Genomic DNA, 140,976 nt, shown 5'->3' with positions numbered 1-140,976 from the left:
TGTACTTTCTAGGGGCGGAGTGGGGAACCAGCGACCTGCATCTGGATGCCTCTGTGCAACCAGAGGGTCTGGGTCTACCACCTCGCCTCAAAGGTGTTCCAAGTTCTTCTCAGGCACTCAGCCTCTGAAAATCTAGGCTAACGGAAGTCCTAATGGTCAATTTCTCTCTCCCTGACCATACTGTCTACTCTCCCTGTATAGGGAGCAACTGGGGGAGGGCGTTAATAATTACCGTACATACTTCTTATACAGACCTTCTGTGGTGTTGGTTTAAGGGCTTCATGGAGCTCATTTTGAGAAATGGGGCTCTAAACTATCAATATAAACCTCTCCTGGGCATTAAGACTCTCTGCTGTTGTTCTCTCCTCAGCAGAATTAGGGAACCAGATGTAATGGCCCCTCCACAGACATAAATCCTCAGGTCCGCTGACCTCATTAGGGCATGGAAAGAGGATACAGGTCTTGGGCTTCAAAACATTCACCAGCTAATAACAAGTCCTCTCCTGAGTCCCCATCTCCCCAGGTCGGTAGCAAGGGGGATGCATTTCGGAGGGTTGAGACAGCACCTCCTGCTGGAAACATGATATTCTGACGAGCACCCAGAGTCTCCGAGCCAAGGGACCTGTCCTGAAGACGGGATGAGCCGGGTGCTGAGTGTCTGGATTTTCTGGAGACAGATGAAGTCTAATGAAGAGCCCAGAGACACACGATGAACTGTGGTGACCACCAGTCTCTGAAAATGAACTCTGCTCCAGCACTGCACTCAGTTCTCTTGGTGTATTAGTTCACTGAAGGCTGATCACAAACGTGTGAGGCAGGTATTATCATTACTTCTCTCATTTTACAGATGAGAAAAGTGATTCTCTGAAGGGTTAACTAATTGCCTAGTCAGTCACATAGCCAGAAGGCAGCACCATGATTCAAAGTGAGGAATGTCTGAGGTAACAGCTGAAGTTTTCTAACTTCTCTTGAGAAGACAGTGACTACCTTTAGAGTACTGGAAATAAAATGGTTGACTGATCCAGCCGAGTGTTGAGCCTCTGACAGATGCCTCAAAGGAAGTTTAGCGGGAACCTGTACCTTCTCCCTCTACATTGTTACAGATCAGGTGGACCACACTATTACTCCTCATCGCTGAGGAAAGACCCCCGGGGACCTACCATCCATGCAGCCGGAAACTGAGGATCAGTGGCTCTGTCCTGTTGCCCACCCCTTCCGCACCCTGATTTTCTCTGTCCTACTGTGTCATCACCATGATTGCTTCCCTCTGCTAGCCCCCATTCTCTAAGATGAAGCGTGACCACCTGGAAACTTTCACGGTCCCTTCAGATGCTGAGATCTGGCCTGCAACAATTTGTAGCTGAGTCCCTGCTTCCACCAGCATCCAGCACCTGCCCTCATCCCAGGGAGCTCGGTCAAGAACCCAGCTCCCTGCCCTGGCTTCCCGCAGGGTGTCGGGACATACTGGGCTGGGCTTAGAAACAGAGAAGCTCAAACTGAACAGTAAGAATTTGGGAGATGGGGCAAGAACACAGATGTGGAGGCAGAAAACCGAAGGGGATGAGAACAAGGAACTGAACAGTCCAGTCTGGTACAGGACACACACACGGGGGAGATAGAAAGATCAGCTCTCCAGTCTGGCAGCATACAGCATACTGGCTGGGATGTTGTTAGTCTGGACTATACTGCTGGTGCTTCTGCTGACGTGCTAAGATTTCTAGAAACAAGAGCATGAACACTCCTGGGCAGAGGAAATCTGGCCAAAACCCCTGGGGTGTGCTGAGAAAGAGTTCAGGACAGTCAATGTCTGTTATTACTTTGGTCTCTGCACTCTAAAAATGGAGGCAATTAAGAGTAGTATATACCTTATAGAACGACGTAGAATCAAGTAAAAGGATGCCTGACACATGGTAAGAACTCAATAAATGTCTGGAATTATGATTCTTAGGTACCAAATGAAACTCAGTGGTTATCCTTAAACATGTTCCACCCCATTCTAGAAAACAGCAGAACCATCCACCCAACTGCCCAGGCCAAAACCCTAAATGTTTTGGTTCCTAGCAACATTAATATTCACGCTCATTGGTTTTTTCCTACAAGAGGCATGAAACAACTTCAGAATTATATCATTAACATTACCACTGATAAACCTCTTAAGTAATGTTTAAGTTTACTTTCTAGTTTGTATTATTCTTAGAACATATACCACTGAAGATGTAGTCAGAGAACTATGTTCAGGTAACTTGAATTAATCCCTTTCTCTGAAGGTTGTATTATCAACTTAGTTTCATTTGTTTCTGTTTAATGTTTGATTTTCCTCCATCTCAGTCCACTCAGCCCTCCCCTTCTCTGCAGCCGCCACCCCAACTCGAGGCCACATCCTCCCACCTGGACAAATTCCTGTAGGAATTCGGTCTCTGACTCCTGCCCTGTGAAAATCCTGAGTGACTTATACAAAATGTAAATTAGATCCTGCCATTCCCTGTGATCAGAAGTCTTCAGATGTGCACCATAGCCTACAAGGCCATGAATGATCAGAGGCCTGACTCCTACCAGCTTCCTCTCACATCCTTCTTCGTGCATGCTGGCCTTCTTGTTCTTCTAAGACCTAAACTATATAACCGTAGCACCCTTCCACTCCCTGCTCCCTCTACAGAGCATACTTTTCCCTTAGATTTTTACATGTCTGGCCACTTCTCCTCTTTATCAAGGCTTATCAAGGCCTTCCTTGGCTGCTCCACTCAGCACCTCACTTCACTCCTTTCTAGGACAACACTGTTTCTTCACTGCGTTATTGCATATATTTGTTTACTTATTATCTGTCTCCTCAAGTAAAAATATAATCTCCATGAAGGTAGGGATCTTGCCTGGCCAATTAACTACTTAAATCTCTTGTGTGGAATACTAACATAGTGCCTGACTCGGAGCAGGTACTCAATAATAGACATTTATAGAATGAGACATTTACTTTGGCCACCTGATACGAAGAGCTGACTCATCTGAAAAGACCCTGATGCTGGGAAAGGTTGAGGGCAGGAGAAGAAGGGGACAACAGAGGATGAGGTGGTTGAACGGCATCACCGACTTGATGGACATGGGTTTGAGTGGACTCTGGGAGTTGGTGACAGACAGGGAGGCCTGGAGTACTGCAGTCCATGGGGTCGCAAAGAGACATGACTGAGTGACTGAACTGAATGGAATGAGTGAAACTTGAGGTAATTCCTCTGATACCCATGTGGGAAAGTATCTGAGGAATCTGAATTACTGAAAGACTCTGAGCTTCCTAATTAGAGTCATGAATGTGGAAGTGAAAGTCACTCAGATGTGTCGGACTCTTTGTGACCCCATGGACTGTAGCTTGCCAGGCTCCTCTGTTCATGGAATTCTCCAGGCCAGAATACTGGAGCAGGCAGCCGTTCCCTTCTCCAGGGATCTTCCCATCCAAGGGACTGAACGCAGGTCTCCCACGTTGCAGGTAGATTCTTTACTGTCTGAGCCACCAGGGAAGCCCAGAGACAAGAATGGCCATACACAAAAGCTCGTGCACCAAGATCCTCTGGGCTTCATGAAAGGCCAGTTTACTCTTTACAGACATAATTCTAACAAGCTCGGCTGACTGGTTTTCTTACCTGTAGCTCATTTAAAACTGGAAACAGGAAGAGAAGGGAAGAAGGAATGCTGTCAAAATTAGCCATTGACCATACACAAGAAATCCCAAAGTCAAGTATTTGCAGACCATCTAGTTTAGAGAAAGAGTCCCATCTTTCAAGGCCATCCTGCACAATTAAGTGCTTCAAGATGAGAGTCACTATCACTACAGCATCAGTAGAATGTGATTGTTACAAGTGCCTAATACACAGCAGGTGGCAATGAACTGCACACAAGACATGTTTCAGAAAGTTCTCTATCAAAAAAGGATAGAGAAGGTTTAGTTCTTAAAGGGAGATTTATGTGGAAAAACTGATACTCATTCCTCACTGACTGTGGATAATTGAGACTTTGCTGTTTTTCCTTTCAATTGAACTCAACTTCCTCTTTCAGTTTCCTCATATTCTGAGACTAAATGATCAAGCACACAATCTCACTGACTTATTCCAGGAGTTCTGGACTTAGGATTCATGGAAAAATTTCACGAGTTATGTGAACCTCCAGAAGTAGTTTATGCGCTTCAGTGATTCATGCAATTCTATGCAAAATGCCATGTGTTTGAGCGACCTTTGCAGTTTTTCTAGGGAGATGGTCTTATGGCTTTCATCAGTTTCTCCAAGGAGTCCCTGATGACAGGGGGACTGAGAAGCCCTGACTTACATCTTTATTTCTTCCTGGGCATTATCTCTCCAGACTCAAGAAGCATCACCAGCTTTGGGCTTAAAATTCTGTGACTTTGAGACAGTTACCGTATCCCTCTGTTTTCATGTCTGAACAATGAGAACACCAAAGCTGCTGGATTGTTGGAAAGGTTAAATAAGAAAAAATGAAAACACCAAAGTGCCTTAGCAGACCCTCAATAAGTTAGCTGCCATCACCATACACATTGTCATTATGATGAAGAGTCTCAATCAGATAGAAGTGAATCTCCCTCCTAATGAAACCTGTTTCAAGATCTAGTGATCAAAACTGAAAGCAGAACTTCAAGTCCTGGCAGAACACAGCTTTATACAATGGAAAGATAGTGCTATTTTGTTTTTAATCCCTCTGGAAGAGTCTTGGATGTTGCATACTTCCACTTCTACAATCTTTTGTTGGGCTAATTCCTTCAGTGAATAATGGCCAATCTCTCTGAGAAGCCTTTCCTGAGTTTCCACAGTGAAGAGATTAAAGACTTGTAACTTGAATCTCAGTTCGGTCTTTTATTGATTCTGTGTCCTTAACTAATTTTGATTTGCTCATTTGCACAAGTGGGGCTGGTAATACCTAGCTCGTTGGGTTCTTGGGAACATTAAATGAGACAGTGCGTATACACTGTTCACAGTGCCTGACACACAGTAAATACTCGGTAAGTGGGAGCTACTCATCATTAACACACCATTAGCAAGGGCCTGACATATACAGTCATGGGGGTCAATCAATGCTAACATTTTCTTCCATCCCATCCAGTCAGGCCAGCCCTGAGCTCTTACCTGAAGCATGCTATGGTTCATCTGGAACTGCAGGATGGCCTCACAGAGGTTCCAAAACGTGTATTCTGGCCACAGAACAGGCTGGAACACCAGGCAGGAGTGGGAAGTCTGGGAAAGGTGGGGAAGGAAGAGAGTTTGGTTTAGTAATGTGTCACTGGAACATATCCCCGGTCACGTTCCAAAGAAGAAGCAGGCTGATCACGTCCAGAGATGAGGTGGCCCAGGCATCCTGAGCTGCAGCTGCTGTTGCCAGCCCGGATTCACTCACTGATAGGGGGAAGGGTCATCTGAGGCAGTAAGATCACCTGCCTGTAGCAAGGCAGAACTAAAGCAAGGCAAGATCAACATTTCCACCAGGAGTTTTCAAAGAGCCAATTTTAGGACTATGAAATAACATCTGGATTATGTTATTGGCTCTTGGCCCTCAGAGGTCATCTGAGAGACACAGTGTCTGATAAAAGTCCGCAATGAATTAATGGTAGCTGCCATTGTTATTTTTAAGTAGCAGAGTATGGCACAATGGTTAAGAGCATGGGCTCTGGGGCCTGACTTCCTGGCTTTGAATTCTGGCTCCACCATTTACCATCTATTTGACCTGAAGCAAGTTATGTAACTTCTCTGGGTATATAAGAGTACCGTGTTTTATAAGGTACTGTGAAAATTTAACAAGATAACATACATAAAACAAAGCACAGAGCTGAGTGAACTTTTAACAGTCATCACTGATTTTGGAACATTCTTGACAGTCACTGTTGATACCTTTAGTGGAAAGGAATCCAGTGCCTAAAGGGGGACACGTTAGCTGTCAAAGAGCTCATTAAGCTAAACCAGCGTCACCTTCCATGAAACTCCTACCAAGGTCTTAGGTCTTCTCTCTGGAACAACTTTCTTTTCCAAAGTGACATTTTTCACATACTGGAAGGCTAGATTACAGCTGCCTGTTATCTGCTCCCAAGGTTGTAATGACTTGTTCAGTTTGTCCCTGCTAACAAAGTGTAAGTTTTAAGACAGTAGGGATTATTTCTAACCTGGTGACTGCCATATTCCCAGCACCAAGGAAGATCTCAATTTTTCTTTTTTCCCCAAGAGAATAAACTATTTTCCAGACCATCATCCTTCACTTATGCCCTTGAGGACATGAGTCTCAGATTCCTGGCCATCTTCTGGTTGGCCTCTTCTGCTAAGTACTCTAGTTTACCACTGCAATCTCTTAAAACTCAGTGCCCAGAAGTAAATTCTTCTGACATCATCTGACCAACAGAGTGGGCCATAAAACCATAAGCGGCACGTTACTTCAGTCGTGTCCGACTGTGCGACCCCATAGACGGCAGCCCACCAGGCTCCCCTGTCCCTGGGATTCTCCAGGCAAGAATACTGGAGTGGGTTGCCATTTCCTTCTCCAATGCACGAAGGTGAAAAGTGAAAGTGAAGTTGCTCAGTCGTGTCTGACTCTTTAGTGACCCCATGGACTGTAGCCTACCAGGCTCCTCCGTCCATGGGATTCTCCAGGCAAGAGTACTGGAGTGAGGTGTCACTGCCTTCTCTGTCTTTAGTATAGCCGAAGACTAAAAGTATTCTTCAGTAGCTGAATCTTGTTAGTTTGCTTTTGAGACTACGGGCCATTAAAATTTCTGGAATTTACCATGTGAATTGTTTCCAACTCATGTCTCTCCCTCCAGCCTCTCCTTGAACAAGATTTCCTCCAGCCAAGTGCCACCCAGGGGCCAAGGGAACAGATGACGGAGATTCTCAAGCAAAGACAAACTTATTTGAGTATGAGCTTTCAGATGACTACCGACACTGGGATAACTGAGCTGAGAGGCAATGGCAGGCCCCAAAGAAAGAGTCTGCATATAGTTTATATCCTTTATGGACTGTGCTTGTGTAAAAGGAGCCCTTTATTCTGAAAGAGAGAAATCAGTAAATTCAAGGCAAGGTTCTAGCCTAGAGGTGCAGGTTACATGATATCAAGGCAGGAGCTTGTGCTCAGGACATAAGGCAGAAGTCCAGTTCCTTGAACAAAGGCACAAGTAAAGCTTCCACTACAGCAGGATGGCTTTGATTTTTCCAGGCAGCAAAAACCATACAGACTCACAAAGCCAGGGGTGGATGAGGAAGGGATAACAAATGTTACCAGGCACAGCCTGGAGACAGTACTCTGGATTTTAGCTCCCCCTCCAATCTGTTCTGTGGGTGCAGTTACAGTTTTCAGTTCTGACACAAACAGAATAGTGGCTGGAAATGACCTACCTGCCAGAGGAGGAAGTCACTGAGCCTCACTTCCCCAGAAGTCCGTATCAAGATGTCAGGGTGAGGAGAGTGGTTGGTATAGAGGCACTTATCGAGCAGAGACTCAGAGACATCGCTAAGGTGAGTGGGGAAGAGACAAAGATAAGCACATATCACCTCTTGAATTACTCTCACGATGAACTTCCTTACATAAAGCTTCCCAGTTTGTAGAATACCATCAAATACATTACTTCTACCTGGCATGCAGAAGGCCCTTAATAAATGCTTGATAAGTTAATGAATGATTTTAATCTTCACAACTACATAAGGCATTTCTAGCCTTACTTATAGATAAGGAAACTGAAGCTCAGAGAAGATGAAAATTTTGCCCAAAGTCATTTAGTTGCAGGCCTAAAATAGATGCACCCATCAGAGCATGTGTTGTCCTTCATGTAAAACATCTTTTTTTAAAAAATGCACACACCAGGGACTTCCTGGGTGGTCCATTGACTAAAACTGTGCTCTCAATGCAGGGGGCCCGGGTTTAATCCCTGGTCAGGGAACTAGATGCTACATGCTGAAACTAAAGATCCCGCATGCCACAGCAAAGACCAAAGACTCCACATGCCACACATAAGACCCAGCATAGCCAAAATGTCGCTGCTGCTGCTGCTGCTGCGTCACTTCAGTCGTGTCCGACTCTGTGTGACCCCATAGACAGAAGCCCACCAGGGTCCCCTTTCCCTGGGATTCTCCAGGCAAGAACACTGGAGTGGGTTGCCATTTCCTTCTCCAATGTGTGAAAGTGAAAAGTGAAAGTGAAGTCGCTCAGTCGTGTCCGACCCTTAGCAACCCCATGGACTGCAACCTACCAGGCTCCTCCATCCATGGGATTTTCTAGGCAAGAGTACTGGAGTGGCTTGCCATTGCCTTCTCCTAGCCAAAATGTTAGGTTGGAACAAAAGTAATTGAAGTTATGGACTGTGAATTTTAAATCATTATAACTACGATCAAACACATTTTTATTAATCAAAATAGAAACCATTACAATCAACATATTTTTGCCAATGAGAAATAAGTTTGTTTATTCCTGTAGCATAAAAATCCGTGCTTCAGGATTCAACAAATTTCTTGGAAAACATTTTCTGCCTCCTGCTCACTGTGGAAGCATTTTCCCTGCAAAAAGTTGTTGAGATGCTTGAATAACGGTAATTGGTTGGTGAGAGGTGAGGTGATGATGGCGGATGAGGCAAAATTTTGTAGCCCAAGTTGTTCAACTTTTGAAGCACTGGTTGTGTGATATGTGGTTGGGCATGGTTGTGGAGAAGAAATGGGCTCTTTCTGTTGACCAATGCCGGTTGCAGGAATTACAGTCATCAGTGCATCCCATCGATTTGCTGAGCACACTTCTCAGATGTAATGGTTTCACTGGGATTCAGAAAGCTGTAGTGGGTCAGACACCATCAGTGACCATGACCTCCCTCTGGTGCAGGTCTGCCTTTGGGAAGTGCTCTGCCGCTTCTTCTTGGTCCAGTCACTGAGCTGGTGATCGCCGGCTGTTATATAAAATCATTTTTCATTGCATGTCACAATCCGATCGAGAAATGGCTTGCTGTGGCTGGGCAGAATTAAGAGAAGATGACACTTCAAAACAATAATTTCTTTGATTTTCAGTCAGTACATGAGGCATCCACTTATCAAACTTTTTCACCTTTCCAACTTGCTTCAAATGTTGAATTACCATAGAATGGTTGATGTTGGGTTCTTTAGCAACTTCTTGTGTAGTTTTAAGAGGATCAGCTTTGATGATTGTTCTTAATTGGTCGTTGTCAGCTTCCAGTGGCTGGCCACTAAGCACCTCATCTTCAAGGCTCTTGTCTCCTTTGTGGCACTTTTTGTACCACTATTGCACTGTACATTTGTTAGCAGTTCCTGGGCCAAATGCGTTGTGGATGTTGCCAGTTGTCTCTGCTACTTTACGACCCATTTTGAACTCAAAAAAAAAACTGCTTGAATTTGCTTTTTGTCTAACATCATTTCTATAGTCTAAAATAAATATAAACAGCAAGTAATGTCATTAGCAAAAAACCATAAAGCTAGAAATATGCTTTAAAATGATGTATAACATAACCATATTTATTTAAGAATATATTCCAATATCAAACAGCAAAGTTCAACAATGCAAAATTGCAATTTTTTTTTTACTTTTGCACCAACCTAATAAATAATAAATATTTTTTTAAAAACAAATAAAATGCATATGCCCTAGGACCTTGCAATTGATTAAATACTATGCCACTGTTTTTAATAAAGATAAACCTAAGTGCACCGATTTGGAAAGATGTCTAAGACATAACATTAAATGAAGAAAAGGAAGTTTCAGAAAAAAATAGTGTGGAAAACACACACACACAGAAACACTCACACCTGTGAATACACATAAACATAGGTACATACACACAAAATATAAACAGGCATACACCATACTGTTAATGGTGAGTATTTCTGGAAGGTTGAATAAGAAGGAAAGACTATCTCTTTTTACTTTATATACTTTGGCTATTGTTTGAATTTATTATAGATAAAAATTTTAAAACCTTAAATTTAAGTCATATGGACAGTGAAACACTGTAAAAAATCCACGTAGGATATGAAAAACACCAAAATGATAAGCCCTCTTGTATTTGATAAGAGCTACTTTTCCAAGCAGACACACACTCAGAAAGGAGATGGAATGAAGGAAGAATGGGGACTGGGAGTACTTATCTTAAGTTAACCTTTTCTGTCCAGTGAAAGAGGGTATTTGCAAGACTGGTGTCTGGTGGTTCTAGGAATGCTGTTTACTTATCCTACCAAGCACCAAGAGGCAGAATTTAGAATCTCCAAGGGGTAAGAGTTGCATCTCGGGAAGAGGTTCAGTTCAGTTCAGTTCAGTCACCCAGTCGTGTCCGACTCTCCACGACCCCATGAATCACAGCACGCCAGGCCTTCCTGTCCATCACCAACTCCCGGAGTTCACTCAAACTCATGTCCACAGAGTCGGTGATGCCATCCAGCCATCTCATTCTCGGTCGTCCCCTTCTCCTCCCGCCCCCAACCTTTCCCAGCATCAGAGTCTTTTCCAGTGAGTCAACTCGTTGCATAGAAAACAAAATTTCTTGGTGGGAACATTCTTCTGGGAGCGTAGTCAAAAAAAGCAGAAAGGCTTCCCTGGTAGCTCGGGGGTAAAGAATCTGCCTGCCAATGCAGGCGACATGGGTTCTATCCCTGATCTGGGAAGATCCCACATGCCACGGAGCAACTAAGCCCGTGTGCCACAACTACTGAGCCTGTGCTCTGGAGCCCCAGTTCCACAAGAAAAGCCACCACAGTAAGAAGCCCAGGCACTACAACTAGAGAGTAGCCCCCACTCTCCAAAACTAGAGAAAAGCCTGCATAGCAACAAAGAGTCAAAAACAAATAAATAAAAATTATAAAAAAAAAAAAAAGCAGAGCAATCTGGGTTGAGTGTTCAGAACAATGATTTACACTTACTAGTTGTATGTCTTTGGGTAAGTCCATCTCTCAGTCATAGTTTTGCAAACCACAGCTTTATTTTCTATACCATCATATGAGAAATAATATTCACTTATGTCTGGGCAATAGGAAGGGCTCTGGTTCAGATTTCCCTGATAATCTGAGTCTTGTCCTTTTTAAAAAATATTTATTTCTGGCTGTGCTGGGTCTTCATTGCTGCTCACGGGCTTTCTTTAGTTGTGGCGAGCAGGGGCTACTCTCTAGCTGTGGTGTGCATGCGTCTCGCTGCGTGGCTTCTGGTGTTGCAGAGGATGGGCTCTAGGCATGTGGACTTCAGTAGCTGAGGCACTCAGGCTCAGCGGTTCTGACACAGGCGCACGTGCCCCGGGGCACGTGGGATCTTCCCCAACTAGGGATCAAACCTGTGTCTCCTGCATTGGCAGGTGGATTCTTAACCACTGGACCACCAGGGAAGCCCCTGAGTCTTGTCTTGACAGCATGATTTTAATTCTCTCATTAAGAATGTGAAACATGGGAGCTCCCTGGTGGTCTGCAAGTGAAAGCCACTCAGTTGTGTCCGACTCTTTGTGACATAGTCCATGGAATTCTCTAGACCAGAATACTGGAGTGGGTAGCCTTTCCCTTCTCCAGGGAATCTTCCAAACCAGGGATTGAATCCAGGTCTCCCACATTGCAGGAGGATTCTTTACCAACTGAGCCACAAGGAAAGCCCAAGAATACTGGAGTGGGTAGTCGATCCCTTCTCCAGCAGATCTTCCCAACCCAGGAATCAAACCGGGGTCTCCTGCATTTCAAGCGGATTCTTTACCAATTGAGCTATCAGGGAAGCCCCCCTGGTGGTCTAGTGGTTAGGATTCAGCCCTTTTACTGCTGTGGGCAGGGTTCAATCCCTGGTTGGGGAACTGAGATTCTACATGCTGTGTGGGGTGGCAAAAATTAAAAAAAAAAAAAAAAAAAAGGCGAAATTGTACAATCAACAATTTTTCAGCTCTCTTTGTTTTTGAAATAGGCACATTTGTACTGTCTACTTATAGGTTACTGTGAGGGTCAACTCAAGTGAAAAACAGATTTCAGTGACCTTAGGAACTATAAAATGCTACATGCATAAGAAGAATAAAGATTATTTCCAGACCTACCACCATGCTGGGGGACTTGGAATCCCCACATAAGCCCTCTGAATTTCAAATGTGTGTGCAAAAAGTTTGTTCTGCTACTGCATGCAGTGGGCAGAATTCTTTTCAAAAAGAAGAGAAATCTAAGGAGGTACAGACAAAAGTGACAAAACAAAAATAGAATATCTGTGCTTTGGCCAAGAAAAATCTACCAACTATATAGTATTAGCTGGCCACATGAAAAATTTTAAGAAATAATTTCCATTAAAGAAAAGTAAAATACAAATTTTCACCTAATAGTTTACATTAAATAAAAATCTTGGCAAAAATAAGGTGAAACAGACACATCCAGACCCAGATCCTGAGAAAACAATCCAAAATGCAGATAAAAATTAAGGCCATAGATTTCACTGTAGCCCTATTTGTAATAATGATAAATTAGAAATAGCCTACAGAACCAAAAGCAAAATGAGTAATTAAAGCAAGATATATTCTGTAGCCATTAAAAACTATGATATGAAGAATTATTAAGGAGACTTCCCTGATGGTCCAGTGGTTAAGAATCCACCTTCCAATACAGGGGATGAGGGTTCAATCCCTGGTCAGGGAACTAAGATCCCACATGCCTCAAGGTTAGTGAGCTCGTGAGTCACAACTACTGAACCTGTGTACCACAGGGAAAGATCCCACATGCTGCAACTAAGACCTGATACAGCCAAAAATAAACAAATAAACAAAGGGAAGAATTATTAAAGACATGGAACATGAAAGAGTGCTCATAGTACAACATTAAGCAAACAAAGCATGATTAAGGTTGTAAGTTGTTCACAGTGTAATTTCTTCTGTTAAAAATACTTATGTCATTATTGGATTAGTCTTTTAAAAGATGACTCTGGCTGAACTCCCAACCATAGCTGATCACCACTTTTGTCAGCATCAGCTCTGTGCCTTGCCCATCACACCCACTACTGTGGAACACGGCACCATGGATTACATATTAGTGTACACAACCAGATTGTGAACTGCTTGAGGGCAGGCCCTTATCCTGTTCTTCTAGCAGAGGACTTTGCCAGGACAGAGAAAGACTTGTTCGAATCAATCGATCAATGAACCACTGAAAACAGATCTCAGAAATAAATATACACTGGTTTTCCAAATATAAATACATCTAAAACGTATTTGACTATGTACCTTTTCAAACAACCTAGAACTCAAAAACAAGTAACAGACATTGTCACAGCTTGCTAGAAAAGATCAACACAGTAGTTAAACACACACATATACATAAGCACACAAGAAGACTCAGAAGGAAATACTTCAAATCAAAACGTTACCAGGCAGCTTCCCTGGTGGCTCAGGGGCAGGGAATCTGCCTACCAGTGCAGGAGACCCAGGTTCGACCACTGGATCGAGAAGATTCCACGTGTCTCAGAGCACTGAAGCTGGTGTGCTACAACTAGCTGCACTCTAGCTATTGGACCTGTGCTGTAGAGCCCGGGAAGCACAACTAGTGAAGCCCGAGAGCTCCATCTCCGCCAGGAGAGAAGCTGCTGCAAGGAGAAGCCCACACACCACAGCGAGACAAAAGCCCAAGCAGCAACAAAGACCCAGCACTGCCAGAAAAATAAACCCGTTACCAGGATTGTTGCTGAAGGTCGAATCCTGAGAGATTTAATTTTTCATCTTTATATATCTTGCAAGTATGCATATATTGGGGGAGGTTGTATTCTTTTTAAGAGAAGTATTTCTATTTAGGATAATGGAAAACTTTTAGAAATAGTTGTGATGATTATACAACACTGTGACTGTACTTTATGCCACTGAATTATAGTAAAAATGGTTAAAACAGTAAAATTTATGTTATGCATGTCTTATCACACAAAAAAGTAAAACATCTTTTGGAAGGATATTGGTACAAATATTCCACAAGATAATGGCTCCTCCCTGATAAACTACTTATTTCAGGATATGGCCAACCGAAAATAAAATCAATTAAAAACCTATAATGCAGATACGACATCAGCTTTGGGAAGGGAGGCCTGGCGCGACAGTGCGTATCAAGACAGTGAATGGCCTGTAAGGGAGAGTAAGAACGTGTCACTGTGTTCCCAGTACCATCTTGGAAACACAGACCCTTTTCTAGAAGGTACAAACTCAGAAATGTGCCCTGTGATAATGACATAGTGCCTTTCTCTAGGATTCAATTTATAGAGAAGATGGTGAAGAACACAGGCTGTGGAAGCAGATGCAACTGAGGTGGAGTCCAGGCTGTTCCACTTTGTTTATGTGACTTTAGGTTAGGCAGGGCAACTAACCTTTTTTTTTTTAATTTTTTGGTGGCTGTGCCACATGGCATGTGGAATCTTAAGTACCCCATCAGGGATTGAGCCCACACCTATTGCAGTGGAAGCACAGCTGTAACCACCGGACTGCCAGGGAAGTCCCAACTAATCTTTTTAAACTTAGTTAGCTGGGCTTCCCAGGTGGCACAGTGGTAAAGAATCCCAATACAGGAGACGCAGGACATGTGGGTTCGATCCCTATGTGGGGAAGATCCCCTGGAGAAGGAAATGGCAACCCACCCCAGTATTCTTGCCTGGGAAATCCCATGGACAGAAGAGCCTGGAGGGCTACAGTCCACGGGGCTGCAAAGAGTCAGACATGACTGAGCATGCACGCACCCATGCACATAACCAGGCTCAGGGCTTCCCCGGGGGCTCAGTGGTAAAGAATTCCCTTGTCAATGCAGGAAACACAGGTTCAGTCCCTGAGTCAGGAAGATCCTCTGGAGAAGGGAATGGCAACCCACTCCAGTATTCTTGCCTGGGAAATCCCATGGACAGAGGAGTCTGGCGGGGTACAGTCCTTGGGGTCGCAAAGAGTCGGACACAACTTTGACTAAACAACATGAGTGGTCTTATAAAGTGGGACAAATAATAGTCACTACCTTATATGAAAATCAGATGAGACTATGCATGATAAACTCAGTCTCGTGCCTGCCTCATAAGATCTGATAACTATTAGATATTAATTTTTATTTTTATACTTTATTATTGCTTATTTCAACCTTCCTATAAGGCAGTCGGTATACCACAGTGAAAGAGCGCACAGGCTCTGGAGCCAGGCTGGAAATCCTAGTCAACGATGTGAACTTGGTTATTTAACCCCATGCTGTGCTGTGCTTAGTCGCTCAGTTGTGTCTGACTCTTTGCAACCTCATAGACTGTGTAGCCCGCCAGGCTCCTCTGTCCATGGGATTCATCAGGCAGGAATACTGGAGGGGGTTCCCATGCCCTTCTCCAGGGAATCTTCCCAACCCAGGGTTCAAACCCAGGCCTCCTGCACTGAAGGTAGATTCTTTACCAACTGAGCCACCAAAGAAGCCCCATTTAACCTCATAGCGAGGTTCAATTTATAAAAACAGTATTTACTTCAAAGCATCCATCTAAGGACTAACTGAAGTATATACGTGGACTTATCAAGTGCTGGCTGCAAAGAAAATGCTTAGTAAACACTAGCAATTATTATTAACACTGTTGTTTTAAGGGGAAGACAGAGGCCTGCAGAGTGTTAAGACCTGCTCCAGAGAGTTTATTAACCATCATTTACGCTCAATCTAATTCTTTCTTTCATAATTTGAGACTCAAAAAACAATCTATTAATATGGCTGCTAGAAAAAAATATATATATACCCTGGAAGAAAGGTAAATGAGGAGCTGGATAGTGGTAATGAGAGAACAGAAAAATTCCAGTTATGAGAAGAGTAGAGTCTGGCTGTAGTGAACTCACTGATTCTCTGTTATAAATATGGATTTGCCTAAAACTGAAGAACGTAAAGAGCACTGCCTCAGGCCCTGATCAGCCCAATCTGAGCTGAACATCAAGCTTCCTTAACTGGTGGTTTGAGAGACAGCCTCCTTACCCGAGTAACCTGCCCAGCCCACGCCATGTCTGCATGACTAACCCACACAGGCAAGTTACTAAACCATGCAGGGTAGAGAAAATGGATATGAGAAAACTTGCCAGGCAAAAAGCAGGAAGTCAGTGGCAATGCAATGTGGGAGGAATATAAATCATACTGCACTAGGAGGCGAGATCAGAGTTCTAGTCCCAGGCATGAAGGCATATTAAATCTGCTTGCTAAATAGCTTCTTTTCTTTTTAGCACAAATATTTGTAAATGCATAAAATGTTAACTGTAAAGCACTAAGAATATAATGAACAACTACAGAATCACCCAAGAGTAGAAAATTACCAGTAACTTGCATCTACTCGTATATCCCTCATCTATCTATATCTCATCTTCCTGCCCAGCCCCATGCTGCCAACTTACCCTGTATCTTCATTTTTTCCCACTAATAGCTAATTTTCAATCCACATATTAACTGACCTCTCCACACTGTTTGATACTGTTTCTCCCAACCCACCTGCACTGATGAACACCTTCTTTACTTGGTTTCTATAATACTGGCAGCCCTTTTGTTTCAACCTTTCTGGTTGTTCACTCTCTTTTCCCCTTAAGGCTCCTTTTCCTCTACCCAGCCAGTTTTCTCAAAACTCCACGCAAGGCCTTCTCTTCTTCTCACTCTAGAGTCTCCTTAGACTCCTTAGGCCCTCTCTTTGCACCAGTTACCACACTGTTACCCAGGTCCCAACCCTTCCTCTCTATTGTAGACCTGACGTCTATGCTCAACAACTACAGGATATCCTAGACCAAACTCCTGACCTTCTTCCTCAAACTGCATCCTCTCACGGTTCTCAGCACAGTGAAGGGCACCACTGTCCTCTGTTGCATAAGTCAGAGTCACCCATAACACACCCTTTTCCCAGAGTCAGCCCACCAAGTCACCTCAGTTTGATCTGCTGAATTACTCGTCATGCACTCTGGTCTATTCCACCATCACCACCATGATCTAAGCTCCCTTCCAAGTACTCTCTACTTGAATTATTCCCAACAGTATTTGTGCAACTAACAAGCTCCTCACACAACTGCCTCTTTCCCCAGCTATTACTTATCCTCCCACCCCCTTGGTAGGTCACTTATCATTTATTTCCTTTAGAGAGCCTTCCATACCAAGTCCATTCCTCTTAAGTATAAATTCTTATTGAACCACACACCAATGCCTTTATCACGCTTATCATCAATATAATTTTATGCTGACTTGTATGATCTTGATAATGTTTGCTTCCCTTGCCAGAGCTCCATGAAAACAGGAAATACGTGTTTTTTATTCTTACCACTATATCCTCTCTATATAACAATGTGCCTGGCCTTCAGTAGGCACTTAAAAAATATCTGTTTAACGAATGAATGATTGATTGAATGAATAAATTATGTAGCACAGAAAGATCATTCACCTATTGGGGAGAAGAGGGATTCATAAAATAGCCTTAAAAACTATCTCTTTTTCTTCTTATATAATTTCATTCTCACTGAGAAATTTCATTTTTAATTTAGTTTCCCAGGAAAATAAAATTATATCCAAGAGGGAGTCAAAAAAATTCCTGGGTCCCAAGACCTCATATGTCAGGACAAAAACTCTGGAATCAAGACAGTTTTTGATAGAAGTCCCAGCTCTGGCACTTGTCAGAAGAATGACCTTGGGAAAGTCATTTCAATGTGAGCTCAGTTTTCTCATCTATACAATGGAGAAAAGACTCAAATCTCTTACGCTTAAGAATATTAATGTAATAAAATACAAAGCATAACATATTACCTGGGTTTTTTTTTTTGCTACTGTATTTTACTATTGCTGTTGTTAGTTTACTAATATTATTACCAAAGGTTACACTCAAAATAGAGACTGAGCAGACAGATGGCTTCCAAAGTCTCTCCCAGCTCTAAAAATCCCACCATGTTGTTAATGATGAACAGTTTTCCTTCTGAAAAATACCTGAATCTTGCATGAACTGTACATGACAGGCCTAAAGGACAATACCCCTCAAAAGCTGCATTCCTGAAAGATCATTCCTAGAAAAACTCTGCCAAAGGGCTAGGAGGGCATCGTGTTTATTGCATGCCACAGTGTTGCTATCCTGCTATGCCATTTTTCTGGAACTTCTTGGTATGTGGCAAACACAGAGAAATTCTAAAGCAGATATAAGACATCATTCTGAAACTCTAAGTGAGGGGAATCACCCTCACCTGAATCTTTCCATATATATTCCTGATCTGACTTCTGACCCACGTACATGATTTAGGAGGGATTCTATGATTCGGTGCATGCCTGCTTTCCCTATCAGTCACCATGCTGAACGACTGTGGGTACCTGGGATCCAGCAGGCCTTGTTCCACTCCCCAGGCCATCTCTCTTACAGCATTGCTGATCTCATGACGGGATGTGTAAGCAAAACAGATGTTCAGGAAACACCTGAGAAGGGAAGAACAGAATAATTTACCAAGAGGGACAGGGAGTAAGAAGCAGAGTCCCAGATTACAAAGCACCCCTTCTGTGGTAGAACACACAACAAACGTTAACCATGGATACCTCTGAAAGGCGAGATTATTAGTTTTTTGAGTTTTCCTATTTTCCTTGGGAAGAAACACATTTTTGTAGTAAGTTTTGTAATAAGAAAAATACTAACTGATCCTTATTATTCACTTAAACTTCTTGCCTTCTGCTAGCACCCGGCTTTCAGGGGATGTGAATTCATTGTGATTATTAGAACAAGTAGAGAAGAATAGGAAGGAAATCTGATGTGAAACAAATCCACTGCCAAATATACATTACATTGCAAAGCCACACATAATGAAGTTTGGATTATTAAACTCTGTTCCCAACTGCATCAGCATGTCCTCCCCAGGTCATCCCATCTATTGGTTAAAGCAGTGGGACAGAAAGAGAATTTCTTGAGGGATCTGTCTTCAGAGACAGGGATGATGCCTGATACATTCCTACCCCATTCTCTGTCAATTAAAAAATACACACAAACACAAACATATATATTTAAATACATATATATATATGTACATAAATAGGTGCGCATATATATATACACACACACACACAAATGTAAATATATTTATATACTTAAATATGTGTGTGTATATATATATGTATATACATAGGAGGGGGAAAGGCCCATGAAGGATGAAGATAAGAAACTACATGTGTGAACATGTAACAAGGTACTGCAGAAACATCTCCGTCTGCCCTATAGCTGAAGGTAGAAGCTTCTTAGCATCCGAAACCAACTCCTTATTGCCTCTTGTACAAAATGCAGGCCAAGAAAGGCCCAGGAGCTCTCCCTAAAGTTAGAGGCAGTCAAAGATTGATACAGGCCCTGAAAGGAAAATCTGAAAACTTACTTGTTGTAGTTCCTGGTGGTCTGCACAGCCTGTGCGACCAGCTCCTGGAGATCCAAGGGCAACAAATGCAGATCACCCAGGACCCGGATACATACCCCATGCTTCTGCAGTTTCTCCCTGATCAAGGGGGAAAGGAGGCAGGTTTGGGAGTTGGGACAGGGCACCTGCTGAGCTGGAGAGAGCAAAGTGCTTAGATAATACTCAATTACCAGTCTGAGTGCTTTCCTATGTGTCAGGCACATTCTACATCTATTATTTCATTGCATGCCTTCAATGTCTCTGAAACGAGTTTCGTATATTCCCTGTTCTCCAGCAGGAAACTGAGGCTCAGAGAGAATAGGCTGAGGCTCAGATAGGGATTACCCAAAGTGAAACACCCATCAAGAGCCGTGTCAGGACTGAAACCTAGGTCTGTCTGATTTGAGAACCCAAATTTCTTTACCACATATTACACTGCCTCACGTGTCCCTGTTGGCAAGCTGTATCACATGGATTCTATGCTATCTGTCCCATTCTGACAGGCAAACAAACTCAAGGGCAGGAGTTGTATTACCGGTTACTTTTGTTAACTTCTCATGAAATGTAAGTAGAGCAACATCTGACTGAGCGACTGAACTGAACTGAACATTAATTATATGTTTGTTAATTGCCAGACACTGGTCTGCGCTTCCCTGATAGCTCAGTTGGTAAAGAATCCGCCTGCAATGCAGGAGACCCCCGTTTGATTCCTGGGCTGGGAAGATCCACTGGAGAAGGGATAGGCTACCCACTCCAGGATTCTTGGGCTTCCCTTGTGGCTCAGCTGGTAAAGAATCCACCTGCAATGCGGAAACCTGGGTTCGATCCGTGGGTTGGGAAGATCCCTTGGAGAAGGGAAAGGCTACCCACTCCAGTGTTCTGGCCTGGAGAATTCCATGGACTTTATTGTCCATGGGGTCACAAAGAGTCGGATACCACTGAGCAACTTTTATTTTCACTTTTTCAGACATCGGTCTAAGTGCTTTACATGTATTCCATTTTGACACCTACCTTTGAGGCAGACACCATTATCGTTCCCCTTCTACAGATGAAGAAACTTAGGCCCAGGGAGGTTAATTCGTTCAAGATCAGACAGCTGGTGAGTAGAAAGTCAGATACTGAATCAAGGCAGTGTGGTTCTAGGGCCTGTCTTTTTAGTCACAACATTACGCTGCCTCCATACAGTAACTCCCAAATGGCAGAGTGAGCATGAACTCACTGTTTGCTAGTCAGCTTCTTGAACTTGGGAATGCTAAGAAACAGAATGACTAATGTTTGGAAAACAGGAGCTCCATAACAAGAAGTATACTGTGGGGCGAGGGTATCTGGCAGGTTCTGGAGAACCCTGACCCAGAGCTGAAAGCTGCACCCACAGCCTTTCCACACTGCAACCCTCAACCACATTTCTTCCAAGAGTGAAGCAAGATCTAATCACCTAGTTTTGAGAACCCACTTGAGTGCTAGTAGACAAATGTATACTCAAAATCAAGGCAATATTTGAATAAGAATACCTAGATTTGGGAATTCCTTGGAATTCCAGTTTTTCGGACTCTGTGCTTTCACTGCAGGGGGCACAGGTTCAATCCCTGGTCAGGGAACTAAGATCCCGCATGCCCTGGGATATGGCCAAAAAAGCGAAAGAATACCTAGACTCAAGCCCTAGTGTTGCTGTTTACTATCTGACCTAGCATAACTGCTTAGCCTTGCTGAGCCTCTCACCTTGTAAAATGGGGGTGCTAACCATCTCTGCCATACTGGGGAAGTGCCACACTGTGAAAGTGCACATGACCTGAAGGAGGTCTACAGGGAAGGAGTTGTGAAAGTGCTGGAAAGGAGCCAGGAGATCTGGGTTCCCAGCCTGGTTCTGCCACTAGTTTGCTGTATGACCATGGGCAAACCTTTCTCTTCTTTCCACCAGCGTTAGTTTTCCAACTGATGAAACCCAACAAGACCAGTGGTTTTCCAAACTTCTTTTAGCCAAACTCTTTCTTTGAACCAAATCTGAAACAGATGCCCAATATATAAGACAGATAAACACAAAGCAGCACTGTATATCTTGTTCCCTCTGGGTCCTTGCACGCCCAACCCTCACAACACTGGGGTTCTATGGCACACTATAGGAAAACCACTACTAAGGTTTCTTATTGCTCTATCCAGGACTTCATAACCTAAGACCATGTCCTCTACTACTGACTGATTAGAACAATCTCAGAAGCACATTTTAAGAACTGTAAGATTACCTCCTGTCTCTTGGAGTGCAGTATAGTAGACAATAGCTTAGCTCCAGAGTCAGGAAGATTCTGTTTTGGCTCTGTCTGTCTGACAGCTGCGCAACCCAAGACACACACCTAAACTTCTCCGGTTTTTACTTTCTTCCTCTCTACAACTGGGTAATAATACCTTTCTCACAGGATAATGTGAATATTAAATGAGAATGCACATTAGACTCAGGGCCTGACACATAGTATAAGCACTTTAAAAAGGCAAAATTAGTGTGAAATACAGAAGAATCTGAACACCTGAAATGTATCCCCATTACCTCTGTCCCCAGTCCCTTGGGTGTGACTTCTGAGCCACAAAGGAGGCAGTAATGTCTGTGGCCCACAGTCTCACCATCTTAACATGGACAGAGAAGCCTGGCTACACTCCCCTCACCCAGACCCACACAGGGACAGAAATGACAGAACTTTCCTAGGCCGAGTTCTGCTAGAGCTCTAAGTATTCTCTTCTCTCATCTTCCTGGTCCTGGAGTGAGGAGAAGCTGGGCAGAGAATGGTTGTAATGAAGACTTTGGGGCAGTCCAGGCTGGAGAGAGTTCCACACTTTGAAGCAAATAATTTCCACCAAACTTCCTCTTTGTCTCGTTCTGGCTTTGCTCCCTAAATTAAGGCTTAAACATAATGACAGATAAGACTAGTACTGACTCATCCCCATAAAGGCCTTTTGTGCATCATCCAGTCCCTTCCAAGGGAATACACAGGGAAGTGTAGTAGCTTTTTAGGGATGACTGCACCACAGGAAATGACTTTTTCAAAGTTTCTCTCACTCTACTCCCCTGATCACAGCTTACTGGTTCCAGGATAGAAATCTGATCTAAGGTGGGCTGCTTAGAACTAGAACCAACTAGGGTTTTAGTTCATTCTGGGCTGTGCTCTTTAAGCAGACAAAGCTGGTCTGTAGAGCAAAAGAAGTAAATGTCCAAGGAGGCATTTAGAATCCATTATCTAATGGATTTCAATTCCTGACTTCAGTATTACCTGAGGCTGGCGATACTTGTCCTTGAATTCTATGAAATACCTCTATACTCTCAAATAAATGTTTCCTTTGAAAAAAAAAAAGAAAAACTAGCTTGTCATACTTGCCACTGAAGAGGTCTTATTAACAGCAGAAAGATTTAGAGTTCCTTAACTAGCCCCAGAAAAAAGAGCAGAGGGTTGGGATAAGGCTGGAGGTGGTAGAAGGACACACGCTCCCCTCTGATAGCATCTTACTGTTCTTCCATTAGGCGGCTAAACTTCTCCCGGGCCAGATCCATTAGCCCGTCTACTTCACTCTTGGAGCGTTTGAAGTTCTCGATGCTGAACGCATAGACTGTCACCTCCAGGATGCCCAAGTTCAAACACCAACGCAGAGTCTGAGGGGGAGAAGGCAAGGAGCTAGGATACAAGGAAGAGCAGGAAGGGAAACAGGACATGCCTCAGCCCCAACTCAGTGCTGGAAGTGGAGACAGACTTTTATCCTTCCCACTCTGGGTAGAACTAGGATAATACCAGAATAATGAACCAAACAAGCAGAAAGCCACCAATTGAGGGACTGAAAAATACGAACTTAATGAGTATTATTATGCTGATGCTACTGTGGCTTACTGGAAACAACTCTTCGCTGAGAGAGTAAAGTTCTAGGTCCTAGCCCCTGACTCCATCATGCACTTGCTATGTGACTGCCGGCATATCATTTAACCTCTCAGGCCTAAATCTCCTTATCTGTGAAACGGCACCATAACCCATCCCTCACCAGGTGGCTACAGGTACATAAGAACACAGGTAGTACCACTCACAATATCATTATTCCAGAAGACTGAGAAGCTGATGAGTTACAAGAAAACAAGCAACAACTGCACAAGTGTGGAGCATTTAAGTCTCCAAAGTGTTTTCACATACATTATTTCATTTGATTCTTCAAGCAACCCTTTGAGAAAGGCATTAGTAAAACTGAGGCTCGGAATGTGAAGAAATGTATCAAAAGTCCACACCTCCACTGTATGAATCCATTATATGAGGTTCTAGAACAGCAAACACTCATCACATTGAGTGAGAGAAATCAGAACAGTGGTTGCCTGTAGAGAGGAAGAGGAGGTAGCACAGGGTTTCACTGGGAGGGGGCACAAAGGAACCTTCTAGAAAGATGGAAATGTTCTATATCTTCACAGGGGTGTGGAATAAACAGATGAGTGCAATTGTCAAAACCCCAAATTTGTGCATTTCCCTGCATCAAATTACACCTCAGTGAAAAGACAAGTAAAACTCAAATTTAAACTGTCTTCTGGTACTTCTCTAACCTAGTGCCACTAAAGGTGGAGAACAAACTGGAGCTGAGAACAGCAGTGTTGAGACAGGGAGCCTACAGGTTAAAGGCAAGGGACAGAAGACATTCAAACAGAACTGAAGAAATAAAGCTGAAGAACCACCTTTCTATCACTATCAGACACACAACACAAACACATTAACTGCCAATGGGCTTGGGCCCTGAAGACCTTACCAGGCAGCGAACTTAGAGGGTACATCTGGGTCGGAGCCCACCATTGACCTCAGTCACTAAAGACGCTAATAACAGCTTCAATTTTTGAGCACTTCCTTTACGCCAGCATGTGCCACATGCTTTTCACTGGACCATATTATTTAATCCTTATGTTATTTCCCCATATTATAGATGGAGGAACTGAGGCAAAGGGAAGCTATGTAACTTAAAGCAGGTCACAGAGCCAGGAAGTGGCAGAGCAGGGGTGCCAATGAATTCTGAGTGACCACAGAGCTTAAGTTTCTAAGCACTAGGGCAAAACCGCCTCTAGTCATAAAAGAGAAACTTCAGGTCAACAGACATGAAGACTCCACAATGTTGGAGAGAACGCCACAACCACTCATTCAAGGCAAAAAGTTATCATTGTGCTGGCTGTGTTTTTGTGCCAGGAAGCTGAGATCCATGGGCTAGAGTTTCACAAAGATCAACACAGTCTACTGTTATCGTTAAATTTAATGTTTCCCAATTTGCAATAGGCATTAAAACCATAAAATGCCGATGACCTTTGTTGGAGTCATGTCCTTGTTTGTCTTGTACTTTTCCTAGTTTAAGCACTTAAAGGCCCGTGTCCTGAAAAACACCTCAGTCTCAGGATGGGTAGTCACCCCCTACTTTTGCTCTGGACATGTCACTTCTAAGAATTTATTCTAAACTAGTGCCATTTATCAAAGTGAAAAGCAAAAGTGTTAGTTGCTCAGTTGTGTCCAACTGTTTGTGATCCAAAGAACTGTAGCCCACCAGGCTCTTCTGTCTATGGGATTCTCCAGGCAAGAATACTGGAATGGGTAGCCATTCCCTTCTCTGGTGGATCTTCCTGATCCAGGTATCAAACCAGAGTCTCCTGAATCGCAAGTGGATTCTTTATTGTCAAAGCCACCAGGGAAGCCCAGTACCATTTATAATGTCCAATAACAGTGGATCAGCTGAACAAACCATGTCAGATCCTCAGAATAAAATGTTCCACAGTCATTAAAACATACAGGTAGAAAGGCTATATATGAACTTAGAAAAATACTTGCCCAAGTGTCAAGAAAAAACAATGTTATCAAAGCTATATATAAAACATAGACCAATGGAACAAGATCGAAAGTCCAGAGATAAACCCACACACCTATGGGCACCGTGTCTTTGACAAAGGCGGCAAAAATATACAATGGGGAAAAGACCAGCCTCTTCAATAAGTGGTGTTGGGAGAACTGGACAACTATTATGTAAAAGGATAAACTAAAAATGGACTAAAGACCTAAATATAAGACCAGAAACTACTAAACTCCTAGAGAAAAACATAAGCAGAACACTGTATGATATAAATCATAGCAAGATCCTCTATAACCCACCTCTTAGAATAATGGAAATATAAACAAAACTAAACAAGTGGGACCTAATTAAACTTAAAAGCTTTTGCACAGCAAAGGAAACTATAAACAAGGTGAAAAGACAACCCTCAGAATGGGAGGAAATAATAGCAAATGAAACTGACAAAGGATTAATTTCCAAAATATACAAGCAGCTCATACAACTCAATAGCAGAAAAACAATCAACCCAATCAAAAAGTGGGCAAAAGACCTACCCAGACATTTCTCCAAAGACATCTAGATGGCTAATAAACACATCAAAAGATGCTCAACATCATTATTAGAAAAATGCAAGTCAAAACTACAATGAGGTATCACCTCACACCAGTCAGAATGGCCATCATCAAAAAATCTACAAACAAGCCCTGGAAAGGGTGTAGAGAAAATGGAACCCTTTTGTACTGTTGGTTGGAATGTAAATTGATACAGCCACTATGGAAGACAGTATGGAGATTCCTTAAAAAACTATGAATAAAACTAACATGGGCTTCCCTAGTAACTCATCTGGTAAAGAATGCGCCTGCAATGCAGGAGACCCTGGTTCTATTCCTGGGTTAGGAAGATCCCCTGGAGAAGGGATAGTCTACCCACTCCAGTATTCTTGGGCTTCCCTGGTGGCTCATTTGGTAAAGAATCTGTCTGCAATGAGGGAGATCTGGGTTTGATCCCTGGGTTGGGAAGAACAGCTAGAGAAGGGAACAACTACCCACTCCAGTATGTCCAGGAAGACAGTATGGAGATTCCTTAAAAAAATAGAATAAAACTACCATACAACCCAGCAATACCATTACTAGGCATATACCCTGAGGAAACCATAACTGAAAAAGACACATGTACACCAGTGTTTACTGCAGCACTATTTACAATAGCTAGGACATGGAAGCAACCAAGATATCCATAGACAAATGGATAAAGAAGCTGTGGTATATATACACAATGGAATATTACTCAGCCATAAAAAGGAACACATTTGAGTCAATTCTAATTAGGTCAATGAACCTAGAGCATAATATATAGAGTGAAGAAAGTCAGAAAAACAAATATCATATATGGAAACTAGAAAAATGGTACTGATGAACCTATTTGCAGGGCAGCAATGGAGACGCAGACATAGAGAACAGACTTATGGACATGGGCTGGGGGTGGAGAAGGAGAGGGTGGGATGAATGGAGAGAGTAGCATAGAAACATATATACACTGCCATATGTAAAACAGACAGCCAATGAAAATCTGCTGTATGTCTGAGGGAACCCAAACCCCCTATAACAACCTAGAGGGGTGGCAAGGGGTAGGAGGGAGGTTCAAGAGTGAGGGAACATATGTATACCTGTAGCTAATTCATGTTGATATATGGCAGAAACCAACATAGTATTCCTGAAACTCCAATACTTTGGCCACCTGATGCGAAGAACTGACTCGTTTGAAAAGACCCTGATGCTGGGAAAGATTGAAGGCGAGAGAAGGGGATGACAGAAGATGAGATGGTTGGATGGCATAACCAACTCAATGGACATGGGTTCGGTAAGCTCCGGGAGTTGGTGATGGACAGGGAGGCCTTGGTGTGCTGCAGTCCGTGGGGTGGCAAAGAGTTGGACACAACTGAATGACTGAACTGAAAAATAAATAATTTTTCCAAAAGCTATGATATAATTTTACAGATGTTAAGTCATTTTGAACATACTATAAGGACTGGGATGAGGTACAGAAAAATATAAACTATTGAAAATTAAAGTGGTAAGAGGAGACAATTTTGTTCTTATATCTAATATTTTGTGATGATTCACTAGACGATTTAATTTTTTGTGAATGCTGATATGAGACTTACAGCTAGCAAACAAGCAAGGAAGAAAACAGCTATAAAAGCACTCTCAAACCACAGCAAACTCAGGGTGTGGTTTTTTATCTATAATCCAGTTCTCCCCAGACCATTCACCCTTGATTTTGCCACCCACACCCACCTCTGCCAGTTTGTTGAAGCCCTGTGAGTGGCCCTCCTGCCGCTCCACTTGGCACTTCTTGGCATAGCGACGGTTCCCATCCATTATAAACGCAATGTGTTTGGGCATGGGGCCTGCCTGTGAAGTAAGAAGACAAATGGACACATCACATAATACTCAGAGATAAAAGGAGACAATATGCCAAGCTGATAGGCTTGAGTTATATGATAAAAGTCCTGAGGAAGGGAATTAGGTATTCTGCACTTTTTCACTCAATACATAAGCATTAAGCACTTTCATTTATTTTTGTGTTTATTGATCCCTTACTACATGTCAAGTACTATGCTGGATTTTTTATACTTCACCTTAGCTTTTTTTTCATTATACAAACATATGAAGTAAATAGTAGTATCTGCATTTTACACATGAAAAAACTGAGGCTGAGAGGTCAAGTGACCTGCACAAGTTACACAGCTAAGAGACAAAGTGGGGATTCACACTGAGGTCTATGTGCTTTCAGAGTCTTAACTGTATGCCCTTAACCATCAGCTTGGGTTCAAAAGCTTTCAACTGGAAGACATAGGAAAGATAAATGATGGATGTGGTCAAATGTAGAGGGCATCCTCCTCACAAAACAGGCATCCACTTCCATTTGAGTGCGGTCACAGAGGAATAGAGGCCTAAAATTGTTGGATCTTCTTATTTCACAAGAGAAGACACTCAAGACTTTTATAAAAATTTCAATGTCAGGAGCCACTTCAAAACAAACAAGAAAGGCATTTGGGAGGCAAACAAAACTTCCCATCTGGCTTAGAGCAGTCTTACATTGTCCATCATAGCAAAAATTCACTCCTTGGACTATTTTCCCTCACTGGAGGGTTTCTTCATAGACCACTTCCCTTGCAACTCTCTGACATTTTCTATTTTTGCCCCTACATAGAGGCCTCCCCCCAAAAAAAAAATTCCAATAAAGTCATGAAGTTTGTTCTTCCCAACACAAGACTGCAGTGATTCCCTAAGGAGATGCTTTCCATTTCCTGCACTGCCTGAGATCACTTGGCATTTTTTATGTGTGGGAGGTGAGGTTCAAGGCTTACTCATAAATTCACTGCTACCCACTGCTTGGGAGCCTGGGGCTGAAACCAAGCTGACTGGCTCCAATCTCAAACCTTTCATATGCAGAGGATATAACTTTGCTGTGATTCCTAGAGAAAAAGTTGAGGGAAGACCTGGGGGAACCAAGGAGAGGGTAGGAAACAGAGTGATTATAGTCTTCAAATGGCTGAAAAGCACCCCTAACAATAGTAACTTGCTTTCTATGTAGTTTCATCTCATCATCAAAACCACCATATAAAGTCACATTGGTTAGTACATGACAGAATAGGACTTTCATTCATAGTTGTCTGCCTCCAGATCCCAAACTCTTAACCATTATGCTCTACCATCACATCAAAGAAAGATTAGTTATTTTATCTAAACCCAGAGAACAGTACTAGGAATAACCGATCAAAGTTCTACGGAAACAAATTTCAGGAAGACCTAACAGCCAGTGCTGCCCAGTGACACTGGGAGGTCCTAGGTTTCCTGAAAACGCGGGAGTTAGGGCAATAATTTGCCAGAAACCTAGACTTGCAATTCTAAGACTCTTTAACACCACTGCTAAATTCTATGACAAATCTATAAACGTCCGGGATTACTCAATTTTAATAACAGGTTTTGATATAAGATTACCCAACAAACCAAAAGGCCAGCTGGTGCTGTGGGCTCACCTTTATGATATTGGAACAGAACCGCTCCCAAAAAGACAGCTCGCCTTCTTTGACCCATGACATAGTTCTTGCCCCGGAGAAGCAGCACAGGACGATCAGACACCAACCAGGTAACTCTGTATAAACAAAAAAGAGAACCATAAGTCACCACGCCGGCAAACAACTACGTTTGACTTGCAGGGATTCACCAAAAATGGTAGAGAGCAGCCAGCATTAGAACCCAAAGGCACTGGCCTAAGTCTCTAGTCTTTCTCCACCCAGACTTCTAAGACAACAGGACTTTGAGGGCAGAGGCCTTTTCTTGGCTCCACGGGCTTGGTGGAGCTTGCTGCTATCCCCTTCTCCCTCAGTGTCTGCACCGCCTTTTTCTGAACATCTGTTGCAAACGTCTGCTTCCTGTCACATCGTAGCGCCTTCCCCCTTCTTCCTTTTCCATCCTCCCCCAGGCAGCTTCCGACTTTCGGTGCTCCGGGTCGACAACCCTTTCAGCTACTGCACCCGTTACCTCCTATCCTAGAGATTTCCCAATTATTTACTCTCTCACTGTCTCTTCCACTGTCCCTTTTGCTTGTCCCACAGCTGCCTCTTGCCCAGTCAATCTCTCTCCTCACCTGAATCCACCCCACCCTGAATCCAGCACCTTGACAACCTCCGCCAGCGCCTTCCAACTGCTCCAGTGACCCGACACTTCCTCACGACGTGGCGCTGGAAGAACACGTCATCGTTGGGCGCTGGGACACGCCTCTCCCGTCACCTAGGGGCGGAGCCCTGGCCTGCGCTTGCGCGCTCGGAGGAGGCGGAGCGACGAGGAGTGCGTTCCCGGCTGTTCGAACGCCTGGGGGCGGGGCGGGGTGAGGCAAATGCGAGAGGCCTGCCTTTGGGACGCGGTGAGGCGGGCGACTCGGCTCCAGGCCAAGTGTCAGGGACCTTGCTGGGGCAGGCGGAGTCCAGACCACCTGGGAGAGCCGCTAAATCTGTAGACCATCCGGTTACAGGACGGGAATTAGGAGTTAGGGGAGCCTCATCTCAGAAATGCCGGGACTTCTCAGCCGCTCGCAGCAGATTAGGACTGCTGAGGAAAAGGGGTAAGGCAGCGTTCTGCCAACTGTAAGGCTGCAGCATTGGCTTTAGAGCTGATCCAAGTCTCAAAAAGCGTGTGTTTACACCATTTTGTCTTATTTAGTGGATTTAATCGTTTACGAAGTTCCTGGCTCTCGTTGGTCTCACAAGACACTTAACCTCAGTCCGTTTTGTGCTGACTTAAGGCACACATTTTAGGGTTTGCATTCGTAGGACCTACCCAAGGAACTCAAAGGATTAAGGTCAGAAAGAACTCTGCTTAAGAAACGTTAAGGCCATCAACTAACCTTGATAGAAAAATCTGGGGTATTCTTTCTGTACCAAACTTTTAACGAAAAGGGCTGCAGGAATTCGAGTTACTAATTCACAAAAGAAATTGGGGGTTTAGTTTTCTCAAAGTTAAAGAAGGGGGGGGGGAACAAAAACTACCATTTTCAAAGAACCTTCCTGTTTCTAACTTTCGATTCCAGTGTCATCAGAGACAAGAGAGATACTGCAGTCATAACTCCCAGTTCATTACTTTGTCTCCCACTCTTTATGATGAAAGTTGTTATTTTTGAGTGAAATGATCAAAGCCCTCTAGAGATGAGTAACCCATCCATGAAATTTCTTAAGCTTTTCCATCCTTCCTGCTTGGCATCTAGGTTGCCTATCTGACTACTTCAATTTTGCAGGAAAACCATTTACTGAAATCCAGTAGTTTGCTGCTTTTAACATCTTCCATGATCAGCTTTGACTTTTGGTAGAAGTCCCTGGAGTGTTTAGTTGCTCAGTTGTGTCTGACTCTGCAGCCCCATGGACTGTAGCCTGCCAGGATCCTCTACCCAGTAGATTTCCCAGGCAATACTGGAGTGAGTTGCCATTTCCTTCTCTAGGGGATCTTCTAGACCCAGGGATCGAACCATCATCTCCTGCATTGCATAATTCTTTACCAGTGAGCCACCAGGGAAACTTCTTACCCTTGTTTTTGTTAATGGTTTCTTGCACTTCGTGTGATAGTTGGTATGCTTCCAATCAAGTAAACCATCCTTTTTATGGGGGGAGCTAGATGTTAAGAAATAGAAGGCTAGGGAACTTGTTAACGTGTGTTTGTAACTAGTTAGTGTATCTCCTCTGGCCTCACTTTCCCCAGTTTCCAGTATTTCCCTCCCTGGATTGCTACGGGGGTTAATTAATTAAGATTTGTAAAGAGCTTTGAGGAGCAAGGGACAAAGTATTATTAGGGTCTCATGCCCCAAGCCATGGCCCCATCCTTTCATCCCAGCCAGTGGCACAGGCAACCCCATTCTTATGCATGCCAAGCCCTTAATCCCCTCTTGAATGTGGCAGCTTCCAGGGAAAGGACAAGAGGCCTTAACTAGAAACAAAAATCCACTGTAATGAGGTGCTAAAAAGACTGAACTTTCAAGATTCACTCCTAAGAAAATGGCTGAACCGAAAACTTAATGGTTCTTCTCATGACTTCTGAGTCCCAATCCAAGGTGGAAATAACAGTAGGAGGAAGGCGCCTTAAACATCAACCACGATGACAGTTTCAGTACCAATACGTTTTTATTCATTGTATATTCCCAAGGAAAAGAAAGGGAAGGGGAAAGGGTCAGTGTGTGTTACAAAATGATAGCAAATGGGAAAGGAAGTAGCTGGCACAGCAAAATCAGCCATCAAATAAACACTGCCCAGATGGGGTCGCCAAAGCCCAAGGGGCTGTCTCCTGCAGTTCAGGAATGAGAAGGGATAAGGAAAAGGACAGATGGGTACATGCTTTTCTACCCTCCCTCCCTCCCCATAAATTCAAGATTTCATACAAAGCTTTGGTTTCTAGCAGTAAACATGGAGTTACATTCGTCCGTCTGCTATTAAACAATCTTGTGGCTACTTTGACATAAGTTTCTTGCACCTGCATAAAAGTTCCTGAGTGACTTGGATATACATTCATCTTTCCTTTCGTGGTCTCCCATCTCTACCTTCTACATGGAAGGCCCCCTTCCTTGCTCCTCTCTACCCTTGGATTAGAAATTAAAGTTGGTCTTAACCCATCCAAATACAGCAGTCCGTTTAGCATGAATCACATCAAGGAATGGACATGACTTGAGATTGGGAACAAGGGATGGAGCGATCTTAGCTTCTTCAGGATTTCTGCACAAATCACTTAATCACTACCCCACAAATTAAACATATCGGTATATGGTCTATTTTGGGGGGCACAGAGGTGGAAAGAGGAGGGGGTAGGAAATCTGTTTTTAGGACAGATCTTGTTTGAAATAGGAAATAGAGGAAGGGGACCACAAAAGAAAGTGTAGTTCAAGACACCCCCCCCAACTTCAAGAAGAGGGGCCCCCAAGCATATGTTTCAGATCTTTTTGCCTGGTGCAGAACATTTTGTCAAAGATGCTTTGGCTATTTTTCTCAATATAAAAGAAGTTTGTAAACAATAAAACCCCAAAAGAACATGGAGAAGACCAACACATTATATTTACACAAACTAGGCCACCTAGCAATCACCAAATCAGCTACTTGTGAAGTCCTACAAAGCCCAGACAAATATAAAACTAGAGGAGGGCAGCAGCTGGGGGAGACAAGGATCAGACACACATCACCCAATGCGTTCTATTGCATTTGCCCCGTGACAACACAGTGAGGTAGGTCTGCAGTGATCTCACAGCTTGTAAACGAGTCCCCCAACCCCACCCCCACCCCCACCTTTAGCTGCCATGATACTAATCACTGCTGCAGCAGGGTAGGACCCTGGCTCTGGGAACCACAAAGAAGCCGTTGCTGATGGTCTCTCCAGAAGCCAAGGAGGAAAAGCCCAGAATCGTTAAAGATCTTGTCCTTGCTTCACATATCCATCCCTGGGCAGCCCAAGATGGGTACAGAGGCATTGTTCTTAAAAACCTCTCCTTACCAACTTCCATTTTTTATAAAAACACACACACCCTGTTGTGCATGGTCGGCCTAGCCCAGTCAGGTGAAGGAAAAATCTGGTATATAAAGCAAGTCCTGTGCCCTGGGATTATAACTCTGGAACAGGAATCCTTTATCACACATAAAGATGACCTTTGCCTAATCTTGGCTTCCCCTCTCTGCACTTCTTACCTGGCCCAGCCTCTCCTAACCTCTCTGCACCACGTTTTCCTGTTCAGACCAATTTCCAATCTTTCAGTAGGAAGGAGACCAAGTCTTGGGGCAACCCAGTTAAAACCTAGTCTCTCATGAAACGCTGAAGATGGAGGGGTTTCAAGAGGACACTATGGCAGAAGAGCCAGCTCTAATTGGCAAAAATGAGGTAGTTCAATAGGCTATACACTCCAAATAGTTGTTCTCTCTGATGATACAGCAACAAAAAGCATTCCTGCTGTGCAGACCCGGAGCTGCTGCTGACTTATCCCTGAGATTGCTCACGTACCTGAGAACACAGTGCAGGAATGAGGGCCTTAGATTAAAATACACAAAAATACAAAACCAGAATATTTATATTACGAAAAAAAAAAAAAAAGTTAAAATGCACAAGATACGTCATTCGCACACAGCTAGTGCAGTTGGCATCCTGGAGAAAGTGGGACCCAAGGTACAGTCACCCAAGGCAGCAAATAAATAAAATTGAGTTGGCCCAGAATGGGGTGAGAGTGAGCTTAGAAGCAGCAAATCTGCAGCTGTTCCCTCGATCACCCCTTTACCTGTCATCATAACCCATTATTTGGGACAGTTCTTAGCATTCTGTCCCAAGAGGGGGTTATGAGGAGAGAAGACGAGGAAAACCCTGCCGTCCTCACTGAGATGTTTCCTCCCATGGAATGTAGTGGCTTGTTGGTTGGGTCCATCAATCTGTTCTCTTCTTTACACTCTGATATGGGAAATATTATTCCACATTCTTCTTTAAGAGTAAAACAGCTTCCCTACCCAGGCCACTTTCCAAAGCTGGAGATTCTGGGGGTGGAGACTCAGATAAAGCATGCAGTGAGGGTTAACCCCCAAAGCCCTCATATGCATTTGGAAAGAGCTAATTGGAGTTTCTTTGCCTCACCCCTTCTTCCCACCAAGAGGGAAAAGGGGGTGATGCTATGGACTCCAGCCTCAGGTATATGGCAGTGCCAGCTGCCCCCTACCCACCCTGTCCCCACTTTCTCCACTCTGCCGATTGATGCCTGCTCCTCAAAGATTTCTAATCACAAAAGGATAGCCCCCACCCACTGTGGCTCAATTTTGGGCCTCTGGGAGCATGGCAGAGCTATGGATCTCTTCTTCCTCCTCCCGAAAGTAGGCTGGCTTTCCCTGGGAGCTGGGAGCTTGCTGGGCCTTCAGTGGGCATGAGGCTACCATATGGTTGATGCTCTGGCAGAAATGGCACTTCTTGGGCTGCGGTGGCAGTTTGCATTCCTTGGCATGATGGTCTAGACCTCCACAGTTGTAGCACCTAGCATCAAGCAAGATAGTAAAGTTGAGAGGAAGGCGTGAGAAGAGACCACAATGTTTCCTCTGAGTGAGGACCCCTGGGCTCTGGTTTTAGTTGTTACTTTGGACCCACTTCCCTTCCTGGAGACCAATTTCCCCACTTATAAAAGGGGTATATGACTAGATATCTCTGAGTCCTTTCCAGGCCTGTAATATCTAGATGGCAGCTTGAGATTCATGACAAATTGAAAATACCAAGAATGGAAATCCTGGACCTCAACTGAGAACTACCATACCCTTAAAAACAGTACCTCTCTTTCAGTAAAATAGAGAAGAAATTAAAGGGCCAGAATCTGTTTGCTCACAGAACTAACATGAAAGAAACCAGTCATTTGGAGGTGAGGTGAAGAAGCAACAGCTACAGGTGTACCATCTTGGCCTCACCATGTACACTTTCACATCCATGGTCTCCTTTAGTTCTAAAATAGTGTTATGAGGTTAGTATCACAATCCCCATTTAGCAATCAAAGCTAGAGCTCCCAGAACCTAATTACTTGTCAAGTAGAAAAGTAGATCATGAAGTACCCTCCATACATACCACCCTCTCTTTGCCTCCCACATCCAGATGTTGCCAGGGGCCACAGGCTTCACTTTATCTTTGGCATCTGGTCCAACCAAGAAAGGTAGAGCAAGAACGGAATAGTGCTCATCATCCCTACCAACCCACAGAAGCTGCCTTCCAGTCCATACCTGTCTCCCTTTGACCTGCGTTTCTGCATATTCTTCCCTTTGGGCCGCCTTTCACTTCCAATACAGAACACCCCACCAGGGCCGGTGACTCGGATAGATTCCAGGCCTTTGGCGGACTTCTTAAAGGTGAACTCCACGGCCTCACCCTCCTTCAGGCTCCGGAAGCCCTCCATGTGCAGCTTACTCTGGGGGAGAGAGCATGGTAGATTTTAATGTTAGTCTTCATTATCACACCCCAGACACCAAAACCTGCATACACATGTTCCTCTAAGGTTGGAAGAATAAGGATGTAACATTTCCATTTTATTGGTAAAGACACTGTGATTGGAAAGTCACCACCATTAAGAACAAGAAATCTACGTTACGTTAGGAACAATCATTATGTAACCAATGCCACAGCATTTTTTGCAGCTATTCTCATTGAAGGTTCTCAGTAAAATAGAACAGCAGAAAAAAAAATTGTTAAACATAGCATAAGAAATCAACCAACGTAAAATTGTAAAATATAAAGTAACAGGCCTATACACTTAGGAGATGTCAGTCATGAAAGATAAACCCCTACAAAGTAAAGAAACTGAGTGCCACACATGATTCTGATTAGCCCTTAGAGCAGGAGGAAATATTAGAAGAACTGACAAAATTTGTACATGGAAAAGAAAGTATGACCCAAGCAGACAGATCAGTGGATTAGAAGAGAAAATCTACTGGAAGATCCAAGAATAAGTGCAGAAATAAGCAGGTGAGGAAAATAATTCCATAAATAGTACTATTGAGAAACCCGTTATCCACTAGAAAATGAAGCTAGAAATTTATACTTTACATCATATGTATGTAAAATATTTCTGAAGAATTAAATATCTAAATTGATAAAACTATTAAAAGTTACTATGAATCAATATGAAAGAAGACTCACAGAACAGAATAATTTGCAGGAGGACCTAGCACGATACATATATTCAATATCTCACTGGTTCAAAAAAACAAAACAAAAATACCATAAAGTCATTCAATAGAATGTAAAGTCCTTGCATTGTTCACTGCTGCATTTTGACACCTAAATAATGCCTAGCACATTTTGGATGAATGGGGGAGCCTGGTGGGCTTCCGTCTATGGGGTCACACAGAGTCGGACACGACTGAAGTGACTTAGCAGCAGCAGCAGGCTTTAATTATATAACTTGGGAAGAGAATCAAATTTTTAAAGGAAGAAAAAGACTTCAAATACTGTGCGGAATGATCTCATTGAAACACTGCTTGTTTGAACCAAAATTTAAAAGAAAAAAGAAAAGGAGTTATTCAAACAGTAGTTGAGTGGCAACACTAGGGTCAGAAGAACCCAGAGTTCTGGATTGGATAGCCCATTTCACCTTGCCATTTTCTGCATCAATAACACATTAGTGGAATGTCAGCCTCTCTCAGACCCTGCACAGAACAGACTTCATTATAGATATCTTCCAAAATATCCAAAGAACATGTCAAATATGTCAACAAGGTGTAGTTCTTGTTGAAAATGTGGTTCAGAAGCAAAAGGGATCACCATGTACCTAGTCCGGGCTTGAGGCCTTTTATGGTGTTGCTGGTGGGGATGAGGCAAGGTGGCTATTTCAAATTGGGACTTAGATGAAACATGCTCTTTTGCCAGACGGGATCCCCAATTCCTCAGTCATTTACATTTTTCTTTTAATTTAGATGATATTGCTTAAGACAGAACTTCCATTGAGGTAATTAAAAGCCTAGGCTCAGGTGTCAGATACATCCTGGTTCATGAAATACTGATTCCACCAATTTCTGGCATTGTGTTTGATCTTGGTGAGTTACCCACCTCTGGGTCTCAGATCTTTCAGACAATGGGTAATAGTAGCTATTTACCTAAAACTTTAATGAAGATTAGGCAGGCAGGACATATGCTCAATAAATATCAATGAATGAAATATTCCAAAGGTTTGGGATCCTCTCCCTTCTTATTCGCATAGAACAGCCAGGGTTGTGATGATTCACTCCCTTCCCCCAGTCTGAATGTGAAGCGTTAAAGCAGAACATTGAAACATTTCAGAAAGGTGAAAATTCTTTCCTCCTCCCAGTTGCATAACCACCGCCCTGAATTTGATGTTAAATCTGACGTGTCTCTTATTGAGCTGGGACAAGCCAGTGAGTCAGGAGATGCTGGAGGATCCAGACCAAGAGCATTCTTGACCCAGGTAAACTCAGCTTTTGCCTAGTGGGCTCTTAGGGTGGAACACTCCCAGTTCTCTCTGTGATTCAGCAGATAGATAAGTGATTAAGAGCAAAGGTTTAGATTCCTACAGCCTATCCCCGCTTTCTGTGTTAGCCTACCAAATGGAGTAAATACAAATTTTATGGTGGTGCTGTGAGGTTTTATTCATGAAAAGTGGTTAACACATTGCCTGCCACATATAAATCTCAAGTGGCAATTATTACCAACCTTTTCAGACTGGATGAGGGCAGGGTAACAGTGAGAAAGAAGTGTCAAGAGACCCAGCATTTTAACCCTAGTTTTTATCGCTAACTAGCAGTGGAAAGTCAGAAAAATATCCCCTCTCTGAGCTCCAGTTTACTGAGCACTGCAATCTTCTGCATCTACACCTTTCTAGGCTTACTGTGAGAATCAGAGGATAATATAAACGGGGACATTTGAAATCGACTAGTCCTCTTAGTTCACCTACTCATCACTGGAGGATTTGAGGTCAGCTTAAGACCATCTTTTCCTTTGAAAAGATAAAGATAAAGGTGCCCTGTGGGCACCTCACCATAATCAGCCAAGATGTAGACTGGTGGTCTCCAGGGGTGGCTCCTTGGCCCCCCCCACCCCTTTCTAAAACACATAGTTTGAATTCCTCTGTTATCAGATAGGTAATCGGCGTGCAGCCCCACTGAGCCTGCCTCACAGGGTCTGCATCAGAAAGGAGCCTGAAATTCTTGCTACCACCCCCCACCCCACCAACCACACACAAAGCAGGGCCTGGGCCCCGCCCCTCTCTCCATCCCCTCCAAAAAAGAAAAGACCTGGCGGGGGAGGGGCAAGGCTTGAGCTCCCCCAATAGAGCCCGCTCTAGGAAACAAAGAGTTGACACTGGTTGGTTCTGGTGGTCAGATTCCTGGAGTTCCAGAGGATGCAGATTCCCCCTTGACTCCCCCCCGCATCACACATTTACCGCAGTCACCAGTTCCTTCCTTCCTCTCCGTGTAGGGGGTTATGGTCATGGTGAGTGGAATGGACAGAGACACCTTTCTTCCCTAGTCAAGCTTGCTGGCCAGCCAAAGCCACCACCAGCAGCCATCTTTCCTTCTGACCTATCCTCCCACCCTTCCAGGCCCTCCAGTCAAACCTTTTTTTTACTGAGGGGCCCAATTAGGGTTCTTTATTCAGATAAATTATATTATAGATGGGAGGGCTGCCGCCGTCCCATCTTCCTTTTTCCCTTGTCTGTTCAAGGTAGGAGTGTGGGTAGCCTACAGTGGGGGAGAGGGGAAGATGGTATTTAATCAGACAGAAAACAGTTATAGGAGGCTTTTTTTTTTTGATGGCAGGGAAGGATGGGCCAGCTATAGTACTAAGGCCTTCTGCACCCCCTATACCTCACCGCTGCAAGTCATAGAGAGAAGGGACCTTAGGGGTCACTCAGGGAATGTGGAGTAAAAAACTCACAGCAAACTTTGGATAAATAAGCTCTGGTTCTATAATTATCTGGAATTGATCAAAGCTTGGGTTTATGGTTTTCCTGCAATATCCAGGGCTATTCTGGCTCTTTACCTCGAGTATGGCTATACCCTCAGTTATAGGTGCTTAGCAGTGCACACACATTTGCAGAAAAAAATCTAAGTTCTCTACTGTCCAAATGACCAATATGTACTGATGCTTACTATAGACCAAGCAGTTTTAAGCATGTCACATGCTGTAAGACATGTGACCTTCACACCAAGCTTTTTATCATGCCCCCTGCTGAATTCATAGAGGCAGAGGGGTTAAGCACCCTGCCCAGACTTATAGTGTGAGAACCCTGAGCTGACTTTGTATCTAGTGCTCCGCAATATAATGAAAGGCGCATAGACATTTGAAAACCTTCTAAGAGCCACACTGAAAAAGTAAAAAGCAATTTAATTTTAACGAGTTAGTCTTGAGGTGTCCTCACAGTTCAACCCAAGCTTCATTCCTAAAGGCAGGGTTTGGTAGGAGATAGGAAACCAATGGGTTCTATCAGAAGCAGTTTATTTTGTCAGGGAGAATGGGGAAAGAGATCTACCCAGAACCAAAGACTGCCAGAACACACCCCTCACATCACTTTGGCTCTGACACAGCCAGGACCACCTGTTCCTGCCTGGAGTTCTCCACCAGATGGTGCTGCTCATCAGCCTGTCTGCACCCAGGTGGCCGGAGGGAGGCTAGAGCAGAAGAGAGGACGGAGCTGCACAGTGCACAACTCTGCACCTAAGAATTCACCTAGAGTGATCTTCCCAGCTTCTTAGGACGGGCCTCTTCTCTGTGATCCTTAGGAAGATGGAGTTACAAGGGGACTGAACTCTGATGAGGATCCAACCCAGGGTAGGTCCCGATAGAGATGGGGCTGTTCCCTCCCCACCATCCCCACTCACCCACTCAAGAAGTGAAGAAAAGTTCCTGGAGTTTTTAACCAGAAGCCCAGATGTTCTGCTCTGTTGACAAAAGCCATTTACTCTCTTTACCAGTCTGAACTAAAGAACTCCAAGCTGAGCCTGTACCAATTGCATACTATTCTGGAAAGTTTTCTTCTCCTCCTTCACCTCCTTTGAACTTCTAGATTTAACACTGATAGTAGCTGCTATTCTTGCCTGCAGGAAGAAGGGAGGGATGATGTGCCTCAGGCTGTTTCTCAAACAAACAAACAAACAAAACCCCACCAAGGAATTCCCATAGGCTGGGGAGTATGATAGTTTTGATAGTTGGATTAGGAATGTTCCAGTAACAACCTTGCCCTGGAGAAAAATCACTTAAAATCACTTACATGGCAAGTAGTGCCACTAACCACAAGCTTTGCTATGGATGGTGGCACAGCCTTCACTTGGAACACTTCTAGAAAGTATGTCTCTTCACTAACAGAAGGACTCAAGACCTCATAATGCTCAAATTAACTTACATGCTTTTCTACTAACTTCCTGAAAAAACCCACTCATTTAAAAAATCCTTTCTAGAGGAGTGAACGAACATGAAGTTGTTCAGTCGTGTCCGACTCTTCGCGACCCCATGGACTGCAGCCCGCCAGGCTCCTCTGTCCATGGGGATCTTCCAGGCAAGAATACTAGAGTGGGTTGCCATTTCCTTCTCCAGGAGATCTCCCCGACCCAGGGATCAAACTTGGGTCTCCCACATCGCAGGCACAGTCTTTATCCTCTACGCCACCAGGGCAGATACTCTGGAGGAGTGGGAGGAAAACAAAACACTTTCCTTTCCTGATGGTCCAGTGCTTAAGACTCCTCACTTCTACTGTAAGGAATTCTGATTCGATCCCTGGTCAGGAAACTAAGATCCCTCATGCTTCATGGCCTAAATAATTAATTAAAAATAAAATAATGACCTTTTAAAAATTCCCTATTAAGATGGAAAAGAAATAACTAACGAATGACTCTTCAACCCATGGCTTCCATATCCTCTGGAACTATGATCAGCTGGAGTGGATCAGCTGTGATCCACTATCACTCCACAAATTTTCATGGTGTTTTTACTGAGTGCCAAGCCCTCTTCAGGCCCTGGTCCAGAAAGACATCAACTATCAGTTCACATTCCCTCCCTATCTCCAAGCTTTTGGTCTGGAGGAAGACCTGCTGACAAAAACCCCAGCTGTGAATGTACTCTTGATTTCTCAGGGGCCCCTTCGTTCCTCATACTTACAACTTCAGCCCACCAAGTGCATACTAGAAAACTAACCAGACTACTAGACCCTCTTTTCAAAGAGTTCAGGTTAGAGGAAGAGTTAAGACAAGTACATCAATACCTACACATAAGGAGGGTAATCAGAGGCACTAGTAAGGTTATAAACCGGGTAGGAAAGATCCCTTTACATTCTCCCTGCCCCCAAACCCGAGTCTTAATCTAGACCGGACTGAAGTTGCTCTCACCACCCCCACTCATCCTTTTCAGAGAAAGCAGGCCACGTGGCATCAGCAGTTTCCTGGTACTGGAAAATTTCTTCTCTTAACCCAAACTTGGTGCCTCGGTCAAATTTGGGCTCTTTTGCCTCCAAGCATTATAATACAGCATTTTAGCCAGAAAGCTATTTTAAACAGATTTGAGTTCCGAAGCACTGTGGGAGAAAACAGGGGACCTTTTCCTGATTTTCAACTTTTGCACATCTGGCGGGGTTGGGAATTGAGCCACAGGAAACAGGACGTTTCTGTTAAAATGGCCACAACTTTTTAAATGGCCAAGGAGAGTTGAGAATTCTTAGTCTTTCTCAGGCAACCAGGGACAGTAGTTAGCTCTTTCTTGCTCCACCTTTTGATGTATTAACTGTTTCTCAACTGGGGGTGAATTTACCTCCCAGGGGGGCATTTGGCAATGTCTGGAGACATTTTTGGTTGTCACAACTGAGGGATGCCCAGAATGAGAAGTTATCCTGCTTGAAATATGTCAGTAGTGCAGAGATTGAGAAACCTGGATTTAAGGGCTAGCTAGCTGCCATTATGATGATTCTTAAATTCCCCCAAATTTGGGGACAGCAAGAGAGTTCTAGCCTAAAACCTATGGCTGAGTACCAGGGTTGGTACAGAAGTTTTTTCGCTTTATGGGTTTTATTTACTCTTTTTTTTTTTAAGGCTAATGGTAGGTTTTCTTTCCCACGTATCCACCCCTGTTGGGCACTGAGGGTTGGACAGGGAGCATAAGAACAGTGACAAGTGTGTTGGGAACCAAATAGGCCCATCCTTGGAAATTGTGTGCCCCCCCCATTTCCTTAGGAAAGGGGCTCCCTGATCCCCTCCCCTAGCAGATGTTATCTTAGGACAGTTATCCTGCCCACCACCCACACCACCACTTCCAAGGTACCCACCACCAGCAGCCAAAGGGGAAGTTTTGCTGTTAAAGAGAAATGTCTTACTTTCTCTCCATTTTGGGAACACTCTCCTGCCCTGAGAAAATTTTTAAGTATTGATCTGCATCCACCTAACTCCTCTACATTAGATCCTCAGGGAGATATTTTAGATTTCTCAAATGCAGGACTGGAATCACTAGTTTAAGTGTTACAGAAGTGTTTCAGGATCAACCTAAGTCCCAGCAGTGTGAAGACAGAGCTACCAGGTATAAAGTTCAGGGGATTCCCACCGTTGTCCTCCATGGCTGTTAGCAGGGGGTGTTAGGGAGACAAATTCTTGATTCCTTAACCCAGCTCAACTCCTCCTGATAACTTATTCAACTGTGGAATGCCCCTGGACATTCCAAGACCCCAAGTCCAGGTTCAGTTCAGTTCAGTTGCTCAGTCGTGTCCGACTCTTTGCAGCAAAACCACCTGAAACAGCATGGAGTGGGCTCCACTCCCCAAATCTGAAGGCTAGTCCCCATTTTCTTTTATGCCATCCCATATTTCCCAACTGCTTTTGATCCTAAAGGTTAAGTGGGCTGAGGCACAGATCTATTTGCTCAGGAAAACCTTCTTTGAGAGTTGGATATCACCAAAGAACCTCAGGGGGACTACCTTCCCCTCAGTCTTTCCCTATGTGGCAACCTTTGGAAGGGAGGCAAGAAAATGTTGGGTCTGACTCTTTCATTCCAAGCTTTCCAAAATTGGGAAAGGTGTCCAGTTGTCTCCAGACAGGGAGAGATTTTAATCTCTTTGTGATCAGATAAATGGGGAGCTGGCCACCCCGCTGAGGAGGGCCATTCAAAGCTGGTTCCTGTAATAAAGTGATTTAATAGATCTAAAGAGGCCAATTCCCTTCTTTCTCCCACAATTACTTCCTGTGGGTTATCATTCACATATGTAAATGAGACAGGGAGTGGGGCTAGCCACCAGCCAGAATTAGAAGTAGGAAGGGAAGGGGGTAAAGCTGGGGGTGGAGGAAGCAGGGGAAGCCAGGGGGCAACCAAGTATTCTGCAGCTGACCATTCTGGCAGATGTTCTGGGAGCCCGGTGACCCCAGCGTTAGCTGGTGGATCCCCATCTCCCTGTGACCTCTCTCTCCCTTCTTTCCCCCATTCCGCGTCCCCACTGAGGGCCATGTGGGGACTTCCCCACTGTTTCCCTCCAACCCGTCTACCCAGCATCTCCCCTCTCCACCCCTCCCCCTCCAGAATACCATCCCTCAGGCTCCAACCCTTAATCCCCACATCCTCCTTTCCCCTCCCCCACTGCTCCTAAAGCCAACCTCCCCGAAGTAACCCCTCCATGCCCGGCCTGGGTGTCAACCTCCTGGGTGTGGGATTAGCAATTTTTTCTCAGGTCCAGCCCCAAACCTCCAAAGGTAGAGGGAACACAAGCAACAACTTCCTTTACATGGTGGTTACATGAGGCTTCCGAGATACTCAGGAAGGGGTGGCCAGGGAGGAGGGAAGACGAAGTCTCTGGTTCCTTGTTTGAGGCTGGGAATGTTAGGACAGCAATCAATGGCTGTCTGGGGCCATAAATGCCAAGCTGAGGAGAATAGGTCCTGAGGCTAGCCTCTCTCCACCCCCTGCCCCGCGACACTGAATTTCACCCCCCACCCCCCGCCCCTGTGCTGCCTTGCTTTAACTGAGAACTTGGGGTTGCGGCCTAACTCCCTCCCAGGCTGGCCCAGGAGTGGAAGGCCGGGCTCTTTGCCTTTTCTTTCCTAATAGGAAATAGACAGTAAGAGCCCCGCTAGTGATCCATGCGCCTGAGACTGCGCTCTTGAGGAACTTCCAAGCCCTTCAAGGATCTGCCAAACCCATCCACAACCCAAGGGCTTGAGTTTTGGGTGACCACCTGGGTGAGAGGACCCGGCAGATTTCTCGGCTTTTCGCCGTTGAGTCTCGAAGCCATTCCCCTCCCTTCCTCCAGGCCGGGAGCTCCATTCACAAGATACTGAACCGCGCGAGCGCTCAGGGCTCTGCTCTGACCGGGCATGTGCTTCCCTGGCCGGCCTGCTCGCCCTCCCCCCACTGGCAAGCACAATACAACCTTAGTTCTGCCACATGGGATCACCTCCCTGCCCCCTGCCCCCTGCCCAGGGGAAAGAGGTAACAGACACGTGGTAAACCAGAGGGGTTCCCGGAAGGGGGTGGGGGTGTTAATCATCGGCTCTTCCCCCACTCTCGTCCCGTTGGAGTTAATAGGGACTCAGAACTGGGGTGCCTCGCCAAAGACAGGAACGCACAATGAGGGCCCTGGATCTCCCCTCAATCCAACAGCCGAGTCCGTCCGCCCACCCTCGGATACGCGCGCCAACATCCCTTTCCTGCGGCAAAGTTACCAGAATCGCTCTCACCTGGTGCACAAAGACATCCACCGGGGGGTCGAGCGCGACCCCTGCGCGGGCGGTCATGGACAGGAAGCCGAACCCCATGCGCACGTTGAACCACTTACAGATGCCGGCACCGTGCAGCAGCTGCGGCTCCTCCGCCGCGCGGGCCGCGTCCTCCGGCGCCTCCTCCGGCGCCTTAGCGCAGCCACCTGGAGATTGGGAAGGCGCTCAGCTGGGGGGCCACGGAATTGGAGGACCCCCATCAGAGAGCCGGCAAGGAGACCCGAGGGTCCAGCCCGAGGCTGGACAACCAGGAGGCTGCAGCTACCGAGCAGCCGGCGAGAAAATACCTGTCCCGGCCGCCACCCGCTCTCCCCAGCTTAAACTGAGGCCAGCGGTGCCCCGAAAGTTTTGCTTTTCTTCCCACAACACGTTGCCCGGGGACATGCGGCCAGACAGGCCCCTCCTCTTCTCTCCCCCCGCCCCCGGACCTTCAGCTTGCTCGCCACTGGGACACCAGGGTTCCTGGCTCCAGAGATGGCCCCCAGAAGCAGGAGGCCGCAAAGACTTGGGGTCCTTGGGCTATCCTGGGGGTCACTTCCCCACCTCTCTTTCATGTGGCTTCGGGGCGCCCCTGCCACCTAAGGTGTCCCTAGTAAGTCCCGCGGTCGAACCTGCGAACTGCTGGTTTGACACAGAGCCCATGGTAGTCGGCTGAGCCCGCGGCCCCGGGCTGCTGGCCCCAGAGAAGTCCGTAGGCAAAGGGGTGGCTCGGGGAAGAGGCAGCTACATCTTCCCCAGCACAATAGCGGTGGGAGGGCCCACGGCTTTTCAAAGGCTCCCAAATTCTAAAAGACAATGACCCAACCCCCCGCGGGCAGCCCCCCTCCTCTCCCTTCCCCTCCCCTCCCTCGCCTTTCCCCTCCCTTTCCCTCCGGCTCCAGCTCTAGCCCTCCCCCACCACGGCGGTCTCTGACACCTCTGGGGTGTCCCTTCTCAGAACCTAGAGGTTTGACACCCCCTCCCCACACGCACATCTGGAGATTGGGGTCGTCAACCCTACAAGTCTTGAGTACCCGGGAATTTGGGATCCTGCACTTTAAGGACTCGGCGGGGGTCCCCAAAGCAGCATACAGGTGGGGGGCATGTGGCGGGGGGGGGCAGTTTTAAAGCCACGTGACTGCTCCCACACACACACACACACACACACACACACACACTTATACACCACCCCCAGCCCCCGTGCAGATAATTATACATTCCAGAGAGTTGGGGGGGAGGGAGGTGTGAGCCTGGCAGCGCTGGCCAATCAGAGACACAAACCACCTGTCAAGGGAGAAATGGATGAGCCCTCCCCCTCCCCCAAGCCCTGGAGCGCCCCTCCCCCTCCCTTCCCCTTCAGGCCTCCGAGCTGACCCGGCAGCTCGGCGCTGACCTGCTCTCACCCCCCACCCCCGTGTGCTTAGATAGACCTGGAGTTCAGGACACTGGGAAGCCTGGGATGGGAAGCAGGGGGGAGGTGGGAGACCCAGCGGGGCCGATCTCCACTCCTGACCTAGGCGCGGCCTCTCAAAGTCTCTCTGACTAACTGAATGTCTCTGAGTTTCCCACCTAGTTTCTCTGGATCTCTCAAAGCGCTCCCAATTGATTCCGTGTAAAGAATTCTTCCTCGTTTCCTTCCAAATCTGTCTAAAATCTGACCCACGTGGAGTTTCCCGAGAGAACAGAAGAAGGAACCCAAAGAGGCTTGAAGTGTGTTCCTCTTTCCATCAGCTGACCTCATCCTGCCCCCATGGCCATCCCATCCTCATCCCTGGTTGGGATCCCGACACTTTTAGGTTCCCAGGCACTCCTCGCTTCAGAGTCCTGTCCTAAAGTGCGCTCCCTTCCCCACAGTGAGGTTGGTGGGGGAACTGGAGTAGGGGCTCTCCTCATTTGAAGAGTTAGCCTCCCCTGGTAGGAGATAAAGAGGGTTGGCCAGGGGGGTGGCTAGTGCCCCGGTCGGAGATGGACAATGGCCCGGGGCTCAGTGCACGGCCCTGGCCCTGCCCCTTCACTTCCGGTGCTCAGTTCAAACTGGACAATGCCAGCTCCGGCCAGTTCCCCTCCCCCACTGCTACAACCCATTTAAAGGGACAGAGCCTGCTTTCGGGGGCATCCGCTGACTGGGATTTCAGTCGTCTCCACTAAGTGTGCAGAACCTCTCGTGCTCCTGCGCCCGCCCGCGTATGCGTGTGTGTGTGTGCGCGCGCGTACGAAATTGAGAAATAGAGAACAGGGATGAGTGGGGGTAGGAAAGGGGAAGATGAGGAGGAGAGCAAGGAGCTGTTGAGAGATTAATTCTCTCTCCTATCAAGAGTGCTCTCCGAGGGACTAAAACTTCAGTGTAAGAAATGGGGGATAGGAAGTTGGGGTAAAAAGGACAACTGTGGCCCTCAGCCTAAAAAATACAAATTATTAAGAAACATCACTAACAATGCGACAGTCCCAACTGAGGACTCTAGTTTAGATCTTCCCAGAGTCGTGAGAGTACATCAGCCAAAACCATTTTTTATTTATATAATCCTCCCCACCTAAGTCTTATCTCCTCCCCTTACTAGAGTCCTTAAAATGAGCCCACTCTCAGTATCTCTCTTCCTAAGATTCAGGAGCAGGTGACTAAGGTCTGGCTGAAGAAAAGAGGGGATAAGAGAATATAGCGCTCTGCTTTCCCTTGGTCTGCTTTCAAGTGAGACGTTCCAGGCAGGCGCTACTAGCTTCACTGTCCAGGGTCCTGAGGGCGGCGGAAGCTCTGTCCACGGTGCTGAATAAAGACCCGTTCTCCTGGTTCCCAGCTCCCAGTTTTGAGAATGCCTTCTTGAGTTCTCACCTCCGCGCTCTTCCCAGAAAACCTGGTTCTTCTCAAACCGCCCCCACCCGCTCAGAGAGCCTGACACATTGGAGACGAATGAACAGACTTTCTTGCACTCTAAAGAGAGGGCATTTCCAGCCGTACGTGATTCTGTGAGAGTAGTGTATCTCAAGCTCCTCTTTAGAAAAATGGTGCATGTAGCCACAGAGAGTGAAGAAAGAGGAGATAATATTTTTTAATTCACATAAAATAAGACTAGAGAGACTAATCTTTTTTATTATTATTTCTCTAATTAATAGCACTTTTCATAGGAACAAAGGTGTTGGAATCAGATAATCTATGTTCGAACATCTATTTATAGATCTGAAAGCTATATGCTTTCTATGTCTCGGTTTCCTCCTCTGCCCGATGGAGATAATGAAGATTTAACACTCAGAGTTATCATGAGGATAAAGGTAGATTATGTAAGTAAAGCTTTTAAAAGTGTCTAACATATAGTTCGGAGAAGGCAATGGCACCCCACTCCAGTACTCTTGCCTGGAAAATCCCATGGACGGAGGAGCCTGGTAGGCTGCAGTTCATGGAGTCGCTAAGAGTCGGACACGACTGAAGCAGCTTAGCAGCAGCAGCAGCAATAACATATAATTAGCCCTTAACAATGTAAATTATTACTATTATTATTATAGCTATTATGCATGTTTGTCTCTTTGTCCTAGAACCTGGTGGATCATCTGATCCCTGAGGACTTGGACCATTTATGTGTTTTTTTTTCTGCACCTTCTCTCACATCCTTACCAGTACTTAGCACAATGACTGGCCCACAGAAGACATCCAGTTTCCAGAGGGACTTCCCTGGTGGTCCAGTGGTTAAGACTCAGCCTTCTAATGCAGGGGTTGTGGGTTTGATCCCTAGTCAGGGAACTGAGATCTCACAAGCTGCACAGTGTGGCCAAAAATTAAAAATAAATAAACCTTTAAAAAGAAGAGTTTCCTAAATAAGATTTTTAAATTTATTTGTATTGAAGTATAGTTGAATTACAACATTGTGTTAATTATTGTTGTACAGGAAAGTGACTCAGTTATATATATATGTGAATTCTTTTTCATATTCTTTTCATTATGGTCTGTCACAGGATATTGAATATAGTTCCCTGTTCTAAACAGTAGGACTTTGTTGTTTATCCATTCTATATATACCAGCCTGAATAGTTTTTTTAATTAATTTATTTTTTAGTTGAAGGATAACTGCTTTACAGATTTTTTGTTTGTTTGTTTTCTGCCAAATATCAACATGAGTCAGTCACAGGTATACCTATGTCCCCTGCCTGTTGATGAATAGGTTTTGACTGAAATGATGAATGTTACTACAATAGTCATTATACTTATTCTTCTAGGCTGCCTCTCTCAAGTCTAAGCGATTTAAACCCAGGAAGTCAGGACCTCATGAAGTTGCATACGTAGAGGCAGAGGATGCTTTAGGAAGGGACACATGGCTCCTAACATAATTGACTCATCATCCCCATTGGGTTGTTTCCACGTGGGAGATGGAGGCTCCTGACTTAGCATTCTTCCTTTCTTGGGTCCCCATCTCAGTGAAAACTTATTAGGTAGCTAGTATGATCCAGTCATTGTGCTAGCTCATATATTTGGTGGAGGAATTAGATACATAGTATGCACTAAGTAGTATAATGACCAAAAATGTACCCCCCAAAGTAAAGAACAAACATTTCCTACTATCCAAGTAGTTATAGTGTAGTTAGGGAGGCAAGACATGATATAGCTAAGTACTGCAAATTTCTTGTTTCCGAGGATAATATCTGGTAAGAGGGGAAAAGTGGAGCTCTTTAGATAAGGCAAAAGTGTCTAGTATGCATACAAAGAGCATGCATACATGTTTAGTCGCTTCAGTTGTGGCCGACTCTCTGCGACCCTATGGACAATGACCTGCCAGGATCCTCTGTCCTTGAGATTCTCCAGGCAAGAATACTGGAGTGGGTTGCCATTTCCTTCTCCAAACTCCTTTCCTAACACTACCTGAAAGGTCTAGTAGGAACACATCTGAATCAGGGCTGTAGATAAAAATGTGTTATAAAAAAACCCAGAGTCTAGAGAGAGTCTCAGCTCTCAGTCTCTGCTGTGCTGGAGAAAGCAGAAACAGAAGATACCACCTGCTTAACCGTTTAGTGTCAGTCAAGGGGGGCGCGGGCTCACCCACCTTCATCACTCACCATCAGCTCCCAAACACAAAGAGCATCTCCCCTTTAAAGTACCTTGCTAAGTTCCTCTTGTGTAGACTCATATCTCCATAAAAGGAAGAGTTGAAAGAGGTCTTAGTAATAATAGTAACTTATCACCATTAAGTATATATATATATATCTATACCTATTGAGCACTTCCCCCATGGCAGGTGTTGTTGTGTGCTGGGATAAATAACGCAAACAAAAATCCCAGCTTTGTGAAGCTTATATTCTCATAGGTAATAATAACAGCTATTCTTTATCGAGGCACTTTTCTCATCTCATTCAAGCCTGTCAATAACTCTAAGTAATAAGTATTAATACTGCCACCTTACAGGAGAGGAGACAAGCCTAATGAATCAATTTAGCTTGGGTAATGTAACTCAGCTAATAGTTGGCAGAGGCAGATTTGAACCCATACATTTGATTCCAAAGCTCACATTCGTTCCACAGTCCCAGTATGTTGTTATCATGACTGGTACTGTCCCCATTTTACCAATGAGAAACAACCTGTATGCAAACAAAAAGGCTGTATGGAAAGACTGTATATTCGATATAATTAGTAAATAGAACCCAAGCTTGTGATTCCTCTTCCCTGGACCAGAGCTGTAGTCTGTCGTTTATTGATTACCCTCCCCCAAACTCATTGACCGTCTAAATCAAACAGCTGACCAGAGCCAAAACAGGTCCTCTTTTGGGTAATCGTCCACATCCAGTTTGCATTTCTAAAGTGTTTTGAGAACCCTGTGGTGGGGCCCAGCGTGGTCGTTTGGAGTTAAAACCTTGATGCTAATATGAGTGATGGTGTGCATTTGAGAAAAGTATTTTCCATAATGTGTCCCTCAGGATACTAGTTCCATAGGATGATTAATACACCTTACTAATTTGTAAAGGTCTTTATAGTGAAATCATTTGAAAAATGATTTGTTAACTAGGCTTCCTATATATAGGACTTTGTATAGCTTTTAGTATGGTAATATGCTTTGTGATTCATGAGAAAGGGAATATGATGCGTGCAATGTTTCCGCTCATTCACTAAGTCATTTAACATGTATTTATTGAACATCTATAATGTGTCAGGTGGCATTGTTGGAAGCACTGGGAATACATCAGTGAACAAAACAGATGATGCTCCTACCCTCCTAGAGCTTACATTCTAGAGGAGAGGGACAGACAAGAAACAAATAATTAAGTAAAATTTACAGAAATTGAAACCTACTCCATTATTCTTGCCTGGGAAATCCCATGGACAGGGGAGCCTGGTGGGCTAGCGTCTATGGGGTCGCAAAGAGTTGGACCCGACTGAGCGACTTTCACTTCACTTCACATAGTATATATAGTTCCAGCCTGTTAATTTGTTCTGTGACCTCAAGAAAGGCCCCCAGGTTTACCCTTTAAGGATAAAATGAGGGAGTTGGATTAGCTGTTAGACAATGTTTCTCCCATTTCTGACTGTCTAAAGCAATATGATGTGTGTATGTGTTTGTGCGTGTGTGTGTGTGAGAGAGACCCCATTCCTAATTGCTCTGAGAAACAATCTGTTCTCACCCCATGCTGTCATCTTCATCCCTCTCCAAGGACCAGGGCTTCCTACATCAAGCAGGACTGTGCACCTCTCACCTCTTAGGCCTGTTGAATTGGCAGAGGGAGGGTGAGCCAAGGGAGTCCCCTTCCTTCTTTCAGTTCTGCTCCCCATGTGGGCCTTGCTTCACAGAGCAAGACGCCAGGCACTTGCTTTCACCAATAATGGCTTCATTACATTGAAAGGAGACTAGAGTGACCTCAGTGAAATAGACTTCCTGACCCCAGCTGACCTCTGACCCTCACCCTGACAGCCTCTAAATCTTTTCCTTCTGACACATCCCCCACAAGGTACAAGCCAGAGGAGGAAATGATGAGCTTGCTAGAGCCCACTGTCCAGCGACGCTAACTCCCCACGTGTTCTCTTGCAGGGGAACTTGCCAAGCCCAACTGTAATTTCCCTTATGACTGCTGATCTTTTCAATGTTCCTACTGTGACTCTAGCCTGTCAGTCACAATTCACCCAGCTTGGTCCCCTGGTGTCCATTTGTATGTGTCCAGTGATAGTCATGTACCACGGAGGCGAAAGGCAGGGTGTCTAACCAAATGCTGTCATTACCCCAAAACTACTTTAGACTAGTCCTTAACTTACTCTTCCCTGATGCTGCAGTTACTGTTTGACTGACTTCATACCAAGCCTGCGCTGAGTGCTTTCTGTGTATTGTCTCTTTCTGTCCTCAACCATCCTAATATGATCCCCTTTTTACTGGAGAGGGAACTGAGACTCAGTTTAGCTAAGCGACTTGCAAATCACAAAGAGTACATCGCAGATCTAGCTTACTCTGATATTTTTCTCTTCTGTATTTTTTTTAGCAGTTAAAGTAATTAATGCATGTGGCTAAAAAAATCAATTAGTATTGAAAGAATTATAATGAAAAACAACAGCACCCTGAATTCTCCACCCCCTCCACTCCCACGAGGCATTTCTTCTGGAGGATATTTCCATGTCTCTAAATAATATGCATGTATCTCCATTCCTTGATATATCAATTTTAGATATTCTCTATTGATTTCATGTTATGGTGGATGAGGACTTAACCTTGCGTACAAGGCCTGCTTCTCCTTTCCTTTTCCTCCCAGTACAGTTAAATCACCATTTTCAACTAAATTGATAACCAATGTTTACATTGTCATACTTATGGAAATGTTCACTGCATTGCCAAGTGGTATACTAGGACAACAATTCTTTTCTTAAACTGTGCTGCTTTTTTTTTTTTTTAATTTACCCTGGACTCTAACCTCCTCTCTCTCTCATCACAAGATTAGTCATTGAAATATCTTCAGCTATTTTCAAGGGCTCCATCATATTATCTTTTCCACTGAGCCCTTTCTTGAGGACCTCCCTCCTGGTTGCCCTCTGGACTTGCTTCACAACAGTCAGCCCATCACCTTCACAACCTCTCACTACAGTGGACAGAGCCACTCTTTCCTGGATTCCATGCCAACCTTTTTCTTGGTTCACACTTGAATAGCATCCTCAAGTAACTGCCCAAGAAAGGTTACTCAGGAGGGGAATATGCTAGGCCTTCCAAGTCTGAGCCTACTGCTTTTGAACCTTACTTTTTTGATGATTTCAAAGCCATACTCTTTACCACTCTGCTCTGTTGCAAAATGAAGGAAGACACTTCACTTGCTCTGAGGATGTTGAGGTTGGAGATGTCTTTTCTAGATTCCTAGGTTGTGAACCTAGATTTATCAATGGTAAAAAAAAGAAAAATTTGATAGTTAACACCATTTGAAGGTTCTCCATGTGCCAGGCACTGTGCTAAGTGCTTTACATAAATTAAAATTACATTTAATTCTCACACCAAATGTATGAGATAGGCAGGGTTATTGTTCCCTTCTTATAGATGAAGTTATAGAGGAGTTAAGTAACTCAGTGAAGGTCACAGAGTAAGTGATAAGAGTCAGGATTCAAACACTGGTCGGTTGACTCTGGAATTAGTATTCGGATTCAATAATCTACACTTTGACTTCCCTAGTGGTCCAGCGGTTGAGAATCTGCCTGCCAGCACAGGGAACACGTATTTGATCCCCGGTCTGGGAAGTGTCCATGTGCCGCAGAGCAGCCAGGTCTGTTGGTCACAGCTACCAAGCTCAAGAGCCCGCAAGCCACAGCTAATGAAGCCCATGCACCCAAATCCACGCACTGCATCTAGAGAAAGCCTGTGCACAGCAATGAAGACCTCATGCAGTCAAAAAATAAATAAAATAAACAAATAAATAAACATTAAAAATACCTACACTTCACTTCTTCTATTATAATAGAAGAGGCTTGCAAATTAGTATCTTCTGACTTTGTCTTCTCCCCAACCTAATTTGGTAAATGTGGAAACAAGACCTAAAATCCAAGTGACTTGTTCAAATTCCTTAGCTAGTTAATAATAAGAACTAGAAACTCAGGTTTCTTAGTATTTCCCTTCTCAATCAGGGAGTGGGGCTTCAAATTCAGGATTGTTTTCTGTACCTTGGTTTCCCTGTTTAGGGGAGAAAGTTAGTGGAAAGGACGTGTAAAAGATATGTATCCCATCAGACTGTGACTGAGACATATAATAGAAGCAGATATAATGCACTGTGGAAACAATGAAAGCTGACTCATTTCATATGATATGGAAGGCTTCCCAGGGGAGGTGGCATTGCATTGAACCTTGCATAGGAGTTCGAAAGCCAGGGGAGGGCAAGACACCACAGAGGAAAGAAGCAGCAGAAATGAAAGCAAGGAAGCCTGAAAGTGAACAGCCACAAAGTTTGGTTCCCACGTCAGCAAGTACTCCCGTCTGCGTGAAGACTCCCAGAGAGACCTGTACCTTCTTCAGTCAATGTTCCATCACACATTCATTCAACATGCCGTCAATAGTAGAGAGAGGGGCTTCTCAGGTGGTCCAGTGGTTAAGACTCTGCACTCCCAGTGCAGAGGGCACAGGTTCAATCCCTGGTCAGGGAACTAAGATCCCACATGCCACAAGTTGGGGCTAAAAAAAGAAACAATAGAGGTAGGATGGTATGGTGAAAAAGTTCCGCTTCTAGTCCCAGCTCTATCCCTAACTCACTGTGTGACATGGAGCAAATCTCTTCTTTTCTGGGCCTTGGTTTCACCATCTATCAGCTGGAAGAGCAAATTTATGATTTCCAAGGCCTCTTCCTACTTTCATTTGTGATGATTACAGAGCAAGAATAGGACAAAGGTGTCGAGGTGTCCTTGACTTCCCTCCACTAGAGGAAGGGGAGAAAGAACCTGTTAACTTCTGCCTTGTACTGAGCATCACCCCCTCCTACCACCCTACGAAGGAGATGCTATCTTCTCATTCAACAGAAGAGAAAAATGAAGTGCAGATGGTTTGAATCGCTTCCTCAAATTCTCCCAGCAAGTAACAACAAAGTAAGAGCTAAAATGTTTGCGTGCTCACCACATTCCAAACGCTGTGTCAAGACCCTGCATTAACTCGTGTAATCCCCCAACAGCCTCCATTTAAAAAAAAATTTTTATTGAAGTATAGTTGATTTCCCATGTTGTGCTAATTTCTGCTCTACAGTGAAGTAATTCAGTTATACATATATATATATATATATATATATATTCTTTTTCATATTCTCTTCCACTCTAGTTTATCACAGGATATAGAATATAGTTCCCTGTGCTATACAGGAGGATGTTGTGTATCCGTCCTATAGATAATAGCTTGCATCTTCTAACCCCAAACTCCCAGTCCTTCTCTTCTCCACACCCCCCTCCCTCTTGGCAACCACAGGTCTGTCCTCTATGTCTGTGAGTCAGTCTCTGTTTCACAGATGGATTCACTTGTGTTGTGATTTAGATTCCACATATAAGTGATATCATGTGGTATTTGTCTTTCTCTTTCTGACTATCTTCATTTTCATATGGGTAACAGGAAGTGTCTAATGCCATAGTCTATGCACCTAATTACTAGACCACACTTCATCTCAGAAATGACATCTGAGATAGCATCAAACTCCATATAATCCACTCGGATGAGAGGGGACCACCTCTCCGTCTCCTCACCACCAGGCTCCTGTGATTTGGCCATGATGGAAGAAGGGCAGAGAGGGACAGATGCATGCAAGCTGTCCCTGCTGTCCTCCAGCCTCTCCTAAATGCAAACTGCACTTTGAGTTTTTGCCAAGAGATGCCCCCGTGGCTGTCCTACTGAAGAATGAGGTATGGGGCCATGAGAAGGGAGATCTAGGATCCTTGAGCCCTGACTCTCAGAGCCAAAAGTGACCTTGCAAATCAGCTGATACCCTGCCAGACCCCAAGCTTGATATCAACCATTTTCCTGACTCAGCTTACAAACCTCCAGTCACAGAGAGCTTATCATTTTTGGAAACCTTCCCCATCCCCCGATAGGACTTTTAGAAGGTTCTTTCTTCCATTGTATTGAAGTTGATGTCGATACCCTTTGCTCACTGGGGACTTTAGATCAAGTCCCCTCCCTCTTGGGCAAAGACTCTGGGGTCAAGTTTTCTGTTCAAACCCCAGTCCCACCCTTCCCCAGCCGCATTGTTGTTTAGTTGCTAAGTCGTATCTGACTTTTTGCGACCCCATGGACTGTAGTCCAGCAGGTTCTTCCGTCCATGGGATTTGCCAGGCAAGAATACCAGAGGGGGTTGCCATTTCCTTCTCCAGGAGATCTTCCCAACCCAGGGATCGAACCGGCATCTCCTGCATTGCAGGCAGATTCTTTACCTGCTGAGAAATCAGGGAAGTCCACCCAGTTGAGTAACCTTGGACAAATTGAAGCTCAATGCCTCAATTTTGGTTAATTTCCCACTGTTCCTGTGCAAGTTAGCCCAAAGTCAGATTTTTCTAGCTTAATCCTCAATGATCCACAGCTTCTTTCCGTTGCATCACTTTGTACAGTGCTTTTCCAGCCACAAAGTGTTTTCCCATACATCACATCATCTCACCAGACCCTGGGAAACAGGGCCGCTGGGAAGGAGGGAGGCATGAGCGGCATGTGGTTATCTCAGTTTAGCAGGTGAGGCAGATCTCTGACCCTAATACCAGACTTACCTCCTCACACCTCTCACAATTAGCATTCCAGGGCCTCTGTATGCCTTGCTCTCTCCTTCTCCCTGGTGTTTCCCATGCTCACCTCTGCCTGCAGCGTCATCTTTCCTACCTCACTTTGCTAGCACTATTCATTCTTTAGGCTCCAAAGGTGTCACACGTTCTCCAGGAATCTCCTTGCTTCCGCCCACTCACTTAGCCAACACCTCTGTCACATGTGCTTACCGTAACAAACTGTTTGCCCCCACTTTATTATATTGCTTATTTATCTTCCTCTCACACTGGCTGTGGGTGCAGTCTTCAGTCATGTCCAACTCTTTGTGACCCTATGGACCATAGCCTGCTAGGCTCCTCTGTCCATGGGATTCTCCAGGCAAGAATACTGGAGTGGGTTGCCATTTCCTCCTTGAGGGGATCTTCCCAAAACTGTGTCTCTTGTCTCCTGCATTGGCAGGCAGGTTCTTTACCACTAGCAACATCTGGGAAGCCCTGGCTACTAGAATGTAAACCCCATGAGGCTGGGACTATGTCTGTCTTGTTCATTGTGTGCCCAGCCAATAGCACAAAGCTTGGCATAGAGTGATTACTTATTAAATGTTTGTTGAACAAATAAATGAATGACCTGTCCAGTATTGCAATATTCCTACCGCATGGCAGGCCCCCCTGTCCCTCACTATCTCCCGGAGTTTGCCCACCTTCACATGCATTGAGTCAGTGATGCTATCCAACCATGTCATCCTCGGCTGCCCTCTTCTCCTTCTGCCTTCAGTCTTTCCCAGCATCAGGGCCTTTTCCAGTGAGTCAGCTGTTCACAGCAGGTGGCTAAAGTATTGCTTCAGCATCAGTCTTTTCAATGAGCATTCAGGGTTGATTTCCTTTAGGATTGACTGGTGTGATCTCCTTACAGTCCAAGGGACTCTCAAGAGTCTTCTCCAACATCACAGTTCAAAAGCATCAATTCTTCGGCACTCAGCCTTCTTTATGGTCCGGCTTTCACATCCATACATGATTACTGGAAAAACCATAGCTTTGACTAGACGGATCTTTGTCCATGACTAATAATGGCCTACATTATAATCCAGACTTTATTTCTAATTCCAAAAATTCTCTGAGTTTGAGTGAACTCCGGGAGTTGGTGATGGACAGGGAGGCCTGGCGTGCTGTGATTCATGGGGTCACGGAGAGTTGGACACGACTGAGCGACTGAACTGGACTGACTGACTGAACCTACCCTAATTCCTACACTAGCCCTCACTCTCCCTGTTATTACTTAACTCCTTAGAATCTTACATTGTTTATTGAAGGAATACTTGAGCTCATCTGATTCAGTCCTTTTATTTTCTACATCAGAAAACTAAGATCCATAGAAGTTAAGTGGTTTCCCCAAGGTCACACTGCAAACTGTGGCAATCCTTCTTGACTACCAGATTGGCAGTTTCCCACTGAGTTCACCGAAGAGTTCATGGCCTTCTAGGGCTTTGTCTTGCGGGTGGGAGTAGCAGTAAATAACTCCACCCAGGACTTCCTTGGTGGTCCAGTGGCCAAGACTCCATGTTCCCGATGGGCCTGAGTTGGATCCCTGGTCAGGGAACTAGATCCCACATGCTGCAACTAAGAGTCTGTATGTTACACTAAAGATCCCAGATGCTGCAACAAAGATCAAAGATCCCGTGGGCCAAAACTAAGACTCGGCACAACCAAATAATAGATATTTTAAGTAATAATAAAATAATAATAGTTCCAGCCAAGTCCCTCCTTTATGCTCTCTGCTGCTGCTGCTGCTAAGTCACTTCAGTCGTGTCCGACTCTGTGCGACCCCATAGACGGCAGCCCACCAGGCTCCCCTGTCCCTGGGATTCTCCAGGCAAGAACACTGGAGTGGGTTGCCATTTCCTTCTCCAATGCATGAAAGTGAAAAGTGAAAGTGAAGTTGCTCAGTCGTGTCCGACTCTTAGCGACCCCATGGACTGCAGCCTACCAGGCTCCTCCATCCATGGGATTTTCCAGGCAAGAGTACTGGAGTGGGGTGCCATTGCCTTCTCCGTTTATGCTCTCTAGCTACTCCAAAATCCAGACACAAGAAGTCTGACATCTCACAGGCAAAAGTGTCAGGCAGGACTGGTTGGAGGAGGTATGAGTTGGGGGGGAGGAAGGGGAGGCAGGGAGGGCAGATCACAGCCAGCCAAGGATGCAGACAGAGAAACCAGGCAGTGTGGCACAGCCCCACTGTTGTGGGGTCCCTGGAGGCTCCCACTGTGGCCACACCATTCCCTCTGCCCCTGAAGCTGACCTTTGGGGCCAGAGATCAATAATTTGGACTTTGGCTTCAGCCCCCTTGAGCCCTCCAGTGACCACGGGGTGCACAGAAGAGCAAGTGGGACTCAGGGTCATTAAGTAGCTGTCACTCTTCCCCAGCCCCACTTGGGGCACTGCTGGGGGGAGGGCCAGGGACAGAACCATTACTGAGAAACACAGGTGGGATCGCTTCTCCCCTCCCCACCAGAGGAGGAATGAGATCTCTATCTCTGCTTGACCCCCACCCTCTTCCCTTCCTCCGTTCCGTTCCGTCGCTCAGTCGTGTCCAACTCTATGCGACCCCGTGGACTGTAGCCTACCAGGCTTCTCCGTCCATGGGATTCTCCAGGCAAGAATACTGGAGTGGGTTACCGTTTCCTTCTCCAGGGGATCTTCCCGACCCAGGGATCGAACCCAGGTCTCCCGCATTGGAGGCAGACGCTTTAACCTCTAAGCCACAAATTTTCTCCTGTGCTCTGTATCCTCCCACCTCTTTAGCACGGAGCCCTGAGTCCGCTCACTGAACCCCTAATCTCCTATCTGAGCCTTCATCTTGTTTTCTGAGCCCCATTCCCCCACTCGGTGAAACCCTATATTTCTGTTAGCTCAAACTCCTTCTGTGGTTTCCCTCCCCATTCGTCCTGTTATGCTGTATAGTCTGGAGCATCTCCTTATTGGCCGCACCACAAGGGATCTTAGTTCCCCAACCAGGGATTGAACTCTCAGCCCCGCCTTGTAAGCACAGAGTCCTAACCACTTGCCCAATCTGGAGCTATTTTATGCTTTTTCAGTCAAGGCAGTAGATGGAAATTCCTCTTTCCCCGTTTTCTGAATATCGCATCCCAAGTACCTTCTCATCCCTCACATCCCTAAAGAACAAACACATTGTTTTGGCCATCATATTAGCAGACCCCTGTCTCAGAAGCACATTAACCCACCCACACACCCCATCCCACCTGCTTTCCATCCTTCTTGCCCACCATTCCTTTCCCACATCCATCCCACCTACCCACCCCCACCCCCAATGCCCTAGCCAATCACTTCTGATTGATTGGTTAGGGACGAGGAGGAAAGGGATCGATGCAAGAATCTGGGCCTATTCTAATCAAAGTTAAAGGTCCAGGAATGATGTTAATTGTGGGGAAGCTCAGGTGATGGTCACAATGGAGTTGGAGGTGAGGGGGTTTGAAGTGTGGAGGAGAATGGGTGCAGAGCTCAGACTGTGCTCTGAAGGGAAGGAGGAGAGTTGTGTTGGAGCTAATAGAAGTGAGAAGGCATAAATCAGTAGGAGTATTGGCATTAGGTTGGGGTTGCCAGGACTACACCCAGCTAAGAAATTTACCACCCCATTCCTCTAGAGTGGGGTCTTGAGTCCCTGGTACTCCAAGTGTCCAGCAGGGGGCGCTCTGTCCCTATATTTTTCCCTTTCCTCACCCCTCATAATTTTCTTCTTTAACTCAAAAATATTGTTTGAGCTCAACTGTGTGCCAGGCACTGTGCAGCAGACACTGTGCCACGGGCTGCAACCATTCAGGCACCAACCAGGCGCACAGACAAGCAGGGTCCTAGACTCCGTGGTGCTGGCAGGGTAGGAACACGGTGAATAAATAATTATTGTGATTTAATATAAAGAGTATCAGACAAAGCTTTCCTGAGGAGCTGCTTTTTAAACTGAGGCTTAACAGATGCCTAAATCTTGACCAGGTAACAATGTGGGAAAGAGGTGAAGGTGGAGTGTGTAGGGTTTGCCTTTCAGACAAAGGGAACAATGGGCTTCAGAACCTGAATCAGGAAAAGATCAGGGCCCCTTCAGAAGGAAGGAAAGAAGCCTGCCTCTGTGGATACATCCAGCTTTGGTCAGAGGTTTAACCCTTTCTGGGCTTCCCTTGTTGCTCAGTAAAAAATCTGCCTGCCATGCGGGAGACCTGGGTTCGATCCCTGGGTTGGAAAGATCCCCTGGAGAAGGGAAAGGCTACCCATGCCAGTATTCCGGCCTGTCCATGGGGTCTGAGTCGGACACGACTGAGCGACTTTCGCTTCACTTTAACCCTTTCTATTGTGAAACTCACACACTTGGAGCCTCCCAGTTTCCAAGACTCAGTTTTCTTGAGATTTGCCTTTTGGGGGAAAAAGGCAAAGAGAGAGAGCCCGCAGGTCGCTGGGTCCTTTCTAGAGTAACCAAACTTGGGAGAGAGAATTCCTGTTCATCCCCTTCCTAAGCACAAACTTTTTGGCTACAAGTGAAACAGAAGTCGATTTAGTTTAAACTTCAGGGCCCCTCCCAATGCTGTGGAGCGAGTCAAGTTGTATGCTCATGTATTTTTATAAAATATGCAGATATGAGATATTTTAATCACAGCTGGACATATGAAATGTGAAATACCAACAATTAGTTCAAGAGGTGTGCCAGATAATTAGTTACTACAAATATATTTTCTGATGTTTGTGGTATTTTTCAGTTTTTGAAATTTGTGATTTATCATGACTTTTTTCCTTATTCTCAATAAACATTCACTTTGGGTATACCTATAATCCTATACTTCTTTTTTTTTAAATTTTATTTGTATATTTGGCTGTGCCACATGACGTGTGGGATCTTAGTTCCCCCACCAGGATCGAACCTGCACCCCCTGCAGTGGAAGCACAGATTTCCTTCTTTCTTTTTTAAAGCTATATATTTACTTATCTCTGCGCTGGGTCTCGGTCGCTGCATGCAGGCTCTCTCTAGTTGCGGCGGAGGGGCTGCCCTCTATCAGTGGCGCGCAGGCTTCTCACTGTGGTGGCTTCTCTTGCTGCGGAGCACAGGCTCTAGGACGCCCAGGCCCAGTTGCTCTAAGGCATGTGAGATTTTAATTCCAGGCCCAGTTGCTCTAAGGCATGTGAGATTTTAATTCCCGAACCAGGGATCAAACCTGTGTCCCCTGCACTGGCAGGTGGATTCCTATCCACTGTGCCACTGCTGCTGCTGCTGCTGCTAAGTCACTTCAGTCGTGTCTGACTCTGTGTGACCCCACAGATGGCAGCCCACCAGGCTCCCCCATCCTTGGGATTCTCCAGGCAAGAACACTGGAGTGGGTTGCCATTTCCTTTTCCAATGTATGAAAGTGAAAAGTGAAAGTGAAGTCGCTCAGTTGTGTCCGACCCTTAGTGACCCCATGGACTGCAGCCTACCAGGCTCCTCCATCCATGGGATTTTCTAGGCAAGAGTACTGGAGTGGCTTGCCATTGCCTTCTCCGACTGTGCCACTAGAAGAGTCCAAAAGCATAGATTTCTAAGCCCTTGACCACCAGGGAATTCCCCTATATTTCTTTTCTTAAAGAGGGCTTCCTAAATTGCAAAAGCTCGACGTCCAGTAAGACCTGCATCTGCCCGAGTGGGGTTCCAGAGGCTGACTACTGACTCCAGACCTTAACTGGTTCCTGGATCCTTCCTCGCCCTTCGATCAGTCTCCCCTACTCTGGGGTCCACATCCACCTGGGTGGATGACTCATGGTTAACAGGAATGCCAAGGGGTTAGGGCTACATGAAGAGTCAGAGATAATTAGTAGTAAAATGTTTTTTTTTTTTTTAACTTTTTGAGATTGTTTCAGAGTCATAGAAAAGTTGCGAGAAGAATCAAAGAATTCCTATACACGCTTCACCCAGATTCCCCAGCTGTTAAAAATTTACCTCATTTGTTATTATTCTCTTTCCCTTCCCAGTCTTTCTATATATACTTGGCTATTTCTGAGTAAATTGCAGATATAATGCTCCTTTCCCCCTAAATATGTCAAAGTGTGCTTCCTAAACATATAAGGACATCCTCAGACATAATCATAATACTGTTATCAAAGTCAAGATGATACACTGAAACCTACAGACTTTACAGTTGTCCTGCTAAGGGTCTAGTGATGTCATTTCTCGTCCAGACTCGATCACTCATGCCATTAAATTCTTACATCTTTTTTTCCATATCTCTCTCTTTCTAATATGGAATAGTTCCTTGGTTTTTATCTTTTGTGACATGATATTTTAAAAAATAATAGGCCTATTATTTTGTAGAATATCCTTCGGCTTTAGAGTTTGTCTGATGTTTCCTCATGATTAGATTGAAATTTTGCATTTTTGACAGGATTATCACAAATGTTGATATATCTTCTCAATACCCCATGTCAGGAGATAAGTAATATTAATATGAGCCATTGTATGCTGAAGCTGAAACTCCAATAGTTTGACCATGTGATGCAAAGACTGAGTCATTTGAAAAGACCCTGATGCTGGGAAACATTGAAGGCAGGAGGAGAAGGGGACGACAGAGGATGAGATGATTGGATGGCATCACCAACTCAATGGACATGAGTCTGAGTAAATTCTGGGAGTTGGCGATGGACAGGGAGGCCTGGCGTGCTGCAGTCCATAGGGCTGAAAAGAGTCGGACACAACTGAGCAACTGAACTGGACTGGAACTGGATTGTGTTGAACTTGAATCACTTGGTTGAGGTGTCAGTTTTCTCCACTGTCAAGTTGCTGTTTTTTCTCTTTGTAATCAATAAATATCACCATACATTGTGACGACATAGATCCTGTTTCTCACAGACTTTCATCACAGTTTTAGTTTCATAGTTTTAGTATTCACTGTTAATCCTTGCCTAAATCAATTATTATTTGGATGGTTACCAAGTGTGATTTTCTAATTATGCTATCTTTCTACACTTGTTAGAAGAGCTTTCCCTTCTCCATTTATTCATTCATTTTATCTTTTTACGATTTATTTTTATTTATTTGGCTGCCCCGGCTCTTAGCTGGGGCATGCCTACTCTTAGCTGTGGCATGGGGGATCTAGTTCCCTGACCAGGAATCAAACCTAGGCCCCCTGCACTGGGAGTGCAGAGTCTTAGCCACTGGACTACCAGGGAAGTCCCTGTTCATTTGAGTATATCAGAATGAATTAATGGATTTCTTTTATACTCCATTACCAACCGTTGTTCTGATGCTTAAATTGCCCCCAATTTGGCCAGTGGGACCCACTTCAAACTGGCGTCTTCATCGCGCTTTGAGTACTTCTTGCTTTCTGGTAAAGCAAGCTGTTCCAGGCTCACCTGTCCTTCCCCAGCCCAGCCTGAGATCAGCCATTTCTTCAAGGAGCCAAGTATGTTAGAAATGGAAAGTACTGTGCAGAGTCCGGCTCCTATTAGTCTAGTGCTTTCAGTTTATAAAGTCTAACATCTCCTCTTTATTAAAAAGCCTCGGGCTTAGAAAGAGGTGAGCTTGGGTGTGGAAACCACTTACTGGCTTTGTCACCTTAGATGATACACAATGGCAGCAATGATGCCTACCCTCAGAGTTGTGAGGATGCAAACTCCAGAAGGGCAAGCACCACTGTCTGCTTTTGACTGCAGCATCTCCCGCAAGGGCCTGAGGACAATGGGAGCTCCGTAATAGTCTTATTTTCTTTTTATTTTATTTACTTATTTATCTTTGGCTGCCCTGGGTCTCTGTTGTGGCACACAAACTCTTTGTTGTACACGGGCTTTCTCTAGTTGCCATGAGCTGGGGCTATTCTCTAGTTGCGGTGGCTTCTATTGTGGAGTCCGGCCTCCAGAGATTGGTAGCTGTGGTGCACAGGCTTGGCTGGCTCGAGGCCTGTGGGATCTTAGTTCCCCTACCAAGGAGCCAACCCGTGTTCCCTGCATTGGCAGGTGGATTCTTAACCACTTGACCACCGGGGATTTCCTGAAGGACGAGGTGACCCGAGATGCCAGGTGTGAAGTGTTGTGTCTGGCGCACACACGCAGCTTGCAGTCAGGAGTGGCCGCTGTTCTCTGTTTTGTGGATACTTGTATATGCTCAGAGTTAGAGCTAATTGTCAGGGGGGCACTGTTGGTGGGCCAGCTAGAGGCCTCTGCCCCTCTAAGAGGAAGGAAGGATTTGGATTGAACAGATAGAAACAAAGGCAGACTCACACTGGCCTAAGTGTGCTGGGAGGGAGGCCACAGACAGGCAGTCAAGTCCTGAGGAAGTGGCAGCTGGAAATCAGTCAGAGGTTCTGGAAGGCATGTGGCTGGGCTGGACCCCCGGCGGGTGGAGGGTGAGGTGTGGGCCAGGCAGATAAGAGGTAGGGGGAACTGATCGAGGCGGACTTCTGCGGGACAGGAAGGAGTTTTGTGCTAGACTTGGGCAGACAACTGGACGAGACTGTATTTCAGAGGCCCTGCCTGAGATGCCCGATCTCGAGCAAGACACAGAGCCCACGTTGTGGGGGCCTCCTTGTCTCAGGGGGAGCCCAGGACACAGCCATCAAGGAACCCCTAGGCCTCTGGGGGAGACCCAGACCCTGCTGTTGGGGATCTCATACCTTGACCTTCTCACCACCAACCTTGCCCCCTCCTCCTGGTTCTGCTCCCTGCTCCCCCTCCAAATGTGGTTGGACTTTTAGCCCCTTGGCGTGTCTCCCATCTGTCCAGGAAGCCTAAGGATCTTGCAGCAGGCTTCATTTCTTAAAAACCCCTCCTGTATTCAAGCCTCTGAAGGTTTCCTGGAAACAGCGTGGTGGTGAGAGTCAGCTTCAAAGTGGCCACCAGTCTCTCCACCAGGGTTATTTTGGAAGGTGACACCTTCCCCCAGCTTACCACAGTCCCCTCCCAGAGCACCCCCGGTTGCTATGACAGCTGACAGAGGGAAACCACAAGACCAGAAGTTGAGCCAGTCTGCTTAGGAGCAGGCACGGACAGAACGTGGTGGGGAACGAGGTCCCTGCTTGGCACGCCCATGCGGGCACAAGGTAGGGGTTGCAGGGCCAGCAGGCTTTGATGCCACAGAAGCAGCCACTTTGCCGCAGAAACTTCTGTCCAGGAGTCTATCTTTAAGGGGCTCTGAGTAGCTGGTTCTACGACTAGAACTCTTTTTCATTGCACCCATTTTGAGGTGTGGAAACTAAGGAAGTGACTTAAAGAAGCTCCAACAGCAAGTGAGTGACAGAATCAGGCTCAAACCCAGATCTCCCAGTTCTGTCCTGCGTCCTCTTTCCACAATCCCAATTACCTACCCCTGGCCAGGAATCCACGGAATCCAGACCCTTCTAAACTGTTTCCCAAGACTTCATGGAATATTCCGACAAAATTGAGGCTAGTGATATTTATTTCTTCTAAAATGCATTGGAAAAGTACGTGCATGATAGAAACTAAACACGTTTCTACGACGGGTCTTGTTGTGACACACGTATCGCCTTTAACAAATGGTGTGCCATCCCCAAGGGTGATGTGTGCCCCAACCATCATGGCCGAAATCCTTCACCACACTCTCTCTGAGGCCACACTTCCCATGGGTGGCCCTCAGGCAGAGGCTGAGTCGACAAGGACAGGAAGGCAAGGCCATCCTGGGAGACAAGAGAGTTTGTGAGAGGCAACTTTGTTTTTTGGTTTTAGTTTTTGGCCATGCATCTTGTGGGATCTTTGTGCCCCAACCTGGGATCCAACCTATGCCCCTTGCAGTGAAAGCACAGAGTCTTAACCCCTGGACCACCAGGGAAGTCCCTGTGATGGGCAGTTTTGGATTGAGACTCCCCAGTGGTTCTGCTGAAACTTTCCTAGAACTGCACCTCAGTGTGAAATGTTTCCTGCCCGCCCCTCCCTCCTTCCTTCCTCTGTCTTCCATGGGGGTTTCACCTGCACTGTGTCTGCCAGCTCTCCCACCTTCCTCAGGCTCCTTGCCCGTTTTCCCTCACAGGTATTTCCCCCGATAAATCAGTCCCACGTCTAATCCCCTCTTGACACTGGTTTCTCAGAGGACCTGAACTGACACATCAAGAATTCCTCCAAGGTTCATGAACTAGTCTACAATGCATATATGCAGTGTTTCAACAAATATTTCTCCACTTTCATAGGAATGTATTCACCAACCACATCTTCAATTGCCGTCAAGCTATTTGATCATTTTACTGTGTTTTGTAACTTGTAATTTCAGCGTGTGACTGTGATACTCAATGCTTGTTGTCTATTCAAAATAGGAGTCAATTTTGGGATCATTTCTTATAGCAGTTAATTTGTAACACCTTTGTTGGTTTGTGAGAGATTGGGCTGTCTCCTTTAACCTGGAGATCATTACCTCCTGGCAGTGGTCTGCTGCTGCTGCTGCTGCTAAATCACTTCAGTCATATCCGACACTGTGTGACCCCATAGACGGAAGCCCACCAGGCTCCCCCGTCCCTGGGATTCTCCAGGCAAGAACACTGGAGTGGGCTGCCATTTCCTTCTCCAATGTGTGAAAGTGAAAAGTGAAAGTGAAGTCGCTCAGTCGTGTCCGACCCTTAGCGACCCCACGGACTGCAGCCCACCAGGCTCCTCCATCCATGCGATTTTCTAGGCAAGAGTACCGGAGTGGCTTGCCATTGCCTTCTCCGAGTGGTCTGCTAACATACCTTTACTTTGTAAGTGTTCCATAGTAAACTTTGGGAAGAGCCGCCAGAAGCCATCTTGATATATCTTCCATCATGCATATCTTCTATACTGCTCAGGGCAATGGACTTCAGACAGCTCCTTCTGGTTGAGGACTGAGCAGAGTCTGGTATTGCCATAATCCACAGAGTACAGTCCCAGAATCTGTGCCTGCCCCCTCTGTCCAGAAAGGAGGACCCTCAGATCTGTTCACCTCATGTTGACCACTTTGGTTTCCTTTGATGTGTTGTGTGTGTGTGCTCAGTCGCTCAGTCGTGTCCGACTCTTTGCGACCCCATGGACTGTAGCTGACCAGGCTCCTTTGTCCATGGAATTTTCCAGGCAAGAATACTGGAGTGGGTTCCCGTTTCCTACTCCAGGGGATCTTTCCAATTCAGGGATCGAATCCATGTCTCTTGTGTCTCCAGCACTGGCAGGCAGGTTCCTTACCATTGTACTACCTGGGAAGCCTCTGATGTGTTGTTAAGAGTGACCAAATCTAGAGGTGATACTATCCTTGTATTCCTTGAGGGTTTTGATCAAGATGAGGGAAATATTTTTAGTTAAAATATATTTACTATGAACAGTGTCTCTAATTTCTCTCATATGCTTTCCAAAGTATTTTTACAAATGACTCATTTAATTTTTTTTACTTTTTTTTGGCCATGCAGCATGTGGGACCTTAGTTCCCCAGCCAGGGATCAAACCCACATCCCCTGCAATGGAACCACAGAGTCTTAACCACTGGACCACCAGGGAAGTCCCCTCCAATTTGCTCATTTGGCGTTTTTCTCAGTATACATATACAGATTTATTTACTCATTTGCTTTTTGGTCTTCTGTGCCGCATGGGCTCTTCTCTAGTTGCCATCAGTGGGGGCAAGTCTTTGCTGCAGAGCTCGGGCTTCTCTTTGCAGTGGCTGCTCATTGTGGAGCACGGGCTCTGGGGCTCACGGGCTTTGATCGTTGCGGCTCTAGGGCTCGGTGGTTTTGGTCCCTGAGCTCCAGAGCACGGTCTCAAAAGCTGTGGCCCACGGGCTTGGTTGTCCCATGGCATGTGGGTTCTTCCCAGATCAGGGATCGAACCCATGTCTCTTGCATTTGCAGGAGAATTCTTTACCACTGAGCCACCAGGGAAGACCTGCTCATTTAGTTTTTAAAGTGATTCTGTGATTCTTCGAGCACAGGCTCTGGGGTGGAGTCTGGGTTCAAATTCTAGCTTGTTTTGTGACCTTGAGCAAATAATTCAAAATCTCTGAGCCTTATTTCCTTTTCTGTGTAATAAAACTGCCACCTTCTCTGGCAGGATGAAGTGAGGTCATGGAGATGTTGCGGTTGCCCGGGCAGGGGTTGCATCAGAGAAGGTCTGATTGCTAAACGGGGGTCTGAGGAGGCACAAAGCAGGTTGAGTCATTAGTGATGTGGTGAGATTGCCTTCCCTGGTCCAGGCAGAAGAAAAACTCCCCGCTCTGTGCTCCTGCAACACTTTCTCAGTCCCCTTAAGGCCTTCAGCATTATCCCTTATCGGAGTCTTTTCTACCCAGCCTGGGAGATTTGGGGTGGCCAGAAGTAGGTTTTGAGTCTGCTGAGGTTCAGACACTAGGGGTTAGCATGGACCCCTCAGGCCCGTGTGTGTGGGGACTGAGGAGTCCCCAGGAGGATGAAATGCCCATGACGTTGTACGAGAGTCAGGGGTTCGGGCCGCTCAGCGACCCCACTTGCCAGAGTCGAAGGAGCTGCTGCCATGGAGGGCTCTGATGAATGGGAGAGCACGAGGTGCCTTTTCAGCTCCTTCACCCTCTGCTGACAAAGCGGGACGGAGGGTGTGAGCGGGACACCCTTTTCATTGCTGAGAACAGAACATGTTGTAGGTGTGACTTGCTGGCCCAGCACTGGGGGAGCCCAACAAGAGGCAACACCCTTGGCTTCCCTACCCTTGTCTTCCCATGGAGGCAGATGATGACATGCTTGGGAGCCCACAGAGCCATCCCCGGAACCTCTCAGAAAAACCCTCCTGACATCTGCGTTCATCCAACTCTTTCTCTGGGTGAGGTGCTGGGTTAAGCCCTTTCCAGGCACAGTCTGCTACGGTCTCCATAACAACTCCACGTCTGTTCCAAGTCCTATTTTGTAAAGGAGGTAAGGAAACAAACTGAGGCATATCACGGAATTTGCTCAAGATGCAAGCTAGAGAGGCAGAGGGATTTAAACTTAGTCTGGTTGACTTCAGGGCCATGGGCTATGAACCAAAACTGATACAGGAGAACTAATTGAGGACGATTTCAAGGCTGGGTTGCAGTGAAGTAGTTGCTATTAACGTGCCCCCATTTATTCCCAATAAATGGGGTAGGTTGGGTGTTTGGGTTTCAGGTACAACCCAGCTATGCTAGGCACCCACCTGGCATTATGTAAGTGTCTGTTGTGTGACAGCTATGGCAGCAAGAGAAGCTCTGTGCCAGAACTGTGAGCCTTCCTAGTACCTAAATCCCTAGACTCTGGTTGGGAGGAAGCTGCTTGGCCTTGACAGTGCCTCCCGGCCAGGGCTCTGAATCCTCCTGGCTCCTAGCATGAACACAGCATCACAGCATCACAACTGTCCTGCATCCTTTGCTCTTTGCAGATGACCAAAGATGGGAAAAAAGCTCAACAGACGTGGCTCATGATTCAGCTCTACCACTTCCTGGCTGTATGGCCTCAAACAGTTCAAAGGTGAATTAACCTTTCTGAGCTCAGTTTTTTAATCTGTTAAATAGGGGGAAGAATATCCACCTTATAAGGCTATGGTGAGGAATACACGAGGAAACAGATGTCAAGCACCCTGACGCTGGAAAAGATTGAAGGCAAAAGGAGCAGGGGGCAGCAGAGGATGAGATGGTCAGATAGCGTCACTGACTCAATGGACATGAATTTGAGCAAACTCTGGCAGGTGGTGGAGGACAGAGGACCCTGGCATGCTGAAATCCACAGGGGTCGCAAAGAGTCGGACATGACTTAGCGACCGAACAACAACTGAAATTCCTAAAAATGGCAGCCCACTTCAGGAATTTTGCCTGTAGAATTCCGTGGACAGAGGAGCCTAGAGGGCTATGGTCCATGGGGTTGCAAAGAGCTGGACACGACTGAAGCAACTGAGCACCACAGATAAGTTCTAATTTTCCTCCTCCTCTTCATCACCGTTTCTATTACTGCACCGTCTCCATTCTCAGGACCAGGAGCTTTCTCTTCACCTTGATTCTGGGTCCCCTCTCCAGATGTGAAGGTCGAGACACACAGCTCAGCTGAGCACCGCAGCTAGCCGTGTCGGTCCTTGGAGGGCAGAGCTGCCCTCAGGGGAGCAGGTTAGAGCCATGTCTCAGAGCCAGGAGACCTGAGTTCTCCTCTCAGCAAGGCCACCAATTTGCCATAGGACCGTGGGTCAATCACTTTTTCTCTCTAAAGATCAGTTTCCCCACTTCTCTAGTTCTTGAGGATGCAGCCCGACAGGATCTTCAGCTCCATCCCCAGCATGGGAGGCGTCAGCTGTCATGGTGATGTTTGAGCAGGTGAGAGCGAATGCAGGCAAATCACTCAAGGGGATGGACAGGTACAATCCTGAGAACCTGGCCACCCTGGAACACTATGTGGAGACGCAGGCAAAGGAAAATATTTATGATCTGGAAGCCAACCCGGCTGTTCTGAAGCAGTACCCAGCCTTCCTCCAGACCACGGTCACTGCCCAGATCCTGCTAAAGGCCCTCACCAACCTGCCCCACACCGACTTCATGCTATGCAAGTGCAGCAGGAAGAATGGCCCACCCAGCAGATTTTGTCCCTCAGAGACTTGCTGGGGACCTGCCACTTCCAGGCCTTCTGGTAAGCCCTGGATAAAAACATGGATCTCTTGGAAGGTATAACCGGCTTTGAAGACTCTGTCCAAAATCTGCCATGTCGTGGGCATCACTTATCAGCACATCAGTCTCTGGCTAGTGGCCGAGATCCTGGGGGATCTGACAGGCAGCAAGCTAAATGTGTGAATGAGCAGTATGGCTGGAGTCCCGACGAGTTAGACAAGATCTCCATCTGTAGCCAGGAAGAGAGCACTAAGCCCAAGAATGTCATGAAGAAGACCAGCATCATGGCTTCCTCCCAGTAACTTTGCAGGTGTTTAATAAAGATTTGTTGGCTTCTCAAAAAAAAGAAAAAAAATCACGAATTGTTTCCCCATGGGTGAGTAGGGAGAGTTGTACCTGCCCAGCTCACCTCACTGGGCTGTTGAGACTAACACAGGGGTGTGAGAGCCTCTGTGAGGGGTAGGGCCCTGTGTAGAGTGATTGGGTTTCTTGAAAGCAAAACAAGGGATGCAGGAACCCAGAGGAGCCAAGTGATCTCCTGCCTCCAAGCCTCTGACCACAATTCTTCCTCTCCTTTGCCTGTTTCATTCATTCATTCAATACATATTGATCAAGCACCTACTATGTACCAGGTGGTCTTTTGGGTCCTGGGGACACAGCAGTGAACAAAGCCAAAATCTCTGCCTTCATGGTACTTCCGTTCTAATGGTTGGAGAGACAGACACTAAATGAACTTAGATGAGGCCCCAGCCCCTCCAGGAAACTTCCCCGCCTCCCCAGGCTAGACACTCCCCTCTGGACACCCCTAGTCCAGTGACCCCACTGGACAGTAATATCCAACATGTCTGTTTTACAACAACCCATAGGCTTCTTGAGGGACAGGGAGCTTGACTCTTGTTTTCTATCCTTGGCACCAAGCACAGGGCTTGGCATCTGGTTAAGACTCAAGACACTTTTGTTCAACAAAGGAATGAAACAAATGGAGTGGTTTACACTATAGGCTTCTAGTCGTTGACTCATTCAACAGGTTTTGTCAGGCAGCCTCCATGGGCAGGTGTGGATGGGTGTGGTTGTGAATAAAGAGATAAAAAGTGTCTGTGTCTTGCCCTGAAGGATGGTATAATCTGAAAGGCAGGAGAGAGGCCAGGAGGAGGGAATGACCATCTGCTGAACAGGAGCCCCAGTACATGCTTACCTCTCCAGCAAAGTAGGTATTAGTAACTTTTCACAGCTTAAGAAAGAGGTTCCTAGAGACTCAATAACATGCAAGAACAGTGGGGCCGATGTATGTTTGAGGTCAGCCCAGGCCTCCTACTTTCCCACTGTAATCAGGACACAAGGCAGGATTTGCTCTGTCCCTGAGGGGCAGTCTGCATGAAACGAGGGCTGCAGACCCTCAGAGGTGGAAGAGGTTGCTGAACTGAGGTCCGTCTTAGAGGAGGAAGCTGCCCATTGTACCTTAAAGGTGGGGAATTGGTGGGATGGGGACTGGCAGTGTGTGTGGGGGTACTCTCTGAAGGTGTGAAAATCCTAGGGCCCTGGGAAGATGTCCTTGGAAAGCTCTGAGGCCTGCTGATGGGCAGAAAGGGAGGGTGGAGTAACCATCACTGCTTGGGCTCCCTGCTAGAGCATACATTGCTGCAAACCCTGTGGCACCTCGTCTACAGCTTGTACCAGGTTGATGTCAACCCAAGTGAATAGATCTTTTTCTCCTGACTCCGTGGGCAAGTAATCAGAGTTGTCATCTCAGCCAGATCCTAGCAAAGGACCTGCCACCTTCTGAATGCCCTTTGTGGTACCCAAGTTGCCCCAGTTTTCTGGAGAGGTGTCCTTGACCACTGAGCAATCCAAGGGCCTGCCTGTTTCTCTTTGAAACAAAGTTTGCCAGCTGCTTCCTCAGACTGAAAGGGGAGTGGATCACATGCCAAAAGTGACAGCTCTATGTACAGTGTGCTGATGAAAGGCTTCACACTCTGGAGTCAGACGAAATGTCTTCAGATCCCTTCTCTGCCTTCATGGCTTATTGATCTTAAGCAAGTCCTTTATCTTCCCTAAACCTTAGTCTTCTCATCTGTAAAAGAGGGCTACTGGTTCCTAGATCATCCAAGCCCCACTTGGGTGGTCTTGCCCCTGCCCTACTCTCCCCTGCCCTACAAAACTGGACCCACCGCTTTGGGCTCTGAGTTTTAACCATGCAGAGATAGAAAAGGTCAGGGTAAACTTCTGGGAGAAAGGAGGATGCAGGCTGAGACTGTTTGTTACCTCACAGGAGTACAAGCTGCGATGATTCGTGAGCTGAACCAAAAAGCTCCAGTTAACGAAACTACTGTCAAGTAGCATGCTAGCTTCTTAAAATACTTCCTATTTAATCCTCAGTGAGGTATTCTTACTTTCATTCTAAAGATGAGGATACAGAGGTTCAGGATGATTGATTGCATGTCTTCATGCAGGACAACTTGGGCAAAGCAGGTGCATTCTTTAAGACTCAGTTGCAAATAAATAAACTGCTATGGAGCACTGCAGGCTACAAACAATGGGGTCGCACAGAGTCAGACACGGTTGAAGCAAATTAGCATGCATGCACGCCAAGTGGAAAGGGGTGTCATACAAGGCTTAAGCTTCCAAAATAACAAGAAGGGACAGGGAGCTAGTTCTAGAAAAGGCCTCCAGGAATAATTCCAGGACAAATCCACAGAACTGACCAGCCTGGGGAGTTGCTCTCTTTGCTTCACTTGGAAAGGTGGAGAATCTGTAAGTGCTGGCTACAGACCTATGCCAGATCTGCAAGAAGAAAAAAAAGATGCTCCAAACTTTGACTCTGGTTCCACTGCTGATACATTTGCAAAAAAGGCTGACTTGGAGTCTTTGGCCTTCTTATTTTCACCTCCCAAATCTCACCCAACTGTTTACGGATTCGGAGAACCATAGTCACAGAGTTCTAGCTGCAAGGGAGTCTGGGAAATGTAGTTTTTTTCACAGTGCCAGAAGGCATGCTGGGAGGAAGCAAGGGATGTTGAGTACCAAGCCACCATTTCCACAACCCTTCCTGCCAATGCAGAGCTTGTGCATGGAAGTACTCTGCTCAGGGCCTGCTCCTGTTCACATACCATCAACTTGAAGAGGGTGGTGTGGTGTGTGTGTGTGTGTGCCTGATATTTTAATGGATACTTCACTAGAGCCCTCATTTCATGGAGCTCCTATTCCAGAAGAAGGCATTCATGGGAAACTCCAGGAAGGCGTTCCAGTTCCAGGAGGCAAGAATATTCTCATCTCTCTCTTTTGAAAATCTTTTATATCTGTTTATTTATTTTTGGCTGTGCTGTGTCTTGGTTGCTTTGCACAGGCTTTCTCTAGTTGTGGTAAGTGAGGGCTACTATTCACTGTGGTGCATGGAGTCCTCACTGCGGTGGGTCTCTTTTTCCAGTTTGCGGGCTATAGAGCAAGGACTCAGTTGTTGTGGCACATGGGCTTAGGTGCTCCTAGCATGTGGAATCTTCCCAGACTAGGGATGGAACCCATGTCCCCTGCATTAGCAGGCGAAGTCATATCCACTGTGCCACCAGGGAACTCCTCAGGTCTCTCTCTTTTATTTTATTTTATTTTTTAGTTCTCTCTCTTTTAAAGAGCTTTAAGTTATAATACACATACTGCATAATTCATCCATTTAAACTGGACACTTCAATGGTTTTCAGTATATTCACAGAGTTGTGTAACCACCATGTTCTTTATTTTTTAAACCGTTATCTATTCTAAAACATCTTCATCACACTAAAAGCAGACGCTCCCCATTTCCCACTCCCAATCTCCAGCTCTAAGCAACCACTAATCAACTTTCATCTCCGTATGTTTGCCTATTCTGGATATTTCATATAAATAGGATCATACGATATGCCATCTTTGTGACTGGTTTCTTTCATTTATTGTTCACCTTGCCATGCATTAATACTTCAGTCATTTTTATAGATGAAGAATATCCCATTGGAGGAATATACCACATTTTGTTTATTCATTCAATTGATGGAAATTTGGTTTCTTTTTTTTTTTAATTGAAGCACAGTGGATTTGTGGATTGTTTCCACTTTTTAGTTATTGTAACTAAAGATGTTATGAACATTCGTATACCAGTTTCTGTATGAACATGTTTTCAAATCTTTCGAGTATATATATCCATATTAGAAATGTTGAGTCACGCTGTAACTGTTTAAATTTTTGAACCACCAAATTATTTTCCATAGTGGTTGTACCATTTTGCATTCCCACCAGCAATGTGTAAGGGTTCCGATTTCTCTACATTATCATCAACACATCTTTTTATCATATAGTTTAAAAAAATTATAACTATTATCGTGGGTGTGAAGTAGTATTGTGGTTTTGATTTGCATTTCTCTAACGACTTATAATGTTGAGTTTTCTGTTGTTGAGCATTTTTTATATGGTTATTGTCCATTTATATACCTTCTTTGAAGAAGTGTCTGTTCCTATCATTTACCCATTTTTTGATTGGATTATTTACCTTTCATGAGTTTTTTTCCTTTGTCAATTTTTCCCCCAAACATTAAACTGTTTTGTATTGGGGTATAGCTAATTAGCAATGTTGTGGTGGTTTCAGGTGAACAGCAAAGGGATTCAGCCATACATATACATGTATCCATTCTCCCCCAAACCCCTCACCCATCCAGGCTGGCAGGTGATGCTGAGCAGAGTTCCATGTGCTAGACAATAGGTCTTTGTTGGTTATCCCTTTTAAATATAGCAGTGTGTCCATGACCTTCCCAAAGTCCCTGACTCTCCTTTCCCCCTGGCAATCATAAATTCGTTTTCTAAGTCTGTGCATCTCTTTCTGTTTTGTGAGTTCACTTGTATCATTTCTTTCTAGATTCCACATATAAGGGATGTCATGATATTTGTCTTTCTCTGTCTGACTCACTTCACTCAATATGATACTCTTTAGGTCCACCCATGTTGCTGCAAATTATTTGCTCTTTATTACTGACTTCTAAGAGTTGTTTATATTTCTGGATTCAAGTTCCTTACCATATACATGATTTGAAAAATTTTTTTCACCTTTCTATGAGTTGTCTTTTCACGTTTTTGTTTTTTAAACCTCCTATATCAACTGGACAACAGTATCAGGACTACTCGTTTTTAAAAAATTATTTATTTATATTGGTTGCTCTGGGTCTTCACTGCTGCAGGCCAGCTTTCTCTGTTTGGGGTGAGCAGGGGCTACTCTTCATTGAGGTGCATGGGTTTCTCATTTTGGTGGCTTCTCTTGTTGTGGAGCACAGGCTTTAGGGCTTTAGTAGTGGCCACGGGCTTCGTGCCTCCGCAGCACGTGGAATATTCCTGGATCAGCGATATCTAGCCCCTGCATTGGCTGGTGGATTCTTATCCACTGTACCACAGGGAAGTCTTCACTTTTTTTTTTAAGAAAACTTAGTTTACTGACATATGACTGCAATATAGAAAAGATGGCTAATGAACTAGATTGCAAGATATTAATACTCTACACTTTTCACGTTCTTCTTTTAAAAAATAATTTACTGGGGTGAAATTCACATAACATAAAATTAACCATTTTAAAATAAACAATTCCCTGCTAGAGCCTGGTGGGCTACAGTCCATGGGGTCACAAAGAGTCGGACACAACTGGATGATGAAGCACAGCCCAGGACATTCAGAACACTGTACCACCGCCACCTGTATTTAATTCCAAAACACTTCCATAACTCCCAAGTAAAATCCCTTACCCATTAAGCAATTTCTCTTCATTCTCTCTTCCCCTCAACCCCTGAGAGTGTCCAATCTGCCATCTCTATGAATTTATCTATTCTAAACATCGTATAAATGGAGTCATATGATATGTGACTTCTTTTTGACTGCACTGGGTATTCACTGGGTGTGCGGTCTGTCTCTAGCTGCAGCGTGTGGGTTTAGTTGCCCCACAATATGTGGGATCTTGTCCACTGCATTGGAAGGTGGATTGACTTTCTGCATTTGATTTCTTTCACTTCGCATAATGTTTTGGAGGTTCCTGCACGTTGTTCTCTATTCCACTGAGTGAAACTGAAAGTATTAGTTACTCAGTCGTGTCCAACTCTTTTCGACCCCATGGACTGTAGCCCACCAGGTTCCTCTGTCCATGGAATTCTCCAGGCAAGAATACTGGAGATTCCTTCTCCAGGGATCTTCCCAACCCAGGGATCGAAACCAGGTCTCCTGCGTTGCAGGCAGATTCTTTACCATCTGAGCCACCAGAGAATTTGTTTACCTATTCATCTGTTGACGGACATTTAGACTCTACTTTTCGACTATCGTGAACAGTGCTCCTAAGAACATACATGTATTGTAGATGTACTTGTTTGAACAACTGAATGCTTGTTTGTATTCAGTTCTTTTGGTAAATGTCTAGGAGTGGGATTCCTGGGTCATATGGTAATTCTTTCACTTTTTGAGGAATCATCAAACCATTTTCCACAACAGTTGAACCATTTTGTAGTCCTACCAACAATGGATGAGTGTTCTGATTTTTCTACATCTTTGTCAGCACTTATTTACCTTTTTTTTTTTAAAAAAAATTACAGCCATCCTAGCCTTTTCATTTCTTGATGGAATCCTTGGAAGCACAAAAGTTTTCAATTTTATAAAGTTTAACTTACCTGTTGTATTATTCCTGATCTGAGAGGAAAAGCAAGGAGGCTTTCATTATTATATGCGATGTTGGCCACTTGCCTGTTTTTAAAATTCAAGTTCTTTTTATTTACTTATTTGGCTGTGTCAGGTCTTAGTTGTGGCACGCAGGATCTTTGTTGGTGCTTGTGAGACCTACTTAGTTTCCTGACCAGGAATAGAACCTGGTCCCTCTGCGTTGGGAGCACAGAGTCTTAGACACCGCACCACGTGGGAAGTCCTGGCCACATGCTTATGTAGACATTCTTTGTTGGGATGAGGAAGTTCTCTATTCCTAGTTGAGCGAGTGTTTCTATCATGAAAGAGTGTTGGGTTTTGTCGTGTGTTTTCTGCATCTTGAGATGATCGTGTGGTTTTTGTCTTTTATTCTACTGACATAGTGTATTCCACTGATTAATTTTTGGATGTCAAACCACTTCTGGTATAAATCTTACTTGGTCCTGGTGTATAATATTTCTTTGGCGGTGTTGGATTCTATTTGCTTATTATTATGCTGTGGGTTTTTGTTATATATCCGTAAGAGATATTTGTCTGTAGGTATCTTGTAAGGTCTTTAGTTTTAGTATCAGAGTAATACTGGCCTCATGGAATGAGTTGGGAGTTGCTCTCTCCTCTTATATTTTTCAGCAGATTTTGTCAGGAACTGGTATTCTTCGACTGTTCGAAGGAATGTGGGTCATATCCACAGGAAAGAGCTAGGGCTCTGGGACCCTGGGCAGAGGTGGCCGGATCTGGCACACAGATCTGTCCTGATTGGAGAGCACATTTTTTAAGACAATTGAACCAATTTTTTTTAAAAGAAGAAAATCTAGACATTTCACAGAAGAATCCTGATTTTGGATTCTCTAGAGGAGTTAGAACCTTTGGCAGCAGTGTCCTGTAATTATGCTGAGTCATGATGAATGGCCCAAGCTCTCTGGTTTGCCTCAGTCCCCACCTTTCCTTGTTAATCCTGACACCAAGGCTGAGTGTCAGGTACCATTCAGTTCAGTTCAGTTCAGTTCAGTCGCTCAGTCGTGTCCGACTCTTTGCGACCCCATGAATCACAGCACGCCAGGCCTCCCTGTCCATCACCAACTCCCGGAGTTCACTCAAACTCATGTCCACAGAGTCGGTGATGCCATCCAGCCATCTCATTATCTGTCGTCCGCTTCTCCTCCTGCCCCCAATCCTTCCCAGCATCAGAGTCTTTTCCAGTGAGTCAACTCGTCGCATGAGGTGGCCAAAGTATTGGAGTTTCAGCTTTAGCATCAGTCCTTCCAATGAACACCCAGGATTGATCTCCTTTAGAATGGACTGGTTGGATCTCCTTACAGTCCAAGGGACTCTCAAGAGTCTTCTCCAGCACCACAGTTCAAAAGTATCAATTCTTCAGCGCTCAGCTTTCTTCACAGTCCAATTCTCACATCCATACATGACCACTGGAAAAACCATAGCCTTGACTAGACGGACCTTTGCTGGCAAAGTAATGTCTCTGCTTTTTAATATACTGTCAAGGTTGGTCATAACTTTCCTTCCAAGGAGTAAGCGTCTTTTAATTTCATGGCTGCAATCAGCATCCGCTGTAATTTTGGAGCCCCAAAAAATAAAGTCTGACACTGTTTCCACTGTTTCCCTATCTATTTCCCATGAAGTGATGGGACCAGATGCCATGATCTTTGTTTTCTGAATGTTGAGCTTCAAGCCAACCTTTTCACTCTCCTCTTTCACTTTCATCAAGAGGCTTTTGAGTTCCTCTTCACTTTCTGCCATAAGGGTGGTGTCATCTGCATATCTGAGGTTATTGATATTTCTCCCAGCAATCTTGATTCCAGCTCGTGCTTCTTCCAGCCCAGCGTTCCTCATGATGTACTCTGCATATAAGTTAAATAAGCAAGGTAACAATAAACAGCCTTGATGTACTCCTTTTCCTATTTGGAACAAGTCTGTTGTTCCATGTATAAGCAGGTACCATTGGTATCATACTATTCTTGGACCACTTTTTGTTAACCGTATGGCCACTGTGGGCATTTGAGTGGTTGCTATCTGGTTTACCCTTGCTGAATCTTTGTTTGCTTATTTATAGAATGGGGACATTAATAATTCTTAGCTTGGGACATTTTGAGGAAAATTAAAAACAATTTTTTTTTTCCTGCTGATCTGGGTCTTCGTTGCTACTCAAGGGCTTTCTCTAGCTGTGATGCATGGGTTTCTCATTGTGGTGGCTTCTTTTGTTGCAGAGAACAGGTCCTAGGGCACCCAGGCTCAGTAGTTGTGGGGCACAGGCTTAGTTGCCCTCCCTTGGCATGTGGGATCTTCCCGGATCAGGGATGAAACGCATGTACCCTGCATTGGCAGTTGGATTCCCAACCACTGGACCACCAGTGAAAGTGAAAGTCTTTTGCTGCTGCCTCTGCTGCTAAGTCACTTCAGTCGTGTCCGACTCTGTGTGACCCCATAGACGGAAGCCCACCAGGCTCCCCCGTTCCTGGGATTCTCCAGGCAAGAACACTGGAGTGGGTTGCCATTTCCTTCGCCAATGTGTGAAAGTGAAAAGTGAAAGTGAAGTCTCTCAGTCATGTCTGACCCTTAGCAACCCCACAGACTGCAGCCTACCAGGCTCCTCCATCCATGGGATTTTCTAGGCAAGAGTACTGGAGTGGCTTGCCATTGCCTTCTCCGGAAAGTCATTTAGTCATGTCTGATTCTTTGTGACTCCATGGACTATACAGTCCATGGAATTCTCCAGGCCAGAATACGGAGTGGGTAGCCTTTCCCTTCTCTAGGGTATCTTCCCAACGCAGGGATCGAACCCAGGTCTCCCGCATTGCAGGCAATTCTTTACCAGCTGAGCCACAGGGGAAGTCCAAGAATACTGGAGTGGGTAGCCTATCCCTTCTCCAGAGGATCTCCCGACCCAGGAATCAAACCAGGTCTTATGCATTGCAGGCAGATTCTTTACCAAATGAGCTATCAGACCACCAGGGAAGTCCTTAACTGAGATGATTATAAAGAGGTTTAGCACACAGAAGGTACTCAATAGATTTAACCTTTGCTTTTTGATGGCTGCACAGTATTCTGTTGCACGTATGTACAATTCTTCTAATGGTGGGCACATAGGGAAACATCAGTTTTTCTCCGTTTGACACAAGGCTGGATAGGATATCTGTGTATATGGTAGGCATAAGATGGTTAAGAGTATATTATCACCACTGGATTTGAACCCAGCTGTGTGACCTCTTTCTGTCTCCTGTCCTCTTGGAATGGTGAGATGAGGAGATAAGTAGGGTGAACCTAAGATGTCATTTGAAGATATATCTACAGAGCCTCTTAATGAGAGTGAAAGAGGAGTGAAAAGCTGGCTCAAACCATTCAAAAAACTATGATCATGGCATCCAGTCCCATCACTTTATGGCAAATAGAGGGGTAAACAATGGAAACAGTGACAGACTTTATTTTCTTGAACTCCAAAGTCACTGCGGGCGATGACTGCAGCCATGAAATTAAGACACTTCCTCCTTAGAAGAAAAGCTATGACAAACCTAGACACCGTATAAAAAAGCATAGACATTACTCTGCCGATAAAGATGCATATGGTCAAAGCAATGGTTTTTCCAGTGGTCACGTACGATTGTGAGAGTTGGAACATAAAAAAGGCTAAGCAATGAAGAAGTGATGCTTTCAAATTGGAGAGAACTCTTGAGAGTCCCTTGGACTGCAAGGAGATCAAACCAGTCAATCTTAAAGGAAATCCACCCTGATATTCATTGGAAGGACTGATGCTGAAGCTCCAATACTTTAGCCACCTGATGCAAAGAGCTGATTCATTAGAAAAGACCCTGATGCTGGGGAAGACTGAAGGCATGAGGAGAAGGGGGGAATGGAGGAAAAGATGGTTGGACAGTATCATTGACTCAATAGACATGAGTTTGAGCAAACTCCAGGATATCGTGGAAGAGAGAGGAGCTGGCGTGCTGCAGTCCATGAGGTTGCAAATAGTTGGACAGGACTTAGTGACTGAACAACAACAGCTACCATTTTGTCCACAGAAGGGCTGGAAGGTCACAGGTGGGTGCAGGGGAAGATGCAAGGGTCTCGAGGCCCCTTCTGCAAATGTGAGAGCTGATGCGCCCTATCTCAGAATCTCCCCACCCTAGGGTGTGAAGCCAAAGGCCAACTTGTTGCATCTGACTGACAGCTGGGCTGTCCAGGGAGATGAGATAAGTGGGTGTCAGGCAGGAGGAGGCAGGTGTCAGCCACAGAGCAGGGGGAGGTGAGCACACTGTGGACTGGGTTGAGCTCCCCACCCTCAACCCTGTGAAGTCACAGAGTTGCTTAGCCTTCTGAAGCAATGATGGCCCCAAACTCCCCCTTATCCTGACCTGGACTCCTGACCTGGTGCTCCTCAAAATTATCCATATGAGAGAGCTCCAGAACTAGGCACTGAGCTGGCCAGGAGCTCAGCTGACTGTCCTCAAGGTTGGAGGTGGCAATGGTTATGGATTGGAGAAGTTTTTGAGGTTTTCGAAGAGGAAGTGAGGCTTCTGCTTGTGGTTCTGCTGTGTTTCTCTTTTCACTGCATGAGCCAGCCCGACACTCCTGGCTCTACTTTGCTTCCCAAACCTCTTAATGATTGTTATTCAGTTGCTCAGTCGTGTCTGACATTTTGCAACCCCATGGACTGCAACACGCCAGGCTTCCCTGTCCTTCACCGTCTCCCGGAGCTTGCTCAAACTCATATCCATTGGTGGGTGATGCCATCCAACCATCTCATCCTCCGTCATCCCCTTCTCTTCCTGCCTTCAATCTTTCCCTGCATCAGGGTCTTTTCCAATGAGTTGGTGCTTCGCATCAGGTGGCCAAAGTATTGGAGCTTCAGCTTCAGCATCAGTTCTTCCAGTGAATATTCAGGATTGATTTCATTTAGAGTTGACTGGTTTGATCTCCTTGCATTCCAAAGGACTCTGAAGAGTCTTCTCCAACACCACAGTTCGAAAGCATCGTTTCTTTAGTGCTCAGCATTCTTTACGGTCTAACTCTCACATCTGTACATGACTACTGGAAAAACCATAACTTTGACTAGGTAGACCTTTGTCGGCAAAGTAATGTCTGTGTTTTTCATATGCTGTCTAGGTTTGTCATAACTTTTCTTCCAAGGAGCAAGCGTCTTTTAATTTCATGACTGCAGTCACCATCTGCAGTGATTTTGGAGCCCAAGAAAATAAAATCTGTCACTGTTTCCATTGTTTTGCCATGAAGTGATGGAACCAGATGCCATGATCTTCTTTCTTTGAATGTTGAGTTTTAAGTTAGCTTTTTCACTCTCCTCTTTCACTCTCATCAAGAGACTCTTTAGTTCCTCTTCACTTTCTGCCATAAGGGTGGTGTCATCTGCATATCTGAGGTTATTGGTATTTCTCCCGGCAGTCTTGATTCCAGCTTGTGCTTCATCCAGCCCAGAATTTCATGCGAGGTACTCCGCATATGAGTTAAATAAGCAGGGTGACAATATACAGCCTTGACATACTCCTTTCCCAATTTGGAACCAGTCCATTGTTCCATGTCCAGTTCTAACTGTTGCTTCTTGACCTGCATATAGATTTCTCAGGAGGCAGGTCAGGTGGTCTGGTATTCCCATCTCTTGAAGAATTTTTCACAGTTTGTCATGATCCACACAGTCAAAGGCTTGTAGTTCAGTTCAGTTGCTCAGTCATGTCCGACTCTTTGTGACCCCTTGGACTGCAGCACACCAGGCTTCCCTGTCCACCACCAACTCCCAGAGCCTGGTCAAACTCATGTCCATTGAGTCAAAGGTTTTAGCATAGTCAATAAAGCATAAGTAGATGTTTTTCTGGAATTCTCTTGCTTTTTCTATGATCCAACAGATGTTGGCAATTTGATCTCTTGTTCCTTTGCCTTTCCTAAATGCAACTTCTACATCTGGAAGTTCTCAGTTCATGTACTATTGAAGAGCTTGGAGAATTTTGAGTATGACTTTGCTAGCATGTGAAATGAGTGCAATTGTGCAGTAGTTTGAACATTCTTTGGCATTGCCTTTCTTTGGGATTGGAATGAAAACTGACCTTTTCCAGTCCTGTGGCCACTCCTGAGTTTTCCAAATTTGCTGGCATAATGAGTGCAGCACTTTCACAGCATCATCTTTCAGGATTTGAAATAGCTTAGCTGGAATTCCATCAACTCCACTAGCTTTGTTCGTAGTGATGCTTCCTAAAGCCCACTTGACTTCCTACTCCAGGTTGTCTGGCTATAGGTGAGTGATCACACCATCATGGTTATTTGGGTCTTGTTTTTGCTGACTGTATAGAGCTTCTCCATCTTTGGCTGCAAAGAATATAATCAATCTGATTTCGGTATTGACCATCTGGTGATGTCCATGTGTAGAGTTGTCTCTTGTGTTGTTGGAAGAGGGTGTTCGCTATGACCAGTCCCAAAGCTCTTAATGATAATAAACTTAAAAAAAATTGTTTATTTACTTGGCTGTGTAAGGGTCTTAATTGCAACATGTGAGATCTTCCGTTGCAGCATGAGGGCTTCTCTCCAGTTGTGGCCCTCAAGCTCCAGTTCATGCAGGCTCAGGGTGGGGCTTAGTTTCCCTGAGGCATGTGGGATCTTAGTTCCTGGACGAGGGATTGAACCTCGTCTCCTGCATTGGAAGGCAGATTCTTAACCAGTGGACCACCAGAGAAGTCCTGACAGTAAGTCTTGACAGTTGCACACAACTCATTATTTCAGCAACATCCTGCAAGCCTTCTGGTAAGTGGACTGTCAATTCTAAGGTCTGGGTCATGTTCTTATGGGGTATATTCCCCGCAACTGGTTCAATGCCTGACACACAGTTGACAATCAGGAAATACGTGAATGATTACGTGAGTGAATGAATGGCAGACTCTCAGGGCCAGCAGGGTGCCAGCTGCTCATCCCACAGCTCGTTTCTCGATTACTTGACTTGGGCCTCCATCCATCCTAATTTTTCTGAGGGTCCTTTGGCCGCTGAAGGGAATCCAGACCCTACCGCGCTACATCTGTCGCCCTTTTTATCGCTTCACAAGCACCCCTCCAGCAATTCTTCCCTCAGCTCTCCTTCCCCTCTGGGACGTTACAGCTCCATGTTGGGTCATGCAGTCGTGGGCCAGTCACTTTCTTTCTCTGGGTTTCAGTTTTGTTGTCTATAAAGCAGAATATAATAGCATCCAGGGTCATAGTGTTGATGGAGTTAGACCAAGCGTGTCGAAGTGCTTTACAGGGTTCCTGGCACATGGTGAGGGCTTGAATGCCAGGAGCTGTTATTGCTGTGTTGTGTGGACTGATGTGGGGGCAAGACTGCTTTGGCGGAGAGCAGTGGTCTCCAACCGGGGGTTAATGAACAAAGCAATAAAACTGACTGTAATTCATCTCTCCAGGTGTGCTGCCTAAATTCTGGTCTTCCAAAGGGAGCCAGGAACATTCATCATCAGCTTTTAGGAAACTGACTTGCAGATACTTGCCTAACGAGGCAAAGATTGATGTACAATATTAACAGTAGTCCACATTTGTCAAGTGCTTGCATGGGGCCAGGCACTGTCCTCAGGGCTTTACATGAATTATCTTGAGGAATCACTGAAAGAACCCTAGGAGGCAAGCGCTCTTATTATCCCCACTTGACAGACAGAGAAAGAGGCAGAGAGGTTAAGTGACTTGCCATAAGGTCACAGAACTGGGATGAACTCCAGCAGAGGTAACATTCTTTAAAAAATATCTACACGGTGCTTCCCTGGTGGCTCAGTGGTGAAGATCTGCCTGCCTGTGCAGACGACGCGAGTTAGATCCCAGATCAGGGAAGAGCCCTCTTGCCTCGGATCAGCTAAGCCCATGTGCCACAACTACCAAGCCTGTGCTCTGAAGCCTGGCAGCAGCAACTACTGAGCCCACGTGCTGCAACTGTGGAAGCCCTGCACACCCTAGAGCCCATGCTCTGCAAAAAGAGGGGCCACTGCAATGAGAAACCCTCATATTGCAACTACAAAGTAGTCCCAGCTCACCTCAACTAGAGAAAAGCCCCCACAGCAATGAAAACCCAGCACAGCCAAAAATAAATAAAATTATAAATACATACATGTATATTTTTCCAATTCTTTTCCATTATAGGTTAGTACAAGATATTGAATACAGTTCCCTCTACTATATAGTAAATTCTTTTACTATATAGTTTATACATATATAAATAGGGATGTGTTTATCTATTTTATACATAGGGATGTGTATCTTTTAATCCTACACTCCTAACGTAGTTCTCCCCATCCTGTTTCCCCTTTTCTAACCATAAGTTTGTCTTCTATGTCTGTGAGTCTGTTTTTGTTTTGTAAATAAATTCATTTGGATTATTTTTCAATTGCACATTTAAGTGATATCATATAATAACTATCTTTCTGTGCCTGACAGTTAATATTCTAAAACATTCTGCGTATTACCTCTGTATGGAAATCCTTTCCAGTCTTGTGTGGCACAGGGAAAAATTGGAGCCCCCCAACAGAGAAATGCTACATATTTTGTCCACCAGAGGGCACGCATGCGCTTCTCTGCAGTGGAATACTATATAGTCAGGAAAAGACAGGAGGCAGATGGTGAGTATGCTCTGGTATGAAATGATGGCCACAGTAGACTGTCAATAGAAAAAGTTACAGAATAGTATTATCATATCATCTATTAATATTCGTGTATAAAAACAAAATTTAGAAGTTCATGTATTGTTTGTAGGTTCATGGATAGATGTCTGGAAAGATTAACATCAAACAAGTCACACTGACCTCTGGGAAAGTGGGAAGGAGGGCAGCTTCCATTTTTTGTCTTTATATTCCCTGCTGCTTGAATCGCTGACCATTCATCTGTATTATCTTGTAATTCACAGAAAGATGAAGAAAGTAAGTACGCAGTGGACCAGGGGTTTGAGGATCCACGTCCACCCCTCCAGCTCTTCTGCTCCAGATGCTGATTCTTTTCTGAGGCCTCCCTGGTGTCTTCTGCTCATCCCTGAAGGCTTCTTAACACTACCTTCCCTCCACAATCACTTCCCAAGCCCTATCTGGTCTTAAAAGACTTGCTTGGCCTGGGTCTCTCCTCTGGGTCCAGGCACTGGTGTGGTTTTTTACCCCCAGTTAGGCGGCCAAGATCCTACCCCTGTGCTACTCCCCCGGGGCATGTGGGACACGGGGACCTCACAGTTAAGCCAGTGACATCATAGTGGACCTGGAGGCTGACAAGGCAAAGGACCTGGCAGGGTCCAAGAGATAGGAACAAGGAAGAGATTGGCAGGTAGAGGCTATTTCCAATGGAAACTTGAAGGACTGTGTCCTCCTCCCAGGACACTCCTAGCCAGTCCTTTCAGGGGTGGGAGACCTGAAAGTCTCCAGAGCCATTTTGGTTCCTAACCAAGAGGTTGTACAGACTTTTCTGTGAGTTGGGAGCAGAGGTGATGCCAGGAGGAGGGAGTGGAGTTGGCAGATGGAAGACAAAGGTGTATGTGAATCCTCCTGGGAGATGCAGAGGGCACTCCCGTGGGCACTCAGTGAACTTCTTGATCCCTTTGATTACAGCACAGCTGGAGGGGAGGCAGGCTGTGACCTGGGAGGTTGGGAGGGCTGTAGTTTTTGGTGGGAGTAGAGTTCTGGAGGGCAAGGAACACCGTGGGAAGAGTTCCTTTCAGCTAATCTGAAGGATCCTGAGAGGGCAACCAGGATGGGGGTAGGGGGAGGAGAGGATGGGGGGATGATCTGGGCCCTGGGAATGGCACATTTGAAAAGAGCATGAGGGACAGAAATGAAGCAGTGGGGGTGGGCTGACACTGCCAAGAGACAGTGGAATCTGAGGGTTGGCACTAGACAGCACTTAGCTATTTGTTGTGTGTCTCTGAGTGAGTTGCTTACTCTCTCTGAGCTTCTGTTCCTTCATCATGGGAATAATAAAAGATGAAATGAGAACATTTATGAAGCCCCTAGCTTCACAATAAGTGCCAATACTTTGGCCACCTGATGCAAAGAGCCGACTCATTGGAAAAAACCCTGATGCTGAGAAAGATTGAGGGCCAGAAGAGAAGGGAGCAGCAGAGGATGAGATGGTTAGATAAAGTCACTAACTCATTGGACATGAGTTTGAGAAAACTCTGGGAGACAGTGAAGGGCAGGGAAGCCTGATATGTTGCAGTCCATGGGTCGCAGAGAGTCAGACACGACTTAGCAACTGAACAACAAGCAGCACGGTGCCAGGCATATAGTAAGCCGTTTGTAAAGGTAGCTCTCCGCTCTAATCCTCGAAATAGTCCAACCTGAGCCTGCTGCTTCATCTATTCTGGGCACACAGAGTGCAGAATTCATGGCTGTACGCTCTAGAAACTGTTTCTGGAGGATTTCAGGAGAGGAGGAAATTCCTTGGTGGTGCAGGGGTTAGGACTCTGTGCTTTAACTGCTGAGGGCCCAGGTTTCCACAGTTCAGCAAAGAGACAACAGAGACAGAGGGAGAAGAAATCCCCTTAAAAGATGTTGGAGGAGCGCAGAGATGTTCTGGGAAGGCTGCAGAGCCAGGCTTGGAGAACAGGCGGGATCGAGAGAGGCTGGACGGCCCAGAGAGGGCTGTGTGACCTGCCTGCACCCCTTTCTTTGAAAATCTGCTCTCCTGGAAGCCAACAGCACCATCCACAGAGTGGGCTCCATCAACCTGCCACCTCAGGACCACCAGCTTCTGATCACAGTCTGGATGGGAACGTGTGGTCAGTCTGGTCCATGGCACGTGCCTGCACCGTGTGTTCGGCCGGGGAGGTCGAAATTCAGCCTGTTGTCTTTCCAGCTTTTATAGTGGATTGTGCCTTCTGCCTCCTTCCAGCCTCTAGTGAGAGAAAGTTCCAGATGCTGGGCATCCAAAACACCTGGGAAGTGACTACTCGGGAAATGAGAATAAGTAGACAGTGGTCCCTGCCCTTGAGATACAGACATGCAAGGGTCAGCTATGCGGGTAAACGATGGTGACAGGAAGTGGGGGGGGCCGCAGTGCAAGTGAGTACTGGCCAGGGCCCAAGCCGGCAGAACAATACGTCCCTTGCTCACATGGAGAGTTCGAGACCCTGTGTGTTCCATGACACCTGGTGGCGTGGCCGTATGGAGCCTGAGGCTTGGGCTGCTGCACTGGGCCGGGCGCTGCGGACACACCAACTGGGGGCAGAATGTGTGTGAGGGCGGGGGAGAGGAACCTTCTTCAGCTCTCGGCAATGATGAAGTTGCTCAGCCGGAAAAGCTGTTTCTGGCCTAGGGGCCTTCCTTTTCGATATCTAGCCATGCTTCATAGGCACTTTGCCATGTCTCTGACTTATCTTTCACCCAATGGGGGCCTCAGCATTCTATCTAAATTGGAGAAAAGGTTCCCAGGACAGAGAAATCAGAGTCGGAATGAGGAGGAGGAAGATGTACTTGCTACCTCTGGGGCCTTTGCTGTGCAAGATCAGATTCCTGCTCGCCCCCCGCCTCTGTTTCCTCCTACGCTGCCTGCTCCTGTCCCTGCCACCGGAGTCGGAGTCGCTGTCTTCCCTGCCAACCACCCGTCCCTGTCTCAGCTGGGACCCCTTCCCTAAAGGATCCCAGCTCCAGCCTTTGAGCCCTGCTCTGTCCCCCTCCTGCTCGGCCATCGGGGTTCCCTGAGAGCCACAGCTAAGGCGCTTCCCCACGCCATCATCCCCCACCCTGAAATTCCGGTAGCCCCAACTTCCTGTGGCCCCAAACTCCTGCAGCGTGGCCTCAGGTAGGTAAAGGCTGGTGGGCGGCTCACCCGTGTCTCAGGTCCCACAGGGCGCCCTGCCTGCCTGACAGCCCCCCTCTTCCTATTTGTGGCAACTTCAAATGTAGCGCTTTCCTGTCACCTCTCACACCCACGGGGGCCTCAGACACAGGCAGAGGCTGGCTGCCCGCCTGCCCAGCGGCTTCCTTCCCCAGCCAGAGAAGACTTCTGCAGAGCCAGGTGAAGAGCCTCGCACGGGCCGCGCCTCCTCCTGGGGTGTTCAGGGACGCGGGGCAGGGTGGGGAGGAGTCAGGGGAGAGGGAGAAGAAACGGGGTTTCGGAGGAATGAGACACTCACATAAGGGCACCAGGCTCTGAGGGGCACTGGGGTTACGGAGGGAAGGAGGAAGTGGGGAGAAGGAGGGGAGCCTTGGGGCTGCGCGGCCCTCAGTGCAGTGGCCAGCAGAGAAGCGAGGTGCCAGCTGAGCAGACAGCGGTCACGGAGCAGCTCCCGGTCAGGCCAGTCAGGACCGGGGGACCCCGAGCCCACTTGCTCAGACCAGCCCGGCTGAGGAAGCTGAGCCTGGGAAGTATGGGTGGCAGGACACTGGGGCTTCCTCAGCTGCCCCCCAAAGCTGGTAGGTGAGCTAGGATGTAGGCGGGGAGCTTGTGGTTGATAGAGTCGTGGAGACACGAGCCCCTCCCAGCATGGAAGAGAGTAGCCTCTCAGTTCCCTGTGGCCCTGAGGAGGTCTGGAATGTTTCCGCAGATCTCTGAGCTCACTTGGAAGTATCTCCACGTGGACCTCTCTCCCTCCTGTCTTCCCCAGGGATGGGGGTCAGGCCAGTTCTACCCTGTGCCTCTGACTGGCGAGTCTCCATTCAGTCCTCTTCTTGCCCCTACGTGAGAGCGTCATTGGCTTCTAAACGTCGGCGCTGAGAGAGTCCTTTCATGTCAGCCAGTCCAACGCTCCCATTTTGCAGATAAAGAAACTGAGGCCAGGAGAGGCAGCGACTGGTTCAAGGTCACACAATGATTTCCTGGGAGAGCCGACCCTGGAAGTCAGGCTCCTATTTGGAGGACCTTCACTGCTCACCTGTGACTGACCTGTCTTCCCAGCAGGTGGCAGGGGCATGAAGGGGGAGCACACTCCAGAGCTGGGTTGTTGCCACAAGACCAAGCCCCTGGGGAGCACGGGGGATTCTCTGTCCCCCCACCTGGACTCTCAGCTCTGCCAAGACGGCCAGGTAAGGTGAGGTCCCGGTCCTATCTCTGAGCCCAGGATGCTTCTGGAAGGAGGGGAGTTAGGAAGAAGTGGGGGGGACGTGTGGAAATCTGAAGGGGCCTGGATTCTCCTGGCCCTGAGCACCTCTACCCCAGCACCTCACAGGAACGCTTCCTCGGAGGTGCCAGAGACCCTCTCCCATGCCCCAGGGCCAGGCTTTCTGTGGGACAGGAGAAGGGACAGGCCAGGCAGAGCTGAGTGTCATGGGGGCCTGGGCCTTGGAAGAGGCTCAGGGCCCTCCTGTGGGGTACACAGTCTTCATGAGTTCACCTCAGGTCCATTCAGAACACCGTAGACAGTCTGAGACAGAGTGTGATGGAGGTGGTGAGGAAGGATGGGTGGGGGGAAGAACGGGGCTGGGTGGGGGTTCTGGGGCGGGGGAGGGCAACCCTGGGGGTAGACGTGTAAGTCCCTTGGAAAGGAAATGTGGATGAGGGAAGGGGAAGCCCTCTGATGGACCTGGCAGAGGTGAGTGTATGTGTGTGTGTGTGTGTGGGGGGTCTTAGCTTCTCCTTCCCCTTTGGAAACCAAACTAGGGGTGGGACCATCTCGGGGGACTCCCAGTCCCCACCCCCCAAGCCCCTTCCCCCTGCCTACCAGGTCTTCCCAGCCTTCAAGCCACATCCAGACACAGTGGATGCTCATGACCAGTCCTGGGCCAGCTGGCTGTGCCCATGGCCGCTGGCACCGGCCAAGTCTGCCCTGCTGGCCTGCCCCCAGGGCCTGGATCTATACCTGTGCGCCCTGCAGTCGACAGCCCTGGCAACAGCCCCGCGGGGTCTCAGAGAGGATGCTTTGAGCACACGTAAGCCCAGGGCATGGGGCTGTACCTGGTGGAGGTGGGAGGTGGGGGCAGGTATTGTTAGCTTTGAGAAGGAGAAACGGAGCAGACCCAGCGTCACTGGTGAGGAGGGAGCCTCAGGTAGATGCTACTCCCACATTTTGATCTGGAGCTCTGGCCTGGGCACGTGTGGAACTCTCAGGTGGTGACATCTGGGCAGTGGTTTTTCTCAGGCATGGGTGTGGGACCTGGTGGAGGTGTAGCCAAAGTCCCAGGAGTTGAGGGTGGGTGCTCTGTCTGCCTAGAACACTTGAGCTAGAGGGGCCTGTGCTATAAGGCAGGAAGCTTGCTTGGGAGGCAGGGAGTCGGGGGGTGGAGTCTTGGTTCTGCCCCTTCTAGCTCTATGACCTCGAGCACATCCCAGAAGCCAGTTTCTGCTTTCACAAAAGGACCCTCTCACTATCCCTCTACGATTATTGCTCACAGTACACCATTTCCTTATGCAACTCAGCCTGGAGGGCAGGGGCCATGCTGCTGCGTCCAGCACAGAGTAAAGCAGCCCGGTAAAGCTGGCTGAGTGAATCAGTGAGGATCCAAGCAGACAACCTACTTTCGAATAGTGATACACTTAGTATTTCACTTGACATCACTCCTAGTTTAACTCCTACCTCACTGGCTCTTGTACGTCCCTCTCCCTTGTGAGCTCCCCTTGACTTACCTTCCTGAGTCTCCCCACACTCCAGAATTCAGTCCAGGGCTGCCTCCTTGTCCCTCGCCTCATCCCTTCTCCTCCTTCTCCTCTCTCCTATTCCTCCCCTCTCCTCTTCTGTTCTCTTTAGCAGTTTTATGAAACTTCCTGCAATACTAGACAGGTTCTACACTTGTGCTATCTGACACCTGAGCCTTTTAAACGTGGCTAGTACAAGTGAGAAGCTGGTTTTGTTTTGTGCTTAAAGGTGTACAGTGGCCACCATTTTGGACACAGCAGATCTAGGGCCATCCTTTATGTGATCTCATTTGGGCCCGTGGCACCCAAATTTCTGTCTCCAGCTCAGGCCACTCCTTTAATCTCTGAACCAATTCATCCAACTGACCTGACTTCTCTACCTACATGTCTAACAGGCTTCCTGAATCCTTTTCGCTCCCTGAAATGGTTACACACTGCACAAATGCCAGCCTCTTTATCGGCAAGGGTGATGGCAGACCAGGAAAGCCCAGAGAAAGGAGATGCCATGTAGGCTACAGTCCTCTCCCAGCTTGGAGCCGGGCAGGTTAGGTGCAGAGCTGACCTTGACTCCAGGCTGGGTGGCCCTCAGCATCTTCCTTTTTCTGCTCAGGGCACCTGCTACCAAGGCAGCCTGCCGGCTCCTCCAGTGGCAAGAAGCTCCCAGCCAAGTGTCCTCCGAGCAGGGACAAGATGGGAAGCCAGACAGGAAGAGGTGGCGAGGGGCCCCCCTGCCCATCCTTCTCTCCTCCCGGCAGCTCTTCCCCAAATTCTTGGCAAAATAAGAAGAGCCCCTTGGCTTTCTGCTCCTGCCCCCCAACCCCACCAAACTCCAAAGAACTCTCCTCCCACTTCCGCTCATTCTGTCCTGCCTGCCCATTTTTCCTGCCCCCTCCTTACCTGGTCACATGTGGGAGCCTTCCTTCAGTGCCATGTCCCCCACCCTTCAAGCTGCCCCAAGACCCCCCCTATGCCACCATGGCTGTGCCCAGCTTGCTGATTAATGTCAAAGAGCCCAAGCACCCCAGCACCTGGGGGGAGACCCTGCACCCCTACCCAGGAGCCTGTCAAGACTCCGGCCAAACCCAACCCTCCCAGAGCCAGAATCCAGGCCCTGCCGCTGCCAGGACCTACTCCATGGGGCCGGAGCAGGCTGGCAGGGCAGCTGCAGGAAAGCGGGCCCCACTGGGTTCCCAGGCCGGCTCTGCAGCACTGCCTTACCCGCTGAAGAAAGAGAATGGCAAAATCCTGTACGAGTGCAACGTGTGCAGTAAGAGCTTCGGGCAGCTCTCCAACCTCAAGGTATCTGCCTCCGGGCCTCCAAGGTTCCCACTGGGCATCCTTCAGTGACCCCTTCCCATCCTGCTTCTAGAATCAAGGACCTGAGGCAGAGGGAACGCCAGGGCAGCCTCTAGGGCCTGTGACCTTGGCTGGCCCTGCAGTTTCGCATCTGTAGAATGGAGTCCTCTCCACACCAAAGACTGTCCATGAGATCATCTCATTTCAGCTAAAAATAGAGAAGCCAAGGAAAGATGTTCCCAAGGTTACCTTGATTTAACGGTGCAGCCAGGTCTCCATCTGAGTCTTTCAATACCTAGGGCAGAGCCCTTTATTGAAAAATCATCCTCTCTGATTCCCTGGTAATCCTCCTCTTGTTTATTCATTTAAAGGTCAGGTCGGGGAACAGGTGAATTTTAGTGAATCTAGACCTGACAACCAGCCTTTTTCAACTGGGATCTGACACAACAGCAGTGTGCTGTAGGCGTCATTATACGCATCGTCCAGCAGGGGGCGACCATGAACGTATCTCTGTATCAGCCAAGATCTGACGTTAGGGGCAAGTTGACACCTGCTGAAATAGAGGAAAATTTACTGGTTGTTGGAGAGCAGACCTTCTGCATCCTCTAGGGCATGAGTTCTTAAATGTTAATGAGCCTCAAACCACCTGGAACGCTGGCCCCAGCCCTCGGCCCAGCCCCAGAGATTTCAGTTCAGCTGGTCTGTGGGTGGGGCCTGAGAGTCTGCCTTTTGAACACCCTCCTGGGTGATGCTGATGCTGCTGGTCTGTGGACCACACTTTGAGAAGCACTGCACAAGATCTATATCTAGGGGATACACACGGGGTACCCCTTACCTGGCCTGCTGACCACGGCCATCTCCATCTTCCCTCCCGCAGGGCAGCAGAGAGTGCGAGGGGAGCCTGGGAGATGGTAGATTGTCCTTCAGGGAGGTGATACAGAGGCAGGGGAATTGAAAGGCCTTGATGCCTAAAGGGGGTCGTGTGGGGATGCAGGTAGAGATTTGACGAGGACCCCTGGCCCTGATGGGGGCTCTGGCGGCTGACAGCATTTCTCCCATACCTGGCTCAGGTCCATCTGCGCGTGCACAGCGGGGAGCGCCCATTCCAGTGCGCCCTGTGCCAGAAGAGCTTCACCCAGCTCGCCCACCTGCAGAAGCACCACCTGGTGCACACTGGGGAGCGGCCCCACAAGTGCCCGGTGAGACCCTCCACCCCCGCCCCTGTCCTGCAGGCTGGGGAGGAGTTCCAGGCCCCTGGGGGATGGCACCTGTGGCCTCCATTCCTCCACTGTCCTGATCAAATGGAGCTAGGGCAGGAGGCAAGGGGTGGGGATGGGGAGGGAGGGGAAAGGGAAGGGCCAGGGTGCGCTATTGGAGGACACTCCCTTGGCCTGGAGGGGAGAATAGAGATGTATGTCTGAGGGTGGTGAAGAATGAAGCTGGAGGTCCTGGGGAGTGGACAGCCATTGGTGACTTCTCAGCATAGTCGGAGGAGTTGATGCTAGTGTGTGTGCAAAGTCTATGAGCACTACCGATAACATCAGCTCAGTGTTAGCTCCCTCCCTCTCTGAGCTTCACCATGTCTCCAGGGAGTTTGGAAGGGCCAGAACTCTTTCTCTGTTTTACAGAGGCAGAAACGAAAGCAGCATAATAGTGACCGTCTAGGCTACCTGGGTTCAAATCTTAGCTCTGCCTCCAATTTGCTGCTGGCCTCACTCCTCTAAGCCTCTGCATGTTCCCTGTTAATACAGAAGTAGTGCTTTGTCCCAATTCTCCAGTCCTGAAGAAGACTACATAAGACCAACTCCTGGCACGCGGCAGCTCCCAGTAAATGTTCATTGAGCGCACAGAAGCTGCAGCCCCACGCCGAAGGGTTCTATGTGATTATGTCATTCAGTCCTCCATGCCTACAAGATTAGGTATTAATAGTCTCACGTCAGCCATCAAGAGAGCAAGACTCAGAAAGGGGAGGTCTCCTGTACGAGGTCATGCAGGGAGTAGAAGAACCAGGATACTAACCCCGTCTGCCTGGCTCCAATGTGCCAGATACCGTGGTCCCAGGGATGAATCATGGGGGAAAGCTTCCAGGCCTGCATCACAGGGAGGTGGTGGTGGTGGTGGTGGGTGTTTTCAAGATGGGGAGTGGGGAGCAGAGATCCTGGGTGACCCAGGCAGGCAGAGTTGATGCCAGTGCCCATTCCCATCAGATGTGTCACAAGCGCTTCAGCAGCTCCAGCAATCTGAAGACCCACCTGCGTCTGCATTCGGGGGCCCGGCCTTTCCAGTGCAGTGTCTGCCCAAGTCGCTTCACCCAGCTCATTCACCTGAAGCTGCACCTTCGTCTGCACGCCCCACGGCCCTGCGATCTGGCTCACACCCACCTGCCCCTGGCATCTCTCACCTACTTTGCCCGCTGGCACCAGGGGGCCCTAGATCTTCTGGCAGCACCATCAGAGAGGCAGATGGACTGGGATGTGGACAAGGTCAAGGTGTCCTCAGCATCCCGGGGCAAGTAAGGGCCTGAGCCATGGTGCCAGGATTGCCCTGGGGAGGGGGCAGGGGCAGAGGAATGAAAGGATTTTCTCTACAGTGAGTTGAGGCCTCCTGAGCTTCAATAGTGCAGGGGGAGGTCAGAGTGTATTTGCCAGACTTCATGTCCCACTCCACCTGGCAGGTCATGGCACACAGCCAGGAAGAGACTATGCTGCCCACCGTGTGTGTGTGTGTGTGTGTGTGTTTGGGGGTGCCTGCAGCCATCTACCTCTGGCTAGGTTTGAGTTCCACCCTCTGTTCGGGACCTATCTGGGACCAGGCCCTCCATCTCAGCATGCCGATGGACAATCCAGCCTTCCAGGTCTCTGCAGGGTGCAGACTGTGGTGCTGTGGTGCCAGGCACAGGGCACTCTTTTCTGAACCAGCACCAGCCCAGATGTCTGTCTGCTGCTTCCTGCAACCTGTCTCCCAGTTCCTAGAGGCCACTGTGCCCCCTCAGCTGGTACTCCCTGATATGGTCAGGTGGGACACATTCATCTGCCTCTGTACATGCCAGGATCTGAGTCTCCTGTGGGAGAGACAGGAACACAGGGATGTCAGGGTCCACTCATGACCCAGAAGCAAGATGTCCCCCTGTGTGTCAAGGATCAGTCATCCCAGAGGACAAAGAGCTAAGGGGGTACCAAGCTCGGGGAAGGTGTAGAGGCCCTACAAGACTACAGGTAGGGAAGAACTTGCAGAGAAAGCCTGGGAACTAGGGCTCTCCTGATGGTCTTTCTCCCTGGAGTCCCAGAGGACGCCCTCAAGTGTGCAATGTGTGCCCTCTCTCAGAGAGAGTAGTAGCATTAGATGGGAAAGGGTACTGCCCTTTGGGGGTATAGGAAGCCCAGGTTATAATCACAAAAGTAGCTGTTATTAAGTCATAATTTGTTGTTGTTCAGTCGCTAAGTCATATCTGACTCTTTGCAACCCCATGGACTGCAGCATGCCAAGCTTCCCTATCCTCCACTATCTCCTGGAGTTTGCTCAAGTTCATGTCCATTAAGTCAGTGATGCTATTTAACCATCTCATCCTCTGTCATCCCCTTCTCCTCTTACCCTCGGTCTTTCCCAGCATCAGGGTTTTTTTTCCCAATGAGTCGGCTCTTTACATCAGGTGATCAAAGTATTGGAGTTTCAGCTTCAGCATCAGTCCTTTCAGTGAGTATTCAGGGTTGATTTCCTATAGGATTGACTGGTTTGATTTTCCAGTCCAAGGGACTCTCAAGAGTCTTCTCCAGCATCACAATTCAAAAGTATCAATTCTTTGGTGCTCAGCCTGCTTTATGGTCTAACTCTCACATCCTACATGACTACTGGAAAAACCATTGCTTTGATTATACAGACCTTTATTGGCAAAGTGATGTGTCTGCTTTTTAATATACTGTCTAGGTTTGTCATAGCTTTCCTTCCAAGGAGCTGCTGCTGCTGCTGCTGAGTCACTTCAGTCGTGTCCGACTCTGTGTGACCCCATAGACGGCAGCCTACCAGGCTCCCCTGTCCCTGGGATTCTCCAGGCAAGAACACTGGAGTGGCTTGCCATTGCCTTCTCCGTCCAAGGAGCTAGCATCTTTTAATTTCATGACTGCAGTCACCATCAGCAGCGATTTTGTGTGTGTGCTAAGTCGCTTCAGTCGTGTCCGACTCTTTGTGACCATATGGACTGTAGCCTGTCAGGCTCCTCTGTCCATGGGATTCTCCAGGCAAGAATACTGGAGTGGGTCACCATTTCCTCCTCCAGGGGATCTTCCCAGCCCAAGGATCTTATTTCTCCTGCATTGACAGGCGGGTTCTTTACCACTAGCGCCACCTGGGAAGCCCAACAGTGATTTTGGAGACCAGAAAAGGAAAATCTGTCACTGCTTCCATTTTTTCCCCTTCTGATTGCCATGAAATCATGCCATGAAGATCATGGATGCCATGATATTAGTTTTTTGAATGTTAAGTTCTAGACCAGTTTTTTAATTATTAAATAATTATTATTGTGCTTCCCTGGTGCCTCAGATGGTAAAGAATCTGCCTGCAATGTGGAAAACCCAGGTTCGATCCCTGGGTCGGGAAGATCCCCTGGAGAAGAGAATGGCAAATCACTCCAGTATTCTTGCCTGGAAAACTCCATGGACAGTGGAGCCTGGCAGTCTACGGTCATAATATTAATAGTTGGCCAACTTCCAGCAGGGGGCATACCAGTGGATTTCAGATTGGCTTCCCCACGAGGGTACTGGACGAGATTTTCGCTGTGCCCTAGGGTCTCCAGGACCCAGAGAGACAGCGCGCACTCATTGGGCACTCTCACCAGCAGGACGAGGGCAGGGTTGGCGTCGGTCCCCACCAATAATCACGGTCTAGGTTCCGAACCCACTGGATCAACCGTTTGGCCCCGCCCAGCAAGCCAACCACTCAGCCAGGCAACCCCCAAGACCACGCCCATTCCCGCCCCTGGCTCCGCCCTTGCATTCTAGCCCCTCCTCCGGGGGGCGCGCGGGAAAGACCCTAGGCTCGGTCTACTCTCCTAACCCTGTTTTTCCCGCCCACCTTGTGCAGGCCCAGCTTGAAGTCTTCCAGCATCCTGACCAATGGGTGCTTCCGGAGGCTTCAAGACGTAGCGTGGCCAGGGCCAGGAGCTGGGTCCCCGGGAGCGGGGCAGGGGTTCGGGGAAGGAGGGTCGGGGGGAGAGGGGATGGCCGGGGTGGAGACGACCCCCGCAGAGCGCACCCTCTAGCCCTGGGGCTTGGGCAGTAAGTGGATCGGTCCCACTCCCCCGCCCACACGGACTTCGGGCAGGGCGCTGTTTGCTCAAGGGGGGCGGGCCGGAGGAGGCGTATCTCTGCAAATGAGCGGGATCCGGGTGGCCCCCGCGGTCCCGGAGCAGTCAGTGCCCGGGACCTTGCCCTCGCCATGGCCGAGCGGCGCGGGGGCCTAGGGGTCCGCCTGGCTCGCCGCCTGGCTGGGCTAGGCATCCGGAGGGAGCGCAAGGGGAAGCGGACCCCGGAGGAGGCCAGATCCCGGGATAGGTGAGGGGTTTGGAGGAGGGGCGCCCCGGGCGCCCCTGGGCCCGAGGGTGTGGATGTGTGTCTTGGAGTGTGCAGTGGATGTTCTAGTAAGCCTGTCTGAGTGACTGGGAGCATTAAAATATACCGACGGGTGTACTAATATTTGGGGTATGTGGACTTTATAGAGTCCCGGTACTTTTTAAAACCTTTACAACAATTTTGCAGTTTCCTAAGTCTGGCGGGTGGCCAGAGAACTCCTGTTTTCCTCTCTGAAGATAATTGAAAGTCAAATACGGTGGCACCTCCTGCCCCTGTGGACTTTGATTCTCTCATCACAGGCCAGTTTAGCTCTGGTCTTCATGTCACTTTGTCATGAGTATGACAGGTTCCTGAGCTGGCTTATACTGCACTGTATTTGCCCTTTCATGACATGAAGAGGCTTTCCCCCATCATCCTAGACTGTATTAACAATAAACTTATTTGCCACTTGCTTGATGCTTTTCCTGGATTATCTCATTTAATCCACCCGGCAGCTGTACCAGGCAGGTATTTTGTGTGAGTCAGATACGGAAATGGAGGTTCAGGGATGTGAAGTCACCTCTCCAGTCACACAGCTCAGAGCTGGTGGGGCCAGGACACACACACTGTAGTCTGACTCCGGGGCCCACAGCCTGAAGCCCTGGGCTGCTCTGTTGCCTTGAGAGATTTCAGAACTCAAGCAAAGTGGCCAGAGTTCTGTCCTAACCCTAGAGGCCACTGGCCACGTGACCTTGAACAAATTGCTACATCTCTCTTAGCCAGTTCACAGGTAGCTGATGTCTGAGAGGCAGGGAAAAGGCTGTATGGATCGCCAGGCTGAATGGCTGACAGGGGGATAGAGTAGAGGATCCCAGGAGCTCACAGGCCCGATGTCTGCAAAGAATGTCAGGAGGGATCACAGGCAGTTCTGATCTTATCATGACGTAGCTGTCTCCGGCCTGCCCTGGGAGGAGTGGTGGCATGGTTGAGCCCAGGGTGAGGGGAGGGGTTTGTGCTGCTCTCTCACAGCAAAGAGAGCAGGGAGGGGAGGGTCGAGCCAGCCTGAACCTGGAAGCTGGGGTGCCCGGGGGTGCCCACACCCTGCCAGCGCCCGGCCTGGAAGACACACCCCCCTTCCTTTACCCCGTCTGGCAGGAACCTGCCCTGTAGGCCCAGATGGCACTGTTCCTCCCTCTCTTTCTCCATTTGAGAGGAGGCAGGGTTGCAGGTGAGTCAGGGACAGGGAGGGCTGGGTGGGGACTGCGCATGCTCCTGGGGCCAACCTGATGATGCATCCCATGTGTGCACTTGGACTTGGTTCTCACTGGCCATGGGAATGGGACTCTGGTACAAAGGGACAGGCCCCTGATCCCTGCTGATTGCCTGGAGTAGGGGGCAGAGTGCACGGAGCTGGCAGCCAAGGCCCTTCCTCTTCTTGCCCCTGTTAGAGGGGTGATGCCCAGCCAGGCTTTGGAGTGAGACCATCCTAGTGTCTTAACTCCACTAGCTGTGTGACTTTACCACTCTGGACCTTAGTTTCCTTATCTGAAAAATGAGGACACTGCTATCTACCCTTTAGGATTATTGTGAGGCTTAAAGGGGATGATGGAGGTGTAATGCCTTGTGCTAAACCTGGCATAGGTGGGCCTCAGCAAATGGCAAGCTTTTGAATTATTAGGGTGCTGTCCTTTTTCTGTATTCTGGTCCTGATATAGGCCTAGTCCCCATTTTGTTCCAGGCCCATCCCTGTCTCTCTTTCTCTGGGGCTGGTGTGGACAAGTCGGGGAGGGGGCAGAAAGGAGGCTGTGCATAGACCTCCCCTGCCCCCCAAGACTTCAGGTGCTCATCTTGCCTGCGGGGGCCCTTAGAGACGAGGGCCATCAGGTCCAGTCAGGCAGGAGACGAGGAGCCTACTTCACTCCCTCCCCTGTGCTTCCTTCCCAGGCCCTGGGGTGGCCAGAGCTGCCCTGACCTGGCCCAGGGCCAGGGCAGCACCAGCAAAGTCAGCCTCAAGGTAGGAGAGAATCCTAGGGTTGGGGAGGGCAGGGGAGCAGAAGCTCTTGGGAGGGGCTGGGCCGGCCCTGAGAACCCTGACTTACAAGTTAGGCAACTGCAGTTCTCTCCTCCCTCCTCTGCCAGGGATTCACGGTGTGACCCTGGGCATATCACTCCTTACTTCGGAGCCTCAGCTTCCCCATCCGGAAAATGGGGACAATCATGCCTCTTAGGGCTGTTGTGAGTAATAAGATATCAGATGTAGGACATCCAGCACATCCAGCATGGGGCCCAGATGCTTAGGAAACAGCTTCCTAATGTCAGGGCCCCTGGAGGAGGCATGTAGGGGCAGTACCTGTTCTCAGGGCCCCATTTTCCACACTCCCTCCTTTAACTTGACCTTCCCCATCTTTGACTCCCTTTCCTCACTTCCTGGCATGACCCCCAGGGGTGACTCTGGGCCAGTGACTTAACCTTCTGGCCATAGTTTCCCCATCCTCAGCGGGGACCTGAGTCACGGACTGGACAGAGACAAGGACCCCCGCCCTCCATCCCCTGGAGGAGCAGAGGGCTTCCTCTAGAGATGGCTCAAGCAGCATGTGTCTCTCTGTGACTCTGAACATCATCAGTGCTTACTAGCATTTAACTGAGTACTGATGGATACCCTGCATGGATTATCGCATACAATATTCTCAGCACTCCCAGGAAGCAGATACTATTATTATCATTCCCATTTTACACATGGGGAAACTAACATGCAAGAGGTATTGCAGCTAGAAAGTAACAGTGCTGAGAATCAAGCCCAGGTTGCCTGGCTCCAGACTCCTAGATTAACCATCCAACCTTCCAGTTTCTTGAGATTTTCAGCCCCTGGGGAGTGAGACGGTGCATCTATTTCATAGATGCGTAAAATAAGGCGTTTGGGATTAAGGGCCCCTGCTAAGGAGAAATTTGACCCCAGATTTGGCTCCTCTGTTGCCAAGGACACAAATCCATCCCTGATGGCATTTGGGGGGCAGTGTCTATTCGGGTCTGTGGTCCTGAACCCTCTCCCCTCACCCCCACAGCTAGGCTGGGCCCCAGGGGAAGACAGCAGACAGAAGTCAGGGTTGTCCCACTTTTAGGGGAACCCTATTCCCTGGCTTCCTCTTGTCCCAAGAACATCTCTAGACCCGATACCTCCTTCAGGTGTGTTTGGAAAACTCAGGCTGGTAAGGTATTGGAGAGGCGGCTGCAGGTTCTGGAAGCCTGGAGTGGGAAGAAGCCAGGGGCGTAGTGGCAGACGTGCCCACACAAGCCCTAATCCCCAGGGCAGCTGGTAGCAAAGGGCCAGAAGCCAGTGGACTCCTGGGAAACCAGCAGTTGGCCTGAAAGTCAGGAACCCTCACTGTGCAACCTTGGTCACGTGGGCGTCTCCCTCAGCCTCCCCTCCCTCATATGTAGAAAGGGAAAGGGTGAGACAAATGCAGAAGGAACTTTCCAGAGCTCTGCCTCTTTGTCCAGCTCTTGTGGCCCTGGCAGCCTCTCCATAGGGCAGCTCCGCTTGGTGTCAGAGCTCTGCTCAGCTTCTCCTGTGCCAAGGAGGGCAGCCAGGGGTGTCAGGCGGTACCCAGGGGGCAGGCCAGAGAGGCTGTCACCAGGTCTCTGCTTCTGCTTTCCCTCAGGCCCAAGCCCAGAGCCGCTCAGAGTTGGACCTTCGGGCAGGGACCCTTGGCTCCTGGCTTTGGAAGCAACGACACAGCTCAGGGGGGCCGGTGGAGTCTCTGGGGCGCCTCCAGAGGCCTGCTGTAGGCAGTGCCTCTGACCTGGCCAACCATGCCTCCATGGGGCCGGAGAGCCTGGCACCAGCGGTGACCTCAGGAGAACCTGCTGGAGCCAGGGGTCCCTCAGGCCCAACGCCGGCGCCTGGATGTTTGGAACAAGGACCTCCGGGCCACACCTGCCGGCAACCCCCACACTCAGCCCGGGGGTTTCCTCTGCGGCCCGAGGCACCCAGCAACCTGGAAGACGTGCTGCCCCACCCAGCGTCCTGCCCCAGGGCAGAGGGGGCAAAGGGCGAGCCTGCCAGCCCAGGGCCAGCCCTGCCACAGCCAGCCCAGACCCTACATGAGCGTCCCTCTGCCAGGAGGACCCGCTACTACCGCATCACTGTCAGCCTGCAGGGGCGTGAGCAAGCACCTGGGGAGGAGACTGAAGAGCCCAAACCGGCCCAACCAGCTCCCCACCCCTGCGGCCCGGAGGAATCCAGGGGCTGGCAGGAGCCTCCCCAGGGGCCCCGCCCCATCACAGGGTGCCTAGCTGACCTGCCTCGGGAACCCCAGCTCCAAGCCCCGCCACATCAGGGGAGCACAGCCCAGCGGCAGGAGCTCCGGGCCGGCCGGACGCCTGGGTCCCCGCGCAGACGGTGAGTAGATTTCACCCCGACGTGGGGCGGCGGGGGAGGGGGAAACTGACCTGGCCGCCCCTTCCTGGGTCTCTATCTTGTTTCTGGGCTTCTCTAAACCATTCATTCAGTTCTCCCAGGCATAGACTTACTCTGCCATCCCCTCCCCTTCCTATCTCTGCCCTCTGTTGCCTGCCTCCCAACCTTGTGCATGCCCACAGGCTACCTCTGGGGACCCAGTTTTGCTCTCCTCCTCTGTCCACCTGGGGAGGGGGATATCCTGTCGCAGAGAGGATGGGGAGGGTCACCTTATCCTCAGCAACGCCTTCCCCAGCCCCTCGTTCTGTTCTGGAGACCACTTTCTCAGCCTGAGAAAAGAGCTCTCAGGCGGTGCTGGATGTCCTGGGGTGAGTTGCTTAACTTCTCTGGGCCTTGAGTCAAGTTGATTTGGTCACTGGAGATTAAGGAGGAGGAGGTTACAGGAAGATACTTTGAACTCTAGAGAGTGGGGCAACCAAAACAGCTGGGATGCTTATTAATAACGCTTCAGTCGCAGCAATAATTACCCTACCTGGCCCTGTGTTGGTGAACAGGCGCTGAAGTTCCCAAGCCCCGGGTTTTGTTTTGTTTTTTTTAACCTTTTTATTTTGTATTGCAGGATAGCCAATTAACAACATTGTAATAGTTTCAGGTGGACAGCAAAGGGACTCAGCCATACATATACGTGTATCCATTCTCCCCAGACTCCCCTCCCATCCAGGCTGCCACATAACATTGCTAAGCCTCAGTTTTTCTTTTTTTTTAAGCCTCGGTTTTTAATTTGTGTTGAAATGACTCTCCTGAGTCTGCCCAGTGGGCTCAGAGAGAGGAGGATGGGTCCTGTAAAACTCACTGACAACAGGGTGAACTTGAGACCTCTCTAGAACCACTTGGAAGGGCACACCAGGCCTCAGACAGCGTTCTGAAAAGTTCCTACTGATGATGGTGGTGGTTGTCACCTATGGTTCCTTTTCTGAGCATAATTCTATTTAATCCTCAGAGCAGCCCCATGAAGTAGGACTAATCCTGTTCTCCACCCTCTCACCCCAATGACAGATGGGAAACTAAGGTTCAGACAGGTTTCATCACCTGCTCTAAGTCAACCAGAAAATGAAGGGGCAAGAATTTGAACCCAGGAACCTGTGATCTAGGGCTTCCCCAGTGGCTCAGTGGTTAAAAAACTCTGCCTGCGATGCAGGAGACACGGGTTCGATCCCTGGGTTGGGAAGATCCCCTGGAGAGGGGAATGGCAACCATTCTAGTGTTCTTGCCTGGGAAATCCCATGGACAGCGGAGACTGGTGGGCTACATACAGTCTATGGGGTCATAAAGAGACAGACACGACTGAAGCAACAAAGCATGCACAGCTGCACCTGTGTTCTAAACACCTCTCTCTCCTGCCTCTCACAGAGGCCTCAGGGTCCCCGTGCAGATGGCGGGGGGCAGGGGGTGGCGCTGAGTGTGGTTGCTGTACAGAGCTTTCTGTGACCTGTGATTTCTTTCTGTGACCACGTGGGGGTGAAGTCTACTCACCGTCTGTGTGGGGACCCAGATTTGGAAATGCTGTGGCAGCAGGGGCAACACCAAGGATGCCCAAGCCTCTGGGCCGGAGTCAGGATAATGATCCTGTGACAAGAAAGAGGGACATGTGTGACCCAGGCTGGCTCAGGGACCTGCTCAGTGGGGAAGGTTGAATAAGAATCCCTGATTGTGCACCCTCCCCCTATTTTTTTTTTCCTTTTCCCTTCACTGAACAACTAATTCTTTCTTTTTATCCAACATCCATTTTCCATCATGGTAGGCAGAACTCTACCTTGAGAAAGCTTACAACGATCCTAGAAGAGTCAGTTCGAAACAGATGAGCTAATGCAGGTCTAAAGCAGACCCTGAAGGGCGGGGGGATGGGTGGGATCGGGGGGGGGGGGGCGGTGGGGGGGAAAGGGCTGCAGAGACCGAGAGGGTGGGTGGAGGAGACAGGCCTTGGCGAGGGGGAAGGAAGGAGCGGTAGGTTTGGCTGGGGGACTCCATCTGCCACTCCCTGAGCACGGGTGGATAATGACAGATTCGCAGGAGGCGAGGGCTCAGAGAGGAAGGAAGTGGACCTCCAGGGGTGTCATTTCTTCTCTGTGCTCTCTTTCTGGGGCAGGGTTCCCTGGGCCAGGACTGGTAAATACGGGGAGGGGGTGGGGAGGCACCACGCAATCGGGGCCGAATATGTAAGACGTGTATGCATCCAGGTGTGCGTGTCTGTTCCAGTGAGTTAATTTCAAGGGGAGAAGGGCTGGAGACTGTGAACTGACTGTGAGTGTGTGCACGTGTCATTGTGCTGTGGGTTTCTGCATCTGTGTGACTTGTGTGTCTTCTGTGTCCCTGTGTGTGTGCCCCTGAGTACCCGTGTCTGACTCTGTTGGTGGTTCTGACTGTGTATGCTGGGGTAAGTGTCTGTGTGTGTGTGCCTGTGTGATTCTGTGTCCTGTGTGTTGGTGCGTGCCTGTGTGTGACGCAGCATGTACTTGTGGGCCTGTGGGCTGGTTTGGCCTAGGTTGGGGGTGACTCACAGGTAAGCGGGGAGAATCCAGGCCTTGTTGAGTTAGACAAGGTTCTTTCCCACACTCCCCCCACCCCCTCCACAGCCCCTCCCTTTCCCAGCCCCACACAGCTGATCTGGAAGTCACAGGTGACCCGGCTGGTCCAGGGCCTTGAAGAAGAGAAGGCTCTGGAAATGATCATTTCTGCTGGTCTAGGAGAGGCCTCCTGGGGTTTTGAGGTGTGTCTTCAGAGGAAGGACAAAACAGGGTCAGGGGATCTATAGGCAGGCAGATTCCTGCATAGTGTGAAGAACATTCTAGCCATCATGACTATTCAGGGATGGGACAGGTCAGCAGTTAAATTGAGACCTCCCTGTCCCTAGAGGTATGCAGGCAGAAACAAATGACCACATGCTTGTGGAATGACTATCAGGGGTGTTGTCTGGGGGCTGGGTTCAGAGAGGCATAGAATTCTGATTATTGGTAGGTCACAGACATATCTGATATGATTTCCAATGGCTTCCTCTTCCAAGGCTCTCCTGTGACTTTGCCAAAGCCTATGGAGGCCTTCCACATGTGGTTCCTGTTTTTATGTCTAATTCTTTGACCCCCGAACTCCCGGAATACCACTTCAAGAGAAATTGGCTTTGGATGAATCTAACCAGAACCTGGGGCTTCCCCAGGGGCTCAGTGGTAAAGAATCCACCTGCAATTCAGGAGATGCAGGAGGCACGGGTTTCATCCCTGGGTCAGAAAGATCCCCTGGAGGAGGAAACGGCAACTCCCTCTAGTACTCTTGCCTGGATAATTCCATAGACAGAGGAGCCTGGTGGGTTGCAGTCCACAGGGTCTCACAAAGACTGCAACACGACTGAAATGACGGAGCACGCACTCATGCAACCAGAGCCTAGCACATCACCTAACATGATGAACACTGAACGGATGAGTGAAGGATGAATCCATGACTCAGAACCAGGCTTTGCCCTCTATTGTCAGTGCCATCATGGATAGTGAGTCTCAGCGAATGGTAGTTGTTATCATTAGTACCAGCCAGGAGGACAGAGGTTCTGTCGGAAGAAAAAGAGCTCCTTAGTGAGGACAGAGGAGAGGGCTGGGCCTTAGGGAAGGACTACAATCCAGACCCTCAGGTGTCTGAGTGTGTGGCTGTCAGGAGTTCTGGCCTGGGGAAAGAATTGGGCATCCTTCCCAGCTGCTCCCCTCCCTTATACACAAGACTTTCCTGGGGCCACTCAGAGGCCATCCTGGACCAGGCCACATGCTGTCACAGCCACCAGTGGTCCCCGAGTCAGGTCAGGCTTCCCTGGGCCTCAGCCCCATTCAGCTCTGTTCCTCATAAAACCTGAGTCACTTCTGGGGCCACAAGACAGGGTCAAAGTTCTGGGTTCCATCAGCCTCTAAGGAGGGAGGGAACTGGAGAAGGGGTGAGGGCAATTGGGGGCATGGGTCCATTTCTGGCTTTAAGGGCCCCTATGATGATCTGGGGGCTGCCTCAAAGAGAGGAGTAGCTGAGGACAGGCCGGTACTGAGGCTGGTGCAGAACAGGCTGATCTCTTGGGTTCTTGAGGCCTGAGAATAGGATTGCCCTACTCAATGCAGCCTGGAAGTCAGAGTGGGGACTGCCTGGCACCCCCAGGACTGCTCTGCCTCCTTTAAAAGTGAACTCCCAAAAACACAGAGCCTTAGTTTACCAGATACATTAGGGAGTTTGATTTGGTGGTTTACCACTTAGGGTTGGATTCAACCCCTGCCTCTGCTACTGTGTGACTCTGGGCAAATTTCCTAACCTCTCTGAGTCTTTCCCCCGACCCACATCTGCAGAAGGGGAATGTGTGTTCATAATTTATAAATAATTTATTCTATCTTTAAAAACTGAAGTATACTTGATTTACAGTATTGTGTTAGTGTCAAGTACTAATATATAGCAAAGTGATTCAATTATATGTATATTATTTTCCATTATAGGTTATTACAAGATATTGAATATAGTTCCCTGTGCAATATAGTAAATCCTTGCTGCTTATCTGTTTTATAAGCGGGAGTTTGCACCTGCTAATCTCGTACTCATCATTTATACCCCCCCCTCCCCTTTGGTAACCATAAGCTTGTTTTCAGTGTCTGTGAGTCTGTTTCTCTTTTGCCCATAGATTTTTTTTTGGCTGTGTTGTGCGGCTTGCGGGATCTTAGTTCTGACCAGGGATTGAACCTGCACCCTCCACAGTGCAAGCGCAAGTCCTAACCGCTGGACCACTAGGGAATTCCCATGCATAAATTCATTTGTATCATTTTTTAGTTTCTACATGTAAGTGATATCATATTATGTTTGTCTTTCTCTGTCTGATTTATTTCACTAAGTATAGCACTCCCTAGGTCCATCCCTATTTTTGCAAATGGCAATGTCATTCTTTTTTAAGGCTGAGTAATAGTCCGCTGTGTTTACACACCACGTCTTCTTAAACCAGCCATCTATTGATGGACACGTTAGTTGCTTCCATGTCTCGACTATTGTAAAGAGTGCTGCTGTGAACATTGAAGTGTATGTATCTTTTTGAATTAGAGTTTTCATCTTTTCTGGATATTTATCCAAGAGTGGGATTGCTGGATGACATGGTACCTCGCTTTTTAGTATTTTAAGAAAACTCCATACTGTGTGCCATAGTGAATAATTTATTCTTTATGGGGAAACTCACGAGCCAGCATTTTAGTTTATAAAGTGAGTTTTTATTCTTTCTCTCATACTGGATTCTGACAATAACCCTGTGAAGCACATACTCGTTATTCCAGTTTTCTGGCCGGGGGCCCTGAAACTTGCTGGGGAAAAGTGGCTGCCCAAGGTCATCTTGCTAATGAGTGACAGGGATAGGGGGAACCCAGTTTTGCTGGAGGCCAAAGCTGTCTTTCCTTACCTTCCTTCATCACGATCGGAAACAGGGTCACACTGCTTGTCTAGTTTTCAGCTTTCCGGTTTTCTAGTTTTTAGCTCCTAGAGGACTAGCCCCAGGGCTCCTTGGGCAGAGTCACAGCCCTGTCCACAGACCAGTGAGTCAGATCCGCATGGCTGTCTCTTTACTTCCTCTCTCCTTCTAGGCTTAGGCCTCAGCTTCATCCCTTGAAAGACCGTGGCATAGGAGAACGCCTGAAAGTAGGGAGAGGGGTGGGAGCTCTGAGGGTATCGTGCCCATTTTACTGATGAAGAAACAAAGGCCCCGAAACGCAAATGACTGGTCTGAGGTTACTCAGTCTGACCTCTGCAGAGGTAGTTATTCTACACTGCAGGGAGCCCTGACCACTCCCCCTGACCCCATCTTCTTTCTTCCTGGCACCCTCTGCAGCAAGCTGGACCACAGCGAGCCAAGGACACCTCAGGACGCCTTGCCGGGGCCCACCATGGAGGAGGCCAGCGGGCCCCCGGCTGAGGCCAAGGCCCGAGTGGTGAGCGCCACGTTGACATGGCGGCAGCGGCCCCCTGCCCAGGACGAGGTCAAACACCGTTTCCACAAGGTGTCCCTGGTGTCAGGGGCCCAGTTGGAAGCCCCCTCCGAGGAGACGTTTGAGTCCAGCCATCATCGAGAGGAAGTCAATGGCTTTGCTGTCCGGGAGGAAGAGACCGTGAACCACCAGGGCCCCCGGGACAGGGCTGGCTCCAAGAGCTTCCAGAGCCACGGGCCCGTCTTTTCCAAGAAATACACACTACCGCTCAAGGAGAAAAGGCCAGCGGGAAGACTGAAGGAGGCTGCGGACCAGGGCGACGGCAGCCCCCCGGCCCCCGGGACCGAGCTGCCGAGCGCGGGAGCCGTGGCCAGGACTGAGTTTTCATTGCCGGCGCACGGGCCCCGGGAGCCAAGCCCCCACCCGGGTGTGAGTCTCACCAGCGGGAGCTCCAGGAGCCTGGAGGAGCGGCGGGTGACGCGTACCGTGCGGACCACCGTGATGGTGGGAGGGCACGTGAGCCGCCGGGTGAACAGCACCACGATCAACTCCGTGGGGCCAGCGCTCTTGGGCGAGGCCCTGCCAAGGGGCCGCAATGTTGCCCGTGCCCTGCGGGCAGTGGTGGTGAACCCCCAGCCCGAGGGCTCCCCCAGTCGCAGTCAGGCCTTGGAGCTGCTAAGTAGCCTTGTGCCGGCTGAGCGGTCTGCCCCCACCAGCCGGCTTCCCAGGCCCCTGGCTGCTGTGCCAAGGAGTCCAGGTCTGGGCAGCACAGAAAGGTCAGCCCTGAGGCAGCTGCCTGAGACAAGGACAGCAGAGCCAAAGGACAGATCTGCCCCGGGCCCTGTGGGCTTCCTGGAGGAGGCTCACCCCACTCCAAGCCAGGAGGTCCCTGCAGCCCACCCAGACCAGGAACAGAACAGAGCCCTGGGTGCCGAGGTCCATGAGGTCCCAAGGGTGCAGAGACCCACCAGCCCCACCCACTCCCCTCTCCAGACCTCTCAGGGCCACACCCCAGTACCCTCCTCTCCTAGACTCCAGACCCAAACCCTTTCCCTGGGCCTAGTTCACCCCCCAGAACAACCTGAAGCATCTACTCAGGCTCGGGCCCAGCTCACTCTCAAGCCCCGGGGACCCCAGGCCCTGCCCTCCATCAAAAGAGAAGGGCTTTCAGATACCCCTGCGGCCACCGTCCCACCCATGGTGAAGACTGAGGTTGTTATTGTCCCTGGACAATCTCTTGCTCCATCCTCTATGAGATGGAAGGCCGTCACCAGCCCAGGAGGTCTTTCTGCTCCATCCTCCCCAAAGAATAAGGTTGTTCAGGACTCTGAAAAAGTCCCTGTTGTCTCCCTTACCCAGAAAGAGACAGTACAGGGCCCTGGGGCTCCTGCCGACTCCTCCCCCAACCAGAAGGAGGTAGTGCCGGGTCCGAGCGCTCCTGCTGCCTCAGCCCCCAAACCAACCAAGGTTGCCCAGGGCCCAGAAGTCAGCCTGATCAGCCAGAAAGAGGTTGTCTGGAGTACAGCAGGCAGCCCTGTCCCTCCCCTCCCCAAGAAAGAGGCTCCTCAAGGCCTGACAATTCCTGCTGTTCCATCCCCCAAACAGGAAAAGGTTGTCCAGGGGTCTGAAGAAAGCACCGTCTCATCTCCCACCCAAAAAGAAGTTGTCCGGGACCCTGGTACTTCTAATGTCCCATCTTCCACCCAGAAAGTCGCTGTCCGGGCCCCAGGCACTCTTGTTGCCCCCTCCTCCTCAGTGGGCAAGGTATCAGGTCCCCCAGCCCCGGTGATGATGGGAGCAGAGACCAGCCAGGAGTCCCAGCTTGCCCCTGAAGCCACCAAGGGCAAGGTGTTCCCGGAGCCATCGAGGGAGGAGGAGGAGGTGGCCCTGACTGCTGACCTGGAGATTTTCCTGGATACCCTGCGGAGCATGGAGCCTCCCGAGATCCTGCGCACTCACCGGCTACCTCGAGCCCCCCGCTCCTCCTACCTGGCCATGTACGCCACCCTGCCTGCCATCGAGGAAGACCAGCCTGGGCCATGTGTGCTGGGACCCGGCCCCCAGGAGATGCCCGTCCTGGAAGTAAAGGAGGAAAAGGCACAGGAGGAGGAAGAAGAGCCAGAGAACCCCTACCTGAGTGATGATGAAAAGCTCCAGCGCAGGCAGGAGAGAGCCAGGCCGGGCCCCCCCAGGGACCCCTCCCCTGCCCGGCCTGCCCAGGCCTCTTGCTCGCCTCTGGAGATGATGAAGAAGCATGTAGCAGGTGCCAAGGGCCCCCACCCAGAACCGGGGCCAGAGTGGCAGGCAGGCAGCCGGCCCACTTCCCGTCTTGGAGGCAGCCTCCTCTTTGGGGGTCTGGTGCCTGCCCTGAAGGAGGCCCCTAACTCGGAACCACTGGGCACAAAACTATCCGCTCTGCCGCCCCACGGGCCACCAGGGCTCAAGAAAGGTCCAGGACAGCTGCCCCTGCTCTACAGTGAAAGGCCGCCTCCAGAAAAGCTGGCACGTGCCCGGCCCCCGGAGGGATGGGTGAGTGAGGCCTTGGGCTGGCAACAGAGGGGGGCCTGGCCTCATCTAGGCCAGGGTTTGAATACTGTGAGGACCGGGATTCTGGGAGGCAGAGTCTCCCGATCCGAGCAACAGGCTGTTTGCACTGTGGATTCTGAAGGGCTTGATAAAATCTCAGAAGCTGGGGAAGGGGACAGTTCCGGGGACAGAGTGATGAAGCCCCCAGGGGCTGGGAGCAAGTGTAGCATTCTCTGTGGGCCAGGTCTTTGCGGGGTGGAGGCCTGCGGGAGGATATGGGATTCCCGGAGTGGCAGGTTGAGAGAGGCAATAAGGAGGCAACCCCATAAAGGCTCTCCATTCCAGAGCCCAGCATTGAAGACCCAGGGCAAGCTGAACACCAGGCCTGGAAAGGTAGGGGGCGCTGGGGTGGGGGGCAAACGGGTGGGAGAGCAGGAGGCGGGGGTTCCGGGGACGGGCCCTAAGGACCCCTCTGGGCCTTCTCGCAGATTATCCTCTTCTCAGAGTCTGGCTGCAAAGGCAGCCGAAGGGAGGTCTGGGAAGATGCTGAGGATGCTTCCAGCTGGGCCCCTGTGGCCTCCGTATGGGTGGTCCGAGGCTGGTGAGTGCGGAGCTCCTGGTGGGCTCTGGCGTGTGAGCCTCGGGGATGTGAGGACAGTGAGGAGTGCCCACCGAGGGCAGAAGCCCCCATAGCTACCCAGAGACCCTGCCCTGCGGGGCCATCCTCCCCACAGTGCTGCCTGTTCATGCTCCATCCAGTGATCCCAGGTCTCTGTGCCCGCAGCTGGGTGCTGCATGAACAGCCAGCATTCCAGGGCCGGAAGCAGGTCCTGACTCAAGGGGATACGGAACTTGGAGCCCCAGGATCAGCATGGAGTACCCAAGGCATCGGCTCCCTGAGGAGGGTCGTCCGGGTGAGTGGCTGGGTGTGGGGGACCAGATGTTGCCTCATCCACCCTAAGTCCCAGGCCTTGAGGAGGAAGACAGGGACACCTGGAGCTGGGATTCCTGGAGAGATCACATAGGATTGGAGCCTGAAGAGGGTTTATTATACTCTCACCTGTATAGAGTCCTGACCGTGGAGCCAACTGGAGAAGAAAGGGATTCTGGGGGATGCTCAGCCTGGCTTGGGGAGGCTGAGGCCAAGCTGCACTAGCTCCAGCTGGAGCCTAGGGAAGGATGGAGTTCGAGCAACAGAAATGGGTGGGGGTGGCTGTGGGCACTCACCGCCCACCCAGGGCCCAAGTGTTCAGGCCCACAGCCAGAGCTGAGGTGCCGCGTATAGATGCATGCGCACACAGATGCTTCCCTGGTGGCTCAGGGCTAAAGAGTCTGCCTGCCAGTGCAGGAAACAGGGGTTTGGTCCCTGGGTCAGGAAGACCCCTTAGAGAAGGAAGTGGCAACCCACTCCAGTGTTCTAGACTGGGAAATCCTGTGGACAGAGGAACCTGGCCAGCTATAGTCCATGGGGTCGCAAAGAGTTGGACACTGCTGAAGGGACTAAACAACAACAATGTGGTTTGAAAGGGCATAGTCTGTATTCCAGTTTCATATCTCTAAGATGGGGGAAAACACCACTGTCGTAACACAAATTTACAAATTACTAAAATTAAGCTTGATAAAACCATCTTGGACACTAGAGAGACCCAGAAGAGAAAGCAGAAATCTAAAATCAGGGCCTAACAGACGTTTTGGGTTTTTTTTTTCTTCTTCTTCTTTTGTAATGGAAGGACAAAATAACTCTTGAGTCCAGAGCTGTTGCAATCCTCCTGGTAAGAGAGGAAGAGAATCTTATATTAACTAGGGCAGTGGCTCAACCATGCAAAGGAGGGGACAAGAATTTTCAAAGCCTCTCCAGAAACACACACATGTTTGTAGACAATTTATTGTGAGCTTCTCACAATAAATTCATCTTCATGTGGGAGGTAATGAGGTACAAAAGAGAACCAAGGGCTTTGAAGTTCAGTGGACTTGGGTTCCTTTGATTCAGTCGGCATTGATTAAGTGCCTAGTGTGTTCCAGGCACATGGGACGTGCTAGGTTGCAACAGTGAACAAAACTGCACTGCTCTGTTCTTGGCCCTGCCACTTACAAGCTGGGTGCCCTCAGGCAGCCCATTTAACCTCACGGAGTCTGACTTTCTTAGTCTGTGAATGCTGTAATACTTCCCGCTGCGAAGACCAAATGAGAAGGGGTAGGACAGGATCTTAGAATATGTCTTACACTCAGAAGATGTTTCATAAACATTTTGAAAGATACTTATTTACTTACTCAGCTATGCTGGGTCTTAGTTGCAGCATCTGGGATCTAGTTCTCTGACCAGGGATCAAACCCGGGCCCCCTGTATTGGGAACTCAGCGTCTTAGCCACCGGATGACCAGAGAAGTCTCTGTTTCATAAACATTTGATGAAGAAGTGAGTGAATGAAAATGATCCTGATGAAGAAGAAACACCCAGAAAGGCAGAAAGGGACCTGTAGCTTTCTGAGATGCAGTGCAGGTACAGGCCAGTTCCAGTTCAGTTCAGTTCAGTCACTCAGTCGTGTCTGACTCTTTGCAACCCCATGGACTGCAGCACGCCAGGCTTCCCTGTCCATCACCAACTCCCTGAGTTTACTCAAACTCACGTCCATTGAGTTGGTGATGCCATCTAACCATCTCATCCTCTGTCGTCCCCTTCTCCTCCCATCTTCAATCTTTCCCAGCATCAGGGTCTTTTCCAATGAGTCAGTTCTTTGCATCAGATGGCCAGAGTGTTGGAGTTTCAGCTTCAGCATCAGTTCTTCCAGTTTAGGAAGGGGTAGAAATTGGTATAGAGTCGGAATTGTATACAAAGAAGGATCAAATTCAGATCTCCGGAAATGGCTGTCTATCCTGCCCATCCCTCCACCAGGCTGGAAATGAGGCTCCCAGAGTCAGGGCAAAGGGCATGGTACTTGGCAGGCTCCTGCTGAGAACTTTGGTCTTAGGTCCCAAAGGGCCAGTGAGGGACCAGAAAGGGCTTTGGTCTCAGGCTTAACTGGCTGACATTGCAGAGAACACCCCAGTTGTTTCTGGCTTCTGAGGAGGAGCCCCTGGCAGCTCCAGCTGAACAGACTTGGGGAAGCAGGTGTGGGCGGGGGTAGTCTCTGAAGGGTGATGGGTGGTTTTGTTTTTGTTTTTATCTTTTGACTATGCCACACGGCATATGGGATCTTAGTTTCCTGACCAGGGATTGAACCCATGCTCCCCTGAATTGGCAGCGGAGTCTTAACCACTGGCTGCTGTTGTTCAGTTGCTCAGACATGTCCGATTCTTTGTGACCCCATGGACTGCAGCATGCCAGGCTTCCCTGTCTTTCACTATCTCTCACAGTTTGCGCAAACTCATGTCCATCGAGTCAGTGATGTCATCCAACAATCTTATCCTCTGTCGTCCCCTTCTCTTCCTGCCCTCAACCTTTCCCAGCATCAGGGTCTTTTCCAATGAGTTGGCTCTTCACATCAGGCGGCCAAAGTATTGGAGCTTCAGCTTCAGCATCAGTCCTTCCAATGAATATTCAGGGTTTATTTCCTTTAGGATTGACTGGTTGGATCTCCTTGCAGTCCAAGGGACTCTCAAGAGTCTTCTCCAACACCACAGTTCAAAGGCATCAGTTCTTTGGCACTCAGTCTTCTTTATTGTCCAATTCTCACATCCGTACATGACTCTGGAAAAACCACAGCTTTGACTCTATGGACTTTTGTCACCAAAGTGATGTCTCTGCTTTTTAATACACTGTCTACGTTTGTCATAGCTTTCCTTCCAAGGAGCAAACATCCTTTAATTTCACGGCTACAGTCATCATTCACAGTGATTTGGGAGTCCAAGAAAATAAAGTCTGTCACTACTTCCACTTTTTCCCCATCTATTTGCCGTGAAGTGATGGGACCGGATGCCATGATCTTAGTTTTCTTCCACTTTTTCCCCATCTATTTGCCGTGAAGTGATGGGACCGGATGCCATGATCTTAGTTTTCTGAATGTTGAGTTTTAAGCCAGCTTTTTCACTCTCCTCTTTCACCCTCATCAAGAGCCTCTTTAGTTCCTCTTCACTTTCTGCCATTAGAGTGCTATTATCTGCATAGATGAGGCTATTGATATTTCTCCCAGCAATCTTGATTCCAGTCTGTGATTCATCCAGCCTGGCATTTTGCATGATGTACTCTGCATTTAAGTTAAACAAGCAGGATGACAATATACAGCCTTGTCGCACTCCTTTCCCAATTTTGAATCAGTTAGTTGTTCCCTATCTGGTTCTAACTGTTGCTTCTTGACCTGCATACAGATTTCTCAGAAGGCAGGTCAGGTGGTCTGGTCCAACTCTTCAAGAATTTTCCAAAGTTTGCTGTGATCCACACAGTCAAAGGCTTTAGCATGGTCAATGAAGCAGAAGTAGATGCTTTCCTGGAATTTCCTTGCTTTCTCTATGACCAACGAATGTTGGCAATTTGATCTATTTTTCCTCTGCCTTTTCTAAATACAGCTTATACATCTGGAAGTTCTTGGTTCACATATTGCTGAAGCCTAGCTTGAGGGATTTTGAGCATAATCTTGCTAGCATGTGAAAGTGAGTGCAATTGTACAGTAATTTGAACATTCTTTGGCATTGTCCTTCTTTGTATTGGAATAAAAACTAATCTTTTTCAGTCCTGTGGCCACTTCTGAGTTTCCCAAATTTGCTGGCATATTGAGTGCATCATTTTAATGGCATCATCTTTTAGGATTTGAAATAGCTCAGCTGGCATTCCATCACCTCCACTAGCTTTGTTCGTGGTAATACTTCCTAAGGTCCACTTGACCTCACACTCCAGGATGTCTAGCTCTAGCTGAGTGACCACACCATCATGGTCATTGAGGCCGTTACGACTCCCTCTTCCAGGGAGGTCCAAGGTGCTGTTTTATACTTCATTTTCCCACCCCTCTCCTTCTGCAGGACTACATTACCCCAGAGATCAGTCTGTACTCTGAGGAGGGCCTCAAAGGGGAGCGAGTGAAGCTGACTGAGGCCTTGGAGGACCCCCAGGGCCTGGAGAGGCCCCTGCAAGTGGCATCTGCCACTGTCTCCGCAGGACTGTGAGTCTGGGCTTTCTGGAAGCCCTTCATTTAACACTCACTCTGCTGGTTGCTGGGGACACAGAGGTGACAGGACATGGTTCCTGCCTGCGAGAAGTGCTCAGCTTACTGGTGGGGCCAGGCAAGCAAGCAGACAGTAGCAATCCGGAGTTCCAGGACGGAGGAGCATGGGGCTTCAGGAGCAAAGAACAGCACCAAACCAGCCCAGGTCAGAGAAGCCTTCCTGGAGGAGGAGACTCCTCAGCTGGGATGAATTGGCTCCATGAGGGCAGGGACTTCATACGTTTTGTTCACTATTGTGTCCCTGATGCCTGAAGCAGGACCTGGCATGGGGTAGATGGCCCTGAATATCTGTTAACTGAATGAATCGGGGAAAAAAAAAAGAGTATACCAGCACCTGCAAAGGCCCAGAGGTGAGAGATCTAAGCTTTGAAAGTTCAGTCTGGCCCCAGAAAGCAGCACAAATGGGGAGATGGGAGGCCCAGGAGGAAGGCCTCTTTGTGCAGTTGGGCTGTATTATGAGGCTGATGGGGAGTTTTAAGCAGGTATGGGTGCTAGAAAGGACTCTCAGCCTCTGTGTGCAATTAGAGAGGGTCAGGTCAGAAAAGAGATCAATGGACTGGCTGCTGCAGGAGACGATGGGGGCCTGAAATGTTCTCCAGAGTTCCCTTGATCAGGGCCTCTCCCCCAAAACTCAATTCTTCCCTCTGCACCTTCCACCCCATCCACTGATCTGTGTTCCTGGGAGTCTAGGGTGCAGCTACTTCTCTGCCTTCCTCCAGGTGGCTTCTATACCCCAAACCCTTCTTTGAAGATGCTCCCTGCATTCTGGAGCCTGGAGAGTACCCCACCTCAGAGGCCTGGGGAGCATCAGACCCCAGCGTGGGCTCCCTGAAGCCCATGAGATTGGTAAGGAGTAGGTGGGCCCAGTAGCCTTTCCCTGCAGTCTGGCAGAAGAGGCAGGGCCTGGGAACTCCTACTGGGAATAGGATTCGAGGAGAGGGAGGATTTGATTCTAAGGGAAGGGGGTAGGACATGGGATTGGCCATTTTTAAGGGTCTCAGGAACAAGTCAACCCAAGGTCACCAGCCCCAGTCTCTCTCTCCCCACCTCTGGGATGGGGCCTCACTCTGTCTTCTCTGCAGGGCTGCCCAAGTGTGGAGAGGCCAGGGGAGCCCAAGGTAAGAGCCTGGGCTTCAGGGTCAAAGAGGGCCTTTGGGTAGCGGGTGTGTATATGTGTGTATGTATCATGGCCTGGACTAGAAGATGGAGAGGTGGGCGCTGGGGCCAGAGGCTGGGTCTGGGGGCAGGTGGTGGTGGTGGTGATGGTGGAACCCGACTGATTCATTGGGAACCTGCTTTTGATGTGGAAGGACCAGGTCACAGGTCAGAGAAGAGAAAGGAGTCAGGTGAGGGCATGGGGCTCAAGTGAGGGACTGGGAGGGCTTAGCTCTGGGCTGATGCTGGCGAGAGTCATCCAGGGATGGCTGGGAGGGTCTGGTCCAACCCCACACCGCCCCTTCCCCCACAGGCTGTGGTGTATGAGGCCCCAGGGTTTCAGGGCCGGAGCTGGGAAGTGAACCGAGACATCTACAACCTGCAGCAGCCAGAGGATAGCCAGAGCCCCAACCTGGCCTCTGTGGGGTCCCTGCGAGTTCTCGGGGGCTGGTGAGGACTCAGGACCCTTCCTTCTACTTCACCCTCCCCACTGGCCTCTACCCTTCAGGGTGGGGAGTGACCTGGGCTGCCTGGGGGTGGGGGCAACTATTTCACAATCCCGTGGGCTTCCCGTGACTCCCTGTTTGTCTGTCTCCCCCTGCTCAGCTGGGTGGGCTATGAGAAGGAGGGTTTCCGGGGTCACCAGTATCTGCTGGAAGAGGGAGAATACGCTGATTGGTCACGTTGGGGAGGCTATAACGAGGCGTTGACCTCCCTGCGGGTCATCCGAACGGTAAGCAAGAGCAATTGGGACATTCAGGTGGTACCCTCTGTTGAGAGAATTTGTGCCTCCTTTCCTCGTTCTCCAGAGTAGTGGAAGTCTTCTGGAGTCTAGCCTCTCTCCCTCCTGCTGCCCTTCCCCAGCCCACCCTGATCACCTCACCCCGAAGTCCTTTAGTGGGATGCGTCCTAGGGGTCTGGGCACTCCCAGGGGTTTCCTTCCGTCCGTCCCTGAGCCGGGAGCAATCTGACTGTCGCTCGGGCCCAGGACTTTGGGGACCCGGCCGTGGTGCTGTTTGAGGCCATGGACTTCGAGGGGCCGGGCGTGGAGGTGAGCGAGGCACTGCCGGACGTGGAGCTGGCGGGACACGGCCCCAGAACGCAGGCCATCCACGTGCTCAGCGGCGTGTGAGTGACTGGGGGGCTCCGGGGAGCTGGGCGGGCCGGGGGCGGCTCCAGCAGAGGCGCCGGCTCCGCCCCGCTGATCAGCACCCCGCCCTTCCTGCAGGTGGGTGGCGTATCAGGAGGTGGGCTTCTCCGGGGAGCAGTACGTGCTGGAGAAGGGCGTGTACCGCAACTGCGACGACTGGGGCTCGGGCAACAGCGCCCTCGCCTCGCTGCAGCCGGTGCTGCAGGTGCGTTAGGACGCCGCAGCCGGGCCTCTTGGTGGGGAGGGGTCTGGGGTCTGGGCTGCGCCCACTTCAGTGGAGGCGGGACTAGAAGGAGCCAGTCTGGAGCTCCTGGGGGCGGGGTCTCCTGCGAGGGGGCGGAGTCAACACAGACCCCAGACTAAGCGCGAACTGCAAGAAGGATCAGGAGTATTGACACCAGAGGCGTTGAGGCTAGGGGCTAGTGCTCTCCTTGAATCTCAAAACTTTGGTCCCTCCTTCAGGTCGGGGAGCACAATCTGCACTTTGTCTCAAAGGTAAGGCGGTAGTGGGGGCCTCTGTCTCCTCACCCTCATTTAAGGTCTCTCCCTCTCTTCCCCATTCTCCACCCCCCGACTCCATCGCCCTCCTTCTCTCATCTCTTCCCGTCTCTGCTGCCAGATTCAGCTGTTCTCCGGCCCCGACTTCCTGGGTGACCACATCTTTTTTGAAGATGACCAGAGCTCTCTGCCCACCTCCTTCCAGCCCCAGTCTTGCCGAGTCCAGGGCGGCAGGTGAGGACGTGGGAAAGGGGAGACGTGGGCCTGAGGGCGCCTGCCCTGAAGCGCTTAGCTTAGCTCGGAAATCGAGGCTGTAGTTAGAAGGTCTTTGTTTCAAATGACTTCCTTCCTTTGGCTTCCTTGGGATTAGCCCCGAATCATTCAATCTTAAAAGAAACAAAGCAAAATAAAGTTTTAATAGCAAATGTAAACATTGTAGACAGTATAGTGTAAAGAGCTTCAGTTTTGTTTCATTCTCCCTTCTGCCTTTTTTTTTCCCCCGGTAGAATATTTTAAATCCCCAACCCAACATAAAATTTCACAGGTAAGTAATTCAATATGTATCTCTAACAAGAAAGGACACACGGCCTCAAGTTATTATCACATATAATAAAATGAACAGTAATTTATTATTACCTAATACCCTGTCCATGTTCAAATTCCTCCCGTTATCTCAAAAAATGCCTTTGTGAAATTCGTTTGTTATCTTAGAATCCAGTCAGGGTCCAGACATCACATTTGGTCCATTTGATCTCTAGTGTATAGCAGTCCCCTCCCCTTCTTTTTGTCTGATACCATTTATTCGTTTAAAGAAACCCAATAATTTGCCCTGTAAGTTTCCCGTCTTCTGTGTTTTAGATGATTGCTTCCTGGTGGTGTTTTAAACTTGTTCCTCTGTGCCCCATATTTCCTGTAAACATGTAGTTTACATCCAGAGGCTTGATGAGATTCAGGGTGTTTTGTTTCTTTGTCAAGAATATTGTATTCGTGGTACGTGTACTTCCCACTGCATCGCATCAGGATGCACGTGTCTAGTTGTCCCTTTTTAAATTATATTAAGATCCCTACATTATAAGATTCCTCAGTGACCTTTATTTAATGATATCTAGTATCCATTGATGATAATTTCCTAGACTCATTATTTCTTTAGAGGTTACAAAATTATTTTCTAAGTTTTGTTATTCATTCTACATATATTAGCTGGAATACTTCTGTAAAGAAGAACTTTCCCTTTTTATATATTTATTTACCTGAAATAGTTTCTGCAAAAAAGGCAGTTTCATCCTTTCCCAAGAGTCAGTGTTTGCCCCTTTCTCTTTATCAATTTTCAGAATAATTTTTGAATCAGTGCCCTAGCAACCTCCAAAGCTGACCGATGAAGATTTTTTTTGAAGTATTGTTGTGGACTCATGGGTTTTTATGTATAGAGGCTCCAGTCCTCTGGAGTCACTATTCTTTTGTGTACTCAAATTACTTCATCTTTGGCAAACGGAAGCCCCTCCAGATTGCTTCCTGGGTACTTTTTAAAAATTTATATGTTTATTTTTTACTGCATCGGATCTTTGTTGCGCCACCAGGGCTTCTCTCTAATTGTGGCGGGTGGGCTGCCCCAAACCATGAGGGATTTTAGTTCCTGCACCAGGGCTTTAACGCGAGTCTCCTGAATTGGAAGGTAGACTCTTAATCACTGAACCATCAGGGAAGTCCCTTTCCTGGGTACTTTTGATATGACTCCAGTAGTTGTTGTTTTTTTTAATAACTTCCTGTTTCTCTGGTACAATAAGATGTTCCTGGATCATTTTGTATGTATTTTTCGCCTGTAACCAAGGAATCCTGGTTGCTTTTAATGGGTAATGCTCTTTGAAGACCAAACTTTGCATGCTGCGTGTTTTCACACTTGTAATGCTGCTACTGCCGCTGCTGATGATAGCACCGCTAACAGTAAAAACCCGCGATCGCCTCTTGAGCCGTCTCTGTTGTTCTTTTGTCCTCAGTACATTCACCTGCATCCCATTAGCTATGTTCAGTTCAAAACATTGTGTTTTTTACTTTTTTCTGTGCGGTTAGGCCACCAACCTGATATATGATTAGGTTCATTTACATTGTTTATTTTATTTTTTAGGAATACTTCTCATTGTTATTTAATCCTAGTTTTTAGTTACTGAAAATATTTATTGTGTTCCTGTCTTAGCTTGAGCTAGGAACAAAATACCCTGGGTGGTTTAACAACAGGAATTTGTTTTCTCACAGATCTGGAGGCTGGGAAGTCCAAGATCAAGGTGTTGGTTCATTTGGTTGGTTGATTTGGTGAGGGCTCTCTTCTTGGCTGGCCGATGGCTGCCTTCTTGCTGTGTCCCCAGGGATTTCTTCCTCTGGTGGGATCTTAGTGTCCCAATCAAGGACTGAACCCAGGCCCTTGGCAGTGAAAGCTTGGAGTCCTAACCATTGGACTGCCAGGGAGTTCCCCTCCTTCTCTTCTTATAAATATACTAATCCCATGATAAGGGCTCCACCTTTATGGCCTCATCTAAACCTCATTACCTCCCAAAGGTCATCACACTGGAGGTGAGGCTTCAACCTGTGGATTCCAGGAGATGCAGATTCAGCCCATAGAGTTCCAAAGTTAAGACTTCAAAAACAAGTCACAGCGCTGTTCATGCTGCTTTCCCTCCCACCCTCGTTTTTAAAAATGTTTGTTCATTCATTCGTTGCTTCTTTTTGAAGATATAAGCAAATATACACCATATATAAATTTGCATATACCGTAGAAACCAAACATATTTTGTTTTCCTCCTCCTCCATTTTTTTTCCAAATAGGAAGCATACTGCAGCCTGATAAATATACTAAAGACTACTGAATTATATACTTTAAAAAAGTAAATTTTATGGTATGTGAATTTTATCTCAATTTTTTAAACAGGAAGCATACTATCAACACTGTTATGCACCTTGTTTTTTAGACTGTTTGGAGGTCACTTTGTGTCCCTTTGAAAGCTCTTCCTCATTCTTGTTGACTGCTGTGTTATACTCCAGATTCGTGCTTTATTCAACCAATCCCCAACTGATGGACATTTGGCTGCTTCCACTCTGCCACTGCAAACAATGTGTAATCACTAGCCTTATGTATGTGTTGTTTCGTGAAGGCTGTCCTTGGAATAGATTCTGAGAAATAGGTTTGTTGAGTAATTGTGCATGGAGTTTGGCATGACTTCCACATTTCCCCTGAATGACATGGGGCAGTGTGATTCCATTCAGTTCTTTCTTAAGTCTGACTTCAGTTCATGCTGCTGCAGTGCCTGGTCATCCTTGGCCTCCCCTGGCCTGGGGGATCCCCATCAAGGTTGCATTCGGTCTGCTGTATCTCAGGGGGGCCGTGCAGGCCAAGGACAGGGTGGGCTCAAATACCTACTCATATCCCCCTATTCTTCCCCTTCCTTCCCCAGCTGGATCCTGTTTGATAAGAAGAACTTTGAGGGTGAGCAGTACATTCTGTCTGAGGGCGAGTTTCCTACTCTCACAGCCATGGGCTGCCTGGCCTCCACAGTCCTGAGCTCTCTCCAGAAGGTGCCCCTGGTGAGTGCCCCTGTCCAGTTCCAGGCACCCCTGAGACAGAGGTGAGCCTGCCTCTTCCCACTGCTGAGTGAGCTGTTGGGCTTAAATCCAGCCTTCCTCAGAACTACCCCAGGTCCTCTTGATCCCAGCGCTTCAAAGCCAGGTTAGCATACCAGGGATTTATTGAGTCCCTGCTGAGATAGATCCTGGGGGCCCTGAAATAAATCAGACACAGCCCTGCCTTCAAGGAATCCAGAAAGATTACAGCGCAGAGTGGTGTGTTCTGAAACCAGGGTGGGCCAGAGCCAGGAGGGGCTGGCGCTCGGGGGTGGGCTGGGGGCACGGGCGACCACTGAGGTGGTCTGGAAAATGGCTCTGCTGCATGGGCGGAAATGGGTGGGTGGGGGAACGCAGTGGGGCTGCTGCGACAGAGAACCAGGACAAATAATGATGTCCTAGACCCAGGACAAGCAGAGAGAAATGACACTGGCCCTATTAAGGACCTGGAGTCTGTAGGACTTGGTGACGGAATGGGGACCAGTGGGAGCAGCACAAGCAGAACGGCTGGCCTTGACTTTACCATGCTCCAAGTGGGGTTTAAAAGGCTTCCCGTGCTCTAGGACATTCCATCCTCACCACAATCCTAGGAGCCATACGACTATTATCTTCTCCCTTTTTCCCATGTGAAAACTGAGGCACAGAGAGGTCATGCAGCTTACTGCAGGTCACACAGCTGGTGATCGGCAGAGCCAGGTTCTCCCCAAGGCAGCCTGACTCTGGAGTCCATGCTCTTTACAACTCCACGCTGGGCTCCGAAGACATACCTGGTTCTGGAGCCTGGCTGTCACAGCCTTGAGCAAGCGGTTTCCTCCTCCCAGCCTCAGTTTCCCTCTAAGTGGGGATAATCATGGCACCTACGTCTAGGGCTGTTAAGTTCTGATGAGATCAAGAAAAGCTCTTAGCACAGAATCTGGCGAGTTGGTCAGCCCTGAATACTCGCGAACTGATGTTGTAATAACCAGGATTATTCTTACTCTTCTTAGAAGTTCCACTTACCAGGGAGGTGGTATTAAGGCAGGGGGTACCTGTCCAGCCCAGGCTGCATCTGACAATGTGGGCACCCCCAGCTGGCAGTGTACAGGAGTCAGGGGCCCTGTGGGGTGCGGCTCAGGAGGAAGAGAGCCTGAAATACTGACCTAGGAATCACGCTTCTGGAACTGGGGGGAGGGGGCTGCTGAGGGCGGGGCTCTTGTGGCCTCACCCTTTCTCCGTGCCCCCCGGCCCACAGCACTTTTCCGAGCCGTCCATTTTCCTGTATGGACTGGAGTGCTTCGAAGGCAAAGAAATTGAACTCGGCGGGGAGGTGCGAAGCCTGCAGGCCGAGGGCTTCAACAACCATGTGCTGTCCGTGCGGATCAAGGGGGGCGTGTGAGTGTGTCAAGGGGAGGTGGGGGGCTACTAGTGAGGGAGGGGGAATTGGGGGTCTCTGGGTCTCCCCCCACTTTCCTTCCACTCCCCTCCAAGCCAGGAGGGAGCGGGGAGGGAGTGCAGGCTGGGAAGGCTCACTGGCCCTCAGGGGTTGGACCCCAGCCAGGGGGGGGCCTCTCCAGGACCCTACTCTGCCCTGCAAACCCCAGGGCTCCTTTCCCACTTCCCTCTCCACCTGCTCCTGAAACCCGAACCCCAGGCAGAGGAGTCCCGGCTTAAGAGAAGGGGAGCTGGAGACCGTCCTGACGGTCGGCTTCCTCTCCTTCCTGTCTGTCTGTCTGTCTGTCTTCCTTGCTGTGTCTCTGGTGCTCGCTGGGTCCAGCTGGGTGCTATGTGAGCACAGCGACTTCCGGGGCCGCCAGTGGCTGGTGGGCAGCTGTGAGATCACCAACTGGCTGACATACAGCGGGACCCAGCGGGTGGGCTCCCTCTACCCCATCAAGCAGGTGGGTAGCATGGCAGGTTAAGCGCATCTAGGTCAGCCCGTCTGGCTGTGTGTCAGTCTGTCTGTCTGTCTGTGAGCGTCCCATGTTTCCCAAATTCAGTGTTTATGTGCTTTGGTCATAATTTCTGTCCTACTATGATTCCTCTTGAACCATTATCTCCTTAATATTTTCCTCTAAATCAACTCACTTTTTTCTTTTTTAACTTTATCCTTATCCTAAGGAATAATGTCCGTAAGATCGTGGGTTTGATGTGTGTGTGTGTGATTTTTCCTTAATAGGCCCTGTGATAGACACACTGCCATTACTTTTTTAGCAAGAAGGCTTGTCCACATCAGCCTGAAGATCATCTCATGTGCCGCCCATGAGCGAGCACGCCTCACTTTGCAGTGCTGTGTCTCTGCCTGTGTTTCTCTGTGTCTGTGAGTGCGTGTCTGGACCTGTGTCTCACTTATGTGCAATGAGGTCATGCATGTGGAGGCCTGGCCACAGGGTGTGTGCATGTGTGCGTGTGTGCGCACCCGTCTGAGGGCATTTCCGTGTTCATGATGGCGTTTTTATGCGCGTGTCCTCTGGCAGCAATCTGTGGCAACCCTGTACTTCTGTGAGAGTGTGTTTGTGACTGCGTGCGGCTGTATTTGTGACACTGTTGAAAGCATGTGTCTTCGTGTGAGGATACCTGTACGGTCCTTCTTAGAACATCATTGCTAGAAGAAATCATGGAGATTATCTCCAACCCTCACATTGTATAGATGGAGAAATAAAGGCCCAGAGAAGTAGACAAGGATTTGCTCTACCATCTTTGCAAGTAGTTTACCTCCATGGCCCTCAGTTTTCCTCATCTGTAAAATGGGGGTGATATGTATGATAGAGCTGTTTTGAGAATTGAATAATGATATAAAGCCCTCAGAACAGTGTTGAATATCAACAGACATGGGCTGTGATTATTATTATTACTATTCTCACTGTCGCCACCACCTAAGACCCGTGGGTGATTTGTGGCCCAGCCGGTGTCCGCCCTGCTGTGGTTCCTCTTCAGCGTGTAATATGCGCATATCTCTTTATGAGTGCGTGTGCACATCTGTATTCCTATTTATGCCTCCAGACTTTTAGCAAACATGAGTGCCTGATGTGAAGTCAGCGGGGGAGCAAATAGTGAGTGTACCTGCTGGCATGTATCCATGTGTCTGTGTCTGCCGCCCTCCTGTGCAACCGTGTGGATCTTGGGCGTATCTGCCAGTGTGTCTGTGTGTATCTCTGCAGACGTACAACTGTGTGGGTATGTGCTGTGAGTGTGCCCTCGGCATATGTATGAGAAAGAAGGGGTGACCTAGAAGACCTAGAAGCAGGGTCCAGGTCGGTTTGGGACAGGAGGGAGAGTCTGGGAGCTCGGGTTACTAGAGGGTCCAGAGTTGAGGGCACTGGGGGCCCAAGTGGGAGCATCCCTGCCCAGAGAGCCCTGACTCCCGACTCCCCCCACTCACCAGCGCCGGGCTTATTTCCGCCTCTGGAATGCGGCATTGGGGGGATTCCTGACCGTGCCGGACCATGTGGAAGACATGAAGGCGGGCCGCGTGGTAGTCTCTGAGCCCCGAGCCGGAGGCAGCAACATCTGGTTCTACGAGGATGGGCTACTGAAGAACCAGGTACTGGTTTAGGGCCGAGGACAGGGACACCAGGGCCCCCAAACCCTCACAAGCCCACCTTCAGGAGTCCCAGCCTGTGCCCAGTCGGGAACAGGAGCCAGTCTTGGGCCAGAGAGGCAGAGAGATACAGACACCAGGACCCTGGGGAGGTGGAGAAGGCAGGCTGTGTACCCTTGGGCAGTTCAGGCTCTTCTCTGGGTCTCTGTCTCTCAACTGCAAAGCAAAGGGGCTGGACCAGAGGCTTCTAAGGGACCTCCCAGCTCTGATAACCTGTGACAGATCTGGGTCCTATTATTAACGATAGATTCGGGAATTCTCTGGTGGTCCAGTGGTTAGGACTTGGGGCTTTTACTGCCAGGCATCCGGGCTTGAACCTGGTTGGGAAATCAGATCCCACAAGTTGTGAGGCATGGCCAAAAGAAAATGATAGGTTCACTCCACAAATCTTTCCTGAACACCAGCCACGTGCTCGGCCCTCCCGAAGCTTGCTTCCTAGTGGGGAGAGAAAGAAACGGCTTCAATGAGTCCTAGGTGTTGAAAAGTGCAATAGAGGAAAAATAAATGAAGAAAGGAAAATAGGGAATACCAGTATCTCTGACAAGGGGAACCCTTCCTGAGAAAGTGGCAGTGGAGGAGACACCGTGCAGATGTCTTCACATGAACATCACATGCAATCCCTAGAGGGCGCTAGAGGGCAGGTCCTGTTACACTTCCCATTTTATAGGTGAGGAAACCAGAGCACAGTTTTGTAACTGGCTGAAAGTCACATAGCCAATAGGTATGTGGAAGTTTGCTGCTAAAGCTTATGCTTCAAGAGGCAGTCATGGAAGCCTTCCTGGAGGAGTTCATATTTTCCCCAGCTCTTTTATGGTTTCTCACATTGAACCAGGACCCTTTCAACCACCATTCCCCCAGGAAAACAGAGCTCAGAAAGATCAAGAAGTTTGCCCAGAGTCACAGTCCACAAGAGCCAGAAATTCAAAGCTGGGTGTATCAAAGGTGTCTCAGGTTTGGCAGAGTCCCTGGGGAGGGCCAGTGCCTGACAACCTCCTGGGGGCCTCAGGTGGCCCCCACCATGAGCCTGCAGGTGATTGGCCCCCCCAGCACAGGCTCCAAGGTGGTGCTGTGGTCTGAGAGCCGCCTGCCCCGCCAGACATGGAGCATCAGTGAGTCGGGCCACATCTGCAGCCAGATGTTTGAAGGTCAGATCCTAGACGTGAAGGGTAAGTTGGGCATGTGTGTGGGAGAAGGCCCCTGAGGGTAGTGAGTCCCCAGCTCTTTCTGACCATCTCCCCGTCTCTTACCCCATCCCCCACAGGTGGCCGGGGCTACGACCGGGACCATGCAGTGCTGTGGGAGCTGGCCAAGGACAGGGCATCCCAGATCTGGACTGTCCATGTGCTTTGAAACCTCGCTGCCACCCCCCAGCCCTGGAGGCTCTCCCTGGGATGACATGTTTTTATAGGGTTTTTTGTTGTAACATAAACTGTTTTATACTATGCTCCCAGGTATCCTTGGCGCTGCACCTTGATATTTGATGGGGGCGGGGGGCGGGAGTGAGGTTCTATTCACCTGCCTTCTGACTTGCCTAGGCTCAGGCGGGCTTCTTCCCTCCTTCCCTCTGGTGTTCAGATGCAAGGCCTCCCTCTGCCACCAGAGGGAGCCCTAGGACCAGACTGACTGCCGAGCGTGATCTTGTCCCCCGCCCCCACCCCAACCAAATGCTGTGTTCCCGGAGCGTGGGCTTTGGGAGCACAAACATGAACCAAGCCTTGGTCCCTGCGCTCAGGCAACTCACAGTCCAGTGGAGGATTCCAACGGATACGGTGATACATTCAGTGACAGGCTAAGAAAGGAAGTGGAGGCATGCACAGGGGAGGACGTGAAACCATTTAGAGGCACAAGGCATGGAACACTGCCCGGAGGAAGCAATCCTCACCTGCGATGTGGAGGATGAGAAGGAGTCAGTCGGCTGGAGGATGGCAGAGGGATGCAAACAAGTTCAGGGTGGAAACCTGGAAGTCCAGTGTGATGCGGGCATGGTAGGCCGGGCGAGAGAGGCAAGTGGGAGCCACACCTCAAAGGGCCTTGCTCTCCAGGGCTCCTCTCAATTTCTCGCAACCCTGGTCTCAAGCCCTAAAGGTTTAGCTCAGTCAAATAAGCTGGGACCAGGGGGTCTTGGTCCCTAACCCAGCTCAGAGAGGGCAGGACACAGTCCTTCAATCTGGCAGACACTTGGCCTCTTGGCCGAGGTCCTCTGGGAAGAGGCAGGGATGGGGCTTCTCCAGGGTCACTTTCCCTCTCTGTTGACCCCAATTCCAAGAGGGGCACGAGAGGTTAGAGCAGCTGTATGTCCTTCCTGGCTTCCTAACCCGTGGGTAGGTGGGAAAGAGACAGACAGCGGCCTTGTCCCCGTTCTCAGCCCCCCGTGGTTGGAGACGTGACGACAGGAGGCTGGCTGTGAGGGAACCGCTAGAGGTTGGGCAGGCAGTTCTCTCTGAATCTGTTCTGAAGAAACTCAGGTAGTGGAGTGGGGGACTCTCTGAGACTCTGCAACTGTGGGTGCCCAAGGTCTGGGTGGGGGCATGTGGGTCCTCTGGGACCTCCCTTCCTGAACTCCCAGGGACCAGTGACCAAATGCAGCTAAAGAGAGGTGACTACGGCAGGTTCTGGGCTGGGTCCTTTCAAGGGGATCCAAACAGGTAGGGCCCCAGCTTCCAGACTTTGGGGCAGGGAAGGTGGCGTGTGAGCTCCCTGGTGCCACCTCTTCTACTGATGGGGACAAACAGGCAGCCCCTGGGTGCTGGCTCTTTGGGTCTGGTGACGTCCAGTGACCACACGTAGGATCCCACTCCAAGTACACAACAGCTTTATTGAGCCCCAGCTGAGTGGTGCTTCCTCCTCCATGTCAGCACCTCCCTGTGTAGGCCATGGGCCCCACCCCAAGCTCTGCCCGTCAATTCCTACAACCTGCTCATCTCTAGCATCAGTGCCTCCCAAGGATTGGGGGTGCTTCTCCTGCTAGTGATGATGGCCGCTGTCTCGGGGGGCATGGGATGAGGGCTGGAACATGGCACATCAGGTGAGGTAGAAGAGCTGGATGAGGGTGTTGGTCAAGAAGAAAAGGATGCTGCCACCGGCTAGGCTGCCAAAGGCTGGGGAGCCGTTTTGGAGTTTCTTGGAGGTGGTGACGGTACGGTTTCCCAGGACTCCAGTTTGTATCTGCAAGAGGAGAAGTGGGGCAAGCCCGGGGAGGGGGTGAATCTCAGATGTGTTGTTTAGACACAGTTCTCCCACCCCCAGACTGTAGCCCCCAGTTCCCTGTCCCAAGGGTCGTGACTTCTGCCACAAGGTCCTGTGGGGAGGGCTGGCTGCTTCGGGCCATGACACAGGCAGGGTCAGAGGCAGCCCCTGGCCTGTGTTCCCTGGAACCTGACTTTCATGTCCGCCAGGTCACCCGCACCTCCAGCTTGCAGGAGATAAGGAAATCTGTGGCCCCAGACCTGACCTTAACAGCCCAGCCAGCGCCTTAGCCTCTCTGAACCTCAGTTTCCTCATCCAGTGAATGGGAAGAAGAGCCCATCATAGTCATGGGGGAGGTCACATGAGATCAGGCTGGAGAGAAGTCACCTGGCGAAGTATGGGTATGTGGGGGTAGGGAGGGTGTGACTGTTTCCCCCAAAGAGATGGCCAGATGGTGATCAAGCTGTTCCCAAAGCCTGGTCACGCTGCAACTAAAGCTGCCCTTGATGGAGATTAAGCTGTTTCTGATGGCGACCAGGGTGTCCTGAATGCTTGATCAGGCTGTTCTCGATGGAGAACTCGATGGCTCCCTTCTCCTCTACCGACTGCCTCCTCTTAGAATAGCAGTTGATCTTGAGAGTCTAGCTGTTTCTGGAATGGGAGATTTCTATCTTCTTAGCATTGCCAACAGAGAAGGCAGTGGCACCCCACTCCAGTACTCTTGCCTGGAAAATCCCATGGACGGAGGAGCCTGGTAGGCTGCAGTCTGTGGGGTCGCTAAGAGTCGGACATGACTGAGCGACTTCACTTTCATGCATTGGAGAAGGAAATGGCAACCCACTCCAGTGTTCTTGCCTGGAGAATCCCAGGGACGAGGGAGCCTGGTGGGCTGCCATCTCTGGGGTCGCACAAAGTCGGACACAACTGAAGCAACTTAGTAGCAGCAGCATTGCCAAATACTCAGGCTCCTCACCCGGGGCGGGGGTTCCCTGCCACCTCCATCAGGCTCCATTCGAACCTCTCCCGGCCCCCCTCCCAACAGGACTGTTTCCCCAGGTTCCCTGTGGGTTGATGCCATGGTCACTCAGGGCTGTCTTCCCAAGCCTCTTCATCCCCTGTTATTCCACAGCACCCCTTGGGGGCCTCAGGATGCTGGCACCCTGTCGGTGTGCCCCAGCCTCAAGTACCGGAGGCAGCAATGCTCAGGGGAAACCCTCCACCAGTCTGACCCCAACCAGAAGAACTGGAAGGCTGGGAGCTAGGTGTCCGGAGTCCTTGGTTCCCATGGGAGGAAGGCTGGGTGCCAGGAGCCTGCAGGCCCTCTCCCCACTGCCAGGCAGGTCTGAGGAGCCTGGGGTGGTGGTTCCAGGGTCTCCAGGGGGCTGCTCTTACCTGAATCATAATGAGGAGGCTGATGGTGAAGAGGAGGAAGAGGAAGCCTTTCATCTTGGGAGGCTCTCTGCGGCTCTCTTGGTAGTAGCTTTTGGATATGAACTGAGCTGTCTGCAGGCCTCTTTGGGCTTGGCTGCTTTTGAAAGCGGGTGAAGCAGGGAGGCGGGGTGGAGGAAAAGGAAGGAGGGCCTCTGGGGTGGGGTGGGTACTGCTGCTCTTCTACAGACCTTGGGATTGAGGATGCCAGGCCCCAGCTCCACAGCTCTGGCAGGTGACGGACACGTTCTGGAGTGGAACTGGGGCACATCCCAGGGGATGGGAGGTGGGCATCCACCCCCCCAGAGGCAGCTGGGGGGCAGTAAAGAGGGCCCTGGGCTCAGAGTCCTGCAGAGTGGGGATTAAATCTTGGTTTAATCGCCTATCAATTCTGGGACCCGGGCCAGAAACTATACCTCTCTGAAAGAACTGCCAGAGAACTACAAAAATATAGTATCATTAAAAGGAGATTGGGGCAGGGGATAGGTGCTGAAGGAGGAAAGGCTGGGAAAATTTAGGTTTCAAAGTAAGGTTGTGGACCGTTCCAAGATTCAGAAGAAAGGCTTGGGGAGCACGAAAAGTGGGGTGTGTAGATTTCTGTGAAAGTGGAGGTGAAATGTGACAGGAACCCAGAAACCTAGCTTCTAGGTAAGCCCATTTCCTCCGGGCCTCAGGTGAGAAGACTGAAGTGGATTATTTCTGAAGTTTACCAAGACCGAGCATCTTGGGACTTGGGTAAAGGAAACAGCAGAAGGGTGTCTGTATTAGTCTCAGAGCAATGGGAGGGCTCGTGGAGGACCAGAAGTTAACTAAATTGCAGGGGAAGGGACTTGGGGTGGGGGTGCCCGTGAAGTCCCAGCCAGGGTGGGGGATAGCGTGACTCACAAGGATGCCTGAACAGCGCTCTATTCTTCATACACCCTCTCACTTTATTCTCTCAGTGGGACTCTGCAGCACGTTCCATAATTACCCCCATTTTCCAGATGAAGAAACTGAGGCTTGGATATTAAGTGACTTGCCCAAGGTAATAAAAGGAGGAGCCAGTTTCAGGTGGAATTGCATCAAGGTCTGTCTGAAGCAGCAGCCATGTGCGTAAGCTCTGGGGCTGTCCTAGAAGTCACCGATTAAGTCTTCATTCCCTGCCTGGCTCCCTCCTGGGGGACCCAAGGGTGGTTTCTGCAGCCCCTCTCCAGCCTCACTCACTCTGCCTCCCTTAGTCTATTCTGTGTCTCATTTGCGTGCCGGGTAGTAAATCCGCCTCTCTCGCTTCCCTGCTCCAGTTTGGGGCCTCGTGTAGCAAGCCTCAGAAAAACTTGAGTGAGCCCTTAGGACCTCCAGCCCTGGCTAAAAAGAAACAAAGGGAAAACAAATAAACAAAACCCTGAAAGTGAGGCAGGTGAAAGCCAGGATGTGAAAAGGAAGGGGCAGGAATCTTGAGGCTCTGGGGGAGGAGGGTAGGGAAGGAAGTGGGTGGAGCCCTCCACTATCTGCCACCAAACAGTGAAAGTCGTTCAGCCCTGGCCGACGCTTTGTGACACTATACAGTCCATGGAATTCTCCCGGCCAGAATACTGGAGGGGGTAGCCTTTCCCTTCTCCAGGGTATCTTCCTAACCCAGGGATCAAACCCAGGTCTCCCGCATTGTAGGCAGATTCTTTACCAGCTGAGCCACAAGTAAGGCCCCAAACTGGAGAATGTGGGCATCAATCCCGCTACCTCTTGCATGCTCAGCGAGCGTGATACCCATGCCGATAGGTGAGCCCGCCTCACCTGCCACGGCCCACCCCCATCAGCTCCTTCACCTCAGGCAGCTCCTGACCCTTAACCTCACCGCGCTGGCTGCCTTTGGTGCACGTGGGTGGGTGAGCGTCCATGAGGCAGTGGATGCCAGAAGGGCCCTGGCCCCAGGAGACAAGAGGCCCATGTTGAAGCCCAAGACTGCCCTGCCGAAACTGGCTCCATCCCGCTGGGCGGGCAGTCTCTCCCCTCTTACAGAGAGGCAGCTAAGACGGGCTGAACCCTGGGTCCTTTCTCCACGCTGTGGCTTCATGTGGCGATACTTAAATGCCAAGCTCATATCTGCAAAAACATTCTTACAAACCCCAGAAATTTCATTTCCACGTCCTGAGTCTCTGCTGTCGTTTGAGCTTGAGCTGCTAGTGGTTGGGCGATCTGGTGGGTGCTGGAAGGCTTTTTTTCAGATATGACCTAAATCAAATCCCTTATGATTATACAGTGGGAGTGAGAAATACATTTAAGGGACTAGATCTGATAGATAGAGTGCCTGATGAACTCTGGACGGAGGTTCGTGACATTGTACGGGAGACAGGGACCAAGACCATCCCCATGGAAAAGAATTGCAAAAAAGCAAAATGGCTGTCTGAGGAGGCCTTACAAATAGCTGTGAAAAGAAGGGAAGCGAAAAACAAAGGAGAAAAGGAAAGATATAAGCATCTGAATGCAGAGTTCGAAAGAATAGCAAGGAGAGATAAGAAAGCCTTCCTCAGTGATCAATGCAAAGAAATAGAGGAAAACAACAAGAGACCTCTTCAAGAAAATTAGAGATTCCAAGGGAACATTTCATGCAAAGATGGGCTCGATAAAGGACAGAAATGGTAGGGACCTAACAGAAGCAGAAGATATTAAGAAGAGATGGCAAGAATACACAGAAGAACTGTACAAAAAAGATCTTCATGACCAAGATAGTCACGATAACGTGATCACTGACCTAGAGCCAGACATCTTGGAATGTGAAGTCAAGTGGGCCTTAGCATCACTACGAACAAAGCTAGTGGAGGTGATGGAATTCCAGTTGAGCTATTTCAAGTCTTGAAAGATGATGCTGTGAAAGTGCTGCACTCAATATGCCAGCAGATTTGGAAAACTCAGCAGTGGCCACAGGACAGGAAAAGGTCAGTCTTCATTCCAATCCCAAAGAAAGGCAATGCCAAAGAATGCTCAAACTACCGCACAATTGCACTCATCTCACACGCTAGTAAAGTGATGCTCAAAATTCTCCAAGCCAGGCTTCAGCAATATGTGAACCATGAACTCCCAGATGTTCAAGGTGGTTTTAGAAAAGGCAGAGGCACCAGAGATCAAATTGCCAACATCTGCTGGATCATGGAGAAAGCAAGAGAGTTCCAGAAAAACATCTATTTCTGCTTCATTGACTATGCCAAAGCCTTTGACTGTGTGGATCACAATCAACTCTGGAACATTCTGAAAGAGATAACAGTCAAAACTGTACATGGAACAACAGACTGGTTCCAAATAGGAAAAGGAGTACATCAAGGCTGTATATTGTCACCTTGCTTATTTAACTTATATGCAGAGTACATCATGAGGAACGCTGGGCTGGAAGAAGCACAAGCTGGAATCAAGATTGCCGGGAGAAATATCAATAACCTCAAATATGCAGATGACACTACCCTTATGGCAGAAAGTGAAGAGGAACTAAAAGGCCTCTTGATGAAAGTGAAAGAGGAGAGTGAAAAGGTTGGCTTGAAGCTCAACATTCAGAAAACAAAGATCATGGCATCTGGTCCCATCACTTCATGGGAAATAGATGGAAAAACAGTGGAAACAGTGTCAGACTTAATTTTTTTGGGCTCCAAAATCACCGCGGATGCTGATTGCAGCCAGGAAATTAAAAGATGTTTACTCCTTGGAAGGAAAGTTCTGACCAACTTTGATAGTATATTAAAAAGCAGAGACATTACTTTGCCAACAAAGGTCCATCTAGTCAAGGCTATGGTTTTTCCAGTGGTCATGTATGGATGTGAGAGTTGGACTGTGAAGAAAGCTGATCGCCGAAGAATTGATGTTTTTGAACTGTGGTGCTGGAGAAGACTCTTGAGAGTCCCTTGTACAGAAAGGAGATCCAACCAGTCCATTCTAAAGGAGATCAATCCTGGGTGTTCATTGGAAGGACTGATGCTAAAGCTGAAACTGCAATACTTTGGCCACCTCATGCGACGAGTTGACTCACTGGAAAAGACTCTTACGCTAGGAAAGGTTGGGGGTGGGAGGAGAAGGGGACAACAGAGAATGAGATGGCTGGATGGCATCACCAACTCTGTGTACATGAGTTTGAGTGAACTCCGGGAGTTGGTGATGGACAGGGAGGCCTGGCGTGCTGTGATTCATGGGGTCACGGAGAGTCTGACACAACTGAGCAACTGAACTGAACTGAACTGGAAGGCTTTTTAGAGTTTGGGACTTGTGACTTGGAGGGATGTCTGTAGTCTGTTAGTACCTGAGAGAAGTGGGACTTCAAACTTCCTCTCCTGCCCTCTGAGCAGTTTCATTCTGTCTTAACACCATCTGGATAGACAGAACCCTGGTTGCAAACTTAAAGAGCTTAGAGAGACCCCCATTTTACAGATGGGAAAATTGAGGACCCAAGAAGGACAGATTAATGCAGAGCTAAAGAGAGAACCTAGTCTGTCTCTAGATTTTCCATCCCTACCATACACCTTCTCCAAACCTGAGTTGGGCAATCTCAATCCATAGCCCCTACCTCCCCCAGGAATCAGGCCTAAACTCCTTAATGTGATGTTCAAAACTCTTCCTTTCTCCCCAGCCTTCTGTTTTGGGTTCCAAACATATCACACCCTAGCCCACAGCCGCACCCACCTTGCATCTCTAGTTGCCCCAGGCTCTTTTACAACCCAAGGGTTTTATCTTTGAGGAAAGCCCTTCTTCAGTTGTTTTATCTGATAATATTCCTTCTTCAAGACTTAGATCAAGGGACTTCCCTCATGGTCCAATGGCTAAGAATCTGCACTCCCAATGCAGGGGGCTTGGGTTCAATCCCTGGTCAGGGAACTAGATCCCACATGCCACAATTGAGAGTTTGAATGCTGCAACTAAAAACCCTGCAGTTCAGTTCAGACACTCAGTCATGTCCAACTCTCTGCGACCCCATGGGCTGCAGCATGCCAGGCTTCCCTGTCTATAACCAGCTCCCAGAGTTTACTCAAACTCATGTCCATCGAGTCGGTGATGCCATTCAACCATCTCATCCTCTGTCATCCCCTTTTCCTCCTGCCTTCAATCTTTCCCAACATCAGGGTCTTTTCCAGTGAGTCAGTTCTTCGCATCAGGTGGCCAAAGTATTCAGGTTCAGCATCAGTCCTTCCAATGATATTCAGGACTGATTTCCTTTAGGACCCTGCATACCTTAACAAAAATCCAATATCATACGTGCCACAACTAAGACTTGGTGAGCCAATAAATAAATAAGTAAATAAAAATAAATATTTAAAAAAAGAAGACTTAACTCAGAAGCCCCTTCCTCTGGGAAAATTTCCATTTCCCTGCTCCTAGAAACTCCTTCAAAAGGAGGGAGTTCTCGGTATTCCAAGAGCTCCTTCTGTTGGCCACTGCTCTAAAGATTGTGTCTGCTAAGAATATTGTCTAGTAGCTTGACCCAAGACCAGGTCCCTCTAGGTCTTGTCACCTCTCTAACTCAGCACAAGACAGAATATGGCAGTTAGGTGTCAGGGACAGCTGAATATAAGTGAATATAAGGCGATCACACCTTACCTCCAAGCCTTGCATGCCTGTATTCATGCAGTCAATAGGTGCTTATTATGGGGCGATCAGATCAGATCAGATCAGATCAGTCGCTCAGTTGTGTCCGACTCTCCGCGACCCCATGAATCACAGCACGCCAGGCCTCCCTGTCCATCACCAACTCATGTCCACAGAGTCGGTGATGCCATCCAGCCATCTCATTCTCCGTCGTCCCCTTCTCCTCCCGCCCCCAACCTTTCCCAGCATCAGAGTCTTTTCCAGTGAGTCAACTCGTCGCATGAGGTGGCCAAAGTATTGCAGCTTCAGCTTTAGCATCAGTCCCTCCAATGAACATCCAGGATTGATCTCCTCTAAAATGGACTGGTTGGATCTCCTTGCAGTACAAGGGACTCTCAAGAGTCTTCTCCAACACCACAGTTCAAAAGCATCGATTCTTCGGCGATCAACCTTCTTCACAGTCCAACTCTCACATCCATACATGACCATGGGAAAAACCATTGCCTTGACTAGACGGACCTTGGTTGGCAAAGTAATGTCTCTGCTTTTTAATGTACTATCAAGGTTGGTCATAACTTTCCTTCCAAGGAGCAAGCGTCTTTTAATTTCATGGCTGCAATCAGCATCTGCAGTGATTTTGGAGATAGCGGAGACTAAATATTTGGGCAGAAAAGAATTAAAGGGAATAAAGATATGAGCCCTTCACTTGGGGCTGCTTTTCCTCTAAAAGTACTTGCTACTTCCAGAAGAGACAGCTGAGAAACTGAGCAGAGCTTTACTACAGATTTATGGAGCTGGGGGAGAAAACTGTAGTTCAAGACCCGCTAAAAAAGGAGGGCCCTGGTAAACTCCCCCACCCTCCACTAGGCTTTGGGTTGGGATCATGAAAGATTATACGTGAGGAGTACAAATGAACAAGAAACAACAGCCCAACCCCTCACAGAAACTGAAGACAACATGATCAAAAAAATAACAAACACAGAAAACATAAGAGGAGCAATAAATAATAGAAACAATTACACAGAAAATCCAGATAATGGAATTATTAACCAAACTTTTAACTAAGAATGCTTAGTATATTCAGATACATAGAAGACAAGACCAAGAACTATAGATTATAGAAGAAAACCAAATGGAAATTCTAGAACTTAGAAATACAATAATAGAAATTAAGAACTCAGTGGATAGGTTTAACATCAGATTAGACACAAATGAGAGAATTAGTGAGGTGGAAAATGATAATAGAATATTATAGCAAAATATAGATAGTTGTTAAGTATCTGCTGTCTGCCAGGTACTGCACACACTGGGGCTACAGAAGTGGAAAAAAGGGGAGCCTAGCTGGGAGGGATTGGGGGCGGGAGGAGACGGGGATGACAGAGATTGAGATGGCTGGATGGCATCACCGACTCGATGGACATGAGTTTGAGTGAACTCCGGGAGCTGGTGATGGACAGGGAGGCCTGGCGTGCTGTGATTCATGGGGTCGCAGAGTCGGTCACGACTGAGCGACTGAACTGAACTAACTAAGTCCCTGATGTTATGGAACTGACATCTGAATGGATGTGTGTGTGTGCGCTCAGTCCCGTCCAACTCCTTGTGACGCCATGGACTGTAGCCCACCGGGCTCCTCCGCCCATGAAATTTCCCAGGCAAGAATAGTGGAGTGGGTTGCCATTTCCTTCTCTGGGGATCTTCACAACTCAGGGAGTGAACGGGCATCTCCTGGATTGGCAGGCAGACTCTACCACTGAGCCACCTGGAAAGCCCATTTGAATGGAGAAAACATTAACCGTGATGGTAATTTCAGACTTCAATAAATGCTGTGAGGAAGTCAAAAGGGCAGTGCGAAAAAAGAGAAATGGGGAGGACAGACTGTTGATTAGTGTTCAGGGAAGACCACTCAAGGGAGTGTTTGTGCACAACAAGAGGGGCCTGGGGGCTTGCCTGCTGGTCCAGTGGTTAAGAATCTGCCTGCCAGCGCAGGGGACAAAGGTTCCCTCCCTGGTCTGGGAAGATCCCGCATGCTGTGGAGCAACTAAAGCCTCGCACCACAGCTCCTGAGTCTGCATGCCTTAGAGCCTGTGCTCCACAAGAGAAGGCACTGCAGAGAGAAGCCCGTGAACCGCAATGAAGAGTAGCTCCCACTCACCTCAACTAGAGAAAGCCCGTGTGCAACCAAAAAAAAAGGAACCTGAGCGTGCAAAACACCTCAGATGACTCCCCACCCCAGTTTCTCAGTGCTCTTTAATGACTGTGCCCAGCCTAGGGCAGTCCCACAATGGGCAACTGCACAACATGTGTTTGAGCTTGGTGACAGAATGGAACATAGCACGGATGGGAGGGGTGGGGAGGGGGTTGCATCTCACATTACAGTTTGATCTGCTCTGCAGCTTTCACCCCCACAGAGAGAGGGCTGTGCATTCCAAGGGAAACTGTCATCAATTTGTTCATCCATCCATTTCAGGCCATTTGTTGACATGTACCATGAGTCAAATAAGACAGATGGGTAAGGATCCCTTCCCTTGAGAAGTTCATAGTCTGCAAGGGAGACACATACTGAAAAAAAAAAACCACAAAATGGAATAAGGAATATTATAATGACAGCAGGGCTCTTAGAATGTAGAGTGTAACAATTATACTTGTGGGGAGTGAGGGTATTCATGAATGAGGGGACATTTGAACTAGTTCTTGAAGGATGGAGGGGATTTTTCCCAGGGGGGAAAGGCAAAGGAGGATTGGCAGGAGAGGCCTGAATGTAGAGAGCATAATAGTTTCTGAAACATTGAGAAGCGTGAAGGGCAGGACACATAATATGATATGAAGGTCCTAAATGTCGACAGGAGATAGGATGGGCTTGACCCAGGATGCCTGTGATATGGGTGGAGAGGAGGGGAAGGTGGGAGAGACGAGAAGGTTTTCATTGTGAAGGAATGCTTGGACTTACAGGGCCTCTTTCTCCCTTATTCTTTACCTCTCCCTCCTGAGCTGCTGCTGCTGCTGCTAAGTCACTTCAGTCGTGTCCGATTCTGTGTGACCCCATAGACGGAAGCCCACCAGGCTCCCCCGTCCCTGGGATTCTCCAGGCAAGAACACTGGAGTGGGTTGCTATTTCCTTCTCCAATGTGTGAAAGTGAAAAGTGAAAGTGAAGTCACTCAGCCATGTCTGACTCATAGCGACCCCATGGACTGCAGCCTACCAGGATCCTCCATCCATGGGATTTTCTAGGCAAGAGTACTGGAGTGGCTTGCCATTGCCTTCTCTTCCTGAGCTGCTAGGAATTGATAAATTCTTTAGTGCCAAAGGGGTCATAACTGATAAGGGTTCTTTGGGAAATGACTTAGTTGCAAAGTGAACTCAGTCTGTTCTCAAGAATAGTGGCCTCCAGAACCCTCTGACCCCAGCGCTGGAGCCTACTTTTCATCCCACAGGTGGGAAGCAGGCTCAGAAAGAGCCTCCCTCCTCCCATTCCAGGGCCCTTCCACAACTGTCAGAGGAATGAATATCCACTCCAGGATGGAACTAAGAGGAGGCCAAGTGGCCCCCACCCCTGAAAATCCAGAGGGAATCCTGGGTGAATTTGGAGGCTGGACACATTTTCCTCCAATGTCCTTCCAACAATCAAACTTTTGTGAACCTGGAGACCTTGGAAAGAT

The 140,976-nt window shown here is 48.2% G+C and overlaps 5 protein-coding genes, 1 long non-coding RNA gene and 1 pseudogene across 13 annotated transcripts in view; 3 read left to right on the top strand and 4 right to left on the bottom strand.

The window, feature by feature from the left end:
* Positions 1–29,889, bottom strand: part of DHDDS (dehydrodolichyl diphosphate synthase subunit) — a 35,207-nt gene extending 5,318 nt beyond the window's left edge. For 2 of the 3 annotated variants that reach the window (XM_055397460.2, XM_088843813.1), the window contains exons 1-8: positions 29,795–29,883; positions 29,184–29,299; positions 27,436–27,552; positions 22,816–22,958; positions 19,307–19,423; positions 18,267–18,368; positions 7,371–7,485; positions 5,121–5,228 (exon numbers count right to left, since the gene is read on the bottom strand). In XM_055397460.2, coding sequence (XP_055253435.1) covers positions 5,121–5,228; positions 7,371–7,485; positions 18,267–18,368; positions 19,307–19,423; positions 22,816–22,958; positions 27,436–27,552; positions 29,184–29,246 — 765 coding nt within the window. In that variant the 5' untranslated portion in view covers positions 29,247–29,299; positions 29,795–29,883. Of the gene's footprint in view, positions 1–5,120; positions 5,229–7,370; positions 7,486–18,266; positions 18,369–19,306; positions 19,424–22,815; positions 22,959–27,435; positions 27,553–29,183; positions 29,300–29,794 lie in introns of all 3 variants that reach the window. The other variant, XM_055397459.2, reaches the window with a different exon arrangement.
* Positions 19,448–22,809, bottom strand: LOC148778475 (uncharacterized). Its single transcript, XR_016039125.1, has 3 exons — positions 21,223–22,809; positions 20,336–20,420; positions 19,448–19,478 (listed from the first exon to the last, which is right to left on the bottom strand). It is a non-coding gene; the product is annotated as an uncharacterized LOC148778475 (long non-coding RNA).
* Positions 29,890–34,460: 4,571 nt separating the features above from the next.
* On the bottom strand, positions 34,461–45,518 carry LIN28A (lin-28 RNA binding posttranscriptional regulator A). Its single transcript, XM_088841721.1, has 4 exons — positions 45,488–45,518; positions 44,838–45,022; positions 35,406–35,590; positions 34,461–34,677 (listed from the first exon to the last, which is right to left on the bottom strand). Exons 1-4 carry the CDS (start codon positions 45,516–45,518, stop codon positions 34,461–34,463), a joined length of 618 nt encoding a protein of 205 aa, XP_088697847.1.
* Positions 45,519–70,708: 25,190 nt separating this feature from the next.
* On the top strand, positions 70,709–71,349 carry LOC129538500 (eukaryotic translation initiation factor 3 subunit K pseudogene; annotated as a pseudogene).
* Positions 71,350–89,617: 18,268 nt separating this feature from the next.
* On the top strand, positions 89,618–98,991 carry ZNF683 (zinc finger protein 683). Of its 5 annotated transcripts, none has more exons than XM_088843798.1 (7): positions 89,618–89,713; positions 90,243–90,497; positions 90,596–90,720; positions 91,359–91,563; positions 92,877–93,565; positions 94,633–94,761; positions 95,770–98,991. In XM_088843798.1, exons 3-7 carry the CDS (start codon positions 90,607–90,609, stop codon positions 96,076–96,078), a joined length of 1,446 nt encoding a protein of 481 aa, XP_088699924.1. In that variant the 5' UTR covers positions 89,618–89,713; positions 90,243–90,497; positions 90,596–90,606; the 3' UTR covers positions 96,079–98,991. The 5 variants fall into 5 exon arrangements, with proteins under 5 accessions (XP_088699924.1, XP_088699927.1, XP_055253944.2 ...); XM_088843801.1 differs by having other exon boundaries at positions 89,626–89,713; positions 90,303–90,497; XM_055397969.2 differs by lacking the exon at positions 90,243–90,497 and having other exon boundaries at positions 89,626–89,713.
* Positions 98,887–128,603, top strand: CRYBG2 (crystallin beta-gamma domain containing 2). Of its 2 annotated transcripts, XM_088843784.1 has the most exons (22): positions 98,887–99,108; positions 101,050–101,119; positions 102,765–103,504; positions 109,401–112,026; positions 112,369–112,416; positions 112,512–112,624; positions 112,808–112,937; positions 116,976–117,115; positions 117,898–118,024; positions 118,261–118,296; positions 118,647–118,783; positions 118,940–119,066; positions 119,322–119,461; positions 119,562–119,688; positions 119,946–119,978; positions 120,103–120,215; positions 123,425–123,554; positions 124,822–124,961; positions 125,344–125,467; positions 126,952–127,110; positions 128,174–128,333; positions 128,429–128,603. In XM_088843784.1, exons 1-22 carry the CDS (start codon positions 98,993–98,995, stop codon positions 128,515–128,517), a joined length of 5,625 nt encoding a protein of 1,874 aa, XP_088699910.1. In that variant the 5' UTR covers positions 98,887–98,992; the 3' UTR covers positions 128,518–128,603. The 2 variants fall into 2 exon arrangements, with proteins under 2 accessions (XP_088699910.1, XP_055254435.2); XM_055398460.2 differs by lacking the exons at positions 98,887–99,108; positions 101,050–101,119 and having other exon boundaries at positions 102,727–103,504.
* A 1,359-nt stretch (positions 128,604–129,962) lies between these two features.
* CD52 (CD52 molecule) lies at positions 129,963–131,904 on the bottom strand. Its single transcript, XM_088843782.1, has 2 exons — positions 131,746–131,904; positions 129,963–130,332 (listed from the first exon to the last, which is right to left on the bottom strand). The coding sequence occupies exons 1-2, from the start codon at positions 131,797–131,799 to the stop codon at positions 130,189–130,191; spliced, it is 198 nt and encodes a 65-aa protein (XP_088699908.1). The 5' UTR covers positions 131,800–131,904; the 3' UTR covers positions 129,963–130,188.
* Positions 131,905–140,976: the final 9,072 nt, after the last annotated feature.

Source organism: Moschus berezovskii, chromosome 2 (genome assembly GCF_049115385.1).
Source record: "Moschus berezovskii isolate FMDL1 chromosome 2, NW_MosBer_1.0, whole genome shotgun sequence".
NCBI classification, from domain to species: domain Eukaryota; kingdom Metazoa; phylum Chordata; class Mammalia; order Artiodactyla; family Moschidae; genus Moschus; species Moschus berezovskii.
This window is presented reverse-complemented; position numbering and strand designations above follow the sequence as displayed.

What these genes read in the sequence shown, in the direction of transcription:
- LIN28A (XM_088841721.1), bottom strand. Translation starts at nt 45,518, where the DNA reads ATGGGCTCTGTGTCAAACCAGCAGTTCGCAG. An exon ending in GTCAAACCAGCAGTTCGCAG is followed by an intron (nt 45,023 to 45,487) that starts GTTCGACCGCGG and finishes CCCAATCTCCAG; the next exon opens with GTGGCTGCGCTAAGGCGCCG. An exon ending in CGCAGGTCAAAGGGAGACAG is followed by an intron (nt 34,678 to 35,405) that starts GTATGGACTGGA and finishes GCTTGATGCTAG; the next exon opens with GTGCTACAACTGTGGAGGTC.
- ZNF683 (XM_088843804.1), top strand. Translation starts at nt 90,066, where the DNA reads ATGGGTGGCAGGACACTGGGGCTTCCTCAGCTGCCCCCCAAAGCTG. An exon ending in AGCTCTGCCAAGACGGCCAG is followed by an intron (nt 90,721 to 91,358) that starts GTAAGGTGAGGT and finishes CCTGCCTACCAG; the next exon opens with GTCTTCCCAGCCTTCAAGCC. An exon ending in AGCGGCCCCACAAGTGCCCG is followed by an intron (nt 94,762 to 95,769) that starts GTGAGACCCTCC and finishes CATTCCCATCAG; the next exon opens with ATGTGTCACAAGCGCTTCAG.
- CRYBG2 (XM_088843784.1), top strand. Translation starts at nt 98,993, where the DNA reads ATGGCCGAGCGGCGCGGGGGCCTAGGGGTCCGCCTGGCTCGCCGCCTG. An exon ending in CCTGGGTCCCCGCGCAGACG is followed by an intron (nt 103,505 to 109,400) that starts GTGAGTAGATTT and finishes CACCCTCTGCAG; the next exon opens with CAAGCTGGACCACAGCGAGC. An exon ending in CTGCGAGTTCTCGGGGGCTG is followed by an intron (nt 118,784 to 118,939) that starts GTGAGGACTCAG and finishes CCCCCTGCTCAG; the next exon opens with CTGGGTGGGCTATGAGAAGG.
- CD52 (XM_088843782.1), bottom strand. Translation starts at nt 131,799, where the DNA reads ATGAAAGGCTTCCTCTTCCTCCTCTTCACCATCAGCCTCCTCATTATG. An exon ending in GCCTCCTCATTATGATTCAG is followed by an intron (nt 130,333 to 131,745) that starts GTAAGAGCAGCC and finishes CTCCTCTTGCAG; the next exon opens with ATACAAACTGGAGTCCTGGG.